The sequence below is a fragment of the Hordeum vulgare genome, chromosome 5H (genome assembly GCF_904849725.1).
Source record: "Hordeum vulgare subsp. vulgare chromosome 5H, MorexV3_pseudomolecules_assembly, whole genome shotgun sequence".
NCBI classification, from domain to species: domain Eukaryota; kingdom Viridiplantae; phylum Streptophyta; class Magnoliopsida; order Poales; family Poaceae; genus Hordeum; species Hordeum vulgare.
The window spans coordinates 225,926,156-226,070,334 of NC_058522.1; the positions used below are offsets into that span (position 1 = coordinate 225,926,156).

General features: G+C 46.9%; 1 protein-coding gene across 1 annotated transcript; it reads right to left on the bottom strand.

The window, feature by feature from the left end:
• Positions 1-13,712: 13,712 nt before the first annotated feature.
• LOC123395524 lies at positions 13,713-54,660 on the bottom strand. The gene is made up of 15 exons (XM_045090525.1): positions 54,297-54,660; positions 25,054-25,148; positions 24,853-24,966; positions 24,065-24,169; positions 23,913-23,984; positions 17,883-17,995; positions 17,668-17,802; positions 17,519-17,587; positions 17,351-17,438; positions 17,189-17,260; positions 17,011-17,111; positions 16,343-16,460; positions 16,194-16,253; positions 15,188-15,298; positions 13,713-14,075 (listed from the first exon to the last, which is right to left on the bottom strand). The coding sequence occupies exons 1-15, from the start codon at positions 54,475-54,477 to the stop codon at positions 13,968-13,970; spliced, it is 1,542 nt and encodes a 513-aa protein (XP_044946460.1). The 5' UTR covers positions 54,478-54,660; the 3' UTR covers positions 13,713-13,967.
• Between the last annotated feature and the right edge of the window lie 89,519 nt (positions 54,661-144,179).

Below are 144,179 nucleotides of genomic sequence, written 5' to 3' on the forward strand. Positions count from 1 at the left end.
GAGATTTATTTCCATCATATGCTGTGAGTCATATGCCCCGTATTGTCATATATCTCTAACCTTTTGTTCTCATATTATTCTCTGTGCAAATCCGGTATTGTCATCAATCCACCAAAAAGGGGGAGATTGTTGGGGCATAGTTTATGCCTAAGTAATTTTGGTGATTGATGACAGTACCGTATAGGACTAACCGTGTGTGTCAAGGTTTCAGATAACACACGTCAACGGCACAAGACGACACGTCTCCTCTCTCCTGGAACGGAAGCATGACGCTCTCTACGATTCTCTTTATTTGAGTCTTAGGAAAGCCCTACTATTAAGAGGGGATCCGTAGTGGAAAGGTTTGGGTGGAATCTATCTTTACACACGCACACTTCACATTCTCCCTTTCCTTATCTTTTGGAGCGGCCCTCGCCTATTCGTTTTGAGTATCTCTGCAAAATAGTCCCCAGCGGTAGTACCGCTGGTTCCAGCGGTAGTACCGCTGGACTGCTAGCGGTAGTACCGCTGCAGCCAGCGGTAGTACCGCTAGCTGGCGGTAGTACCGCCCCTGGTCAGTGGTAGTACCGCTCGAGGTGCTTTGTTCCACCTACCTAGCGGTAGTTCGTGGACGGACCCTTTTGCGAAGACTTTCCCGGCGGTAGTAGTGCTTGTGCACTACCAAGGGGCCAGCGGTAGTACCGCTGCATCCAGCGGTAGTACCGCCAGGCAGCGGTAGTACCGCTCCTGCTCAGCGGTAGTACCGCTGGAACTCGGGCAGAGAGTGGGAAAACCGTCTGAATTGTCCCCCCACTATATAAAGGGTTCTTCTAGCTGAGGAACTCTATCTCTTACCTCTCTAAGCTCCATTGTTGCTCCAGAAGCTCAAAAGTTCCCGATCTCTCTCCCTAGCCAATCAAACTTGTTGATTCTTTAGGGATTGGTTGAGAAGGCCTAGATCCACACTTCCACCAAGAGAAAAGTTGATTCCCCCACCAATCCCTTGCGGATCTTGTTACTCTTGGGTGTTTGAGCATCCTAGACGGTTGAGGTCACCTCGAAGCCATATTCCATTCTGGTGAAGCTTCGTGGTTTAGTTAGGAGCCTCCAAGCTTTGTGTGGAGTTGCCCCAACCTTGTTTGTAAAGGTTCGGTCGCCGCCTTCAAGGGCACCTATAGTGGAATCACGGTACCTTGCATCGTGCGAGGGCGTGAGGAGAATACGGTGGCCTTAGTGGCTTTTTGGGGAGCATTGTGCCTCCACACCGCTCCAACGGAGACGTACTTCCTGTCAAAGGGAAGGAACTTCGGTAACACATCCTCGTCTCCATCGGCTCCACTTGTGGTTATCTCTATCCTTTACTTTGTATTTGCTTTTGCTTGTGACTATATCTTAGTTGTCTTAATAGCTCTCGTTGTTAGATTCTATAGGGTTCACCTCATTGTCATATTATTTCTGAACCCGCATAGTGTTTACCTTAACTTGCTAAGATTAATTAAAAAGTGGTCGTTGTCTATTCACCCCCCCCCCCTCTAGCCAACCATATCGATCCTTTCAAGGTTGATGCTAATGCACCTCCTTCTAAGAAGAAGAAGCTCATGGCAGATGCTATGCCCAGCAGGTCAGCTCCAAAGACAAAACCTTTTGTTCCAAAGCCCAAGAAGCTAGTAGCTCCCAAGAAGACTACTAGGGACATACCTGCAGCAGGAAGAACAAAGGTTGTGCATCCACAAAGGTTGTTGCAGAGGAGGGAGAAGATGCATCTGTTCTGAGGAAATTGAGAGCTCAGTTGCCATTGCACAATGTTGCTCATCCTGTTGCTGAAGATATGAAGAATAGGAGGTATCAATGCTTGAGACAGTGGAGATCTGCTAATCCATATGCTTTCAGGAGGAGAACTGTTGTTGATCTTTGTTTTGACACTAAGGAGCAACAATATTTCTATGAGATAGTATTGTTGGACAAGAGTCCTGCATTCAGTGACATGAGATATGTTCACTTGGATTACATCAAGAAACATGAGGACTTCTTCCCTCATGTGAGAGAAAATTTCAGGTTGATTAACATTGTAGATTTTGTTGGTAGAGAGATCAGAGCTTGGAATGATGAAATGATTATGCAATTCTACTCAAGTGCTCATTCTATCGTGATGGGAGGATAGTGTGGATAGCGGAAGGTCACCCGTATGAGTCTACTGTAGAGGAGTGGTCCACTATCATTGATGCTCGTGAGACCCAAGAGGATGATTTGGATGTGTACTCAGAGTCCAAGAAGAATCATAACACTATGACCAACATGTACAATCCAATTCCCCATCGGTATCAGAAGACATATAAGTTTGGCTTTGTCCATTTTCTGCAAGCAGGAATACCAATGACTAACACCATTATGAGATACACCCTGATGCCCAAATCAGGAGATGATAAGATTATTAGAGGGTATTCCATGAACATGCTGCACCACATAGACACCCACGCCAGGATCAAAGTGATGGATCTGATAGTTGAGACAGTCACGAGGATTGTTGCTGACCAGAAGAGATCTTGTGGGTATGCACCATACATTATGATGCTCATCAATGCCAGGATTGGCAAGCATGCATATCAACTTAATTTTCCACACCTGACACTTCAGCCAGAGTCTGAGGACAATGAAGTTGTGATGGACCCCAGACATCCCAGCTCAGCTACAGCTCGTTAGCACGTAGAGGCGGCACAAGCAGCCAGAGATGCTCCAACACCACAGTTAAGATCTAGAGAGGATCAGATGTCGTTTCTTGTCAGCACCATCCAAGGGATGGAGAAGAGTATTTCAGAGATCTTGTTGAACCAGAAGAACCTTGAGAGGATCATGGAGACTAAATTCCATGAACTGGATGTCAAAGTGACAGATTTAGCTACAACTATTGAGCAAATCCAGCATGAGATTGATGCAGTGCATATATCTCAATCTAGCAGTGATGATGAAGGTTCGCCTCTTCTCACGACTACTCAATTCAAGACGCAGTCTAGGTCTGCATCTGTATGAGTGAAGGAAGCTAGACCAACTTCATCAGCTCAAACATCAACGCCTTCAGCTCCAGCTCCAGCTCCTACACCTCCAGTGTCAACGCCTCCACCTCCGGGGACATCCGCTGAAGCCTTCACCGACGCTCTCCTGTCGACTCCATCAACTTCCATCGGAGGAGATCGAGCCGAGAGCAGCGCATAGTTCGAGACCTTTGAAAATTTTGGTAACTTGTTGCCAAAGGGGGAGAAGTGTATAGATCTTTTAGGGCTTCGAGAGATAGAGCTTTGCCTTTTTCGTTGCTCTCATTTGGTTTTACTAAACACTTGGTCTTTCATATGACTTAAACCTTTTGTGTTTGATCATACGCTTTGATTCTTGATGCTCCTATGTTATACCTTTGAGCTATCTACATGATGATCATTCACTCATTGTTTCGTGTTATGTGCATTAGTATTCATTATACTATTTATGCACACCACCAAGACGTATGTGACATGGAAGAGTGACCCATAATCCTAATCGATTGTCCATTTGCATTCAAACGCAAATTTAAAATAATACACAAATTTAGGGGGAGCTCTTGCTTTTCACATACTTCTCAAAGTGATGATGCTAATCATTGATTATATATTTTGTCGAAGCTTTGATCTATACGTTGTCATCAATTACCAAAAAGGGGGAGATTGAAAGCACAATTTCTCCCTAAGGTAGTTTTGGTAATTAATAACAACATATGTATCAGTGAACTAATGATCTTATATAAGTATATTTTAGAAAAGCTCAAAGATGCATTGGCTAAAGTATTGTGAGGAGAAACCCCTTGATGCAAGGAATGGAATAGGATTGGCCAAGCTTCAAGCAAGAGGACTCTACATTTTATATTTGTGACAAATCACTCTTGAGTCCATTGGAAAGCCAATACTATTAAAAGGGGGTGAGGTAGTTATTGTTAGAAATTAATTAGTACATTAATCCAAGGGATGTGTCCAACCCCGAACAGTCGTGTCTCCTCTCTCTCTCCATTGCCAAGAGGCACCTGTACTGGAGGGATGCCTCCGAACAGACACCTCTTCTTCGCACCTCTTCCAGATGTACATATATACTTGAGAATCAATAGAAACAAGACTAATCGTCCATTCACTTTCATTCAATCTCGTTTTTACTCTAACACATTATCAGCACGCTCTACCGAGAACAAACGAGAAGACAAGGACACTCTGGCGATCTCCAAGTACGGCCACCACGCACATCGTGGAAGAAACGGCGCGTGCAATTCCTCCCCAATTGCTGGAGAAATCCGCTTCCACACGCCGCTCCCTGGAAAAGATGATGCTCATCCGTTTTTCTCTTGCCTGCCATGCACTCACGTGAATCACGTCCGAGCGTTTTGGCCACATGAGAAGAAAGCATCTCTTCTGCGGACCGTCTTCAACCATCACCAAGGGAGCAACTCCGACGGTCTTCAACCCCGACGAACTCAACGAAGAAGACCGGCAGCGTCGCGTCGCTCAGGCCGTTGGTCGTGGCTGCGCCAGCGCCAGTCCACGCCCGCCCACGCCAGCGCGAGCCCACCTCTAGCTATGGTTGCGCCCGCCAGCGATGCGACTGGCAGCGCCATGCCATGGCCCCACGCGCCCGCGCCACGCCGCCAGGAGGACGCCGAGAAGCGCGACGAGGCTGCTGCCCGCAAGGCCGAGAACCATCGTCGTCGCCTCGGTCGTCTCCAAGACGGATGCCCGCAAGGCCAGCCGCGTCGGCGCCCCAGCCCCCAAGGTCACCGAGATCGACCTCGTGCGCCGCCGCGAAGAGGAGCGTCTGCGCCTCAAGCGCAAAGCCGAGGCTGCCAAGAAGCGTGCCGTGAGCACAGCACGGGAGAAAGATTTTGGCAGGAGACCTTATCCATTCGGTGTTTTGTTGATTTTGCCCCTTGAGTTTCTAAGAACTGAGTATTGGTCTTTCGTTTGCACCATAGACCTTATAAGTTATAAAATTATCTGATGTACATAATCAGATTCGTTAAATTTGTATTATAACCCTCAGGTTATACAGAAGTTGTGCAAACACATATTTCCAACAGTACATAAGTACACAACAGACCGTCGGTTCATTATAAATTACATACAACACAATTATACACCATTTTGCGATGGGTGAAATTGTCATTTGAAGACCTCATGTCTTTGTATATTTGCATAAGTATGTAAATTAACTTTTCCAGATAGATGTATTACCGCAGTAATACTATTGCAAAAGAGCTATTATTTATTTTTGCTTATATTTTCTGAAATTTAAGATATCATGTGTGTCTTTACCGCAAACATCCCTATGACATTAGGACAACAAATTTATTTATTTTTGCAATTGAAACATTTTTCTTGCAAATATTAAAAATTATAAAGTGTCATACTCAATATGACCACCACATTTATTTGTGAATCACAAGGTAGTGGTGGCATCTACTGCATAATTTGCAAATTATCCACCAATACTGTGAGGTCTATGTCTTGCCACTTTGACAAGATGACTACCTTCGAAGTGCTCTTCCAAATATTAATATGTGACTACCTCTAGATATCATAAGGTAATATTGGTATCTAATGTAAAAAATTACAAACTATCCACTATTACTGCAAGGTCTATATCATGTCACTTTGACAAATGATTACCTTCAAAGTGATTTCATACATTTAGCATAACATAAGGTAATAGAATTATAAACATCTACTGACAATAGTCAGACTATGTTTTCTATTACTGCGAGATCTACATCATATTGGTGATTATCTTTAAAGTGTTATCCTACATAAATTGAGGTCTACACATATGGCTATAAGGCATCACCCGTACTAGAACTTGCTCCTCCGAAGCATTCATTGTTGTTGTTCACTAAAATATTTTACTCTCATAGTAAATGTTGTTCTTGCACATTTTGCTTGAATATGTCATAGGAAACCATGAAAATATTTGCAAATACATGTGATTACCTTCTATTACATTCGTAAAATGCATGGCAATGGAGCCTACGTCACTATTTCTAATTATAGTGTCATCCATCCATCAAGATGGATACCATAATTTATAATGAGTGTCTCAAACACTATTGCAAGATCCACATCACATTGTGGTTGTTATTTTCATAATGACTAAGCAATGTTAAAATTGCAAAATCTATGTTTTGGTCGTGACTCTAAAGTCACACTTTGTCTCATGAATGAAGCCCAAAACATTAGCAATGAGTTCATCGCATGCACTATATTGAAGGTTTACACCCCATGTTCACCAAGCATCACCTTGACGGATTTTCCTCAACAAGATCATTTCATCCATATATTTTATTTTATTTTACTCCAAGAAGTAAATTAAATAATGCATGATCATTTCATGTAACACATGGCTATTCTATTGATGCACATATGCATTTTATATGTCACCAACTTCACTTGGTTCTCAAAGTAAGTACACAATGGATGAATATAGATTCACCTTGAATATTCTCTTAAGAGAAACATGTTACCATGAGCACATCGCGAATGATCTCCCATTCGTTTTTCAAAGACATCAAGTCTTATCGCGGCTCACAATTCTATCACCTTAATCAACTTCAAGTTGAGACCTCATGATCAGAATCTTCATATGCAGATCCGATTGAAAATCCACTAATACACTTTACATCCTCTAATGATGGTACTGCCATTTTCCATGATGAAGGAACATGGACTTTCTTAAAATCATCAGACTCACCCCATAGGTGCCATACCATCATTTGAAAATCTTGTTGGTAGTGAATACCAAGTTAGTGGCGACAAAAGATAGCCATGAGGATTTCAAATTAAAGTGGTGGCTAAAAGACAACCAAAGACAAAATTACCTCTTAATAGGGAATAGATCGTTTTCAAATGATCACAAAGACAACTCTCAAATTTGTCAATTGTGTGGTTACATAAATATCGTATATATCATTACCAAACCCTCAACCATATGGGCAAACCACATCGCCAATTTATTAAAAGGCAAATAAGTTCATTGGGATATTTGAAAATTTGCAAACATATAACGAGAAAATATTCTGGTAAATGATGTTCTCAAATCTTCATCAAAAGTAGGCCAAAATTATAGTGCAATAAAAGAATGATCAATTCTTTTGCGCCTATGATATGTTTGCATAAAATTCATTTTTCAGTAATATGGGAGACCTCATGTAATATCCCAATTATTTCCAAAATATTGTTTGCCTATAGTTGTACTACTACATATAGTATAATGTCCAATATCCTATTTCTTGGACATTATACTTGATAAATTTTGAATGTATGAATCAATTCATACTTAGTTTTGTTGCGTAAAAAATAATTTTCTAAATCTTACAAAATATTTGGTTATAAGCCTTACAATCCTGGTTTGGGGTTGATTAGAAAATTATGGACAATTCTATTGGTCACAACTTAACAAGTTGCAAAATTTCCCAAATCATCAGATTTTATGTGCACCACATGTGTGATAGGGGAAATTAATTTAAGGCACTCTCGCCTTATAATTCTAAATGAGCCACTCATTCTTCCTTGAACACATTCACAAGATATGTGGATTACTCAACCATTATGTTGTATTGTATAGATACTTCATGGTACTCATGGAAACATTTATAAAATGATTTCCAGTGTGTCTCTTGTCACACAAACCATGAATGATATAACTAAATTAATTGCTCAAATTCTCAAAGTAAGAGCAAGTTATCCTAAACTAGGGATAAATCCATTCGAATGGACAACTTCGTTGAACTCATTTCACAAGCAATGTCTGATTATACATAATACATTATGTAATACACATAATGGTTTAGTTCAATATCTTATCAAAGATAACAAAATTAATAATATGACCAAACTTATAGAATCGTAATTTACTAGCCTCATGCTAGACAAATACGGCATTACACACCGTAAGTATGATATAAATCATACCAACTGCATAGCATACTACTTTCCCCTTGTAGTAATTACGTGGAAATCAACAAAGTATTTCCTATCTGCGATAATTTGGTTACATACCAATATCACCACTCCAGCATACATCAATGGGCTCTCACAAAAAATAAATAGGGATCTATGTGAGGAATAAAAATTTATCTGTCAATCAAAATTATTCATAGCCCGTATGCTGATTGCATCAGCAATAAGGACATTTCTGGCATTAGGGGGAGATTAGTACCACAAAGAATGCCAAGAAATAAATTAGAAATGTTATTCACATTCAGTCCTTATATCCATGTACTCAAAGAATCTGAACAAGAAGTTTAGAATCACATATTTGCAACACATTGCAAATCTGCCACATACATTTACTGATGACAAAGGTGTTACTCAATTATAATCCTACAGTAAAGTGTCAGAAAGAGTGGAGGTACCTGATAAACCACTCTTCTCCCTAAATGAGAGCAAGAGCGGGAGAAAACTGACCACACGAGATATAATCTCGCATATGCTTCCATGGAAATAGAGGAAATCAAATCCTCAACCAGTAAATGTAATTCAACATCAAGTTGTAAGAACACCTCACTAGATGCTCATCATCCAAAGCCCGACATAAATGTGCACAAATGTTTTCGTGTCGGGACATCGAAACACCTTGACTCCATTGTTGTAGGAAATCACAAGGAGTTAAAAGGAATAAATACATTTCTACAAATTCCATCGATTCCACCAGAATCGTATAAAATAAAGACTACATTTGTCGACATATATTTCTTCTCAAAATTGCTAAAACCTTTTGGGCCCTGAACCGAAATCCATGGTAGAGTGCCTCTCGCACTCATATTGGTTCACATAAAAGGAAGCAATTAATGAAGAATAGCACTCGCTCATCAAAGAGTGGTATTTACCATAGTAATATCTACTCCTCACAAGTATCTTCCATATGGAATACTAAAAACTTCTCATTCATAGACAAAGTCAATGAGGTGGTGAGAAAGCGAGGCTTGTAGCAAAAGGGTTCACGCAGAGACCCGACATCAAATTATGATGTAACATACACTCTTGGTATGAGTGGAATTAAGTTTCGATAATAAATATCATTGGCAGTACAAATAATATTATCCATTCAGTTAATGGATGCAGTGACTACATACTCATATGGGTCACTTGTTTCGGAATTTTATAACGAAGTCCCTCAAGGGCTTACAATTCCAGATCCAAAATAAATCGCAACATCTTTGTGTAAAATTTCAGAAGTCACTCTATGACTCAAAATAGTCGGAAATCATATGGTACTAGCGACTAAATGATTTTCTTCTTCCACAGGATTACTCAATGATGATTGTTTATGTTTTAACAAAGGAATACCAAATTTGAATTCCTTATATCATCTCAGTGTATATCGATGATTTCATCATCAATGTCTCTACAAGACCTAAACATACATAAAATCATCTCAAGACGGAAAATTTGGATTCAACCAAATTTAGCTTAAGTTTACAACTTGAGCATTCTATCAAGAATACATATCAGTCTACATATATCCAAAACATATACAATAAGTTCAGTGTTGATATATCATAACAACAAAAGACATGTATGGTCATACTACCTTTGATAAGGTACAAATCCATTCATACCTAGGGGTGATAATGAAGTGATACTAGGACCTGAAGTTCTATATTTCACTAATGTCAAAGCACTCGTATACTTGCAAACTAAGTCAGGCCTGACACTATATTTGCTATCTTTATTCGGAGTGCAACCCCCAACAAAAGGTATATGGTTGATATAAGTACTATCATCTTATATCTAAAGATTACAGTAAATCTTGGATATTTTCATAAGGAAATAGAAGATATGACCATGATATGATGTAATGATATTGGCTTTTTATTTGATCCCAATGACGCCATATCAATGACTGAATTTGCTGGAATGGCCTTCACATGGAAGTCATATAAATGGATTTTAATGGTTATTTCCAATTATCATTCTAACATAATTGTTTTATCTAAAGGCACTGCAAAATATGCATAACTTAGTAGAATGGTTAACCACACTCAAAATCATGTGGTTGAGATTCATCAGAATCACATAACTTGATTTATCAAGATACTTCCACTTGTGTTACTCAATACCTATAGGTTATATGAAGAGCAATATCATAAATCACATTGCTCGGAAATTACTTATCCTCACGGATTATAGAAAATTGAGGAAATAATTTGCAAACAAAATATTGTTATAATCCAACAGATTATACACAATTTCATGTTCATGTCAATGGTAATGATATGAGACATCCTCCATATTTGCAAAGTTCATGGGGAGTAATCTCCCAAACTATAACCTATTAACAATCATCATATTGCATATATTGTACTCTTTTTCCCTTGATGAGTTTTCCCTAACAATTTCTCATAAAAGGTTTTTAACGAGATAATATAAACACAAGTATCTATATATGCCATATCATTTTCTCCTTATATTTTTCCCACTGGGTTTTAAAGGAGTTTTCAATGGCATGTACGATGCACTTTTTCCCTTATGAGTTTTCTCTCAAGTTTCTCATAATGGTTTTTAGTGAGGCAGTATATTCTCAAAGATCATATGTCATACTTTCTATTTTCCCTACCAGGGTTTTTAAAGGAAGTACTCAAGACATATTAATTGTTCTCTAAACTTATCAATGAGTTTTCTCCTTCTTCAAAGGTTTTCTCATATGAGTTATCAAGAGACAATGATCATCATATGTTGCATCATTTTCTCCTTATTTTTCCCACTGGGTTTGAAGGAGTTTTAGCAACATATTTACTCTATTCTCCTCATATTTTTCCCACAGGGTTTTTGGGGGAGACTCTCAAGATTATCTGGAAGATTTCTCAAGATGGAAGATCTATATGCAAGAAGCCTTCAATGATGAAACATTCAAGGAGTTGTGTTGTACAAGGGGGGGTGTTAGAAATTAATTAGTACATTAATCCAAGGGATGTGTCCAACCCCGAACAGTCGTGTCTCCTCTCTCTCTATTGCCAACAGGCACCTGTTCTGGAGGGATGCCTCCGAACGGACACCTCTTCTTGGCACCTCTTCCAGATGTATATATATATACTTGAGAATCAATAGAAACAAGACTAATCATCCATTCACTTTCATTCAATCTCGTTTTTACTCTAACAGTTATCATGAATTGATTTCTCAAGTGCTTAGAGATACCCACCAAAAATACCCAACATTTCTATCACAAAAATGTCTATCCAAAGCCTACACATCAAAACCGGTGCCACCAAGAATTCCATTTCGGCCCTACCAATTTTTCTAGAGACAGAACCATTGCCAAACCCTAATCTCTCGGTACCACCAACTTTCATATGAGTGCCACCGAAAGTAACTGACCAACTTTCTGGTATGTCAATTTTAAGAATCGGAAATTCCAAGTTTTGAAATCGGTCTCACCGAGATTTGGAAACTGCCCTAGGTCACCAAATCGGTACCATCGAGGTTTCAAAAGTTCCCACATTTAGTGTAACTCGGTACCACCGAGATTCATTTCGGTGTCACCGAGTTGGGCAATAATGTTGTAACGGTTGGATTTTGGGAGATGCCTAAATATACCCGTCCACCACCTCTCATTCGCAAAGGAAGCACTCAGAACACACACACACACTTTCCATATCCATTTTTGAGAGAGAGAGAGAGAGAGCCACCTACTCATTTGTTGAGACCAAGAGATTCCAATCCATCCACTAGAAACTTGATATCTAGCCTTCCCAAGTTGCTTTCCACCAAATCAATCTCTCCCACCTCTGTGAGAGAGTGATTGGGTATTGAGGAGACTATATTTTGAAGCAGAAGAGCAAGGAGTTCATCATTCTACCGCATCTATTACCTTTTGGAGGGTGGTGCCTCCTAGATTGGTTAGGTGTCGCTTGAGAGCCTCCTACTTTGTGTTGTGGAGTTGAACCAAGAAGTTTGTACGGGCAAGGAGATCGCCTACTTCGTGAAGATCTGCCCTGAGTGAGGCTAGTCATGTATGGACGTAAGCCATGGTGAAATGGATAAGGCCGCTTCTTCGTGGACCCCTTGTGGGTGGAGCCATCCATGGACTCTCACAGTCGTTACCCTCCGTGGGTTGAAGTCTCCACTAACGTGGACGTACGATAGCACCACCTAACGGAACCACGCCACGTATCACCGTGTCAACCTTTGCGCTTGATCTTCCTTTCACTACCCTCTACTTACACTTGCATGTCTTTACTTTCCGCTGATATACTCTTAGATATGCATGTGTAGGGTGCACTTGACTAGTCATAATTGCTAAAGCTGACCCACAACTAAAATTGGGAAAAGGCTAAGTTCTTATTTGGTTAAGTAGTCTAATCACCCCTCCCCCCTCTAGACATACTTCGGATCCTACACTTGCCAGCGAAGTGAAGACCCGGCAAGCTCCCACTACCTAGCCACCGCTCCACCTCACGAGGTTGGTTTTCATTTGTCGATGAAGTGTCGAGCGGGGAGGCGGTTAGGTAGAACTTGTCGGGGTACGTGACAGCTCCGGATGATTAATCCAACTTTATTGACACCCGTCCTAATGGTGTGGCGGGAGAATAAAAGATAGTTGGGTGTGCAACACAGAAGGAGAGGTCGTTCTTGCTGGGAGATGGCGCTAGCGTGACACCTCATGGCGCATTTAATGCGCGTGTCCTAATCCATCATGGTTAGGTATTCGGCATTGTAACTTATGTCAGCAACTTGACCACTGTTGTTGCCGTTATAGCCTCATGTAATTACCATTTTAGCCATTGTGGCGACCCCTTAATCTATAAAAGGAAGCCCATGACCACATTTACGAGGGTCGAAACCCTACTCATTTGCACGTGTAGACTTACTTCCGAGTGCCTTGACGGCAAGGTGTGTTCCCTTAATTAGGGCAACACTCATAATTCACAAAACACAAGACGTAGAACCTCACGGTTGCCCAAACCTGTCTAAACCATGTGTGTGTTGGTCGCTAGTTTTGCTCTATGTACACATTGATCCTCACGGTAGAATCGCAAAAGGGACCTTGTCGGTCCATAAATTGTCGTACCTTGACACAATAGTAATATATAGGGTTGTTACATTTGAAATCAAACACATTAAGCATCGCTAAAATGATGGCCAACCAGCTACGCCATGTGGCGCATGCTGGTTGGTCGCAGTGAGAATTTTTTTATTTCTTTAAAGTTCTTTTCAAAATAAAAATGGATTTTTTTTCTTTTTAAGAAAAGTTTTTTAAGTTTATTTTTTCTTTTTAAGATGGATGTGATATTCACATGACATAAGATTTTGTAAATTTTAAACAAAGATATGATGCGCACAACTTTCTCTCAAGCAGCCCGCAACAACGGGCACCAACCACTAGTGTTACATAAACCGTCAGCACCATGCAAGGTGCAAGCAACAGTCTACACGTTCAGTTTCTCTGCTATATGTGCACACACCTAGACCACACAATTTGGTTCGGCGTGTCAAAATATTTGGAATTTTTTTTTGTTAGGTTGGCCGCGTACATCGCTTGAACGTCGATTTGGCCTGGATCTTTGGTAATGGAATCCATTTTCCAAAAATACACAGACGACATCAAGGATATTTTAACTGTTATTAAGAATACACTACTCAACAAACAATTCTAAACAAGTACTCCTACATGTGAACAGAAAAAGGAAAGCAGCAATCTCTTGCGAAAAAAAAGAAAAAGGAAAGCAGCAATGAGAAAAAGCTTTTACCTATTGTTTCATTACAGATATGATTGTTATTTACAAGTAACATGTACAGGTTTTGAACCTAAACAAGGCACCCTTAGTTACACTCGTTAGAACTCCCCAATGTCGGAAAATATAATCTAAGATATTGAGTACAGATGGTACATTGAAAGCTAGGCGTGTCCCTTGAGGATGAGCAGATGCCTTCTGAGTTCTGGCCTGGGCTTTTATATAGAGAAATACATTTCCTTTGAGGTGACACTTATGAAGCAGGGTTCTGTTGTGCTCGCATCACCATTTCTTCAGTCGTGGTGCCTATGATTTCGTTGGCACGCTTCAACGGAGCAGATAATATCCTTCCAATCGAATCCTGAGGAGCACAAATTCCTTGTGAGCATGTAAGAAGATACTACCTTGGAACTGGCTGTAGTTTGGACTTTGGATGATATTTACTCGGCGATGACTGTTAACCAGAATGGTGAAAAGCTGTGTTATGTGACAAGCTAGCAGGAGCTAAACAGGAAGCAGAGACAACCATGGGACATGCACTGTTTGTATAGGGTAACGCGCTATTCTAAGCATGAGTGTAGAATAGCTTATTCTACACCTAAAGTAACGCTATATACAAAATCAAGTACACCACTGTACAAAATATAGTAATTCTGAAATATATATTTTTTATATTCAAGTTAGTAATTTACTATTTTTTCTTAAAGAATTACTACAGCTTGTATATAGCGTTACTAGGGGTGTAGATTGTAGAATAAGCTATTCTATACCGAAAAAGGCTTCCGCCCCGCTTTACCGAATAAGCTATTATATACTCATGTTTAGTTTAGCGTTACTATAATATAGTATATTCTTCAAAACACTAGTTCAAATGCAAATTCTGATGGATGGTGGATCTTACAACATGTTTTGAATATACTAGTATGCCAATATTTATTCTTCTATGCCATACTAAATATTGGACGTTACATGTTTATTTCTCCATCCCATGAATAACATAGGACAAGACGATGGTGAAATTGCAAAAAAGAAAAAAAATGGTGAAATTAACTTAACATAGTCCAAACTCCAAAAGTAGATGCAGCTCTAAATTTTTACTTCTCATGTTTGAATCACCCAAAAAAGAAAAACATCTAACAGCCAAGAACACGACAAAGGGGTCAAACCACTATCACCATTTTCTTCAACCAGATAAGCTCATAATAGCCTTCTTTTTCAAGAAAATCCTTGCATAACTGCTGGTAATCAACTAGAGACCACGTTATAAGAGAGTGGTTCTCACATGCAACCTACAAGTTCTATTTTCAAACAAACATGCAACCACTTTTACGGCAAACCTGCCGAGCTTTTACCCGCCACACAGACCCACCAGCTGGACTGCTGGAGCTGATCCAAACTACCATCTTTGGACATAAGTATATAGATTATTACTGAAGATATTTGGATCAGCATGAAATTGTTCAAAAGATTTACCCGATGGACGATGCCAAGCTTCTCTAACTTCTTTACCGCATCGTGAACATCAAAATTGCACTCGGCGCCAAACTCCTCTTTAATTAGCTCTTCACAGTGCAAATCAAGATCCTGGAAAGAGCAGCACAGGAATAAAATACTGTATAGGGTTCGTAAGTCCTCGGCAGTGATCCCTCCCCAAGAAAAAAAAACATATGAACGAAATTTTACATAAGCACATATTCTAAGCAACCCAGAAATTTCTTCGTTGCAATATCTTGTACAAAGAGTGGAATTTGGTTAAAATTATTGGGCATCTAATATGTGATCAAGTAAATACTCTATTTCAATACAGGAACTAACAATCTGCCAGGGATGCTGGTTTCTAATTTTCATAAATCAGTACAGATGGCCAAACAAGAAAACAACAAATAACACCTACACGAGTAACAATGCACATGGAACGCATTTGTGTTCTAACAATGCATGATGATGGACATTGATGCTACTGAGACAAGCCACCGGAACACAAGGTAAACTCAGGATAATATCTACTAACGTCAAGGTCTCATATATTACGAGAAAGCACTGGCCAGATACTCTGCAGGAAAATAAGGGCTACACAAGCTGAAGTTCAAATGCAAGAGGGAAAACAATAGTTGAATAACAACAACAACAACAAAGCCTTTAGTCCCAAACAAGTTACAAGATCTCGCGACCAACTCATGGTTCTGGCACATGGATAGCAAGCTTCCACACACCCCTGTCCATAGCTAGTTCTTTGGTGATGCTCCAGTCCTTCAGATCTCTCTTACCCCAAATAGTTGAATAAGTAAAGGGAAATTTCGACATAATAATTACCAAAAACAACAAACTGGAGATAAATGCTACTCCCTCTGTTCCATAATATTTGTTGTTGGAGAGAACTAAACTAGTTCTCCCCAACAACAAATATTGTGGTACAGAGTACAAGAGATACCCAGAATAGAGGAAGTGATATCGCCTAACACTACTTCGTCCTGCTTACTTGTATAGTTGCCTTCCCTTGTTCCATTAAAATATAGTAAGAAATTATGACCTCCTTAACCTATGTGGAAAGACGACGGGATATCAGTACACAGCACATAGATATAGGTAAAACTTGTATTGCAAGACAAGTTTTTATTTGTTCCATACTTCTTGCTGTATCACATCATCACATAAGTGAAGAAGTGTTCCTTTCCCACTATCAAGTTGTTTGTCATACATTGATTTCGTAATCAAATTCTGATATAGTGTCATATTTTGCTGAAACCTGTATCACAAAATACAAATCCATCACATACAACCAATGATAAATATAATAAGATCATATTTAATCTAGTATATAAAAAAAACTACAAATAAACGTTAGCGAGCTAAGCTTATTTAGCTCGAATTGGAAACTGGTTACATAGCAACGTAAGTTGTGCTATGTAAGGAAGTTGCCTAATACTGAAACAAAGAACATCAATCAAGAACTTACTGTTGGAATTGTTGGGATTTTAGCCCATTTATTATTTCCAATAATTCCTGAAAATCTCAGAGGCCCATATGGTTCATTCATGCATGACAAGGGGAGTATGGAACTCTTCTTCCACCTCACCGTATGTGTTCTTCTCCCTTCTGTTAGGGATTGTGTTTGGTCTACTACTAGTAGCAATCGATATGGATATGATGTTAGTCCGTTATGTACCCGGTTGCATGACTAGTTACATCAATCTGTTATTTGATTCCATTATCATCTCTAATATGGTTATCATGTTTTATCTACCATTTTTCAGGATTGAACTTAATGGAAAACTGCTCAATTATTAAATACGTACGTGAAGTAGATCTTAGCACAATAGCCAATCACCCCAGACATGATTGCAATGACAACCCATACATCAGCCTTCGGCATTTCAAGAGAACCAACAAGAGTTACCTGCAAGTAACAAGCAGTTGACATAGTAAAGTACTGAAATAAATGCATCCAGGTAGAACCAGATAGTAGAAACATACCAAACCTATAACAGCAGAAATAAGAAACTTGACCCAATCCATTGGTGTTAAAGTGGGGTTCTTCTTCTCTGGCTACAAAATATGGTCCAATTTCAGGTCCTCAATAGCAACCACCAAGACAGTGATGCAATCAAACATATGTTGAATACATATAGATCTTACCAGAACAATTTCCATATCAGCCATTGGAATATTTTTGAAATGCTTTACAAATATTCCACGACTAGGCTTAGCCTTCGTGCCAGCCTGCCTGCACATATAATATATCACTAAATCACCACTGGAAGCATACGAATCTTTCATGAATATGGAGGTTGGGTGAAAAGCTACCTGTACACTACAATCATCCTATCAAATGTAGGTTCTTGAATTGTCATCTTACTCATCAGGTTTTTTATGCTGTCAACAAGAACATACGCTTCTTAAGATTACATTTGCTTGTAGTCTTACCACACTTTAATGATAAAACTATGAGCAACCTTAGCTCAATTGTTTCTAGCCGAATGCGTTCAACAAATAGCTCTTGTTCTTCTGTGTCTTCAGTAATTTCATCGGTCTTCTTGATGTCGTTTCTTGACTTCGACCGTGGTTTCTTAGAGAACAACCTATCAATCCTAAGGAATTACAATAACTTTCCAATCAGGATTAGCCTGGGTTAAAGAAGAGTTCAAAGATGTTCAAACAAACTCGATACCTGATAACCCTTTGCAATGATCTCCAAACTCGGGATATGAGTACATCCACTTTCTCCATGACAAAGTAATCAGTTGTACGGTCGATCCCAACGCCACGGCGGAATATAATATACTACAAAGAAGCCAATATGGAATATAATTGTTCAAATATATAGCCCATCTTTTCCAACCTAACCAAACTTTTCAGTGAACTGATTGGTGTGCAAATCAATATGGTACCAAAAGCAGCCAACATGTCTGAAGTTCATACCCTGGCAAATGGTGTATGAATAGAAAATAGTTTGGGCCTACATCGATCTCACGTCTAAGGTATGGTGACCTGAGTGGGGGTGTTGAATATATGGCCCACGTTTCCCTAATAGCTCGATCTTTTGGGTGAACTGATTGGTGCATGCAATTAAATAATGAAAAGAAAAATTAAGAGTTTGGCACCCCAAAAGATTGGTATCCAAGGATTTTCCACTCCATGCCTCACTGACATGTAGCATTATGGAGTAGCAAATCCTTAAAATATTCCTATTACAATATGAGACCCCAACATTAGCAAAAAGGAGTAACTTAATTGTTAGAGTTATAATACAAGTCATGTATCCTTCTGTAATTATCCCAATGTATAAGAGGTTTCCTGCATATAGTCCACCACCTGTACATGTATATATATACCGCCCTATGGCCTCATGGTAATACAAGTTGCTTTCCTAACATGGTATTAGAGCCTAGGTCTTTTTTGCACGCGCAACTCGTGCCTTCTCCGATCTAGTTTTCCCACCGCTGGTTCCGGCCTCGTCCCGCCGCCGCGTCTCTCCCCTCTCCCGACGCACGCCAGCAGGATCGATCTGCAGGGCCGCTCCCGCGCCTGCCAGATCCGCTCTTCCCCGCGTCACCAACCGCCCGGCCTCTTCCCCGCGTCCCGGCCTCTTCCCCGCGTCACCAACCGCCCGGCCGCTTCAGTCGCCGCCGCCCTCCCTTGCTCTGCCGCGCGTCGCCCCGCGCCGCCCGGCTCGCATCAGGTGCCGCCGCCCTGTCGCCGCCGCCCTCCCTCGCTCGTCCGCGCGTCGCCCGGACCGCCTCCGGTGCCGCCGCGTTTCCTCGCTCCGCCGCGCGCCGCGCCGCGTCGCCCTGCGTCGCCCGGCCGCCTCCGTCGCCGCCGCCCGTCCTCGCGCTGTCTCGCATCGCCAGGACCGCGACCCTGGCCTGACCTGATCTGTTCCCCGTGGTCTCCCCTACCGACGGGGCCCCCAGGCCGAGTCGGGCCTCCTGCTGTCAACGCGGTTTCCTCCCGTTGACTGTTTCCTTTCCTATACAAAAAAAAAAAAAAGAAAAAAAAAATGTCTACTGGCTATGTTGCTGTTCCTCGGTGTCCGGTGATCTTTGATGGCACTAACTACACCGAGTTCATTGGCTTCATGCGCATTCACATGCGTGGCATCCGCCTATGGGGTTTTCTTTCCGGCGAGGTCTGTTGTCCGCCATGTCCGGTTCCTCCCGTGGCTCCCACTCCGCCGACCCCACCGGCTCTTCCTGCGGATGTTTCTCAGGCCGCAAAGGATGCGACTACGCTTGCTGATGAGGCCGCTGTGAGTGCTTATGATGAGAAGGTCTTGGCTTATGAGGAGGCTCTTCAGCTGTATCATGGTGCTCTGTCTGCTTACACCCAGTGGCTTGATGATGATGCTCGTGCTGCCGCTGTTCTCACTGCTAGTGTTCTACCTCAGTTTGCTTCTGAGTTTCTGGGCCTTCCTACTGTATTTGAGATGTGGACCCGCCTTCGTCAGCGCTATGAGCCCTCTGGTGATGCCTTATACCTCTCTGTGGTCCGTCAGGAGCATGCTCTTCAGCAGGGTGACTCTACTGTTGATGCCTTCTATGCACAAAGCTCTGCTATCTGGCGCCAGCTTGATTCTCTTCGCAGTGCTGGTTGTCGTACTTGCGCCTGTTGCCAGGCCGTCCAGGCCGACTTGGAGTTTCATCGGGTCTACGAGTTCCTGTCTCGGCTCCGTAAGGAGTTTGAGCCCCGGCGTGCTCAGTTGTTTGCTCGTGGCCGTATTTCTCTCATGGAGGCGCTTTCTGAGATTCGTGCTGAGGAGACTCGCCTCCGTGGTGCTGGTTTGCTGGAGATTCCCTCGGTGCTCGCTGCTCGGACTTTTTCTACGCCACCTGCTGCACCGACCCCTTCTCGCTCGAGTGATCCGCCGCTCTTGCCCACTCCTTCTGGCGGCTCAGGTCGCCCCCGTCCACATTGTAACTACTGCAACAATGATGGTCATATTGAGCCGCACTGTTACACGAAGAAGAAACACTTGCGCAAGGCGCGGTCACCATCTTCAGCGACTTCGTCATCTACCTCGACAGCTTCCGCCATCGCTTTGACTGAGCAGGATATTCTGAGACTTAAGCGTCTGCTCGCTGCTTCCGGTTCTTCCTCAACGGGTACTGCTGGTTCTGTGACTGAGGCTTCCCGCACTGAGCAACCACCTTCTACACAGTCAGGTACATCCCCATGGGTTCTGGACTCTGGAGCTTCCTTTCATATGACTTCTAATTCTTCCACTCTGTCCTCTCTTCGTTCGCTTGATTCTCCTGCTCATGTCCTCACCGCTGATGGTACTCCCCTTCCTGTCGTTAGTAGAGGCACTCTTACCACTCCTTCTTATTCTGTTCCTGATGTTGCTCATGTTCCTCGACTTACCATGAATTTGTTTTCCGCTGCTCAACTTGCTGATTCTGGTTGTCGTGTCATCCTTGATCTTGACGCTTGTTCTGTCCAGGACCGTCGCACGCACACTCTGGTTGGGGCTGGCCCTCGCCGCCGTGATTCTGAGAGTCTTTGGGAGTTGGACTGGCTTCATGTTCCTTCCGCCCATTCTCTCGCCAGTTCTTCCGCTTTGGTCGCCTCGGCTACCGGTTCCTTCCAGCAGTGGCATCATCGACTTGGTCATCTTTGTGGTTCTCGTTTGTCGTCGTTAGTTCGTCGAGGTCTTCTGGGGTCTGTCTCAGGAGATGCCTCTTTAGAGTGTCAGGGTTGTCGTCTTGGCAAACAGATTCAGTTACCATATCCACATAGTGAGTCAGTGTCTAAGCGTCCTTTTGATTTAGTTCATTCCGATGTATGGGGTCCGGCTCCCTTCGCTTCGAAAGGGGGTCATAAATACTATATTATTTTCATAGATGACTTCTCTCGTTACACATGGCTTTATTTCATGACTTCTCGTAGTGAGGTGTTGTCCATTTATAAGCGTTTTGCTGCCATGGTTCATACTCAGTTCTCTTCTCCCATTCGTGTGTTTCGTGCTGACTCCGCTGGCGAGTATATCTCTAAGATGCTGCGTGGTGTTCTTGCTGAGCAAGGGACTCTCTCTCAATTCTCTTGTCCTGGTGCTCATGCTCAGAATGGCGTGGCTGAGCGCAAGCATCGTCATCTTCTTGAGACGGCTCGTGCATTGATGATTGCTGCCTCTCTCCCGCCGCATTTTTGGGCTGAGGCCGTCTCCACCTCCACCTATCTCATCAATTTCCAGCCTTCCGCTGCTCTACAGGGTGGTGTTCCTTTCGAGTGTCTTTTTGATCGGTCCCCCGATTATTCGACGCTTCGCTTGTTTGGATGTGTTTGCTATGTTCTTCTTGCCCCCCGCGAACGCACCAAACTGACCGCTCAGTCTGTTGAGTGTGTTTTCTTAGGCTATAGTGATGAGCATAAGGGCTATCGTTGTTGGGATCCTATCGGTCGTCGGATCCGTATCTCTCGGGATGTAACTTTTGATGAGTCTCGTCCCTTCTACCCACGCTCATCTTCCTCGACTTTTTCCGTAGAGGATATCTCTTTTCTCACTTTTCCTGACACGCCTATCACACTCGTTGAGCCTTTGCGTACTCATTCTGCTCCCTCTGCTTCTCCACCTCCCGTCGATTTGTCGCCACCATCTTCCACGGTCTCCTCGTCTAGCATATCACCGGATTCTACACCTTCCTCTCCGGTGACTTCTTCGTCGCCACTCTCCGATTCTGCCTTAGCGATTCCTCCTTCCATTGTTCCATCTTTTCCTCAGTGTTACACTCGTCGTTCACGTCCTGTGGATGCTTCTCTAGATGTGCCGTCATCCTCGTCTCAGCCTACTTATGGCTTGCGTTCTCGTCCTCGTCCTCCTGTTGATCGCTTAGGCTTTTCCACCGCTGGAGCTGCTGTTTTTGAGCCAACTACTTATCATCAGGCTATTGTTCATCCTGAATGGCAGTTTGCGATGGCTGAGGAGATTGCTGCTCTTGAACGCACAGGTACGTGGGATCTTGTCTCCCTTCCTCCTGGAGTCCGTCCTATCACTTGTAAGTGGGTCTACAAGGTAAAGACTCGCTCCGATGGTTCTCTCGAGCGTCACAAAGCTCGTCTTGTGGCTCGTGGCTTTCAGCAGGAGCATGGTCGTGATTATGACGAGACTTTTGCTCCTGTGGCTCATATGACCACTGTTCGTACACTTCTTGCCGTGGCCTCTACACGCCACTGGTCTATCTCTCAGCTTGATGTTAAGAATGCTTTTCTTAATGGTGAGCTGCGTGAGGAGGTGTACATGCAGCCTCCACCTGGGTATTCTGTTCCTGATGGCATGGTATGCCGTCTTCGTCGCTCTCTCTATGGCCTTAAGCAAGCCCCCCGAGCCTGGTTTGAGCGGTTTGCCTCTGTGGTGACTGCCGCTGGTTTTTCACCAAGTGTTCATGATCCAGCATTATTTATTCACCTTTCTCCTCGTGGTCGGACTCTTCTTCTTCTTTATGTTGATGACATGGTCATCACTGGGGATGACCCTGAGTATATTGCCTTTGTCAAGGCTCGTCTTAGTGAGCAGTTCCTTATGTCTGATCTTGGACCTCTTCGCTACTTTCTTGGGATTGAAGTCTCTTCTACCTCTGATGGCTTTTTTATATCCCAGGAAAAGTATATCCAGGATCTTCTTGCTCGTGCTGCTCTTACTGATGAGCGCATTGTTGAGACTCCTATGGAGCTCAATGTTCACCTTTCTGCTACTGATGGTGATCCCCTGCCTGATCCGACGCGCTATCGTCATCTTGTTGGCAGTCTTGTTTATCTAGCTGTCACTCGTCCGGATATTTCTTATCCGGTTCATATTCTGAGTCAGTTTGTCTCTACTCCCACATCGGTTCACTATAGTCATCTCCTCCGTGTTCTCCGATATCTTCGGGGCACAATCTCTCATCGTTTATTCTTTCCTCGCTCCAGTTCTTTACAGCTTCAGGCCTATTCGGATGCTACGTGGGCTAGTGATCCTTCAGATCGCCGTTCACTTTCTGCTTACTGTGTTTTTCTTGGTGGTTCTCTCATTGCGTGGAAGACGAAGAAACAGATTGCAGTTTCCCGTTCGAGTGCAGAGGCTGAGTTGCGAGCGATGGCTCTTTTGACGGCAGAGGTGACTTGGTTACGGTGGTTACTTCAGGATTTCGGTGTTTCTGTCACTACACCGACTCTGCTCTTATCTGACAGTACAGGTGCTATTAGCATTGCGCGTGATCCTGTGAAGCATGAGCTCACCAAGCATATTGGTGTTGATGCTTTCTATGTGCGCGCTGCTGTGCAGGATCAGGTTGTTGCTCTTCAGTATGTGCCTTCCGAGTTACAGTTGGCGGATTTCCTGACGAAGGCCCAGACTAGAGCACAACATGGCTTTTATCTCTCCAAACTCAGTGTTGTTCATCCACCATGAGTTTGAGGGGGGGTGTTAGAGTTATAATACAAGTCATGTATCCTTCTGTAATTATCCCAATGTATAAGGGGTTTCCTGCATATAGTCCACCACCTGTACATGTATATATATACCGGCCTATGGCCTCATGGTAATACAAGTTGCTTTCCTAACATTAATAACCTCATTAGATATGCAAAAGTAAGGAAAGAAGATACATAATCATAAAATGAGAACACACCCTTATCGCACACTAGTAATCATAAATTCCTCAAATTAAAACCGTAATACATGGATCAAGGGAAAGTGGTGAGTCAGTTAGGAAGACATGAAGATTACCTTATCAGCAAATGTAGGCAGATTATCATGTGGGTGTTCTTTAAAGTATGTTGTCAACAACTTCTTGTCCAGCTACATTTGAAGAGAAAAATTCAGTGCAGTGGACATGTACTTTTCTAATGCTAACTTGAGAAGCTTATAATTTTTTGAACCTTAGATTCATCAACTTTGATGGGAAGGTTCAAAAGATATTTTCCAGACTGCGCAACATCATACTCTTCATCAGATAACAACTTGAAGTTGCTCTTTTCCATTATCTGCTCGATACAGTAGATCCAAATGGTTACAACTTTAAGCTGTCGCACAAACTAAACAGTAAATGTTGCAAAATCATTGTTACTATGATGACAATTAGGCATGTCACACCATCAAATTACCATTTTGTTCTCTTTTCTAGTTCAAATTATGAAAGTTAATATGTCAGCCTACTAACAACACAATTTCCTTTTCGAGCTTTACTGAGGAAACCCAGAAAGTCAAACTAATTTCAATCCCAAAACAACACAAAAAGGATATGGAACAAATTTTCCAATAACAGAAGCTGGAGACTGCTGATAAAACCATACATTTCGATGCAGCATTAAACAAACAAGCCAGGGAAGAAGTACCGAAGCAAGAAGTTCTAGCAACAGGACACCCCAAGATTGTTTTGTAAACTGCTATGGGATTCCCTAGGTAGTTTTTGATGGAAAAACAATAGCGAGGCCATGAATGCCTGATATTCAGACTTCACATCTCATGACTGGTTTTATCTGCATAATATTAGCGTGACCTCAGTGTTTACTTGCAATCACATGTTATTTTTGAATAGGCGTTTCAAAAATAATATTTCACTCAGTTTTTTTGTTTGTTGTGATGATTGAATAAAACAACACATACAAAACCAAGGGAGGTCTTCATGTGTCAGGACAGGATATATATGTAACCTACTGCATCCAACCTGGAAAAGATATGTCATGAAATTGAATTCAAGAGTATCGATCTCCTCGGGTGTCAGATTCTGCTGTTCCAGCCTCTTCTCACCACTAACCGGGTCAAATAGCGAGTAAAGTTGCTGCATCGAGAAGTGCACACTGAGATACAAGAATCTGGGCATGTTATATATGAAGCCTAACAAATGGAACAATCAAAAAGAGCCCACCATTAAATCATCAAACTGGAGGAGATACCAAGCCCTGATGGTGTACTCCACCTTCTTGCACAGCTTTAGGAACTCATTGCGATCCACCTCATGCTCTAAGCATATATTAGAACAAATGGAGTGAATTAAGGGGAAACCTCAGTGTTGATATCTTTTCATCTAATCCATTAAAGAGTAGAAAAGAACGCTTGCAGCACAATCAATACAATAAGATCTTCAGATTGGTAAAATATGTGCCGAATATTATGTGTACGAGTTAGTTACAGATGGACCTATAATTAGCGGAGGGTTAGGTGTTTGAGTCCGACACGTGTAACCCGGGCCTATCGTATAAAGGCGCCGCTGGGTAGCCAAATAGACAGAATCACGAGAGGGAAGGTCCGGACGCCCGTGGCAGTGGTGGCCGGACCAGCCGTGGTGGATAGTCGAAGATCGTCTGGTAGTCTCAGTGTGCTTGTCGTCAACTGTACTGGTAGGAGCTAGGATCCTACCGGGTCTTGGTCGGAGACTGTAGGGGTAGGAGGGAGGCTGGCGAGGGCGAGGGCGCCGTCTCCTCTGGGAGCCGGGCAATAGAATATGTCTTATTGCTTAATTTCAAAAGGGTGTCTTACAACTGTTTATATAACCTTACTGCTAATAAAAATAAGATAACTTGGGCTAAGCCCCTAACTAAACGACCCGTTGGGCCTCCTCCGGCTATAAATAGTGCCGGTCATAACATCTCTCCCCGCATGCGCAAACAGCTCGTCCTCGAGCTGGAAGTCTGGAAAATGTCGGCGGAACTCCTCGAGCTGTCCCAAGTGGCATCCTCCTCCGGAAGGCCTTGCCACTGGATCAATAAATGCCACACTCCGCGACGCTGCTAGACCTGCAACACCTTGGCCGGACCTGGAAGAAGTCGTCCGTCGGAGGTCGGAGGTAGCGCCGGTGTGGCCGCTGGCGGAGCTCCGTGGAAGGGCTTCAGCAATCCCACATGAAATACGTCATGGATGCGGGCACCGGCTGGAAGCTGTAGGCGGTAGGCCACCTTGCCTATGCGCTCCACCATAGAAAATGGCCCCTCGTAGCGAGGGCCCAGCTTGCGCTTAGCGCGCGGGTCCAGGGACTGTGTGGGGGCGGTGAAGGAGGCGCAGCCACACCCAATCGCCCACCGCAAACTCTACCTCTCGGTGATGGTCGTCGTAGTATTGCTTGGACAGCTGCTGGGCCTGGAGAAGGCGTTGGCGCACCTCCGCAAGCATCTCGTCCCTGCTGCGAAGAAGATCGCCTGCCGCCTCGGTCCGAGCCGTCCCAGGGTTAACCGGCAGGATGGGCGGGGGCGGTCGGCCATAGACCACGTCGAACGGCATGGCACGCAGGGCGGAGTGATAAGAGGTGTTGTAGCAGTACTCCGCCCATGCAAGCCAATCCACCCACGCACGGGGACGATCACCTGTAACACAACGCAAATACATGGCAATCACCCTGTTGACCATCTCGGATTGGCCGTACAAGGATGGAAGGCCGTACTCAAGTGGAGCTTCACGCCCGCCAGACGGAAGAGATCACGCCAGACATGCCCCGTGAACACCGGGTCCCGGTCGCTGACGATCGAAGACGGAAACCCATGGAGGCGGACAATGCCGTCGAGGAAGGCACGAGCCACGGAGGCAGCCGTTTAGGGATGGCCGAGCGCGATGAAGTGAGCGTACTTTGAGAAGTGATCGACCACCGTGAGGATGACGGACTTGCCGACCACCTTTGGGAGGCCCTCAACGAAGTCCATGGAGATATCGGCCCAGACCTGAGAGGGCACCTCCAGGGGTTGTAGTAGCCCAGCGGGCCGCAGTGTCTCCGTTTTGTTACGCTGGCATGTAACACACGACCGCACCCAGTCCCGGACCAAGGCCCGATCGCCGGGGATGTAGAAATCTGCACGGAGACGGTGGAGGGTCTTTTGCACCCCCTCGTGGCCTGCCGAGTGCGCCAGCGGCAGAACCTGGTGACGGAGATCGTCGTGATCGGGCACGAAGAGGCGACGCCCATGCAGGAGCAAGCCGTCCGCCAAACACCACGGCTCCGCCAGGTCGCCGGTGTCGAGGCGCTGCCGAAGGAGCTGAGAAACCGGCGTGTCCGCGGTAGCCCTGCGGATGTCGTCGAGGAGGGCGGAGGGCCCCGAGCGGATGCAGAGAGCCGCCCCGACGGAGTCGCCGGCGTCCGTGTCGTGGTCGGCGTCGCGGCGGGACAGGGCATCGGCCACGGTGTTAAGGCGGCCCGGACGATACTCGACGATGAAGTCGAAGCCAAAGAGCTTGCTGATCCACTGGTGCTCCGGCACGGTAGACAGCCTCTGGTCCAATAAGAACTTGAGGTTGTAGTGATCCGTGCGAATCTGAAATGGCCGTCCCTAAAGATATGGCCGCCAGTGGCGCACGGCCTGCACCAAGCCAATGAGCTCCCTCTCTTAGGCCGCGAGCTTATGATGGCGCGCGGCGAAGGGCCTGCTAAAAACGCCAGCGGTCCGTCACCCTGATGAAGGACGGCCCCGAATCCCACACCAGAGGCGTCGCAGTCCACCATGAATGGTCGGTCGAAGTCGGGCATCTGGAGGACGGGACCCATCGTGAGGGCCTGCTTGAGAGCCTCGAACGCCTCCGTTGCCTCCGCATCCCAGGCAAAGGCGCCGCGTCGCAACAGGCGCGTGAGAGGGGACGCGATGAGGCCGAACTCCCGGATAAATTTCCGGTAGTACCCCACGAGGCCTAGGAAGCCGCGGAGAGCCAGCGGTGAGTGCGGCGTCGGCCAGGCCGCGACAGCCGCCACCTTGTCGGTGTACATAGCAACACCCTCGGACGAGATGACATGGTCGAGGTAGGCGACGGAAGGCGTGCCGAACGAGCACTTCGGGCTCTTAAGATGAAGATGATGCGCCCGAAGCTCGTTGAAGACGATGGCGACATGCTGAAGGTGCTCCGCCCAAGAGGCGTTGTAGATAAGAATGGCATCAAAGAAAACACGCACAAACCGACGCAAGTAGGGGCGGAGGACGTCGTTCATCAAGGCCTGAAAGGTCGCCGGAGCGTTGGAGAGGCCAAAAGGCATCACCAAGAACTCAAAGTGGCCGTGATGAGTCCGAAACGCCGTCTTCGCGACATCGTCCGGGTGCATCCACACCTGGTGGTAGCCTGAATGGAGGTCGAGCTTGGTGAAGAAGCGTGCCCCATGTAACTCGTCGACGATCGGGATAGGAAATTTGTCCTTGAGCGTCAGGGCGTTCAGGGCGCGGTAGTCGATGCAGAATCGCCACGTGTCGTCCGACTTGCGGACAAGGAGGACCGGCGCTGAAAACGGCGACGTGGAAATCCGGATGATGCCCAAGGCGAGCATTAGCGCACACTGCCGCTCCAGCTCGTCCTTTTGCAACTGGGGGTAGCGGTAGGGGCGCACCGCAACCGGCGCCGTGCTCGGCAGGAGATGAATGTGGCGGTCATACACCCGGGCTGGCGGAAGGCCCGTGGGCTCGTCGAAGAGGTCGCGGTGCTGCTGCAAGAGATGATCGAACAGTGGGTGCTCGAGCCCTGTAGCAGTCGCTGCCAGCTGGAGCTGCGGCATCGCTGGGGAGGCGCCACCCACGCCCGCCCACCGGATGCGGTGACCTTGGCGCCAGAAGGTCATCGTCATGGCGTCGAAGTCCCAGAGGATGGGACCGAGGGTCCGCAAGAAGTCGACGCCGTGGATGAAGTCGAAGCAGCCCAAGTCAATGTCGGCGCACGTGATGGTGAAGTGCTCGTCGCCGATGGTGATGGACACGTCCCGCGCAATCCCATGGCACCGGAGGCGGTCGCCGTTAGCCACGGTGACCTGGAGATGCTCCCCGCCCGTCGGCTGAGCGCTAAGCGACGCATGGTCGACTCGGGCAGGAAGTTATGTGTGGAGCCCGTATCCAGGAGGGCCACCAGGCGCTCACCGTTGATCGTCACCGGCAAGAGCATAGTCCGCTCGTCTCGAATGCCCGCGAGAGCATGGAGGAAGACCACGAGAGCCGTCGCGAAAGCGGGCGCCGGTGGGGCCTCCGCCGCAACTGGGGCAGCCAGGTCGCCGAGCCCGTCAGTGGTGATGTCCTCCTCGACGTAGTCGATGCCTCCAAGTAGAAGAGGCGCGGGAAGACGTGGCCCGACACGTAGGGCTCGTCGCAGTTATAGCAAAGCCCCTGGCGACGGCGCTCGAGCTGCTCGGCCGGTGTGAGCCGATGAAAGGGCCACGTCGCGGTCGGAGCGGGGGCTGCCGGAGAGGCCGGAGTCGGGCGCCCCCGCGCTGGTGGTGTCGGGGCCGGCCTGCCGAGCTGTCGGGTGCCCCCAGCCGGCGACGCCTGCTGCAGGGCCTGCGCGCGACGCTCGAAGGCACGGGCGTAATACATGGCCGTCTAGAGGTCCTGAGGTCCCCGCAGCTCCACGTCCACGCAGATATGGTCCGGCAGCCCACCCACGAAGAGCTCGGCCCGCTGGCGAGCCGTCACGCCGGGCGTGTGACACGCCAGGGCCTGGAAGCGGTCGGCGAAGTCCTGCACCGTGGAGGTAAAGGGTAGGCGGCCAAGCTCCGCCAGGCGGCTCCCTTGGATAGGAGGCCCGAAGCGGAGGAGGCAGAGCTCGCGGAAACGCTCCCATGGAGGCATGACACCCTCGTCCTGCTCGAGAGCGTAATACCACGTCTGTGCGGCGCCTTAGAGGTGTGCGTTCAGACGCAAGCATCCGTTGCCCCCGGAAGAACTGGTCACATTGGTTGAGCCAGTTCAGGGGGTCCTCGGTGCCGTCATAGGTGGCGAAGTCCAGTTTGGCGAACCGCGGCGCCGTCTGGGTATGGGCGTCGTGGTGGTAGGGCTCATCGACGCGGAGAAGTGCGAGGGTCGGCCCGGGTACCCGTCGGGGCCGATTCGAGGGGTCCGTCGTACTGCGAGGGTGACGCCGATGGCGACTGGATGTACGGCGGCGTCGAGGCCATCGTGTAGACCGGCTGCGTCCCGGTCACCCAGGCCGGTAGCGGCGACGACGAGGGCGGGAACCAGAGTTGGTGAAGAGGACCCGGCCCGGAGGTGGTGGCTGGTGGCGGCTGGAGTTGCAGCGCCGACTTCAGCGGCCCGGCGGGCGCGGCAGATGCCGCCTGGTGCGGCGGCTCCCACGGAAGTAGCGGCAGTCCATTGGCGGCGGGTGGTGGCGCGACCGGCGGCGGCCCGTAGGGACCGCCCAGGTAGACGCGGATCTCCTGCACGGCAGTGGCGAGGTCGCGGATCGCTCCTGTGAGCTCCTCCGGGGTGAGGACAGCGGGAAGCGGTGCGGCGGCGGTGACCGGCACGGGCACGTGCTGGGCGCCGGTGGTGGTGGCGGCGAGTGGGGCGGTGGTGGAGGTCGGCAGCGGAAGGAATGGGGAGGGCGGGGCGAAGACATGATCGAACCGAAGCTTCCTGATACAAAACTGGTAGGAGCTAGGATCCTACCGGGTCTTGGTCGGAGACTGTAGGAGTAGGAGGGAGGCTGGCGAGGGCGAGGGCGCGGCAGCCGGCGCGAGGGCGCCGTCTCGCGTGGTGGAGAGGCGGCGGCTAGGGTTAGGGATTCCAGCTCCTCTGGGAGCCGGGCAATAGAATATGTCTTATTGCTTAATTCCAAAAGGGTGTCTTACAACAGTTTATATAACCTTATTGCTAATAAAAATAAGATGACTTGGGCTAAGCCCCTAACTAAACGGGCCCATTGGGCCTCCTCCGGCTATAAGTAGTGCCAGTCATAACATGTACTATGTTATTTTAGTACATGGGAAGGAGCACCCATGGTCATGCCCCGGGGATGTACCCATGTCAGTGTATCTCGTCAACAAATCTCGTTGTCATTTCATTGTGCATGTGTCACTGCTTGACCTCGACGGATCAATATGCGTCTCAAATTATTCTAACAAGTGGCATCATGAGCTAATTTATGAGGCGGTTATCAGTTTGATCTAGAGGAGACAACCATTCATTCCAAGCTACCTGTGGTGGCGCATTGAACCATTCATTCCAAGATGATAGGGAACATTGTCATGAAGGTCAATGGGACTTTCTAGTGCCAAATTGTTGCCCTTCCTTCCTCAATGGATACCTCACCCCTGTTAAGCTTCATGCACTAGCCAATGCAACCAAAAGTCCGAACTGATGGAAAGGGCTAGGCAATCCACCTATATACACTTCAACACCCCTTTTCACGTGTGACGCGGAAAGTCAACATGTGAATACAGAGGGGGGGACATGTAGTGCCCCAAGTGTAAACCTTCCCTATTTGGTACCTATTTGATATGGGTCCACATTGACATTGATATGAGAGAGTCCTTTTGCATGTATGATTTCATGTGTCTCTTATTTTTGTCTCCCTTGCATGCATGCATACCATAATGTTTCATGTCATGTCATGTCTTGTGTGCACATATCTTGTTGGATGTGATCTTGTGATTTCATGTGGTGATGTACATGTGTTGATGTGGGGTGTAGTAGTGGCTTGTGATGGGGTGTTAATTGCAAACCCCTTTCTCTCTTTTATTCCCAAGTTCAAAATTCCACTTGAGCCTAACCTGATTTTAAAATGTCTTCTGTTTAGGAAATAATGTGGGTATATTGGGGTGCTAAATATGGGGTTTTGAATAGTGTTCTAAAGGTGCAAAATAAACACAAAACAGCAACTATAATACTGTTTTGTATTTATTTAGATTGCCCCAAAAATTCCTTTAGTATTTTATTCAAGTAGCTTATTTATTTTCAGGTCCAGGGCCATTTTTGCTTGAATTTTATCTGCTATAGTTAGCCCTGTAGACCCTTTCTTTTCTCTGTGTTTAATTAAATAGGTAATAGTCCAGGGGCTGTTTTCTCTCTATCTGGCGCCTAAGTGGGCTTCCTCCCGCTCTGGTGGCCCATCTTCTCCTCCTCTCCTGTGCAGTAGCCCACCGCGCGACCCTCTCTTCCTCCTCGCGACGTCAGCTACTGTACGACTCCCCCTCCTCCACCGATTCTCCATGGCCTCAATCCTGTGGCTCTAGCGTCTCCCCCGAGGCGATATAAGTCGCAGGGACCCCTCCTCCTTCCCTAGGTTTCCCTCTCCTTCCTCCAGTGCGCCGCCATCGCCCTCCTTCTCTCTTTTCCCCTCCTGGTAAGTGATGTAGATAGACCAGAGAAGTTCCCCGCCGTCGATCGTCGTCCTCATCGTCGTCCAGCGCCGGCGGCCATGTCCAGGGGCACGGGGTTGGTGACCGCGCCCTATTTTTGTCCTCGGTGAGGTCGAGGGGCTTCCTCACCGTCGACCAGGAGCACGCCGTTGCCGCGGACTCGGTGCTCCTTCGTTCTGCTTCGGTTCTGCATCAGGGACTCGTTCGGCGTCGATTCTTCTTCCTCTCCATCGCCCTCTTCTCCGATCGGTTCCCCTCCTTCCTTCCCCAAGGTGAGGAGCATCGCCCCTTCCTTCTTCCTCCTTCCCTCGGCCTAGATCCGCCGTAGCACTCGCCGTGCTTCTCTGTCTGAAGCAGAGCAGAGCAGGTGCTTCGGTGCAGTAGCTTGATTTGTGTGTGGATGAGTCGTGGCTGTGTGTAGGTGTAGAAGGGGCTTCCCTCCCCTCGTGTTGCATCGTTGGATAGGTAGTGGATCCCTCCGGTAGCGCAGCAGCAGCAGCCCCGGCGGTCTCCCTGTCGCCGGTGCTCCCCTGTAGGCAGATGGGCAGCAGCAGTAGTTTCCCTGTTGTGGTGCCCCTCTCTGTCGGTTGATCGTGTCATAGCACCGTGGTTCGAATGTGTGTGTTGTATGTTGGAGATACAGGGTTCGATCCCCATCGAAGCACCCGCCCCCTTTTTTATTGTATTTGTTGCACAGTTTCTGCAGTAGCGCAGTAGTAATCCTGCTAGGCATCACCTCTCTGTCGAGCCCATGGGCAGTAGCAGAGTGGTGCCCTGTCTGTTGTTGAATCAGCAGGTCCAGGGTTCGACTCTCCTCGAACCCCCTTTTTATTGCTCTTGTTTTGCACAGTAGATGCAGGAGATGCTTTGTATTGCTAGAACCCCTCTGTTCTGTCGAAGCCATGACAGTAGCAGGGTGTAGCTGGCTCTGTGGTTGATTCCATGAGGCCCCTCTTGTTTTGCACAGTAGATGCAGGAGATGCTTTGTATTGCTAGAACCCCTCTGTTCTGTCGAAGCCATGACAGTAGCAGGGTGTAGCTGGCTCTGTGGTTGATTCCATGAGGCCCTGGGTTCGAATCCCAGGCCTGCCACTTTATTTTTTTGCCTTCTTTCCTATTTTTTTTCTTGCCATATTTGCTACTTCTTGTGCCTAAATAATAGGCATAAAAAGGAGAGCATTTATTTTGTTCCTTCCTGCAAATGCATTGGAGTTGTGGGTCTTATATGTGTATGTGTGCATGTGACATACATGCTTGTGTATGTGTGGATGTGAGATTTCAAGGATGTGGTGCATGTGCATTGTGGGTGTAGCATGTGAAGTGTGGTGTAGGTGCTCATATGCTTATGCTTGTGTGGAGTAGTGTAGTGTTGTAATGTGCATGTATGTAGTGGGGTGTGAGCACCACACACACATGGGTTTGTCTCTTGTGGCACAAGTGGTGTGCATGAATGGTGTTGATGCTTCCATGATCATGTTGCTATTTATATGTCTTGTTAAATGTGTCTTGTTCATGAGCATGTTGTAGTGTGGTGTATTGGAGTAGATGTATGTGTGTGGATCAACCCCTTTGCAGTCACTATGCACCTCCACATGACCATATGTGAAAGGGCATGATGTCTTGTGCGTGTGTGATCAACTTGGTAGATGAGCTTGTGGTGTTGATGTGCATGACACATACATGGGGTCAAAACCCTCATGTCACTATTGTCATTGGGCACATGAATTAGTAGCTATCTAGGAGTTGATCTAGTGAATAGCACATGAAATGTTGCACTATTCACCATGTATGATTTCTTGTAGATTCTTCCTTCCTAGTTTGTGGTCACTTGTTCCAAGTAAGTGCCTACATATTATATATGATTTTGGGGTAGAACTCCCAAGAAATCCAGTGATGAAGTTAGTTTTGCCATTGGGACACTTTCTGAAGATGACATTCAGATTTGTTCCAAGTTTGCTCCTTGTTTCCATGGTATAGGATGAGCCCAAGGGCATGATTTCTTGCGTGGTAGTAGTAGGTGTTCATCTCTATATCATGTTGGTGTCATTTCTCTCTTAGTGTTGTTAGGACTCTTAGTGTTGTTAGGAATAAGCAACTTGTATTCCCATGAGGCCATAGGCCAGTATATATACACGTACAGGCGATGGACTATATGCAGGAAACCCCTTATATATTGGGATAAATACAAAAGGGTACATGACTTATATTATAACTCTAACACCCCCCCCCCCTCAAACTCATGGTGGATGAACAACACTGAGTTTGGAGAGATAAAAGCCATGTTGTGCTCTAGTCTGGGCCTTCGTCAGGAAATCCGCCAATTGTAACTCGGAAGGCGCATACTGAAGAGCAACAACCTGATCCTGCACAGCAGCGCGCACATAGAAAGCATCAACACCAATATGCTTGGTGAGCTCATGCTTCACAGGATCACGCGCAATGCTAATAGCACCTGTACTGTCAGATAAGAGCAGAGTCGGTGTAGTGACAGAAACACCAAAATCCTAAGTAACCACCGTAACCAAGTCACCTCTGCCGTCAAAAGAGCCATCGCTCGCAACTCAACCTCTGCACTCGAATGGGAAACTGCAATCTGTTTCTTCGTCTTCCAGGCAATGAGAGAACCACCAAGAAAAACACAGTAAGCAGAAAGTGAACGGCGATCTGAAGGATCACTAGCCCACGTAGCATCCGAATAGGCCTGAAGCTGTAAAGAACCGGAGCGAGGAAAGAATAGACGGTGAGAGATCGTGCCCCAAAGATATCGAAGAACACGGAGGAGATGACTATAGTGAACCGATGTGGGAGCAGAGACGAACTGACTCAGAATATGTACCGGATAAGAGATATCCGGACGAGTGACAGCTAGATAAACAAGACTGCTAACAAGATGACGGTAACGCGTCGGGTCAGGCAGGGGATCACCATCAGTAGCAGAGAGGTGAACATTGAGCTCCATAGGAGTCTCAACAATGCGCTCATCGGTAAGAGCAGCACGAGCAAGAAGATCATGGATATACTTTTCCTGGGATATAAAGAAGCCATCAGAGGTAGAAGAAACTTCAATCCCAAGAAAGTAGCGAAGAGGTCCAAGATCAGACATAAGGAACTGCTCACTAAGGCGGGCTTTAACAAAAGCAACATACTCGGGGTCATCCCCAGTGATGACCATGTCATCAACATAGAGTAGAAGAAGAGTTCGACCACGAGGAGAAAGGTGAATGAACAATGCTGGATCATGAACACTGGGTGAAAAACCAGCGGCAGTCACCACAGAGGCAAAACGCTCAAACCAGGCGCGGGGGCTTGCTTAAGGCTATAGAGAGAGTGACGAAGACGACATACCATGCCATCAGGAACAGAATACCCAGGTGGTGGCTGCATGTATACCTCCTCATGCAGCTCACCATTAAGAAAAGCATTCTTAACATCAAGCTGAGAGATAGACCAGTGGCGTGTAGAGGCCACGGCTAGAAGTGTACGAATAGTGGTCATATGAGCCACAGGAGAAAACGTCTCGTCATAATCACGACCATGCTCCTGCTGAAAACCACGAGCCACAAGACGAGCTTTGTGACGCTCAAGAGAACCATCGGAGCGAGTCTTAACCTTGTAGACCCACTTACAAGTGATGGGACGGACTCCGGGAGGAAGGGAAACAAGATCCCACGTACCAGTGCGTTCAAGAGCAACAATCTCCTCTGCCATCGCAAATTGCCATTCAGGATGAACAACAGCCTGATGATAAGTAGTCGGCTCAAGAACAGCAGCACCAGCGGTGGAAAATCCTAAGCGATCAACAGGCGGACGAGGACGAGAACGCAAGCCATAAGTAGGCTGAGACGAGGATGACGACACATCCACAGAGGCATCCACAGAACGTGAACGACGAGTGTAACACCGAGGAAAAGATGAAACAATGGAAGGAGGCATCGCCAATGTAGAATCGAGGAGTGGCGACGAAGAAATCACCGGAGATGAAGGTGTAGAATCCGGTGACATGCTAGACGAGGAGACCGTGGAAGATGGTGGTGACAAATCGACTGGAGGTGGAGAAGCAGAGGGAGCGGAGCAAATAGGCAAAGGCTCGACGGGTGTGATAGGTGTGTTAGCAAAAGTGAGGAAAGAGATATCCTCCACTGAAAAAGTCGAGGAAGATGGGTGTGGGTAGAAGGGACGAGACTCATCGAAAGTCACATCCCGAGAGATACGCATCCGACGACCGATAGGATCCCAACAACGATAGCCCTTATGCTCATCACTATAGCCTAAGAAGACACACTCAACAGACTGAGCGGTCAGTTTGGTGCGTTCGCGGGGGGCAAGAAGAACATAGCAAACACAACCAAACAAGCGAAGCATCGAATAATCGGGAGAACGATCAAAAAGACGCTCGAAAGGAACACCACCCTGTAGGGCAGCGGAAGGCTGAAAATTGATGAGATAGGTGGAGGTGGAGACGGCCTCAGCCCAAAAATGAGGTGGGAGAGAGGCAGCAATCATCAATGCATGAGCCGTCTCAAGAAGATGACGATGCTTGCGCTCAGCCACGCCATTCTGAGCGTGAGCACCAGGACAAGAGAATTGAGAGAGAGTCCCTTGCTCAGCAAGAACACCACGCAACATCTTAGAGATATACTCGCCAGCGGAGTCAGCACGGAACACACGAATGGGAGAAGAGAACTGAGTATGAACCATGGCAGCAAAACGCTTATAAATGGACAACACCTCACTACGAGAAGTCATGAAATAAAGCCATGTGTAACGAGAGAAGTCATCTATGAAAATAATATAGTATTTATGACCCCCTTTCGAAGCGAAGGGAGCCGGACCCCATACATCGGAATGAACTAAATCAAAAGGACGCTTAGACACTGACTCACTATGTGGATATGGTAACTGAATCTGTTTGCCAAGACGACAACCCTGACACTCTAAAGAGGCATCTCCTGAGACAGACCCCAGAAGACCTCGACGAACTAACGACGACAAACGAGAACCACAAAGATGACCAAGTCGATGATGCCACTGCTGGAAGGAACCGGTAGCCGAGGCAACAAAAGCGGAAGAACTGGCGATAGAGCGGGCAGCGGAAGGAACATGAAGCCAGTCCAACTCCCAAAGACTCTCAGAATCACGGCGGCGAGGACCAGCCCCAACCAGAGTGTGCGTGCGACGGTCCTGAACAGAACAAGAGTCAAGGTCAAGGATGACACGACAACCAAAATCAGCAAGTTGACCAGCGAAAAACAGATTCATGGTAAGTCGAGGAACATGAGCAACATCCGGAACAGAATAAGGAGTGGTAAGAGTGCCTCTACTAACGACAGGAAGGGGAGTACCATCAGCGATGAGGACATGAACAGGAGAATCAAGCGATCGAAGGGAGGACAGAGTGGAAGAGTTAGAAGTCATATGAAAAGAAGTTCCAAAGTCCAGAACCCATGGGGATGTACCTGACTGTGAAGAAGGTGGTTGCTCAGTGTGGGAAGCCTCAGTCACAGAACCAACAGTACCCGTCGAGGAAGAACCTGAAGCAGCGAGCAGACGCTTAAGTCTCAGAATATCCTGCTCAGTCAAAGCGATGGCTGAAGCTGTCGAGGTAGATGACGAAGTCGCTGTAGATGATGATCGCGCATTGCGCAAGTGTTTCTTCTTTGTGTAGTAGTGGGACTCAATATGACCATCATTTTTGCAGTAGCCACAATGTGGACGAGAGCGACCTGAGCCTCCAGAAGGAGTGGGCAAGAACGGCGGAGCACTCGAGCGAGAAGGGGTCGGTGCAGCAGGTGGCGGAGAAAAAGTCCGAGCAGCGAGCAGCGAGCACCGAGGGAACCTCCAGCAAACCAGCACCACGTAAGCGAGTCTCCTCAGCACGAATCTAAGAAAGCGCCTCCATGAGAGAAATGCGGCCACGAGCAAACAACTGAGCACGCCGGGGCTCAAACTCCTTACGGAGCCGAGACAGGAACTCGTAGACGCGATGAAACTCCAAGTTGACCTGGACAACCTGGCAACAGGGGCAAGTACGACAACCAGCACTGCGGAGAGAATCAAGCTGGCGCCAGATAGCAGAACTCCGTGCATAGAAGTCATCAACAGTAGAGTCACCCTGCTGAAGAGCATGCTCCTGACGGACCATAGAGAGGTATAAGGCATCACCAGAGGGCTCATAGCGCTGACGAAGGCGAGTCCACATCTCAAACACAGTAGGAAGTCCCAGAAACTCAGAGGCAAACTGAGGCAGAACACTGACAGTGAGAACAGCTGCAGCACGGGCATCATCATCAAGCCACTGGGTGTAAACAGACAAAGCACCATGATACACCTGAAGAGCCTCCTCATAAGCCAAAACCTTCTCATCATAAACGCGAATAGCAGCCTCATCAACAACCTTAGCCTCATCCTTCGCAGCCTGAGAAGCATCCGCGGGAAGAACCGGTGGAGTCGGAGGAGTGGGAGCCACAGGAGGAACCGGACGTGGCGGACAACAGACCTCGCCAGAGAGAACTTCCCAGAGACGGATGCCACGCATGTGAATGCGCATGAAGCCAGTGAACTCGGTGAAGTTAGTACCATCGAAGATCACCGAACAGCGAGGGACAACAACATAGCCAGATGCAGTAGACATTTTTTTTTCTTTTTTTTCCTTTTTTTTTAGGAAAGGAAAGGAAATTAGTCAACGGGATGAGAAACCACGTCGACAGCAGAGAGAACAAGCCGATCGTTCTCGAGGGCAGAAAACACGTCGGCTGGGTGGAAACCGCGAGATCCTGGTCCAGGCGGTTGGAGCGATGCGATCCTGTAGGCAGTACCTGGTCCAGGCGGTTAGAGCAATCCCGTGGGAGGCGGTTGGACAGCTGGATCACGGTGCGCCTGGATCAGGAGGCGGTTGGAGCGACTGGATCAGGAGGCGGTTGGAGCGACTGGATCAGGATCCGGCTGACGCGCGATCTGCCTGGGAAGCCTCGGTCTGGCTCGAGGGAACAGCGGCACCTAGGAACCGCCGCTACTGGAGGGGAACAGCGGTGCCTGGGAAGCCACGAGAACAGCGGCGCCTGGGAAGCCTCGATCTGGCTCGAGGGAACAGCGGCTCGGTCGATCTGGGGAACCACGGGACGAGAGAGACAGCGGCACCGAGGGAACAGCGGCGCTGGCACGCCCAGTGGAGGGATCGAGATCGATCTGGTGAGCCACGAGACGAGAGGGACAGCGGCGCCTCGATCTGGACGGGATCCAACGACGAGGAGGAGCGGATCAACAGCACGAGTTGCGGCATGCGAAAGTTAACCTAGCTCTAATACCATGTTAGGAATAAGCAACTTGTATTTCCATGAGGCCATAGGCCAGTATATATACACGTACAGGCGATGGACTATATGCAGGAAACCCCTTATATATTGGGATAAATACAAAAGGGTACATGACTTATATTATAACTCTAACAAGTGTATCTTGTGTGCAAGTTGTGCCTAGACAAAGTGGGCATGTGGCTGAGAATCTGTTTATATTTTCTTCTCCTGTTGATGAGGTTGTGCAGGTCAATGTGTTGTGATCTAGACTTAGCTTTCAACCGGAAAGTTGGAGCTGATATGTTTGTCTAGCTCCCTGTAAAATTTCATGTCATTTGGAGTCCTGTAGATATTGTTTTGGCTGCTGTCAAAATGCTTCAGAGCATAGACAGAAAGTGAGAATCTAGAATTTTCACTAAGTCCCTGAAAACTGATATTTTTGGGCAAGTTTGCAGCCTTGTAACTTTATGTGTTTAATTCCTTTTTGTGTGATTCTTGCTTGTGCTTGTAGTATTCTTGGATAGCTACAACCACATATATTATTTGTCATATTTGGGTGGCTGTAGGTGCTTTGCATGTAGCTCACAAAGTGTTATGATGCAGTTTATGGCAGATTGTGTAGTTTTGCCATTTTGATGTTTGTGAATACTTAGTTGATGTTGTGGTGTTCTTCTTTGCTCCACCCCATTCATGTTGGTTAGTTTTATGTCTTGGCTACCTGGAAATACCAGAGTTGTGCCATTTGAGTGTGTGGTGATGATTTTGACACGTAGGGCTTCATATCTTGTTTCGTTGATTCCCGTTGATCCGTAGCTCCGATTGTAATGTTCTTTATATGGTTTTGCATCGTTTTCACGAGACGCATCTGATCATGTCATTCTCATGCATGTCAAAATAGCTTAGGATGCAGTTCTGTCCAGGAACATGTATTCACTCTTTATGCTTGTGCTAGTGATAGAAATAGTGATGCATGCTCATATTCATCTCATGCATCATGTGCTTGTTGCATCTTAAGGTGCTGTTGTTCATTGGATGTTATTCTTATGTTGGGTAGCACCGGGATCGGAGAACGAATACGTGGATTCAGGAGAGTACGTGCAGGACGAACAAGAACCATTCCAAGCTGAGGATATCACAAACAAGATGATATGACCTTGATTCCATCTCTAGACTTGTTATGCTAGATTACGTTTCCTTGTCATATGCTCGCTGCCTACCACTGAAATATTTGCCTCTTGTTATGCCATGAACCCAAACACTGATCCCTTCCTAGCAAACTTGAATGGCTAAGTAGGCTTGCTCAGCTACTAATGTTAGCGTTGCTAGATGCAGGTGCTTTGTCTCATGTGATAACATGAGGTTGATATCATTATCTTAATTCTGTTATTTAATTAATGCACCTATATACTTGGTAAATAACGGAAGGCCTAGCCTTTTGCCGGGTGCTTTGTTCTGTTATTGCCGCCATAGTTACCGGCTACCGGTGTTTGATTCCATATTGATCGCTCCTAACACGTTCGGGGTTGTTATGGGGACCCCCTCGATAAATCGCGTAGTGTTAAGACTTGTCCAGCAGGACCCAACATTGGTGTTAATTTGCTAATCACTTAATAATAATCTGCATAGGGAATAGCTACCCCAAGGAATTTAATCAACAACCCGGACCAGTGCTCCTCATGAGTGTTGGTCCAACCCAGAGCAGCTTATTACGCTCCCCGAGGCAACTCGGTGTTTTGGCGTGGTAACCATCGCTCATCCCGCGTGTCCTGAGACTGAGATACGCGGCTCTTATCAGGGTCGTCGACACGTCGGGAGGTCCTGCTAGTCTTGTCTTACCTTAGCGATATATCTTGCGTATAGGAATCCCGGTGAAGCTTTGGTTCTCCCCAGAGTTGAGGTTTTTCTCTAAGAAATCCGACGAGATCACGAGATTCGTGATAGAAGATTACTTTGCGGCCTGTGTACGTTTGTGATGGACTAGTTGGAGCACCCCTGCAGGGTTTAATCTTTCGGAAAGTCGTGCCCACGGTTATGTGGCAACTTGGAATATTTTGTTAACATCCGGTAATAGATAACTTAAACATAAGCTAATAAAATTGCCAACTGTGTGCGTAACCGTGACTGTCCCCTCGAAGATCTCTCTTCGATCGGGAACACGGTGGGGTTATGAATGACGTAGGTAGGTGTTCAGGATCACTTAGTGATCAAGTATTCTCGACCGCTAGTATAGACCACCTTCATAAATGTTCTACGTAAGTTAGCCATCATATCAAGCTTAGGATGCTGCAACCTTAAACACTCTACCCTATCCAACCTAATAACTTGACTAGTTCTGGCACCGGGGTCATAGATTGCGGAGTCCCCGTGGCTCACAGATTCCTTCACAACACCAACAGGTTTAGGTACCCCAGAGACAGGTGATCCCGAGGGCACACAGCTGGTGTGGCAGTACGATGAAGAGAACGACCGCCTGTACGTGAACTATCCAGAAGATTGAGGCGTGGTCGTGATCGTGGGCCAGCAGGCAGGGTAGTATAGCCATTTTCCTTGTTTTGTAGTCCGTAGCGGAACTACTTTGATTGTATGCGTGATGTACTCTGATATATTTATGAGATGGCAATTGAACCCCTGATTGTCAATCTGTTATTATTATGTATGTGCTATGATACCTTGTTTGCGAGACGCTTAGATGCGCTCATTTCCAATTCGGGGCCTCGATCCCCAGATCGGAAAGGACCGCATCTTAGTCGGTACAAGACAACAATTTTTTGATAAATTGCGAAAGCCAGGACTAGAACTCAAGACCTTAGCTCTAATACCATGTTAAGCTTCATGCACTAGCCAACGCAACCAAAAGTCTGAACTGATCGAAAGGGCTAGGCAATCCACCTATATTTCAACAACCCCGACCATCGCCAACGAGCATCACCAAAGCTTATCCAGAATTCCTCAAAGCTTCAATAACGTCGATTAGACCAATACATCAAGAGAAGTGCCCCCAGACCAAACTTAGTGACCCAAAGCCACAAAGAAGACTTTGCTGACTTCGGCTCAAGGGACTCTTGTAGTAATGGCTTCGTCCCTACTCAAGGTCCCACCCCCTATCCTACATGGCAAACCATATAGGCAGTCAACAATAGTCAAGGCCAGTCAACAAGTCAAGAAGGCCAACCATGGTCCAAGACGACCATCCTAGTCAACAAAAGTCCAAGCAAGGCTTCATGGTCAAGAAGTCAAAGGAAAAAAGATCACATGGAAGAATAAGTTGAAGATGAAGGCAAGAGAACAAAAAGGCCCAAGCCCAAGCAAGGAAGCCCCCCGATAGTGTAGGGATTCTCCCTTTAATCTACCACAACCACCTCCTAGCCCAATTATAGGCATATGCGTCGAAGGATGAAAAATTACCTAGTTCTATCTTTCCACCTCTTTATTTCAAGTATAGCCTTGGTCATTTGTCAAGGATCTCTAGGCTATATAAGGCCCCCATAGGCATGTAAATCACTCATTCCCACTTGAATAAACTCGAGAGGAGGGCCACTATCCCCTACTAGCTCTCTTAGGAGAGTTAGGGAGGTCAAGATTCGGAGTTCGAGGGACCTTCAAAGGCCTGGATTGGTCGGGAGTCTTGGGACTCAAGAAGCGTCACACTCTTAAGTGTTTCGTGCATCAGGCTACAATTTGATGATCCTTCCATAGGACGTATGTCGTGCTCCCACGAGGCGACTGAACCTATTTCAAAAACATCGTTGTGTCACTCTATCGAGTGTGTGGCGACCTTCTCTATAAGTCTTGCCATATGCACCAATGCCTACTCACCTCCAACCACGTGACCAAGGATACCCCTAGTTGAAAGTTATTTTTTGAATGTCAACAATGATGGTATTAGATTTGGATTATGATGATATTGGATTTGTATTATAAATGTTGGTATGATTTGGTGAAAGAAGATCAACTGTATCTTCACACTCGGATTATATCACTATTTTAGTTACATGTTGTTTATAAACTGATGTTTTCAAATACTTTGCAAAATACTATAGTATTTCAAAAATTAAACTTAGCTTATGATCAAGTGAGCGGGAGCGTACTGTAATTAGCCTACGCTCCGACTCACTCTGGGTACCAGCGTGCCTTTTAGTTAGCGCAACTAGTCCAACAACACACCCAAAAAATGAGACGACTGGGAACGCGCACATGGCTGGCAAATTGATCGTAATTAGCCATCCATCCATGGTAACTGAAGCAGGACAATACTAATCCAAACTAGCTAGTAGTATAACTTGTGTACAAGGGGCCAGTAACCCATTTCATTCATTACCATGTTTGCCAACTATTTTGTTGGTATTAGCAGGCTGACGACCCATTATTTTCATTACCATGTTTGCCAACTATTTTGTTGGTATTAGCAGGCTGACGACCCATTATTTTCATTACCATGTTTCCTAGTATAATTGTTACTATGCTACATTATAGTAATTGCTTTACGAGGTCAATTACTTGACTAATGTGCGGACATTATATTAATTGTTTTATGAGATGAATTTCAAAAATAAAATACTCTGACATACAATTATTTTTGCACTTCAGTATGGGTTTACTCTTTTGCCAGATCAAATACCAATTATTTACTTTGAATTTTACTAGAATCAATTGTAATGGCTAATAAGACACGAGAACAATTACTAGGATGCATCTCTACATAATTGTTTCCCACTCTGATATGCCATGACTTCTTAGGCAACACTTATTACTAAAACTAAATTCTTATACTAATTTGAGTTTTTTCGAGCATTTATTAGAAGAACAATATTTTTCACTAGAACATTACTATGTGAATAAATTATTTTACGAGCATGAATAAAAAAGAAAACCCAGTTGGCTTTATTGCAGGGTGGAGAAGTGATGGGTGACTTATGGTAACCCATTTAATAGTATAACTATGATTTCCAGTAATTTTATCTTCGTTTAACAGGATGCATGCACTTGTGAGGCAAAGGGTTGTCCTTGCATCCACAGTACCGGATTAAATTCCATTGCTTTTGTGGGCAGGCGCTTTTACCCGCATTAGCCTGTCAAGGCAACTTCATTGGCTGAGCCACACGCTTGCAGCAGGCGGAGCGCAGAATTAGTGTTTTGCGCTCTCGCTCGCTATAGCGCTACCGTACTCTCTACTAGATACCGCCTCCTTGTGGTTCCTTGCGACCACATTTAATGTACTCACCTGGCTTGTTGATTTGGCCAGACTTGAGAAGAAGACAAGATTATGATGACAAATGCGAAACTAGGACGCAATTCCAGTGAGCCGCTTGTGGAGTACCTGATGGATCTACTTGATGCATTTGAAGTTTCTGCTAAAATTTTGAAGTGGTATACTGGTATTCATCACCGCGACCAAATAATGGTCACAACTATGTAAGTAAAAGCTCGGTACATATGGATGTTCTCTTGATAGCATTTCAACTATGTGCAGCGACACAATGATCATGGGATCGTTGTAGGATGCACGGGGAGGCTTCAGTCAGCTAGGCTGAGGTACCCACAATATGTTTATGCAACGGGTATGTTTGATGGTGTAGCAGGATGCCAAGTTGATCAAGATGGATCACATGCGGTGGCGTACGCATAAGGCTTGTGGAGTCTGGAGTGTGTCGTGCAGTCAAACAAGTCCAGGTGCGGTCGGACATACAAGGCCTATGCCCTGGACAGTTTGGCGGACCGACACAGTCAAAATAGAAGATGATGGTGATATCGACACGATGACATAGGAGCGTGATGCTGATGATGACAGAATTCTACACGTGGAAAAGGTGGCGCATATCGAGGGCTTGTGCGATTCGACATGGCAATGGCGCGGGATTGATCCAATAGTGTACACAGAAGAGTTTGTAGTCGACACGCAAGATGGCTCGTACAACCACCATAGAGTCATGTTGAAAGTGGAGCTAGAGTCTAATGAAGGACTTCACTCGGCTAATGAAGGGGCTACAGTATAAGGATCCAGAGAGTCGAAAGACTATTTTAGCAGGAAAAGCGAGGGACATTGCTCTGGCTGGGATCAAATTGTCCGAGGGGTACATGAAACTCGGCATTGAAGGCGATGATCAATGGTTCTCTGTAGTGGGGGTTGAGGTGGTGTGGATTCACGACCTAGTATACTTGACCGGAAAAGCAGAGGCTCGACGCGGTAATAGCAACAAGGCGTGAGGTAAGCACGGGACATGGTGTCAAACCAAGGCACTGATGGTCAGACATGTGGTGAGACAAAGTGTGTAGAGGGAGATGAAGAAGTGTTGGCGAGTTCCAAGTTCAAGTTGATGATTAGGTCTATCAGTACTAGGAAGATGGACCAGAGTTGACCATGTCGAATCTGAGAAAGGATGGAAAGTCTAAAGTTGTCAAAAGCTCGAAAGTACATGGTGTATATTCTGTGGTGTTCGATGCACATGACAAAGTGTGAGCGAAGAATGCCGAGGCAGGCATAGTGTTATAGTTGCAGGACACATAAAAGACTATCCAGAAAAAGGGACAAGACAACTGCGAGTTTGACTTAAGATGACTAAAGGCCAACAGAAAATTCTTCCAAGTTCATACATGCAGTCAACAAATGCGAGGATGGTGAGTTCAAAAATTCTTATAAGTGACATCCAATATGTGAGGTGCTCACTTTCACACAGATCAGGGAAAAAGCTATCAGGGTGATGATACAATGGTATTATCAGATCTCGTGACTTTATGGTAGATGAGTGATGATGTTAAACCAAAGTCCAGGAAATAGGGAACACAAAACAGGAGAGAACTTAATTGTTGCGGGAGCATTAACCGTGTTGGAGAAAAAGCAGGTACTACAATTGCAGGTGAAGTTATGTGAAGTCAAGGAAGTAGCAGCGGTGTTCATGCTTCAAATATTCAATTCCAAGGTACATGGAGATTCATGCATGGTGGCTTCAAGATAGCGAGAGCACATTCGCCAAAGTGGAGTACTAAAATATGTGTGAAATATTATGTGTAGGAGTTAGATACAATTGGACTTGTAATTAGCGGAAGGTTTTAATCAGCCCAAATACTTATTAGTGCAGCTACACTATCTGGTTGCAGCGAGCGCATCCGTCAGACACTTATAACCCGGATCTATTATATAAAGGCATCAGGCGTTGTGGGTGGTCGGAGGCGTGCTTATCGTCAACTTTACTATGTTGATTTAGTATATGGGAGGTGCGCCCGTACTCATACCCCGGGATGTAGCCATGTCGGTAAACCTCATTAACAAATGGTGTTGTTTATTGTGCTTGTGTGACTCTAATACGGATTAGATAGTAACTACTAGAAACTATCCGACTTCGGCATCGAGTACACCAGCATCTTCTCCGACTCGGCGGCCTCGCGCCCCACGTGGGAGCCCGGAACGGCTGATGTCCGCACCTCCAACCGCACGTCGCTCCGCGCCAGCCGTCATTGCCTTGATCCGATCGGGCTCCTCCACCAACAACTCGCCTACATCCATCTCGACACCAGCCACCCCCGATTCGACCCCGACCACGGCTACCTCGACTTCGGCGCAAAGGGCTACCGCCTTGCTTGAGCAACCTTGTCAGTTTTCAATCCAAACACAACATCCGCGATGTATCCACCATTATGACTGTGGGAGGATGCCCGTAGGCTTACAACCTTTGAATTCTTCTCTAGTCTCACAGTCTGCATCACTACCTTGTGATTGCGAGGAGATGTTGAGTATCTTGATTGTTTAGGAAATGTAGGAGAGTAAGATTTATTCTACTTTGTCTTGTACTGTAAGAAAATCATGTACTCCTACATATTCGTCCATAAGGCTCAAGCAATACTGTCAGACCTGTATCGTCAATCAAGGGCGATCAACACCTTCAGTAAAGGGACGTCCGAGATTCAAGATCCAACGGCTCGCACGCTCGCCGTTATTACCAAAACGTTATTTACTTACTGTACCGTTTCATGTGACTGTAGCCGTCACCTTGTGCCAGCGGGGCTATAAAGCCACCAGCTCTCCACTGTACTCGACATGGATATTCTATGAGCTCATTGCTTAAACATATATCTTATAGTAATATAAACCCTAGCAGCTTACTTTCCCTTCCTCAAACGAGATCTGAGTCGAAATCATACATGTTCTTGCTCTGAACCCCCTCTCCTCTGGGGCGTGACAATTGGTATCATGAGCGCAGTCTTTCCTCTGCGACGAGATAGATCAGAGCTGCCGCAGTGATTTCCCACCCTTCCCTCCCTTTTTCTCGGCAGCGACGGCGGCGGTAGAACCATTCGACGGCAACTCGTGAGCGCGACTGGTTGGTTGAGCATCTAGCTTTTCCAGTAAAATCCCAGGTCAAGCTACGGGTGGTGCTGTTCCGGAGGCGTAATCGCGGGCGGCGGCAGGATTCGATGCTAGATCGGGTTCCCGGCGAGGTCCGGCGGTAAAATTCCTCTCTGCATCCACTGAATCAGTATGGGGCGCTCTAAATCAAGCCTCGAGGAGTCAGATGTGGCTGATCTGCTTGCGATGAAAGGTGAATTTCTGCAGCATCGTGAAGAAACAGCAGATCTGAGGGGTGAAGTGGATGACTTGCGTAAGGATGTACACAACATCAATCTCAAACAGGACACCATGGTCTCGGTACTGGATGGAGTACAGAAAGCAGCCTCTACTCTGAATTCTCAACTAGCTACTATGGCGGATGTGCTCAAGTCCCTCCGACCTAATGAAGCTTCGAGTTCTGCCCAGCAGGGCAAACTATCCCCTGATCAAACAACAATGCTCCCTCCACAACAACCACAGAAGGAAACAGTGGCAGTGGACAGAACTTTAACTGAAGAAATGCGCAGGCGTCTCATGGTGGAACAAGAAAAAACAAGGCAGGTAGCTTCTTAGATCCCACCTCACCTAGCACCAATTCAGGTACCTAGACCTACCATTCCACCAGGTTTCGGAGCAAACCAGATGGTGGAAATCCATTCAGGCAATGTCACACCAACAGCAGCATACAAAACTGCACGTACTCCGGGGTTTCATGGTTTTCAACCACCTGGTGTTCGTCAGAACTGGGACGATTTCCAGAAGCAGTACGAGCAGGAGATGCGTACACAGTTCCTCAAAAGCATGACCAAAGGCCCACGCATGGGCTTCCCTCGTTTTGATGGAGATAACCCAGCTGGCTGGATTCGCCAATGTGAAAAATACTTTCAGATGGCTGGAGCACCAGCTGAATATAAAGTTAACTTGGCACAGCTCTATGTAACAGGCAGAGCTGATATCTGGCTGCGTCGCTCAGGAATCTTGAAGAAACAGTTAACATGGGCACAGTTTTGTGAGGAAATTGGAAAGGAAATCGAAGATGTAGCTTCTGTCAGACGTATGAAACAATCAAGCACCTCTTTCTGGACTGCCCCATGGCTAAAATATTATGGCGCTCAATCCATATTGCTTTTAACATTACCCCGCCTACTAGCATTAACATGTTATTTGGGACGTGGCTTGACGGGGTTAATGTCTCGTTCGCTAAGCTAATTCGAGTTGAAACTTCTGCACTTTTGTGGGCTATATGGAACTGCAGAAATGACCTAGTTTTTAACAGACAACAATCTATTAACTTTTTGCAGGTCACCTTCAGGGCTACCGCCTTGATCCGCATGTGGTCCTTACTCACTCCTGTGGAAACCAGGTAGCCTTTGGTTACTAGATGTGCCCAATGGGAGATGGTAGCTCAGGCTATCTTCAGCCGATATGGATGGCGACATGCTGATAGAATAGGGAATTAGTCAACTACTCCTATTCATATCTTCGGCTTAGGCGTTGATCGCCTTGTAATTTCTTTTTCCTTTACTTTCGACTTTGTACCTATTTTGGATCTTTTCAGTTATTAAATAAATGGCTGTATGCATCACTCGATGCAGAGGCCGGGGCGAGGCCTCCTTTTCGAAAAAAAAAAGTTTTCTGAGGAGATATTGCGCAGATTCTCTTCAGCAAGCTCTTATCAACTGACCGACAAATTCAACACACTCAAGCAGAGCACCTTCACTGTTTCAGAATACACTGATCAGTTTGAAGATCTGATGGCTGAGGTACAAGTAGATAACCCTATCATGGATGAGAACTGGTTTGTCAGGTGTTATGTTAATGGGCTCCGTCCCCAGATCAAATTCCAAGTGAGATCCTTAAGACCTACAAACCTGACAGAAGCTTACTGGTTGGCAGTTGATTTGGAAAAAGGAGCAGCTGAAAAGAAATCATACACCAGTTACTCTGGGGCCGACAGAAACCCCACAGGTTACCAAAAAACTCACACACTTATCCCTGAAAAGCCAACAGAGTCCAAACCAACTGTTGTCAATCAAAGAGCTAGAGAGCCTGGCAAGTGTTGGAGATGTGGTGATGCTTGGTTTCATGGCCACAAATGTAAAATGGCCCCTGTCTTAAATGTCCTTACTGGAGAAAACCCCACTGAACAACCAAAAGAAAACCAAAAGAATCTGAGGAAATAGATGAACATTATGATGAAGAACAAGTACAGCAAGAGGAGCACTGCATGACACTATCTGCACAAGCCATGCAGTCTGACAATGTCAATACCATATCTCTATTGGTTCAGATTGGGGGGAAACAAGGAATTGCTTTAGTGGATTCTGGGAGCAACCCCACTTTCATCAGCTTAAAGTTTGCCCTATCTACCAACTGCACAATACTGAAAGATACCTCTAGAGCTGTAACAGTTGCTGGAGGAGGGACACTGTGGTCTGGTTCTTATGTGCCATCTACAACTTTCATTGCAGGCAACACCAAGTTCCAACAACAATTCAGAGTAAACTCCCTGGGCATGATATAGTACTAGGAAGTGATTGGATGGCTCAACACAGTCCTGTAGCATTCCACTACAACCCAAGACATATTTCTGTAATGCTGGATAAACAAACTCTTGATACTATTAAAGCCTGTGACACCCTTGCTGATGCAACTCCCATTGAGGCAGCTGAACTGGACAAACTCTTGGCATTAGGTGCTCCTGGTTATGTGTTGCATCTCATCAGAGATACCTCACTGAAGGCACCAGTACAGAAAGAAGTTCCACCCCCTGTCCAGGAAGTACTGCAACAGTTCCCTGAAGTTTTCCAAGAACCCAAAGGTTTACCACCCAAAAGAGCATATGACCACAACATTCCCCTAAAAGAGCAGGCATTTCCACCAAACTCCAGACCCTACAGAGTACCACACATGCAGAGGAATGAGCTAGAGAGGCAGATTGATTCTATGCTCAGAGATAAAATAATAAGAGCTAGTGAAAGCCCATATTCTTCCCCAGCAATTCTGGTCATGAAGAAGGATGGCACTTGGAGAATGTGCATAGATTACAGAAAACTGAATGCTGCCACTATCAAAAATAAGTTTCCCATACCTGTGATTGAGGATTTATTGGATGAATTACATGGTGCCACATATTTCACTAAATTGGACCTCAGATCTGGATATCATCAAGTGAGAATGGATGAACAGGATATCCCCAAAACTGCTTTCAGAACATACTTTGGTCATTATGAGTTTCTGGTCATGCCTTTTGGACTTGCTAATGCACCTGGGACTTTCCAAGCCCTCATGAATAGCATTTTTGGCCCCTATTTAAGGAAATTTGTGCTGGTCTTTTTTGATGATATCCTCATATTCAGCAAATCCCTATCTGAACACTTGGAACACTTGCAAATTATCCTGCAACTCCTGAAAGAACATCAACTCTTTGCCAAGCTCTCCAAGTGTGTTTTTGCTGCTAAGCAAGGGGACTACTTAGGCCATATCATTACTGGTGAAGGAGTCTTTACTGATCCATCAAAAGTAACAACAGTTGCTGAGTGGCCAGTACCTACCACCCCTAAACAGCTCAGAGGATTCTTAGGCCTCTGTGGGTACTACAGGAGATTTGTTAAAAACTTTGGCACCATTGCCAAGCCACTGCATGACATACTGAGAAAAGACAGTTTCTGTTGGACAGACCTGCAAACCACTGCTTTCCAGAACCTGAAACAGGCCATGATAAATGCACCAGTATTAGCACTTCCTGATTTCTCTGAACCATTTACCTTGGAAACTGATGCATCTGGAGCTGGATTGGGAGCAATCATGATGCAGAAAGGCAGACCTCTGGCTTATTTTAGCTCTACCCTCTGCCCTAAAAATGTTGCACTATCAACCTATGAAAAAGAAGCACTAGCAATCATTGCTTCCCTCAAGAGGTGGAGGCATTATTTCCTTGGGAATGATCTTATCATCAAAACTGATCACCAGAGTCTGCAGTTCATGACAGACCATAAGATTACCACAAGTATCCAGCACAAACTCATGTTGAAATTACTAGAATTCAATTTCACTCTCCAATACAAGAAGGGCAAGGAAAACATTGTTGCTGATGCTCTATCCAGGAGAAATTCCCTCATGGCTATCTCTATGGTTACCCCACAGTGGATTTCTGCAGTAGAACAATCATATGCACAGGATAGCACATGCCAGTCCTTGCTGGAAAGATTGTTACTAGCTCCAAATAATTCTGAAAACCAGAACACTCTGCACTCAGGAATTATCGGACACAAAGGAAAAATCTATGTGGGCAAAGATGTGAACCTGAGAACAAAATTACTCACAGCACTACATGCATCTGCCATTGGAGGACATTCTGGAAGAAAAGCTACCTACCACCAAATCAAGCAAATCTTCTATGGGCCAGGCCTGAAGCAAGCAGTAGATCAATTTGTGGCAGAGTGCCCAACATGCCAGAAAAACAAAGGGGAAAATTGTCCCTATCCGGGCTACTTGGATCCTCTCCAAATTCCTGACATGGTATGGACACACCTGAGCATGGACTTCATTGAAGGACTACCAAAATCAAATGGACACGATGTTATTCTGGTAGTAGTGGACAGGCTATCCAAGTTTGCACATTTTATCCCTCTGTCCCACCCTTACACTGTCCAAACTGTGGCTCAAGCTTTCATTGATAATGTGATCAAACTTCATGGCCCACCATTGGCCATCGTGTCTGATCGTGATCGCATTTTCAGCGGCCAATTCTGGCAAGACATTTTCAAGGGCATGGGAATAGAACTGTGTTACAGCTCTGCATATCACCCAGACCAGAGTCTGATGGTCAAACTGAACGTGTGAACCAGTGCATCGAGAACTATTTGCGCTGTCTCAGTTCAATGCAACCGAAGAAATGGGCAAAACACCTGGCAATGGCAGAATTCTGGTACAACACTTCCTACCACACCTCCCTTCAGAAAACACCATTTGAAGCAGCTTATGGTTACCCACCTCCCAATATCTATGAGAATATCTTACCAGACAGTATGACAGAGGACGCTCGGCAGTTCTTTACTGACAGGGAGGCACTTCTCCAGCACTTGAAAAGCAATCTCATTGCTGCTCAAGCTCGCATGAAAAAATATGCTGACCGGAAGCGCACTGAAAGGACCTTGGAAGTGGGCGACATGGTTTACCTCAAAATGCAGCCTTATCGCCTGAATGCCTTCGGACTGCATACTCACAATTAAGCTCCAAAGTAAGTACTATGGCCCTTTCCGCATCCTTGCTAAAGTGGGGAATGTCGCCTACAAACTCCTCCTACCAGACAACACCAGCATCCATCCAGTCTTCCACGTCAGTCAACTGAAGAAACATGTGGGACAAAAGGCCATTCCATGCCCTGATCTTCCCTTAGTGCGATCGGACGGAATGATCTTGATTGAACCGGTTCTGGTTCTGGAGACGCGTCAAGTTCCTCGCAACAATCTTCCTGTGGTCCAATGGCTCGTGCAATGGGCTAATCTGCCCCCAAATGACGCTTCTTGGGAAGATGCTGCATTCATGAAGAAGACCTTTCCAGCCTTTTTCAAAGCAACCATCGTCAGGTGGTTCAATCGGTAACCTCCTTGAGGACAAGTTCGCTTCTACCCGGGGGTATTGTCAGACCTGTATCGTCAGTCAAGGGCGATCAACACCTTCAGTAAAGGGACGTCCGAGATTCAAGATCCAACAGCTCGCACGCTCGCCGTTATTACCGAAACGTTATTTACTTATTGTACCGTTTCATGTAACTGTAGCCGTCACCTTGTGCCAGCGGGGCTATAAAGCCACCAGCTCTCCTCTGTACTCCGCATGGACATTCTATGAGCTCATTGCTTAAACATATATCTTATAGTAATATAAACCCTAGCAGCTTACTTTCCCTTCCTCGAACGAGATCTGAGTCGAAATCATACATGTTCTTGCTCTGAACCCCCTCTGGGCGTGACAAATACATCATCAATTCCATCAATCTCTATTCCTCTTACAGAAGCCACTATCAGCTGTAATTTTGTACTCCACTGTATGTCCAGTCAGGTATGGTACTGAAGCACATATATTTTACTCCCTCCGTTCCTAAATATAAGTCTTTTTAGATATTCCACTAGTGGACTATATAAGGATGTATATAGACATACTTTAGAATATAGATTCACTCATTTTGCTCTGTATGTAGACTACTAGTGAAATCTCTTAAAAGACTTATATTTAGGAACGGAGGGAGTAGGAGCTACAGTTTGTTGATTGCGGCACAACGTACTTTTGGTAAACTATATTCATCTTATCTTACTGCATTTTACGGCAAAGAAGAGAAGTGCCACGTACAAACCAGACAAGCGAGATACAGAGATGGGACTGCTGAAGACGGAAGGCGAGGGAGGTGGTGACCCAATTAATTCGCAATCGCGAGCGTGACGTTTTATTAGCGAGTGGATACTTACCGATGAGGTCGGCGAGCTTCATTACTAGTTTGGGCTTGATGATGGGGATCACCGCCTCCCTCTCCATCCGCACCACCTCCCTCGCCACCCCGTCCTTCCTCACGTCCACACCTCTGCCCCCAATCGCCAACCCCGCCTCCGCCTCCTGCTTCTTATGCTTCTCCTCCGCTGCCGACGCCATCACGCAGGCAGCGGCAGCAGCAGCAGCAGCAGCACACGCGTACACGACGAGGGTTCGGGCTAATCGTAATCCGGCGACGAGCAGAAGCGGCGGTTAAAAAGAAAGCTCGGAGGGGTTTGGGAATGCGATGACGGAGGGGAAGTGGTTGCTAGTGCAATTGCTAGGCGCACCCGGTCGCTGTATGGTCCACGTCACTGTGTGAGCGAATAAACAGAAGAGGCGTGGTGCGCCACGCGGTGGACCTACTTTTTTTTTGGGAGCGGTGGACCTACCTAAATCATTGTGCCTCGGTGTGCACGTGACGACAACAACGTTTGTCGGAGTGGGCTGGGCAGGTGTTAGGGCATGTATAAGGGCATGTACAACGCCGGTGCTTCACGTGTTCCACGTCAGAGACGAGCCATTGTGAACAAGCCTGATAAAAAAGACAGTAGTTTGCAGGTGCCAGGTGCATCCTGCAGAGGAGCCAACCGCTTCATCAAAAAAGTGTTGTCCTCTAGATAGCTGATGAGAGAGAACGAGAGTGCAGCTACCCAATTTTCTTTTACTTACTCTTCTTTCGATATTTTTCCTCACCTCAAGAGGCTACCACATGACATCACATGCGTTGGATATTTTCTTTGTGTGTTATAGCCTGAGCTAATGTGGCACTTGAGACCACCACTAGGTGTTGCCTCCATTGTACATGCCCTAATAATGACATACCTTATGAGAAATGTTTGCAACTCCTGCCGACGAGTCTGGTCTAAGATTACGGAGCGAGAGCGGACGTTGTAGATGAAGTAGCCGAACACACAGAGTCACAGAACATCAGGAAGTAGAGAGAGGAACAAAACTTTATTAATCATCAAGTCTCTGTTACAATGATGGCATATCCCCTCTTTATATAGGGGTATAGGGGGAAGGGATAAGTACCCATCTAACGTACATTTAGGAAACGATAGGGGCTCGCGCTAGCCTATGCACGCGCATGCCGCGCCGGGCCGAGGCCCAGTCAGTTTCCCAACACTCCCCCTTGGGTAATTATCCGTATATCCATGCCTCAAAAACTCTAGAAAACCCAGTGAGAAAAATATGGAGAAAGAACACATAGTATACGTTGTTGCATTACACGAATTGCCTCGTTAAAAACCTTAGGTGAGAAACATCAGGAAAACTCACTCAAGGGAAAAAGAGTACAATCCACTCAACCACCTGGTTGATTACTGAATCATCAGGATTGAGATTTCAGTAACGAATTTGTGAAGTTTCTCCCCCTGAACCTTGCATCTCTCTAAGTCTCATCACACTGTTTCCACGCACACACCTCTCAAAAGACGATGCCGGTAATGATTTAGTGAACATATCAGCAAGATTGTCACACGACTTAGTATGCAAGACTCTCACCTCGTTCATCTGTTGCAATTCGTGTGCATAGAAGAACTTGGGACTAATATGTTTTGTGAGGTTACTCTTCACATAACCATATGAACTTGTGCAACACAAGCAGCGTTATCCTCATAGATAATGGTAGGGGTTTATACGGTGTTCATCCCACACGTCTGCTGAATGTGGTTGATCATCCGCCGAAGCGATACACATTCCTTTGACGCTTCGAATAGTGTCATTATTTCCGAGTAGTTTGTGGAGGTCGACACAAGTGTTTGCTTGGTTGATCTCCAGGAGAATGCAGTTCCACCACAAAGGAAAACATATTCAGTCTGTGATTTGCAATCTTGCGGGTCCGACAGGTACCCAGCATCGGCATAGCCTATAAGGGACAGGTCTTGATTCCTTCTATAAAATAGGTCGAGATCTTTGGTCCCTTGCAGGTAGCGGAAGACGTCCTTGACACCTTTCCAATGTCTCTTGGTAGGTTCAGAACTATACCTAGCTAGCAAATTGACGGCGAAAGCAATGTGTGGCCGTGTACAATTCGCGAGGTACATGAGTGCCCCAACTGTACTCAGGTAAGGAACCTCTGGTCTCAGAGTTTCCTCCCCCTCTTCCTTAGGCCTGAACGGGTCCTTGTCTGGCTACAAAGATCTCCCGACCATCGGGGTCTTAAAAGGATATGCCTTGTCAAATTCAAATCTTTCCAACACCTTCCGGGCGTAGGTAGACTCGTGCACTAGAATCCCATCAGGGGAATGTTCAAGTTGTAGACCTAGACAGAACTTGGTTTTACCCAAGTCCTTCATCTCGAATTCCGACATTTGGTAGGAACTCGCTTCCTCGATATCCTCAGGTGTACCGATTATGTTTAAATCGTCTACGTACACCGAGATTATACAGAATCCATCTTGGGATCGTCGAATAAAAACACATGGGCAATCTATATTGCTCGTGTAGCCCTTCTGATGAAGGAAATCGCTTAGGCGATTATACCACATTCTACCAGACTGTCTAAGTCCATACAATGCCTTTTGAAGTTGGACACTGTATAGACTCTTGTTTGCTCTATCATCGTTCGGAACAAGGATACCTTCAGGAACCTTCATGTATATGTTCGAATCCAAGTTACCATATAGGTAAGCAGTGACAACATCCAGCAATTTCATTTTCAAGCCCATGTTTACTGCCATTGAGATCAAGTATCTAAAGGTAACTCCATCCATGACCGGGGAATATGTCTCCTCAAAATCGACATCGGGTCGTTGAGTAAACCCTTGAGCAACAAGCCTTGCTTTGTACCTTACTACCTTATTATTTTCATCTCTCTTTCGAACAAAAACCCACCTATGGCCAACCGGGCGAATATGGGGAGGGGTTCGACAAAGTGGTCCAAACACCTTCCTTTTGTTGAGAGATAATAATTCGGCAGTAATTGCCTTCTGCCAATCATTCCAATCCGACCTTTTCTTGCAATCAGCAAGCGTTTTAGGCTCAGGGTCAAGATCTATGATTGAGGCAATTTTCATAGCAAAGTTGATGTCGACAATCAACGTTGCTCGGTTCAGAGACTCTCCCGTATAAATATAATCTATGGCCATTTCGTCATGGAGCGCATGTGGCGCCAATACTTGCTCTACCAAATTTCCCATTCTCGGAGCAAGGTCCACCAGACTTCCCGCGTCGATGTGTGCGCACACATCTCCGCTGGGTGTTTCCCCTATGGGAAAGTTTAGGTCCGGAATTTCATGCGCTGAATTTTTTATACTTCTGTCAGGTCTCGACTAGCTCCCCATTTCACTTTGGGGCACTTTGGTGACAGGCTATGATAAGTCTCTCGTATCCTTTTTCGTTAGGCGTCCCCGAGTACTTGGGATTTGAGAAGCCGGATCTCTCGTCCTTTTAGGCCTTTGGACGGGAGCGGGTATACCATCATTCTTCTTTGGTATTTCGACCCTTTCCGGTGCATTGCGTGCATGCACATGCGATTTCGTCACAGTCTTTAAGTCACTAAAGTGGTCAGGAAGTTGATTTGCTAATGACTGCAAATCTATTATCTTTTGGACTTCTCTCTCAGTCTCAGTAGTGCGCAGGTGATGGGCGTGGATTCCCGTGGCTTGCCACGTGATTTCTTGACTTTTAGCATCAAGGGGTTGATTCTCTCCCCCTAAAGTCGGGAAAAAAATCCACGTCAAAAATGCAATCAGCAAAACGAGCCATGTGACAGTAGCCTCTCATGGGGTCCAGATACCTGATTATGGACACAGTCTCATAACCAACATATATCCCCAACTTACGGAGCGGGCCCATTGCCGATCGCTGGGGTGGTGGTATTGGTACGTATACCGGGCAATCGAACCTATGAAGGTGGGAATTTTTTGGTGCCGACCCTTGTGCAAGCTGAACAAGAGAGTGGATGTTGTAGGCTGACGGTCTAAAATTGATGAGTTTGGTCGCGTGTAACCCAGTGTGGCCCCAACATGTAGTTGGTAAATTACAACCCTGAAGGAGCGGTCAGGCAATGAATTTAATTCTTTTGATCAATGCCTCGGCAAGTCCATTCTATGTATGAACGTGCGGTACCGAGTGCTCAACTTTGATTCGTGTTGCCATGAAATAATCATCGAACGCCTTTGAAGTAAATTCTCCAACGTTGTCCATTCGAATAGACTTTATACGATGACCAGGGAAATTATTCCTCATTTGTATGATCTCAGAGATCAACTTTGCAAAGGCATGGTTCCTTGTTGACAGCAGGAAAACGTTGGACCATTTGAAGGAAGCATTGAAGAGCACCATGAAGTACCTAAATGGCCCTGTCAGGGGCTGAATTGGACCGCATATGTCCCCTTGGATACGTTCCAAAAACGCGGGGATTTCATCCCTCACCTTTAGGGGCGACGGCCTAATGACTAACTTCCCCGTGGCGCATGCAGAGCATACGAAATCATCGAGATTCGGGAAGTTCTTCATGTTAACATTATGGCCATGCGAGTTGTTAATTATATTCCTCATCATCCTAAGTCCGGGGTGGGCTAACCTGATGGGGTTATAGTCCCAGGGTAGGGTCATAGGCCTGCCCTATAGGTCCTACCCAAGGACTACCCTTCATAAGGGACAAGGCCCTTAGTCAGTTCCGACTGAATTAAGGACTTCCCATCATCCAGTCGGCGACGATTCCTCCATCATCCAGTCGGAGATGAGCATTCGGAACGTATCAAACTTACCGACTAGATTCCACTCTGTACATCGTAACCCCCCTGGAGGGCAACGGTCATACGTTTTCATGTACCATTATTAGCATTTAAGGCATACGTTACCTGTAACGTAGGCATTTATTCGCCACTACACCACCCCTGTGCACCGAACCGTTGTGAAGGGCAGCGCACTCTATATAAGCCGCCCTTCCCCACTGGTGCAGGGGTTAGCATTTCACTGTAATCCATATTCCACTCGACATCAAGCTCCCAAGAGCATTGAGACGTAGGGCTTTTACCTCCACCGTAGAGGGGCCTGAACTCATACAACCTCGCCGTAGCTAAGGCTCCGCCCATCCTTTCGTACCCTACACATCTACTGTCCGACTTATACCCACGACAGTTGGCGCCCACCGTGGGGCAGGCGTCTAAGCGACTTCCGGCGAGTTTGCGACTACATCTTTTCATCATGTCATCCGGTGGAGATTTGTGCATGGATCATGAGATCCTCTTCGGCGCTCTCTCCTTCATCGTCGATGATTCGGCATGGCTTCGGGATGCCCCTCTCGACGTTGAGGCGCTCCCCAGTCGTGGGGCTACGCACTTCCGTGCCGGCGCCTGCGGCATCCTTCTTCTCCAGCAGTCGGCTCCGGTGTCGACCTTCGCCCCCGTCACGCGCCGCAACAAGCGGTCTCGCCGTCCGCGGCTCTAGCGTTGGGTGCAACACGCCCAGGCGTGCCAGAACGCGTCTTCACAAGTGGCGGTCCTCGAATCCGTTGTAGTTGCGCCGCCATCCCATCGCTCGGACTCGGTTCCGACTGAGTTGCCATCCGAGTACTTGGGTCGCGGGCCTGCAGCCGAAGTGCACATGGCCAATTCCCATGAAAGTCCCCGCCAAACCGGTCGAAACGAGCACGAAGTCGGCGAAACATCCGGCGCTCGCCGTCAGCCCCGCCGTTCTGCCAGTCGGCGCACTCGTCAGAGCAACGTGGAGGTGTTCTGCACACCCGTCCTCAACCTGGCTGCCGCTGCCAAGATAGCCGATTCCCTTCAGCCGACTGATTCAGAGGCTGGCAGAGGGATCGAGCAGATCCGTGCCCTGTTGCACACGGTGCAGCAGCAGAATTCGGCGGTCTCCCAGTCGCACAACAGGATCCACAACAGTTCTGTTCACACAAACACGCATCAGTCAGTTTTCAGCCCCGATTCTCATCAGCGACACAGGGGAGGCAGCCGTTCCATGAATCCCGAAGATCGTCGCCGTTCACGCACCCCTCCGCGGGGTGGGCCCTACGGGCCCCGACATCATGATGATCGGCGTTCGGTCGGTGACACTTATGATCCAAGGCCCGACGCAAGAGGATACATCGCCCAGAGGAAGGTCAACAGGAGCCGAGCCCACCGTGATGGTCACGATAGAGACCGTCCGAGTGGAAGCAGGACCATCATCTCTGGCCCCGAGTGTTTCAGTCGGGCCATCCGTTCGGCTGACATCCCTCCTAACTTCCGATTGGCGACGGGGATCAGCAAGTTTATAGGAGAATCCAAGCCAGAAACATGGCTGGACGACTACCGAGTGGCAGCCCAGATCGATGGCGGAGATGACCAGGTTGCCATGAAACATCTCCCCCTAATGCTCGACAGCTCGGCACGTGCGTGGTTGAACCAGTTGGCTCCTTCAAGCATCTACAGCTGGGCAGATCTGGCCCGAGTCTTCATCAGGACCTTCGAGGGCACGTGCAAACGCCTCGCTGGTCTCGTAGAGCTCCAGCACTGTGTCCAGAAGCAGAATGAGCCCCTGCGCGATTTCATCCAGCGTTGGACAACCCTCTACCACACGGTGGAGAACGTCACAGAGCACCAAGCAGTCTGCGCCTTCAAGGCAGGCGTGCGGTACAGAGATCTGTACCTGAAGTTCGGTCGGACAGGCGACATCTCCATGAGCAAGATGATGGAGATAGCGGCATGCTATGCAAATGGAGAAGAAGAGGACCGCATTCATAGCGGCAAGCACAAAGCAGTCGCCGATGGAGACGGGAACAACACTCGGAAGCAGAAGCAGAAAGCTACGTCCACTCCGCAGGCAGAGGCCGCAGCTGTTACCAATGCCAAGTTCAAGGGCAAGGGGAAGGCTCAGTTCACCCCCAAGAAGAAGCAGTTCGGAAACCACATCCTGGACCAGCCATGTCCAATCCACACGAAGATGGATGAAGAAGGCAACGCCATATTTCCGAAGCATACCACTCGGCAATGTCGCCTCCTGATCCACGGGTTCGGCGAAGGGCAGCCGAGTGAAAAGGACAATGAACAGGATGAGGAGGACAAGGAGGATCCGTTCCCCCAAGTCCATGCAACACTGATGATTTTTGCTGGCGTTGAAAGCAAGAGTCGACTGAAGCTGGTGAACAGGGAGGTGAACATGGCCACCCCAACCAACCCCATGTTCCTCAAATGGTCTCAGACTGCGATCACCTTTGACCAGTCGGATCATCCAGCACACGTGCCCACCCCAGGGAGGCAGGCCCTGGTCGTCGACCCGGTGATGGAAGGAGTCCGACTGCGCAAAGTCCTCATGGACGGCGGCAGCGGCTTGAACATCATGTACGCCGACACTCTCAAGGGGATGGGCATTCCGATGTCCAAACTTAGCGAGAGCAGCATGCAGTTCCATGGAGTCGTCCCTGGACGAAAGGCCAAGTCACTCGGCCAGATCGCGTTGGACGTCGTCTTCGGCTCCGACAAGAACTTCCACAAGGAAAAGCTAACATTCGAGGTGGTGGACTTCCAGAGTGCATACCACGCGATTCTCGGCCGTCCGGCGTATGCGCGTTTCATGGCCCGTCCATGTTACATATACCTGAAGCTAAAGATGCCAGGTCCCAAAGGTGTGATCACTGTCACAGGCAATCGGCAACGGGCCGAGGAGTGTGTGCAGCAGGGATCGAGGATCGCCGATCAGCAGATGGCTGTCCTCGAGCTCGACGAGTACAAGAAGACAACCGACCCCACTGACTTGAGCGTTCGAAGAAGCCAGCTTCGGAGTACGCATTCCAGTTGGCGGGAGAAACGAAGAAGGTCAGCATCCACCCGACGGATGACACCGCTGCCCCGACGAACATCTCCACCACCCTCGATCCAAAATAGGAAGCCGAGCTCATCCAATTCCTCCGTGAGAACTGGGACATTTTCGCATGGAAGCCCGCTGACATGCCAGGTGTACCCAGGGAGTTGGCTGAGCACCGACTGCATGTGGATCCTGCTGCTCGGCCTGTCCGAGAACGCCCGCGTCGGTCCGCCGCGCACAAGAGGAAGGCAATCGGAGAAGAGGTGGCTAAGCTTTTGGCAGCCAACTTCATTCGCGAGGTACACTACTCCGAGTGGCTCGCCAATGTTGTCATGGTGCCCAAGAAGGACAAGTCTCTTCGAATGTGCATCGACTTCAAGCATCTCAATAAGGTCTGCCCGAAAGACCATTTCCCGCTCCCCCGCATTGATCAAATTGTCGATTCGACTGCGGGTTGCGAGCGTTTGTCATTTCTTGATGCCTACTCGGGCTATCATTAGATCTGTCTGTATGGCCCCGATGAATTAAAAATAGCTTTCATCACCCCATTTGGGTGCTTTTGCTACATCACTATGCCATTCGGTTTGAAGAATGCGGGAGCAACTTTTATGCGCATGATCCAAAAATGCCTCCTTGACCAGATCGGTCGAAATGTGGAGGCGTATATGGATGATATCGTAGTCAAGTCACGCAAAGGTTCCGACCTGCTGACTGACTTGGCAGAAACATTCGCCAACCTTCGTAGGTACGATATCAAGCTCAACCCAGCCAAGTGTTCATTCAGTGTTCCCAGCGGAAAGTTACTCGGTTTCTTCGTTTCCGAACGAGGGATCGATGTCAACCCCGAAAAGATCGGGACCATCGTCCGAATGGAGCGGCCGGTCAGAATACACGATGTTCAAAGGCTCACAGGTTGCCTAGCGGCTTTGAGCGGGTTTATCAGTCGACTCGGCGAGAAGGCACTACCTCTGTACCGACTCATGAAGAAATCAGATACTTTGGACAGACGAAGCCCAAATCGCATTCGACGACCTCAAAGTCCTACTTTCCACCCAGCCGGTTCTTACTGCTCCGCTCAGTAAAGAACCCCTTCTTCTGTACATCGCGGCTACAAATCAAGTCGTCAGCACTGTTCTCACAGTCGAACGCGAAGAAGAAGGCAGAGCATACAAGGTTCAGCGGCCAGTGTATTATGTCTCCGAAGTCCTGACTCCTTCTAAGCAGAGGTATCCCCACTATCAAAAACTTATTTACGAGATTTACATGACTGCGAAGAAGGTGGCTCATTATTTCCAAGACCACTCGGTGTCTGTCGTTTCTGATGCTCCGTTGTCGGAAATCCTCCACAATCGGGACGCATCGGGCCGAGTGGCGAAGTGGGCAATGGAGATGTTATACTGTGACATCAAGTTCGAGGCCAAGAAAGCTATAAAGTCTCAAGCTCTGGCTGACTTCATAGCAGAATGGGTAGAACAACAGCAACCGACTCACATCTACTCGGCTCATTGGACAATGTTCATCGATGGGTCCAAGATGTTGAATGGCTCCGGCGCTGGTGTTGTGATCATATCGCCAAAGGGCAACAAACTCAAGTATGTGTTGCAGATACATTTCGATTCCTCCAACAACGAGGCAGAGTATGAAGCTCTCCTTTATGGATTACGCATGGCCATCTCACTCGACGTCCGTCGCCTGATGGTCTATGGCGATTCAGATTTGGTGGTTAATCAAGTGATGCAGGAGTGGGACGTAAGGAACCCCACCATGACTACATACTGCAACGCGGTGAGGAAGCTCGAGAAAAAGTTTGAAGGACTGGAACTCCACCATGTTCCGCGACTGAAAAACCAAGCAGCTGATGAATTGGCAAAACTTGGATCCACTCGGAGACCAGTCCTGAGTGATGTCTGCCTCGAGCACCTACACCTTCCCTCAGTTAAAGAAGATCCCTTCATAGAGGAACCAGTACAACCAAAGAGCTCGACAGATCCGACTGAAGTCGAGGTCCCCGTTGTGGTTGATCTGATCATGGAGATTCTCGCTGTCATCCCCGAGTGGACTGTGTCGTTCATTGCGTACATCCAAAGGCAAGAATTACCAGAAGATGAGGTCCAAGCCAGGCAGATCATCCGCAGGTTGAAGTCGTTCACCGTCATTGATGGCCAGTTGTACAAAGAAAGTGTTTCAGGCGTCCTTCAACGATGCATCTCCCCTGAGGAGGGACAGTTAATCCTGGAAGAAATTCACTCGGGAACCTGCGGTCATCATGCCTCCTCAAGAGCAATCGTCGCCAAAGCATTCGGAGCTGGTTTCTTCTGGTTGCAGGCGAATGAAATGGCGAAGGAAATGGTCGACCGATGCGAAGGCTGTCAGTTCTACTCGAACAAATCCCACAAGCCAACATCCGCGCTGAAGACAATCCCTCTTGTTTGGCCGTTTGCAGTATGGGGATTAGATACAGTCGGTCCATTCAGGACAGGCCAAGGGGGATTTACACATCTGTTGGTGGCAGTCGACAAGTTCACCAAGTGGATTGAAGCCAAGCCCATCAAGAAGCTCGACGCCCTTACGGCCATCAAGTTTGTCAGGGACATCATCTCCAGATTCGGGGTACCGCACAACATAATCACTGACAATGGCACAAACTTTGACTCGGACAGATTCAAAGGTTTCTGTACAGGTCAAGGTATCCGAGTGGATTTTGCATCTGTGGCGCATCCCCAAACAAACGGACAAGCAGAGCGGGCGAATGGACTTATTCTTCAAGGGTTGAAGCCTCGACTCCTGCGAGAAGTTGGACATGCTGCCGGCGCATGGGTCACCGAGCTGCCTTCGGTGCTGTGGGGCCTTCGCACAACTCCAAATAGATCTACAGGGCGATCCCCGTTCTTCCTCGTTTACGGAGCAGAGGCAGTCCTTCCGAGTGACTTGCTTCACAACGCTCCACGAGTCGAACTCTTCTACGAAGCCGAAGCAGAGCAAGCCAGGCAAGACGGAGTGGACCTTCTAGAAGAGGAGCGCGAGATGGCACTGACTCGCTCAACCATTTATCAACAAGATCTGCGGCAATTTCACGCGCGGCACGTCAGGAGTCGTACATTCCAAGCAGGCGACCTGGTGCTCCGAGTGGATCAGCAGAGACCTCACAAGTTGGCTCCCGCGTGGGAAGGACCCTTCATCATCTCCAAGGTGCTGAACAACAGAGCATATCGACTCTACAACCTCAACAGGGAAACAGACGAGCCACGAGCATGGAACGGAGATCTCCTGAAGCGCTTCTACACGTGACCGTCGACTGAAGCAATGTAAAGAACAAGTATCGTTGAAGCAATACAAAGGAGATTGAGTTTTTGCAGATTCAAAATTCTTCCGCGTTGGCAGACTCCGGTCTCAAAAAAAAACTTTCTTCGAGCGTGCACTAAACGTCGCACTCGGGGACTTAGCTGCGATCCATAATCGCCTAAGTACTAACTTTCTCCGAGTGTGCACTAAACGTCGCATTCGGGGACTTAGCTGCGATCCAGAATCGCCTAAGTACTAACTTTCTCCGAGTGTGCACTAAACGTCGCACTCGGGGACTTAGCTGCGATCCAGAATCGCCTAAGTACAAACTTTCTTCGAGTGTGCACTAAACGTCACACTGGGGACTTAGCTGCGATCCAGAATTGCCTAAGTACTAACTTTCTCCGAGTGTGCACTAAACGTCGCACTCGGGGACTTAGCTGCGATCTAGAATCGCCTAAGTACAAACTTTCTCCGAGTGTGCACTAAACATCGCACTCGGGGACTTAGCTGCGATCCAGAATCGCCTAAGTACTAACTTTCTCCGAGTGTGCACTAAACGTCGCACTCGGGGACTTAGCTGCGATCCAGAATCGTGTAAGTACTAACTTTCTCCGAGTGTGCACTAAAATGTTGCACTCGGGGACTTAGCTGCGATCAAGAATCGCCTAAGTACTAATTTTTTCCGAGTGTGCACTAAACGTCGCACTCGGGGACTTAGCTGCGATCCAGAATCGCCTAAGCACTAACTTTCTCCGAGTGTGCTCTAAACGTCGCACTCGGGGACTTGGCTGCGATCAAGAATCGCCTAAGTAAAAAAGCTTCCTTCGAGTGTATCTTAGAGATCCACTCGGAGGCTTAGCAGACCCTCATTGAGGCTCATGTAGATGTCAAGACAACTGACAATTACATGAGTAGCAAATACCCTCATTGAGGCTCATGTAGATGTCAAGACAACTGACAATTACATGAGTAGCAACTCGCTCCGAGTGCGACCTTACAGTCGCGCTCGAAGACTTAGCTGCGACAACGAATCGCCTAAGTAAAGAACTCCCTTTGAGTGTATCCTAGAGATCCACTCGGAGGCTTAGCAGACCCTCATTGAGACTCATGCAGATGTCAAGACAACTGACAACTACATGCTCCGCATGTTTGCCACTGGCTTCACCAAGAAACGCCAAACAGAAACCACGAGCCAAAATCGTGTCAAGAATTTTTTAGCAAAGGAAGAGCAAAATATTCGATTCAAATTCAAAGTTGATTCAACGATAGTCGGTTCGGTGTAGATCAAGCTTATCCACACCGAACCACGAATGTGACGGCCAACAACAGTGGCCAAAGTTTGATACAAGTACCACTCGGCATACCGAGGTAAAGTTTTTCAAGCGTCGTCAGGACTGGCACTGGGACTGGCAGGCTCCACGAAAGTGTCGAGGTCGATCCCGTCTGCGATGCGAGTGGCGCTCTCAAGGAAGGTCTCCATGAAATCTTCGAATCGCAGCTTCTTGGTGTTGGCGACCTGCAACGCCTTCAGCTTCTCTTCGCGAGCTTCCTTGCAGTGCACTCGGACCAGCGACAGCGCCACGTCCGCACCAAAGCGAGCAGCAGACTTCTTCCATGCCTGCACTCGGTTCGGGACGTCCTCCAGCCGAGTCATCAACCCTTCTATCTCCCGCCGGGACTCGTCTTCGGGCCACAGCTCCTTGTCGATTCGGCCGACGACCTCTCTCAGGCGACCGATGAAAGGTCCCACTCTGCCAAGGCGAATGTGCGCTCAGAGCATGTCTCGATTGGCGTCGTCGCCGAGTGGAACATTCGGAATAACCGACCGCTCAACGTCAGCTGCTTCAGCCTCAGCGTCCATACAAAAATCTGCAAAGACAAGACGAGCAGAAAGTAAGCGCAGAATGAAATACAAAGTCAAGAAGCACTCGGAATAAACTTACCACCGAGCAGCGCAATCATCTTCCTAGCCCAGTCACTGACGTACTTCTCCTGCGATATGCATCGACTGTTCATCAACTTCATCTGACCCATTAGCTCAGTTCTTTGTTTCCCCATTTTCTCAATTTCGGCCACCAATGCCTTGTTTGCCTCACGGGACTCCTCCAGGACTTCTCTCGTTCAGCAAGAGCACCCTTCACGCCAGCCAAGTCATGCACAGCTGCCTCTAGTTCCGCAGCAAGCTGAATCTTTTCAGCCTTCAAAGCATTGTACGCTGATCCCATCTCGCAAGTCTTTTGCAAGTCAGCACGAAGAGAAGGTCAAAAAAATTCAACAAGGAAAACAATAAAAGCTCAAAGTTCTTCAGACCCCTGCCGACGCAAGCAGTCGACGGCCGTCTCGGGGACTACACCCAGTGGGTTCACTAAGAGTGACCCAACTGGCATGAAGCTCAAACAGGTCCGCCCTATTGAGCTACATAACAAAAAACAAGCCGATGAGGCTACTACTACCCGACCTGAGTAAAATTACTCTCGGGGACTACTTACAGTAGGTGCACTCGGAGTGCCCCCACCGGTACCGTTCGGACAGATTAGTTTTGATCTGATCAAGTTAAAGAAAAAATATATAAAGACAACTGCCGGTGCAAGCACTCGACAGAAGTCTCGGGGACTACACCCACTGGGTTCACTCAGAGTGAACCCACTGCAAAATAATCATACTGTATCCAAGTATATCGCTTAAACACCCACTGGGTTACAAGAAGAAAGCAAATACTTACTAGCGCACTTACTCGGATATCGTCCCGGAGTTCCAAGCTTCGCTTGTACAAAGATGCGATGGAGTCGTACGCACTCTTGGCATCACCCGCCATCAACTCCACCTGCACCATGGCCTCCTTGGTAGCTCCCACCTGATCTTCCGGGAGGCGTTGGGCGTCGTACTGGACGGTCGATGTACCTGGCACGACAAGAGACTCCTTGGGCATCCCAAGTCCTGCTCCAGTCGGTTCAGCCGCGATGAGCACCGTTTCAGTCGACGGCATCGTCTCGGTTGGCGACGTGTCCATGGTGGGAGCGGTAGCAGATGGAACAACCTCAAGGACAGGCACCGAAGCTTGCTCGGACCTCTTCTGGTCGTCCTCCTCCAGATGAATCACCTCTGAAGGAAGCCCGACTGAACGACGTGAGACCACAGAAAAAGGGCAAGATCAAAGACTGAATTCGCGAAACAATAATCTAAGCTCTCGGAGTCGTCACGACGTACCGTGCTGGGATGTGGAAACGTTGTCCGTATCCATGGGATCGTCTTCCTGGCGTGGCGGAGAAGTGGCGGAGGTAGCAGCTCTGTCGAGTAAAATCCACTCGACCAATAAGCATGAGTTCAATCAAATACTGAAAGAAGATAGGAGAACAAGACACTTACGCTGAGGCAACGGGAACGGCGATCCTCATCCGAGGCAAAGCCTTCCGAGGCTTGGATCCACTCGGTTTGGCCACCTTGGAAGGTTGGCCCGTGGGCTCAGCAGCTGCGTCCCTGGTCCTCTTTGTGCTCCGAGCACTCGGAACCACGGGAGTAGCCGGCAAGGCGCTCAGAACCACGGGAGGAGCTGGCGGGGCACTCGGGGCCGCTGGAGGAGCCGACGGAGTCACGGGTTCGTGACGGCGCTTAGTTCCAAGCTCTGGTGGTGGGGGTGGCGAGCTCTGCTCCCCATCTTCCCCCTCCTCCTCTTCGGACTCCTCCTCCGTCTCCCCACTGTCGGAGACGTACTCGACGCTCTCCACGCTGCCCTCCTGGCTGCCTTCCTCTTCCTCAGCCGGATTCCCGTTCGAGACGGGAGAAAACCAGTTGGTCCACGCCTGCACGAGATATAGTCGACAACATCAGACGTCAGACAGTGATACAAGAAAAAGCGATGAATCTAAGATAATTGTAAGCACTCGACAAGATATACTCACCTCATTCGGAGGAGGGTTGTCCGCGCGGAAGGGCTTCACTCGTCGGGCTCCTCTGGGGTTATCGCAGGCGCCTGTGATGCTGCGGACCCACGCCGTCACAACCTCCCCGATCACGCATTCAGGGTGAGTCTGAGTGGAGTCCTCAGGCCCCGTGTAGTGCCACATGGCGTGGTGTCGAGCTTGCAAAGGTTGGATGCGCCGACCCAGAAAAATCTCCAGCAAATCTATGCCGGTGACTCCCTTGCGGACGACATCTACCAGCGCTTCGACCAGAGGCTGAATCTGGATCTTTTCCATCTTCGTGAGCGCAAGCTGCCTGGGCGGAGCCGGTCGGTCTAGGCTAAAAGGTGGCAGACCAGTTGCGACATTCGGACAAGCGACGTCCTGGCAGTAGAACCAAGTCGACTGCCAGTTCCTAACGGACTCAGACAACTGGAGAGAAGGATAGCTACTTTTGTTTTTCTTCTAGAAGCCTAAGCCTCCGGAGAGCTGGAGGATATGAGTTTTGTCGTCCGACTGGCTAAGTCTTTTGATGGTTTGGAATCTAGCGGAGAAGATGTGCTTAAAGAGTCCCCAATGGGGAGGACAACCGATAAAACACTCGCAAAGCATGACAAAGGTAGAAAGATGAGCTATTGTGTTGGGAGGAAAATGGTGGAGCTGCGCCCCGAAGTGGTTCATGATACCTCTGAATAAGGGATGAGGAGGCAGAGAGAAGCCTCGGTACACGTGACTGAGCAGCAAGACGCGCTCTCCTTCCTGGGGCGTCGGCTCCGTCTCGCCCTCCGCCGGCAGCCTCCACGACTTGTTCTCGATCATACCTTGCTCCACCAGCTCCAGCATGTCGTCCGCCGTCACCGTGGAGGGGAGGAAATCCCCCTGGATCCAACCCGCCGGCAGTGCCCGCTGTCGCCGCTGAGAAGGAGCCGCCGCCTTCTTCTTCTTCTTCTGCGCCTCGAGCTTGCTCGTCTGCCCCTTTGTCATGGTGGAGGCTGCAGATCCGCGGGGGAGGAGAGAAAGGAAGAAGCTTGGGGTGCGCAGGAAGCCACGGGAGAAGCGGGGCGAGTGCAAGTTATCAGGCGAGCACAACGAGAAACCCTCACTGGGGAGGTTTAAATATGGTTCCGACTGGGTCACTAGCAGGTGGCCCCGAAATCTTATCCCCCGACCGGCTGCTGCGATATTAGTGGAGGAGATGAAGGCGTGGTAATCGAGGCGGCAGAAACTACTCGATGACGATGTCGTCAGCCCCGCTGAGCGTGTGACAACTGAAATTTGAGGATCCCAGAAAATCCGCCGTTGTCAGTTGACCGGTCACGTCAAAAGATTCCGCGGAAGCACTCGGTCTCTGACGGTTCGTTTCACAGGCATATCCACTTGGATCACTGGTTAAGAGGATAAAATGGATCGAGGCAAGCAACGCCAAAGTCGCATCCATACCAGTTGGATCCGTACTCCAAGCATCGCCTCGTCGTTCCAACCCCGATCCATTCGGGGACTAATGATGGGGTTATAGTCCCAGGGTAGGGTCATAGGCCTGCCCTATAGGTCCTACCCAAGGATTACCCTTCATAAGGGACAAGGCCCTTAGTCAATTCCGACTGAATTAAGGACTTCCCATCATCCAGTCGGTGACGATTCCTCCATCATCCAGTCGGAGATGAGCATTCGGAACGTATCAAACTTACCGACTGGATTCCACTCTGTACATCGTAACCCCCCTGGAGGGCAACGTTCATACGTTTTCATGTACCATTATTAGCATTTAAGGCATACGTTACCTGTAACGTAGGCATTTATTTGCCACTACACCACCCCTGTGCACCGAACCGTTGTGAAGGGCAGCGCACTCTATATAAGCCGCCCTTCCCCACTGGTGCAGGGGTTAGCATTTCACTGTAATCCATATTCCACTTGACATCAAGCTCCCAAGAGCACTGAGACGTAGGGCTTTTACCTCCACCGTAGAGGGGCCTGAACTCATACAACCTCGCCGTAGCTAAGGCTCTGCCCATCCTTTCGTACCCTACACATCTACTGTCAGACTTATACCCACGACATAACCTATCATGCCAGAGGCAGAAAAGTTCAGAGCTTCTAAAGATGGTCTTAAGGGTACTGTACACGGGCGGTGGTACTATCTTGGTGTAGTATAGCCCAGTGTCGAACGAAGGAAGCCTTTCGATAACATGTTTACCATTTGCATCCGGCTTCGTGATGAGGAGGCACTCCTTGCCGTTGCCATCATCGGTCCCAACATGGAAACCATTAGCGCGGATGTCTTTAAAGCTCAGAAGGGTACGAGTCGACTCCGGGTACAAGAATGCATCATGAATGATCAAAGTTGTTCCCATGGGAAGTATGATAGTAGCTCGTCCGGAGCCAATTATGTTCGACCTGTAGCCGGCGATTGTCATAATACTTCCCGGAGATTTTTTAATAGACTCAAAATACTTAGTTTCACGTAAAATGGTATGTGTAGTGGCGCTATCAGCAAGACACGTTTCCTCCATTCGAGCGCCACACGTGTTCTAAAATATGGCATCTAATTAATGTAACGAGGAAGAACATACATTAATAATAAATGCACACATTTCAGAACATAACATACTATCATGTATAAATAATGAAATAAATGAATGGTATAAATGTCATCCAAGCGTCAGGAAATAAAGAATAAATTTTGTTCTCTCATAGAGCTTACAACCAAATCGAATTTATTCGGATGCATTGTGTGAAAACACAAAATCATGATCGCTAACGAGGTGGGCTAAGTAGACTCGGCAAAGAAGCCATTGAGCTCAGCCTGGATCTCCAGACTAGTGAGCCCCTCCTCGATAGTCATCATCTTGGTAGCAGTGTCAACATCCAGTGGCGGCCGTGTAGGGGTGACCGTGTGCTCAACCTCCATGGAAACGTCGGCGTCGTTAGAGACCGCCAAGGCTGCCGATATGGGCACAGCTGAGGTCGCCACGGGGGGCGCAGGAGGAGGCGTAGGGATCATCACGGGTGCCGCTGGGGGCGCTAGTGGTGATTCCTCCTGAACCAAGGCGAGGTGCGTCTCACGCTCCTTGCGAGCCTTGTATGTAGCAACCACCTCCTTTGGTGCGCGGCACTGGCGGGAAAAATGCTCCAACGATCCACACCTGAAGCAGCCCTGAGGCCTCTGCCCCCCTTTCCCGGCTTCTGCTGCTTAGCTGGAGTGGGGGTGAGGGCCCTTCTTCTTGCCCTTGCAGCCTCTCTTCTTCTAGAGAGACTTGCGGACCTTGAGGGCGTTCACCTCCTGACGAGAACTCCCCCCAAGTGGTTGCGCGACAAAGTTCTTTTTCAGAACCTCGTCCTGCGCCTCTGCCACCTAAAGGATGTCGATCATCTCTGAATACCTTGTGAAGTTCCCCTGGCAGTAGTTCCGTGAGGATTGGACCGCGTCAGGATGGAAAGTGGATAGGGTTTTCTCAATCTTCTCACTGTCGGTAACCTCAGTACCACACAGCTGAAGTGTTGTACAAATCCGGTGTAGCGCCGAATTGTACTCCCCAACCGTCTTGAAGTCCGCGAACCTAAGACGGATCCACTCCGCCTCTGCACGTGGCTTGACAGTGTACTTTAGCCTCTCAAACCGCTGCTTAAGAGCGGTCCAAAGGTCAGAAGCACTCCGTTCAGCCATATACTCGTCTTTCAGAGTAGGGGAGAGGTGGTGACGGAGGAAATGCAGAACCTGGGCATTTTCTGGCGCGAACTTCGGGTCAATGGGGGCTAGTAGGGTCCCCTTACCAATCGCTCTCGGAAGGCCCTTGCCCTCGAACCATATCTCACAGTCGGAAGACCATCTCAGGTAGTTCAGCCATGTCTGGACCAACTCAAGAAACTCCCTGTTGACGATTCGGGCCATCCGCAATTTATGCAAAAAATAATGAGATTACAACAGGTAATCTTTTGCATAAATGCGATGTGCATAAAACTTATTCAATAAAAAATGATGTTTCATTATTTAATACATTTTTTATTATATGATTTACGTAATGATTAAAAGGGGTAAACAATTAATCTACAACAGTAAAGACATATAATAAAATCATGTTAAGTGAGATAGTATATTACGCATAGCTAATAAGTGAAAAATAGTCCGAAAAACAAATTCCCAAGCTCTTTTTAAAGCGAGGATATACGTTTTTATGAAAAAATGGGAAACCAGCCCAATCAGACTATTCCTAGCCGGCCCGCCCACATTTTTTTATTTGAGCAAGCCCGATAGCCACCCTTTTTGTTTTTTAGCCCCTCAGGCCGGCCTGGGCAGCGAAACTGCAACCCATGGGGCGCGGCAGCCGAGACCACCAAGGCCCAGTGGTGGCGACCCGTCCCAGCATGGAGGGCAACACTAGGGTTCCCCTAGCGCCGTCTGTGAGGCCGAGGCGCGCGGCGCGGCTAGCCGCCATGGCACGACACGGCCACCGGGGGCGGCGGGGGCAGCCGACGGTGAGGGTGGGGGTAATAGCGGCTGCGGCCGACGAGGCTGTGGCGGCCAGCAGCCAGCGGCCAGGGCCGGGGCGGGCGCAGGCGCGACGCGGCGCGACCAGCATGCACAACATGCGCAACACACGCGACGAGGCCAAGCCTGAGGCGGGCGCGGGCAAGCGTGGAGCGGCACAGGCGCAACGAGGCCAAGGCTAAGGCGGGCGCGGGTGCAACCGAGCGCAGCGCGGCGCGACGCTGCCAGCAGGCGCAACACACGCGGTGAGGCCAAGCCTGAGGCAGGCGCGGGCGAGCGTGGAGCGGCGCGTAGGCGCAGCGAGTCTGAGCGTAGCGCGACACTACACGGCCAACAGACACAGTCGGGTGCGTGCTACGGCCAAAGATCGTGGGTGCTGCGGTCGAGTCCGCGGGCAGCCGGACGGCGGCGCAGCGGGCGCTCCAGCGGCAGCTCAGGCAACCAGTAGGGTCGGGGCCTGGTGCGGCAGCACGTCGCGGTTGTGGCGAGCAGAGCCATGATGACGGTGGCGGCACTATAGCAGCTCGGGGAAAAACAGATCGTGCTTCAGCGAGAAGCCACGATGCGTGTATATCTGGTACACCGCGGCGGTGTCGTGCTCACCTGGAGTACGTGCCATCACCGTCTCCCTAGGTGTAGTCAACAAGTCTCTTATGATCCATGAACATCAACATTGGTCGGCGACGTGTTCGTCAGCCAGTTCATGGAAGAGAAATGCACACCTAGGTAGATTAAATCCGAGAAATAAAACTAATCGCAAAAACGGGATCATGATAACGAGGGGAATCCATTTTTGCAAAGAGGGAGATTGGATTTATACCTCCGTGCGATCGACGATAGCCTGCTTGGTGCAGGCTTGACGCAGGCTCGATGGAGAGTTGGTGGAGCGAAGCGTACTGAGAACGTATTCTAGAACTCCTGCTCGCGAGTCCGGTCCAAGGTTGTGGAGCGAGAGAGGGCGTCGTAGATGAAGTAGTCAAAGTAGTCGAACACACAGTGTCATAGAACACCATGAAGTAGAGAGAGGAACAAAGCTTTATTAATCATCAAGTCTCTATTATAATGATGGCCTCTCCTCTGTTTATATAGGGTTATAGAGGGAAGGGATAAGTACCCATCTAACATATGTTTAGGAAACGATAGGAGCTGGCGCTAGCCAGCCATGCTATCCACGCGTGTGGCGCGCCAGGCCGAGGCCCAGTGAGTTTCCCAACAATAAAAAGTAATACCTTCGTCACGGTTTAGAAGACACGATTAAATTTACGTGCATTTCCACAATAGACAAGATTTAAGGCGCATTGCATTTACTTCTAGCATCTAATTAGTACTCTATTGTACTACTTCTATATGCATGTGTAGTATGAATACTATTTTGTAACTGATTCCACAGCCAATCAATAACCACCTAGGTTCAAGAGAATTTCCATGCACGTCTTCTAAACCGTGACAGAGGGAGTAGCTTGAGTATTTTTTTTCTTTCCAATGCAAACTATCATGAGATGTCTCATCAAAGAATAAAAAATAAAGACTCTAATACACATGCATATCTACTTTCCATTCTAAATTTTTCAGTTTTTTACACTCGACCACACATTTTCTCTTCAAGCACCCGCCTCGTGCATAGGAGCCCACTTCCTTATCGAAACCTATTTTTTCTGACATGAGATCCTACATGACATACGGGACATCACCCTGAGGCTATGCATTGTACATGCCCTTATTTTTTCTTTCTTTCATGATGATCACATTGCAAAATATGCTTATGTGACATGTAGTTGATGGAAAAAACGTGATTAAAATAACATAATATTAGTGTGCTTTGCTAGGTCGTTCGTTTATTGTTTCTTTGAAATGATAATGTTCATATGTGTGTCATGAGGCAACATGATCCACACGTCTTAATAACCATCCATCTTGTCATATCAAACATACGACAACACCAAAATCTTTTTTGATCTTTTGGACTTAAAATGTTTTATCTATTATATAAAAAATCAAATTAAAAATATGTTTTCACCATTAAATCTGCGTGGATGAGATCTTCAAAACTAAATCCTATATTGATATGTTTTGACTATCTTTTTTTGTCAAAAGTTGCCATGATGTTTTTACACTAAAGTTGTTATAGTGTTTACAATAAAGTGGTTACGACATGTTTCATCTAATTTTTCCTTTTAATTTAGAGCTACCAATGTATTTCAACTACTTTTCACGTTAATTGTTATTAATTAACCATGGCAAATTTTAGTAATTAGTCATGAAAAATTTAATTCATGAATCATGGTATTTTTAGTAATTCATCATGATAAACAGAGTTTATAGATCATGACAATTTTAGTATTTTGACCATGAAAAAACTAGTATTTTGAAATGGAAAATATTTTTTGTATGAATCATGGCAAATTTTAGTGCATGTATAATGAGAAATTTAAGTAATTCACCATGGCAATTTTAGTTTATGGTTCATGGCAAGTTTGAGTCATTGACCATGCATTTTTAAAATAATTAAAGGCGTACTTCTTTAGTGCTATCATGATCGCAATTTATGTACAATAGATATGACAACCTTTAAACAAAAGAGTCATCGAAACATGTCAATATGAGATCTAATTTTGAAGATCTCACGACGGCAGGTTTAATGGTGAAAACAATTTTTCAATCGGATTTTTTATTTAAGAGATAAAACATTTTGAAAACTGAAAAGGCAGTAAGATTCCTGTTGAAATCATCAGTTTTATCAATTGTACATGCATGCGGTGGCACGACCAACTCCATAGTCATGGGGCGTGTAGTCTGGTGTTGCTCCCACCACACGTATGATGAATATGACTACCCTTGGTTGTTCATAATTTTCTTACTCTTTCTATTTCAAAATACAATCATCTTTAAATTTGATCAAATTTATAGAGAAATATATCAATATCCATAATACCAAATCGATTTCACTGGATTCGTCATGAAATGATTTTTCATTTTTGTATTTATTTAGTATTGTGGTTGTCGATATTTTCAGCTCCGAACTTGGTTGATTTTAAAAGAAATCAATACATCTTATATTTTAGAACCGAGGGAGTTTAGTTTGGCGAGTTTTTGTTTTGAGAAGAACCATGTATTCATTCAAAATGGTATACAACATACATCATCGTGACGCCCTTGATTCATGTTACACTGATCGTTGTAATTAAGCTACACTCATGGCCAAGAGTAAGCTAATGCTTCTGCTAAAGAGTGCTTGATAAATATTATAATCATATCTCATTTAAAATTCCCTTTTGAAATTCAAATTTCAAATAATAAGTGGGCTAAATATTTTGACAAACATGAAAACTGAAATCATGATTGCTTTGCAAATATTCACCTAGTAATTATAAAATATGAACCGACATTTTATCAAGTATTTTGGTGCCCCAAAATAATTATAATAGAGGGAAAATCATTTTTGAAATTCCCTTTTGGGTTAAATAAATTCCAAATAAATTCTTAAGGCTCCCAATTTTTTATGGTGGTGTTATAAATTGCAAGATGAATAACCGACCAAGTGTCATATTTTACAAAAGTCATCTTGTTACAATAACAAAACAAAACAGAAACAAATAACAAAGAAAAGCAAAAGAAAAGATAAAACAAAAGCAAAAGAAACTAGGTGGGACGTGGGCGCGGTGTTGGCCGCCATCGGCCGCCCCCGTCGCCGTGGCGCTCATCCGTCGGCTCGGTGGTCCCTACAAGGTCCCCCCGCACCCCCAGAACCCTAGCTGACCCCCCATTTCCACCTCGCCACTACCCTCGCTCGCCCCCTTCCCCTCTATTAAGGCATATTTCTCCCTAAGTGGTTTTGGTGATCGATGACAATGCCTGTGCGGACTAATCGTGTGCTTTGAGCATTTCAGATAATTCATGACTAGGCACAAGACGATTCGGTGCCCCTCGGAGTCTTTCAAAGGCGGTTGCTTTCTATGTTCCTCTTTGGTGGATTTGAGTCGTAGGCACGTCGTACTATTAAGAGGGGGTCCGCTTCGGAAAGGTTTGGGTGGAATCAACACGTACATATTTCCATTGCACCACCTTTCCCTTGCTTCAATGGAGCCCCAACATGTTTTTCTCTATTTGTGCAAAAGGGCCAGTGATAGTACCGCAGGCACAACAGTAGTACCGCTCTCTGGGCGATAGTGGTTTTTTACTACCGCTCTTTGGGCAATAGTACCGCTCTCTGGGCAGTAATAGTTTTTACTACCGCTATCGTGCGGTAGTATCGCTCCTAGCAGCGGTAGTACCGCTTTGCTCGTGCTGTGAGTGGGGGGTAACGGTTGGATTGTCCCCCCCACTATATAAAGGGGTCTTCTTCCTGTGGAAGCTCACCTCTTACCTCCCTAAGTTCCATTGTTGCTCCAAAGCTCATTTCCGCCCGATCTCTTTCCCTAGCCAATCAAACTTGTTGATTTCCTAGGGATTGGTTGAGAAGGCCCTGATCTACCCTTCCACCAAGAGATATTTGATCCCCCCACTAATCCCTTGCGGATCTTGTTACTCTTGGGTGTTTGAGCATCCTAGACGATTGAGGTCACCTCGAAGCCACATTCCATTGTGGTGAAGCTTCATGGTCTTGTTGGGAGCCTCCAAGCTTTGTGTGGAGATTGCCCCAACCTTGTTTGTAAAGGTCCGGTCGCCGCCTTCAAGGGCACCAATAGTGGAATCATGGCATCTCGCATTGTGTGAGGGCGTGAGGAGAATACGGTGGCCCTAGTGGCTTCTTGGGGAGCATTGTGCCTCCACACTGCTCCAACGGAGACGTTCTTCCTGCCAAAAGGAAGGAACTACGGTAACACATCCTCGTCTCCATCGGTTCCACTTGTGGTTATCTCTTACCTTTACTGTGTACTTATTATTATTGTGGTGTAGTCTTTTCTTGCACTTGTTGTCATGGTTGTTAGCTTCATATAGGTTGCTCACCTAGTTATTCATCTAGAGAACCTTTTGTTGCTAACCCTAATTTTTTAAGAAGAGCTAAAAATTGGTAGTTTCCTATTCACCCCCCCTAGTCAACCATATCAATCGTTTCAATTGGTATCAGAGCCACGTCTCTTTATTAAGGGTTTCACCACCCAAAGAGTATGGTTGACAATGGTGTGGTTTGGCACGAAGTGCCCGAGGCCATGGAGTTGAGTTCGATCACATGGGACGACTTGAATGAGGCTATGTGTAACGACTAAGATGTGGTCCTTTCCGATTTGGGGAACGAGGCCCCGAATTGGAAAGAAGCGCATCTAAGCGTTTCACAAGAACAGTAACATAGCACATACATAATAATAGAAGAATGACAATACGGGATTCAACTGCCATCTCATAAGTATATCAGAGTTACATCACGCATCCAAACAAGGTGATGGTCTTTGTGATGTAGGTGATGAAATTCCTCCTCAATCCATAATAAGAATGGGGATTGGTCAAATACTCCCCATTGAGGAACCCCTTGTGGCCGAAGGATAATGACAATGCTCTACTCAAGTGGATCCATCACCATCCCTAGACCCACATGCTTCCGAAGAACAAAGTGAAGGCCCTCAACCCGATGAACAAGATTAAGGACAAGATCAACCTCATGAAGATGGTGTTGCGCCAATTGATGTACAAGATCATGCTCAAGACTCCGAGTTTTCTCAAGATCAAGTGCAACCACAAGATCAAGGGCAAAGTAGTGAGAAAGCTCAAGACGGTACTCGAGATGATCAAGAAGACGCTCCTCAATTACCCAGTAAGGAACTCTTGGAGCGTCGCGCCGCCAAGATAGCTAACAAGCTCCGGGTTCGACAACATATCTTCAAGAATGTGCTTGGAAGCTTCAATAAGGGGGTAACTACTCGTCAACAATTGTCAAACTTTTGCTTGCATCACGCGTTTGTTTCGTGTGTTGAACCCCAAAAGGTACATGAAGCGCTCGATGATGAGGATTGGCTTGAAGCCATGCATGATGAACTTAACAACTTCGAGCGCAATCAAGTTTTGTAATTAGTGCCAAGGCCAACGGAGGAACATAATGTCATTGTAACCAAATGGATCTTCAAGAATAAGAAGGATGAAAATGGTGTTGTTGTTCGAAACAAGGCAAGATTGGTGGCTCAAGGATACTCCCAAGTCGAGGGTATCAACTATGGTGAAACCTTTGCCCCTCTTGCTCGTCTTGAATCTATTCGCATGTTGCTTGCATTCGCTTCTCATCATGATTTTGAATTGCAACAAATGGATGTGAAGAGTGCATTTCTTAACGACCCCTTAAATGAGCTGGTATATGTTAAATAACCCCCGGGATTCGAGGATCCCAAGTTCCCCACTCATGTATACAAACTCAAGAAGGCGCTCTACATCCTTAAACAAGACCCACGTGCGTGGTATGAGTACCTTACCGAGTTGTTGCAAGATCGTGGGTTTGAAATTGGGAAAATTGATCCCACCCTTTTTACCAAAAAGGTCAAAGGGGATTTGTTCTTATGCCAACTATATGTTGATGATATTATTTTTGGTTCTCCTAACGAATCTTTCAGTGAAGAGTTTGTTGCACTAATGACCGAGGAGTTTGAGATGTCTATGATGGGAGAGTTTAAGTTCTTTCTCGGTTTTGAAATCAAACAAGGAAGATAAGGAACATTCATCAAACAAGCCAAGTACACTCAAGACATGCTCAAGAGGTTCAAGCTCAAGGACGTCAAGCCGGTCAAATTTCCCATGCCAACCAAATGCAAGCTTGACAATGATCCCAATGGTAAAGCAGTGGATCAAAAGGTATATCTCTCCATGATTGGATCCTTGCTTGATCTTTGTGCATCTAGACCAGATATCATGTTGAGTGTGGGAGTTTGTGCACGGTTTCAATCGGCACCAAAGGAAAGACACTATGCGGCAGTCAAACGAATCTTTTGATATTTGGCTCATACCCCAAACTTTGGCTTATGGTACCCCAAAGGAGCAAGCTTTAGTCTAGTAGGTTACCCTGACTCAGATTGGGCTACAGACTGTGTCATAAGGAAGTCAACTTCTAGAGGATGCCAATTCCTTGGTCGCTCTTTGGTAAGTTGGTCTTCGAAGAAGCAAAACTGTGTGTCACTTTCTTCCACCGAGGCCGAGTATGTAGCTGCCACAAGTTGTTGTGCTCAATTATTATGGATGAAGCAAACTTTAAAGGATTACGGTGTCACTTGTGACAAAGTGCCTCTTCTATGTGACAATGAAAGTGCCATCAAGATATATATCAATCCGGTGCAACATAGCAAGACCAAGCATATTGATATTCTTCATCATTTCATTCGAGATCATATCAAGCGAGGAGATATTGAGGTCCTCTTCATAAACACTCAAGAACAACTTGCGGATATTTTCACCAAACCTCTAGATGAAGCAAGGTTTCGCGAGTTAAGGCATGATCTAAATATCATTGATTCAAGCAATGTGGGTTGAAAGTAGGCACACCACACCTCACTCATCATTATATTTTGCTCTAGGTGTAGGCATGGACATAGGGGGAGTGTTGTTTTCTCAATGAACTTTCCCTCCCACCATTATGCATAAATTGATCATGTATTTCACATTATACATTGTTGATGGCATTTGTGCTTCAAGGACGAGCTTTGGTCATGAACCCAAGGATAATTCTTCATGCTGTCATACCATTTGTCTCAAACATTGGTGGCTCCGACCACCGCCCTCTCTTTGTTAGAAGATTTGGTTCAATGTTCATGTTTCGTTCTTATTTCACTTTTCTTATCTTCCCTTGGGTTTTGCTACACTTTTTCTCTTGTTCTGGCAAAGTTCAAATTGTATCTTTTGAAGAGGGCACGGTACTACCGCTCTAGGCACGACAGTAAATTTTTACTGCCGCTGGACGAGTGGTACGAGCGGTAGTAAATTTTACAACCGCTGGCCAAGTGATACTACCGCGATGACCACGGTACTACCGCGCCGCCAGGACCACATGGAGTTATATTAGGGCAGGGGGCAGTTCTTTCTCCCCATACCCATTCATATCGTGCCTCTCTCTATTTCTCGCTCTCTTCTCAAGAAACGGTGCCGGAGGGACTCGCCGGATCTCCTTCTCTGGCCACTCTCCTCCCATTACGTTTGGTGGGATCGTCTCCCTCCTCTCCATCGTACCATGGACCTCGGTATTGCCCCTCGTTCCCTTATCTTTGCTTCGTTCTTGTTGAATCTAGGGTTGGGGGCATATGCATTAGTTCATCGTTTCATGGCACAATCTTTTCATGCAAGGATGGCTGGAGAGTGCTTGTGTGGTAGAAATTTTACCGAGTAGGATACCACATGTGTGTTTGGGTCTCTGGTAGTACCGGATCTGAAGTTTTCCATGTCAGATCTGACATTTTTCGCCCGTGCGGTACTATCGCTCCTCCTGGAGCGGTACTACCACAGTGGGTGCAGTAGTAAAATTTTACTACTGCCTGAGCTATGGTACTACAACTCCCAGGAGCGGTACTACCGCTGTCAGGGTGGTAGTAAATTTTTACTACCGTTATTCCGTGAACACACATGTTCTGTCCTCCTAGTTCTCCTTTCTGTGGGGTTTTCTGGTTTGCTTTGGTCTTCGCCTTGACTTCTTTTGTCGTTTTCTTGTGTTTGCGTTGCATGTCATAGATGGTGGCTCTAGGCACTCGAACCCTTCTCGGGATGCTAGTTCCAAGAGCCCTCGCACTTGAGATGCACCCGAGGGATCCAAGGCTCCGAAGCGCAACTTGTAGCGGCCCGCTCACAAGAACAAGGAGAACACCGTCGATTGGGATGCTATGCCACAAGCTGAGTTTTAGGTTCGCCGGAAGCTCAACCCCTATGTCAACGACAGGGTTCATCTCCCGGGATGTGAACTGTTCTGGTCCAAGCAGTAGGCTCTCATTTATGAAGATGTGATCAAGACCAAGAAGAATATCTATGTACCAGCTCAGTGGATTGACATGGACCATCTCAAGAAGGACCCGACGTACTTTGGTGAACCTCTGAACATGGTGGAACATCTTGGGATTGCGGAGCTCATCACATTTCACCTTGATTTTGATCATGAGATAGTGGCTCAGTTCTTTGTTATAATCCACTTCCACTCTGATGCGGAGCACACTATGACTTGGATGACCAATGGGGAGAGGTTGTGTGCTACTTGGAAGGAGTCTATGGATTTTCTGAACGTTCGTGATGAGGGGCTTGAGAACCCAGTTGGTTTGCGCCCACATGCTAAGCCATCTGCTACAACTAAGGTGAAGCTGTTGCCCTACTTTATTGAGAAGGTGTCCCCATCTGGTGAGGTCTCTCACGTGCTGAACCCATTCCTTGATGTCATGCACCGTATCTTTCACAACACACTTTTCCCCCGCGTTGGCAACAAGGACCAGGTGCATTCATACCTGGTGGATATGCTTTTGATGTGTCAGAAAGGGCGGACTCGTGCCTCTGGACCGCTTGATGTGTCTCATGTCATGTGAAGTGAGCTTCAGTCGGCAGTTTTTCACCGTAAGGTTCCCATCTATGGCCCTTATTTGTTTTACTTGATCCGGAAGAAGTGGCCGATGGCCTTGCCAGATATAGAGTTCCAAGCTCCAAGTTGGATCCACCATGAGCCTATTAAGCTGCGACAGAAGAACAAATGGGCTAACACCACCACTACACTTGCTGCTGCCACTATGGATACTGATGAGGATGAGGTTGCGGCTGAGGATGAGGGCATTCCAGAGTCACATGTGCCTTGCTCTGCCGAGCCATCTTGGGCCAAGAAGCTCAAGGACCGGATGAAGACCTTGTTTTGCATTCAGGCGAAGGGGTAGTACATGGCTCATGTTGCTCAGAAGGAGAGCCGTCAGTGCAACAAGCTCATTCTGAGGAAGCTCGATGTGCACATCTCTAGTGGGTTTGAGCAAGACATTACTCCCGAACCTGCTTGGATGGACAAGAAGAATCTTCAACAGGCCGAGTCTGATCAGGAGCCTGATGAGGAGACAGAAGACAAGACTGATGAGGAGTATGTTGAGGAGTCCGATGGATGATTCCTCTACATTTCGAGCTACCACATGTGTCATAGGTGTCCTCTCTGCCTGTTTCGTGTCCCGATGCCACACGGGGAGAGAGTGTAGGATTTGCGAGTTTCGGCGTTTTCTATGTTGCTTTATTCGTTGAACTTTCGTTCTTACTTTGGTTGTTTTTGCTTTGTGTGTGAGACCAGGAGACGTCGTACTTCATCATATGGTGTGAGACATATGCTATCACTCCTCTATCTTTATTGTCTCATTATTATCCACTATATGTTAGTAGTTTGTGCGTCTAATTATTATGTACCCTTCTCTTCATGCTCACATGCTATGCCTTGCTTCCATGCTTAGTGTTTATTCTATTTGTTACAAGGAATGCCTCGTCTATAAAATCTAGGGGGAGTGCTATTCCCTGGTTGTGTGCTGGACAGACCATGACCTTTCTCTAAAGTATGCACACATCCAGGGTGAAAGGATCGATATGGTTGGCTAGAGGCGGGGGGGGGGGGGGGGGGGTGGGGTGAATAGACAACTACCACTTTTAAATTAATCTTAGCAAGTTAAGGTAAACAACATACGGGTTCACAAATAATACGACAATGAGGTGAACCCTAAAGAAGCTAACAACGAGAGCTATTAAGACAAGTAAGATATAGTCACAAGCATAAGCAAATACAAAGTAAAGGATAGAGATAACCACAAGTGGAACCGATGGAGACGAGGATGTGTTACCGAAGTTCCTTCCCTTTGACAGGAAGTACGTCTCCGTTGAAGCGGTGTGGAGGCACAATGCTCCCCAAAAAGCCACTAAGGCCACCGTATTCTCCTCACGCCCTCGCGCGATGCAAGGTACCATGATTCCACTATAGGTGCCCTTGAAGGCGGCGACTGAACCTTTACAAACAAGGTTGGGGCAACTCCACACAAAGCTTGGAGGCTCCCAACTAGACCACGAAGCTTCACCACAATGGAATATGGCTTCGAGGTGATCTCAACCGTCTAGGATGCTCAAACACCCAAGAGTAACAAGATCCGCAAGGGATTGGTGGGGGAATCAACTTTTCTCTTGGTGGAAGTGTGGATCTAGGCCTTCTCAACCAATCCCTAAAGAATCAACAAGTTTGATTAGCGAGGGAGAGAGATCGGGCACTTTTGAGCTTGGGGCGCAACAATGGAGCTTAGAGAGGTAAGAGATGGGGTTCCTCAGCTAGAAGAACCCTTTATATAGTGGGGGAAAAAATCAGACCGTTTTCCCAATCTCTGCCCGAGCTCCAGCGGTACTACCGCTGGCTGCAGCGGTACTACCGCTGGCACTCCAGCGGTACTACCGCTGACCAGGGGCGGTACTACCGCTGGATGAAGCGGTACTACCGCTGGGACTCCAGCGGTACTACCGCTGGGCCCCTGGTAGTGCAAAAGCACTACTACCGCCAAGAAAGTCTTCGCAAAAAGGTCCGTCCATGAACAACCGCTAGGAAAGCGGTACTAAGCTCCTGGAACGGTACTACCGCTGACCAGGGGCGGTACTACCGCCAGCTAGCGGTACTACCGTTGGCTGCAGCGGTACTACCGCCAGCTAGCGGTACTACCGCTGGCTGAAGCGGTACTACCGCTAGCAGTCTAGCGGTACTACCGCTAGGGCCAGCGGTACTACCGCTGGGGACTATTTTGCAAAGAGACAAGAAACAAAGTGGTGGGGGCCGCACCCAAGATGAAGGTAGAGGATAATATGTGAAGTGTGCGCGTGCAAAGATAGATTCCACCCAAACCTTTCCACTACGGATCCCCTCTTAATAGTATGGCTTTCCTATGACTCAAATAAAGAGAATCATAGAGAGCGCCGTGCTTCCGTTCCATGAATGAGGAGACGAGTCGTCTTGTGCCGTTGACGTGTGTTATCTGAAACCTTAACACACACGGTTAGTCCTTTACGGTACTGTCATCAATCACCAAAATTACTTAGGCATAAACTATGCCCCAACAATCTCCCCCTTTTTGGTGGATTGATGACAATACCGGATTTGCATAGAGAATAATATGAGAACAAAAAGATAGAGATATATGGCAATACGGGGCATATGACTCACATCATATGATGGAAATAAATCTAACATAAGTTCATGTCTCACAAATGATAGCAAACTAGAAGCAAACCAAGTTCGAAGCAAACCACACGAAAGAAAGCAAAGCAAAGCAAAGTTCGACTATGAAAGCAAATCCAGCTCCTAGACTCTCTCCCCCTTTGGCACAAGACACCAAAAAGGGGCACACCTAATTCCATAGGTAGCTACTCCTCATCCTCAGCATCGCCAGACTCGTCGGTACCCTCCTGATCGTCCTGCTCCTCCTCTTCCGCCTCATTGCCAGACCACTGGTATCCTTGAGCCTGCATCCAAGTAGCCTCAGGAGTGATGTCGTCCTCTGATCCGCTGGAGATGTCCACATCAAGAGTCCTGAGAACACGCTTGTGCCTCTGGCGGCTCTCCTTCTGAGCCACGTGCGTCTGGTACTGACCCTTAGCCTGCATACAGAATAGAGTCTTCATCTTATCCTGCAGTTTGATGGCCCAAGATGATATGGCAGAAGAGCGGGACTGAGAGGCGGTTCCTCTGTCAGTAGCAGTCTCTGTGTCAGTATCCATGTGCTAAGAGGAAGTTGATGGGTTGGCCCATTTCTCCTTGACGTGGAGCTTGATCGGGTCGTGCACAATGTAGTCAGACTGAGCGTAGAGCACCTCCTCCGGAAAAGCCTCTTGCCACTTATGACGAATATATGCGAACAGATAGGGCCCGTAGATGGGAACCTTACGCATGATGATGCAGTTCCAGAGCTATGTGAACATCACATCAGAAATATCCAGAGGGGAGACTCCTTGGACCTAGCCTCCTGACAAAGCAGCAGCATCTCAGCCAAGGAGCCATGAACCTCGTCGAAGTTACCAATGCGAGGGAAGAGAGTGTTGCGAAGGATCCGATGCATGATGTCCATATGCTTGGGGAGCACACCCTTCCTCACATAGAGTTTCTGCAATCTGTCCTTTGCGGGGGCCCTATCGGTGGGGGCTGCAGCATGAGGACGCAATCCAAGTGGAGTGTCAGCTCCCTAGAAGTCAATGTTGAGGAATTGCATGAATTCACGCCAGGTACAGGTCATCTTCTGAGTCCCAGTCATCCACACCATAGAGCGCTCTTCATCAGGAGAGAAGTGGACCGTGACATAGAACTGAGCAACAGTAGTGGGGTCAAAATCTGTCTTGTAAGTGATGATGTCCTTGATGCTCAGTTTGTCAATTAGAGAGAGGGCATCACCAAAATAGTCCAGGTTCCGCTGAAGATGAGCTAGGTCAATCCACTGAACGGAGACATAGTTTTTCTTGAAGTGCGCGACAACATCACGGTAGATCCTGCACTGATCCTTTGCCCAGACATGGTCAACATCCTTGATCACAGCCCTCTCGTTGAGATAATGGTTCTGAGTGCGAAACCGCAGAAAGTCCTTGGGGGACATTGTACGGACATTGATCCTCTTGTCCTTGCTAGCGGTCTTCTTGAAGGACTGCCTTTTGGGTTGAAGACCTGAGGTGGCAGACCCTTCGGGAGCTTCTGGGTTGCGAAACTGCTTTGACTGCGTGTCCCGTGGGGGGTTCGAACGGCGAGAACTACCTGTGACACAAAGCACACATAAAAAAGAAGCGACAAAAAGAGTCAAGGCAATGAACTAGAAAAAGCAGAAAAATAAACACTCATTGCCAAGCACATGAAAAGAATGCACAGTAAATCCTCCTGGCGGTAGTACCGCTACCCCTGGGGGTAGTACCGCTGGGGCCTAGCGGTAGTACCGCTACCCCTGGTGGTAGTACCGCTGGGGGTCCTAGCGGTAGTACCGCTACCCCTCGCGGTAGTACCGCTGGGGTCCTAACGGTAGTACCGCTACCCCTGGCGGTAGTACCACTGGGGGTCCTAGCGGTAGTACCGCTACCCCTGGCGGTAGTACCGCTGGGGTTTGACTTTCAGATCTGACAGATAAAAATAGACCTCATGCATAGGGCTACACGAATTTTACGAGGACATGGGTTGTATATGAACACTAAGAACTCCATCCCAGCCCTACCCACATGAGAATCACAGGTATCACCGAAATAAGTACATGCCTAGGCAAGAGAGAGCAGGTTTTAGATCCAATCCAAACATAGTTCGAGTGCTAGATCTAAAACAAGTAAATCCTAGGGCATGGCAAAGATAAGCAGCAACGATTCGTAGAACCTACACTCCCCTCCAATATCTCCTTCATGCCATCCAAGAACAAGGCACAAGATCAAAGACATGGATCCAATCCCCCAATGCTCCTAACCCTAGAACAAGAACATCAACCAAATAGAAGAAGGGGAGGAGCTTTACCGGGATTCATGGCCCTTGGAGGAGGAAGGAGAGGTGGAGCAACCCTTCCAATCCAACGGAGAGAAGGAGCTCCACGAAACGAGATCCAAACAGGGAGATTTCGGGCTAGGGGAGGGAGAAGCTGCGAGAAAGAAGAAACAGACTGAGAAAAACGGGCTCCCCCTCCTTTATATAGCCCAAGGGGTACGGGCCAGCGGTAGTACTGCTGAGGATCTAGCGGTAGTACCGCTGTCTGGCGGTAGTACCGCTGGATGCAGCGATAGTACCGCTGGGGTCCTAGCGGTAGTACCGCTCCCCCTGGCGGTAGTACCGCTCCCCCTTGAGACAGCCCTAAAAATTTCCTAGCCGGTCGTGTTAGATGTGAATTCTGGCGGTAGTACCGCCATACCTGGCGATAGTACCGCTGGGGTCCTGGCGGTAGTACCGCTACCCCTGGCGGTAGTACCGCTGGGGTCCTGGCGGTAGTACCGCTACCCTGGCGGTAGTACCGCTGCAAATGTCACAACGCGGCCTAGGATAAGAGAGGAACTTGGGCAAATGACAAGTAAGTAAAAATGAGATAGTACCTAGAAAAATGTACTGACTTGTCATTGTATATCCTTTCTTCTATACAAAAGAAAGGGTGTGAGGGGCGGTGGCCGAGGCCACCTATGTTTGAGATAATGGTATGACACCGCGAAGAATTATCCTTGGGTTCATGACCAATGCTCGTCTTTGAAGCACAAGTGCCATTTGACAATGGCTAAAGTGAAAGACTAGATTGATTTATGCATAATGGGGGGAGGGAAAGTTCATTGAGAGAATAACACTCCCCCTATGTCCATGCCTACATCTAGACCAAGATGGAATGCATAGTGAGGTGCAACATGCCTAGTTTCAATCCACATTACTTGAATAATGATATTTAGCTCATGCCTTAACTCCCGGAACCTTGCTTCATCTAGAGGCTTAGTGAAAATATCTGCAAGTTGCTCTTCAGTGTGGATGAAGTGAACCTCAATATCACCTAGCTTGATATGTTCACGAATGAAGTGATGACGAATATCAATATGTTTGGTTTTGCTATGTTGCACCGGGTTGAGGGAAATCTTGATAACGCTTTGATTGTCACATAGAAGAGGCACTTTGTCACAAGTGACACCATAATCCTTTAAAGTTTGCCTCATCCATAGCAATTGTGCACAACAACTTACAGCTGCCACATACTCAGCTTCGGTGGATGATAAGGAGACGCAATTCTGCTTCTTTGATGACCAACTTACCAATGAGCGACCAAGGAATTGGCATCCTCCAGACGTTGACTTCCTCTCCACACAATCTCCTGCCCAATCTGAGTCAGAATAGCCAACTAGATTGAAGTTTGCTCCTTTGGGATACCAGAGGCCAAAGTTTGGGGTATGAGCCAAATATCGAAAGATTCGCTTAACAGCCATGTAATGACTTTCTTTTGGTGCGGATTGAAACCGTGCACATATCCCTACACTCAACATAATATCCGGTCTAGATGGACAAAGGTAAAGGAGGGATCCAATCATGGAGCGGTATACCTTTTGATCCACTGCTTTACCATTGGGATCACTGTCAAGCTTGCATCTTGTTGGCAAGGGGAACTTGACCGGTTTGACATCTTCGAGCTCGAACCGTTTGAGCATGTCTTGAGTGTACTTGGCTTGTTTGATGAATGTCCCTTCTAGACCTTGTCTAATCTCGAACCCGAGGAAGAACTTCAACTCTCCCATCATGGACATCTCAAACTTCTCAGTCATTAGTGCAGCAAATTCTTCATTGAATGAAATGTTAGGAGAGCCAAAGATAATATCATCAACATATAGTTGGCATATGAACAAATCCCCTTTAACCCTCTTAGTAAAAAGAGTGGGATCTATCTTCCCAATTTCAAACCCACGATCTTGTAACAACTTAGTAAGATACTCATACCACGCGCGTGGGGCTTCTTTAAGGCCATAGAGTGCCTTATTAAGTTTGTACACATGATTGGGGAGCTTGGGATGTTCGAATCCAGGGGGTTGTTTGACATAGACCAGCTCATTCAAAGGACCATTAAGAAAGGCACTTTTCACATCCATTTGCTATAATTTGAAGTTATGATGAGAAGCAAATGCAAGCAACATGCGAATAGATTCTAGACGAGCAATAGGGGCAAAGGTTTCACCGTAGTCGATACCCTCAACTTGGGAGTAGCCTTGAGCCACCAATCTTGCCTTGTTTCGAATCACAATTCCATTGGCATCTTGCTTGTTCTTGAATATCCATTTGGTCCCGATGACATTATGTTCCTCCGTTGGCCGAGGTACTAAATCCCAGACTTGGTTGCGCTCGAAGTTGTTAAGTTCTTCGTGCATGGCCATAAGCCAATCCTCATCATCGAGCGCTTCCTATACCTGTTGAGGTTCACAATACGAGACAAACGCGTGATGCTCACAATAATTCCAAAGCTGTTGATGGGTGGATACTCCCCTTTTTAAACTGCCAAGTACATTCTTCATAAGATGTGACTTGACTCTTAGCTTGTTCGCATTCTTGGCTGCTCGACTCTCCAAGAGTTCTTCATTAGATAACGGGGGAGCATCGACTTGTTTCCTTTGCTTGCCCTTGCATCTTGAGCCGGCTGTTGGAGCTCCAGAGGGGAATTGTGAGACAGTCTCCTAATCATCTTGTCCTTCGACTTGAGCAGGTTCACTAGTTTGTTCTTGTATTAGTGGTTGCTCTTGATCTTGATCTTGCGCTTCTACTTGGTATGGATCTCGGGGTTGCACTTGATCTTGATCATGAGCAGGTTCGGAGTCTTGGGGTAGTGCTTGAATATCATGGGACACATCACCATTGTTGGGCAATTGATCTTGACCTTGAGCTTGTTCAACTTGTTGAGAGTCTTCTCTTTGTTCATCGGAAGCGTGTGGGGCTTGTGGGGGTGATGGCTCCACGTGAGTAGAGCATTGTCCTTCTCCTTCGGCCACAAGGGGTTCCTCAATGGGGAGTATTTGACCAATCCCCATTCTTCTTATGGCTTGGGGAGGAATTTCATCACCTACATCACAAAGACCACTTTGCTCCACTTGGGAGCCATTATTTTCATCAAACTCCACGTTACACGTCTCCTCAATTAGTCCGGTGGACTTGTTGAGGACACGGTAAGCATGAGAGTTTGTAGCATAACCAACAAAGGTACCCTCATGTGCTCTAGAATCAAATTTAGCTAGCCGTGCTCCTTTGTTGAGAATGAAACACTTACAACCGAATACCCGGAAGTACTTGAGATTGGGTTTGTTTCCAGTTAAAATCTCATACGGAGTCTTGTTCAAGCCTTTGCGGATGTAGAGCCGATTGGATGCATGACATGCTGTGTTGATGGCCTGTGCCCAGAAGTTATATGGAGATTTGAATTCTGCCATCATTGTCCTTGCAGCGTCTATTAAGGTCCGGTTCTTCCTTTCTGCCACGCCGTTTTGCTGAGGGGTATATGGTGCAGAATATTGGTGCTTTATTCCCTCATCACCTAGAAACTCATCTAAGGTGTAGTTCTTGAACTCTGTGCCGTTGTCACTCCTAATCATCAAGATCTTTGCTTCATGTTGACGTTGCGCTTCATTAGCAAAGTTGATGACCGTTTGTTGAGTCTCACTCTTCTTTTTAAAGAAGTATACCCAGGTATATCTTGAAAAGTCGTCAACAATCACTAAGCAATACTTTCTGCCTCCAAGACTATCAAATGATGGAGGACCAAACAGATCCATATGGAGAAGTTCCAATGGCCTCTTAGTGTAGATAAGAGTCGTTGGACGATGAGCAGTTTCATGAATCTTTCCTTCAATGCAGGCACTGCAAACACGATCTTTAGCAAAGCTCACATTTGTTAGTCCAAGAACATGGTCCCCTGTCAGAAGACTTTGCAAAGATCTCATATTGACATGAGCTAAACGGCGATGCCAAAGCCAGCCCACGTCAACTTTAGCCATTAAACATGTCGCAGTCTTAGTGGGTCGCTTTGAGAAGTTCACCACATAAAGACCATTTTCGACATGTCCAACATAGGCTATTTTAAGAGTCTTGCTCCTCAGGAGGACCACAGTGTCAATATTAAAGAATGTGGAAAAACCCATAATTGCAAGTTGACGAACCGAAAGTAAATTGTAGGCAAGTGACTCAACAAGCATGACCTTCTCAATAGATAAATCTTGAGAGACGACCACCTTACCAAATCCCAATACCTTTGAAGAGGATGCATCGGAGAATTGGACATGGGTGGGAATAGATGGAGAAGGATGCACATCCACCACTAAGTCCTTGCTTCCGGTCATATGATTTGGTGCTCCACTATCGAGCAACCATGACACCCCACCGGAAGCAAACTCCTGCAATAGATCAAGGCTTGGTTTTAGGTACCCATTTTTTAATGGGTCCTTTCATGTTAGAGACAAGGGTCTTAGGAACCCAGATAGCCCATTCAATATCCTCATCATAGGAACCAACAAATCTGGCATAAACATGCCCATCACTAGCACAACACAAAACATAAGAAGAATTGAGTTTGCAGGTTGTGTTAGTAGGAACGGTTTTGCCCTTCTTGGGGTTCCCATAGTCCACCTTGTTCCTGTTCACCTTCTGAGTCCCCTCACCCTCTTTGACAAAGATGTCCATGAGGGTGAGAGATCGTTTGTTCTTGTTCTTCCTTTTACCTTTTGACTTGGAGGTAAGTCCAATTCCTTACTTTCCTACAACACCCTTTTGAGTGCTCAAGAGATCGTTCAAACTCTTCTCACCTTGTATGCATGCCACAAGGCCCTTCTCAAGTTTCTCCTTTAACTTGGCATTTTCCTCCACAAGATGTACATGCTCACAACAGGGGTTAGTTGCACAAGCATTATCAATTAACACAAAGGGAGGACAAGTAGAGATCTCCTTGGTAAGCTTTGCTTGGAGTTGATCACGAGACTCTTTCAGAGAGAAATGAGCACCTTTCAAGGCTTTGTGGGCCTTGTCAAGTATGTCAAACTCCTCTTTGAGTCTGTCATGGCCAACCTCAAGAGCATACTTTTTAGATTTAAGCATACGAGTAAGAACAACATCATGATCTAGTTTTTTTGCATTTTAGCGCAGTCATCGTTGTATGACTCCTCAAGAGCCAAACGAAGAGTGGCTCCTCTTCTAGAGCACTAGATAATTCGGCAATTTCATCGGCATAGTCACGACTATGTCCCTGAAGCTCGGAGATGGTCTCGTCATGAGACTCAATGAGGTCAGTGGCCTCACCCAGTTGTTCCAAGAGAGCAACAAAGTGCTTCTTGGGTTCTCCCTTAATAGTGCACAGAAACTTATCAAGATCATGCTCATTAAGTTCCCCAACATCACTATCTTCAACACAATTTAACAATGAAGGAGCAGAAGCAATGTTGGCCTTAATGATGGGAGTTACCTGATTGATACCTTTTGCCATGAGGCACTTGGTGATGTGGTTCTCGTTGGGGGCGTTGAAGAGAGACACCTTCTGAGAAGGGGTAGTGGCAATAGCAACAGTTGCTGTTGCCACTGTATCATCATCATCACCATCATCATCGGAAGGATACTCTTCCAGGGCCACCATCCCTTTTGGGTGAGGTTTCTTCACAAAGTTGTTCTTGATTGGAAATGACTTGGTTTTGTCTTTGCGAATGAGCTTGCCTTCGTTGTCTTCCCTCTTTTCATAGGGACATTCGGCCATGAAGTGACTCAAGTTTCCACAGTTATAGCATGTCCTTACTCGTTGTTTGGGTTTGAATCCACTTGAGTTGTTCTTGGTGAAAGTGGGTCTTGAGTTCCTCTTGTTGCCCCAGAATTGCCTTGATGCAAGAGCCATGTGCTCATGATAGGCATACTTTGTGTCCTCAGGGCAGCCCTCCTCTTCCTCATCTTCTTCTTCTTCTTCAAGAATTGCTTTTGCTTTCAATGCATGGTTGGGTGAAGTTGTCTTTGATCGAACACGATCAAGTGCATTGTCGGCTGTTTCGTTCATGATTGACATTGCAATGAATTCATCCAACACCTCACTGGAAGACAAGGAGTGAAAGTCTGGCCGCTGACGAATGATTGATGACATAACTTTGTTGAAAGGCATGATGGCTTTAAGGAACTTGCGTTTGACCCATGTGTCATCCACATCCTTGCTCCCATGATCCTTGAGTGCCACAGCAATAGCAGTTACCCTCCGATAGAGATCACGAGGGTCCTCGTCTTGCTTCATCACAAACTCATCGGCCTTATCAAGTATCACTTCATAGTTGGATCGTTGAATGCTTGAGCTTCCCTTGTACAACACCATAATATGCTCCCAACAATCCTTGGCCAAAGTGAAGGGATGCAAGTGAGGAAGATCTTCAGGTGGCACTGTAGACTGGAGAATAAACAAACCAGAGGGATTGTATTGATTGTCTGCATCTTCTCTCGGAGTGAGGTTGCTTGGATCATGAGGATAATATCCTTGCTCAATGATTCTCCACAAATTTGTTGAGCTGTGATTCAAATGAGAATTAATAGAAAATACCCAGTTAGCAAAGTCACCTTTCACAAGCTTAGGAGGAGGACCAACAGGATTAAGACGTGGTGCGGGAACGGATCCTCCATAGACCATGGGGGGTGGAACTGAGGCATATGTTCCAGTCCCATCCTTTTCATGAGACGAGGGAGGTTGCATAACTTTAGCCGCTTCCTTAGAGGAGTTGGCCTCCGAATCGGAAACGGTGGGTTTAACCACTATAGCCGGTTCGGGTGAACTTTTAAATCCCTCAATTAATTCTTTAAGCATGGTCTTGACCTTGTTCGTCAAGGACGTCTTGAGAGCGGCCATAGCTGTATTCAAGTCGTCCCTTGTGACCGAAGTCAAGTCCATGGCCTCGGGTTTCCCATGGTTAATTCCCTCTTGGCCTTCCATACTCTTCGGGTGGTTAAACCCTTAATAAAGAGACGTGGCTCTGATACCAATTGAAAGGATCGATATGGTTGGCTAGAGGGGGGGGGAATAGACAACGACCACTTTTAAATTAATCTTAGCAAGTTAAGGTAAACAACATACGGGTTCACAAATAATACGACAATGAGGTGAACCCTAAAGAAGCTAACAACGAGAGCTATTAATACAAGTAAGATATAGTCACAAGCATAAGCAAATACAAAGTAAAGGATAGAGATAACCACAAGTTGAACCGATGGAGACGAGGATGTGTTACCGAAGTTCCTTCCCTTTGACAGGAAGTACGTCTCCGTTGGAGCGGTGTGGAGGCACAATGCTCCCCAAAAAGCCACTAAGGCCACCGTATTCTCCTCACACCCTCGCACGATGCAAGGTACCGTGATTCCACTATAGGTGCCCTTGAAGGCGGCGACCGAACCTTTACAAACAAGGTTGGGGCAACTCCACACAAAGCTTGGAGGCTCCCAACTAGACCACGAAGCTTCACCACAATGGAATATGGCTTCGAGGTGACCTCAACCGTCTAGGATGCTCAAACACCCAAGAGTAACAAGATCCGCAAGGGATTGGTGGGGGAATCAACTTTTCTCTTGGTGGAAGTGTGGATCTAGGCCTTCTCAACCAATCCCTAAAGAATGAACAAGTTTGATTGGCGAGGGAGAGAGATTGGGCACTTTTGAGCTTGGGGCGCAACAATGGAGCTTAGAGAGGTAAGAGATGGGGTTCCTCAGCTAGAAGAACCCTTTATATAGTGGGGGGAAAATCAGACCGTTTTCGCACTCTCTGCCCGAGCTCCAGCGGTACTATCGCTAGCTGCAGCGGTACTACCGCTGGCACTCCAGCGGTACTACCACTGACCAGGGGCGGTACTACCGCCGCCTGGTGGTACTACCGCTGGATGCAGCGGTACTACCGCTGGGACTCGAGCGGTACTACCGCTGACCCGAGTGGTACTACCGCTGGGCCCCTGGTAGTGCAAAAGCACTACTACCGCCAAGAAAGTCTTCGCAAAAAGGTCTGTCCACGAACAACTGCTAGGCAAGCGGTACTAAGCTCCTGGAGCGGTACTACCGCTGACCAGGGGCGGTACTACCGCCAGCTAGCGGTACTACCACTGGCTGCAGCGGTACTACCGCTAGCAGTCCAGCGGTACTACCGCTAGGGCCAGCGGTACTACCGCTGGGGACCATTTTGCAAAGAGACAAGAAACAAAGTGGCGGGGGCCGCACCCAAGATGAAGGTAGAGGAGAATATGTGAAGTGTGCGCGTGCAAAGATAGATTCCACCCAAACCTTTCCACTACGGATCCCCTCTTAATAGTACGGCTTTCCTATGACTCAAATAAAGAGAATCATAGAGAGCGCCGTGCTTCCGTTCCATGAATGAGGAGACGAGTCGTCTTGTGCCGTTGACGTGTGTTATCTGAATCCTTAACACACACGGTTAGTCCTTTACGTTACCGTTATCAATCACCAAAATTACTTAGGCATAAACTATGCCCCAACACAGGGGGGGCTGCCTCTAGTTTGTAGATTTTGGGTTTGCATACGTTTTTTTATATATCATTTAGTGCAGATCCTGTGTTGTCATCAATCCACCAAAAAGGGGGAGATTGTGAGGGCATATTTCTCCCTAAGTGGTTTTGGTGATTGATGACAATGCATGTGCGGACTAATCATGTGCATTGAGCATTTCAGACAATTCATGACTAGGCACAAGATGATTCGGTGCCCCTGGGAGTCTTTCAAATTCTCTTTGGTAGATTTGAGTCACAGCAAAGCCGTAGTATTAAGAGGGGGTCCGCTTTCGAAAGGTTTTGGTGGAATCAACACGTACACATTTCCATTGCACCACCTTTCCCTTGCTTCAATGGAGCTCCAACATGTTTTTCCATGTTTGTGCAAAAGGGCTAGCGATAGTACCGCCGGCATAGAGGTAGTACCGCTCCGTGGGCGGTAGTAGTTTTTTACTACCGCTCTCTCGGCGGTAGTACCGTTCTCCGGGCGGTAGTAGTTTTTTACTACCGCTCTGTCGGACTTTTTGCGCATCCTTTTGCCTCAGTAGTGGTAGGCACGGTAGTAATTTTTTACTACCATGGTTGGTGAACCTACCGTACGGTAGTACAGCTCTGCTCGTGCTGTGAGTGGGTGGGTAACGGTTGGATTGTCCCCCCCCACTATATAAAGGGGCCTTCTTTCTCTGGATGCTCACCTCTTACCTCCCTAAGCTGCATTGTTGCCCCAAAGCTCATTTTCGCCCGATCTCTCTCCCTAGCCAATCAAACTTGTTGATTTCCTAGGGATTGGTTGTGAAGGCCCCGATCTACACTTCCACCAAGAGATATTTGATTCCCACACTAATACCTTGTGGATCTTGTTACTCTTGGGTGTTTGAGCACCCTAGACGGTTGAGGTCACCTCGGAGCCACATTCTATTGTGGTGAGGCTTCATGGTCTTGTTGGGAGCCTTGAGATTTGTGTGGAGATTTCCCCAACCTTGTTTGTAAAGGTTCAGTCACCGCCTTCAAGGGCACTAATAGTGGAATCACGACATCTCGCATTGTGTGAGGGCGTGAGGAGAATACGGTGGCCCTAGTGGCTTCTTGGAGAGCATTGTGCATCCACACAGCTCCAACGGAGACATACTTCCTGTCAAAAGGAAGGAACTTCGGTAACACATCCTCATGTGCATCGGTTCCACTTGCGGTTATCTCTTACCTTTACTTTGAACTTATTATTGTTGTGGTGTAGTCTTTGCTTGCACTTGTTGTCGTGGTTGTTAGCTTCATATACGTTGCTCACCTAGTTGTTCATCTAGAGAACCTTTTGTTGCTAACCCTAATTTGTTAAGAAGAGCTAAAAATTGGTAGTTGCCTATTGACCCCCTATAGTCAACCATATCGATCCTTTCACCTTTCCCACTCAGAACAGCGCTGCCATCGTCATGACTGCTGCTTAGCCACGGCACCGGCCCTCATGCGCCTCATCGATGCGTCTATGAGCTTTGCCAGCCTCGTCTTCTTCTCCTCCCTGACCAGATCTGGACCGGAGCCACCACAACTCGTCGTCGCCCCCTTATTCCTCCTCGGATTGCCGCCTCCCCTTGCCGTTGATCCGGTCACATCGAACCTCTCCCGATCCCGCTGGTGCACACCTGTAGAGCATGGTGAGCTCCTACTCCTCTCTCTCCCTCTCTTAGCTCGCGCATGCCCTCATAGCTAGCTCCCTTCATCACCTGAAAGCGTTGGCGCCCGCGAGCTCACTGTCATTGCCATAGTGGCCGCAACCCGCAACAAAGCTCCCCCTCGAGCTCCTGAAGCTCGCAGCGGTCGAACGCACGCGTGCACCGTGTTCCCGAGCCCGTATGCTTGATCCCCTCGAGCCCGAGCTCCGGCCGCCGCCGTGAGCTTGATTCCAGGGAGTTCGACCCCCTCAGCACCTCCCGCTGGTCGGACGTGGATCCTTACCGGCTGCCCATAGAGCCTAAGCACGTACCGCCCGTGCCCTGTGGGCATTTTCTGATGAACTCCGGCAAGGCCCGAGGCCTTCCTCATGTTTTTGGTCACCAGCGGCGAGTACCCAGTCGGTGCTGATGTGGCCTTGCCGGGCCACCCCCATAGAGGATGATGAGTGGCCCCTTGGCCCCCGTTGACCGTTGACCCCGGTTAACTGCTGACTAGGCAGCCCCAGCAGCTGACGAGTGGGCCACACACACCCGAGCCACTGACGTGTGCGCCCAAGGTCATTAGGGCCCTAACAGTCACTCACTGGTGGACCCCCTAACTAACCTAATAAATTAATTGAACTAATTAATTTGAATAAACATGCACTAACATGTGGTCCCTATTAGTTAATTGGTTAAATTAGTTAATTTTAACTTTGGATTAACCCACTCTCTATGAGAGGTGGGGCCGAGCTATTAGGTTTGAAGTGAGACAGTTGGGTTGACTGCTGACATCATCGTGATGTCGTGCTAATGCAATAAAGACTTTCAAATTAGAATAGTTATGGTAATTTCATAAAAATTATTTAAAAATTTGAAAACTCGTATAAAGTAATCTATAAGTCATATGAAAATAATTTATACATGAAAGTTGATCAGAAAAATCCCACAAGCATGGACATTTTGGCATTAGGATCATTTGTCCAATAGTAGCCAGAGACCCGGGAAATATCGTCAGGTATTTTCCCGTTCCGTCCATGACGTGTAGTACTACATTAGCTCATGCTTAGCACTACATATTGCCATGTCATGCATCATGATGCACGTGCTTGCTTTTATTTATTGTTTCTTCCCCCTCTTCTGTCTGGTAGATGCCGAAGGTGACGCTGATGCCGGGTACGACAACCCCCGTGAAGACCAGCCTTTTGCATCAGAGCAACAAGGCAAGAAACCCCCATCTTGATCATACCGATATCACCCGTTCTTTCTCCCTCCTGCTTGCATTACATTTTGCTACTGTTGTAGATAGGTCCAACTCTGATGCATAACCTATTTTTGTTAAATTGCTATTGTACCCTACTACATATCAAATGCTTAGTATAGGTGGATTAGTGATCCCAGTGACCCCACTTAGTCCCAGTTGCCCCTGCTTCATCATCGAAGACTCTACGACTTGAATACTCGAAGACCCGAAGACTCGATCAACCGATCGACAAGCCCTGACCCGTCACATCACTTCACCCCCCTTACTTGTACAACTCTACATAGCTACTCTCGAGTACCGAGGGTGTACCTCGTAATGTACTCTGTTGTTAACTTTGTAGTGTGGTTAACCGGAGGTGGATTACTGAGGGTGATTCCTCCTTCACCACTTCTGATAACGACCCTGTCGTGGAACCCCTCAAGCGTGAACCATCGAGGGTGATTACTCCCTGGTCACGTTGACAGTTACATCGATTGGAATCCATCGAGGTTGATACCTCAGATTCCTATGATGATATAGACACACGGTTAATTTCACTTTAATACTGGAACATGATGAAATGTGTGGTGCAGGTGGATACCCGCTTGATTTTGATGAGGCATGTCCGGGCATTCTTGGCCCTTGCCACACATCGTCGAGACGGGGTGATGGGATCACATATCATGGATCATTGATCGACGTTACATGTAACAAACCATTAATGGGTTGGGTATTTGATCTGAGTTGGTCGTTTGACCTATAAGCACTAACCTTCACGCGGGGACAATTATGTGCACTCGGTGTTGTTGTATCAGCCGAAGCTCTTCAGATATCAGAAGTGGAGTGGCGTGCGCCCGAGTGGTCCACCTAAGCAATGATCTTGTATAAGAGGTTCCAAGACTGATCTCGGCCGCCCTCACAATGTGCACGAGTGCAAAGGGCGATGGGCCCAAGACCCCTGCTCGCTTAGGATTTAGACAGGTGGCCTGGCCTCTGTGTTGAGACTAGGTAGGGGGACGACATGTTGATGTACCGAGGCCTGTCATGACCCAAGAAAGTGTGTCCGGGCACAGGATATCAAGCGTGTTGGGAAATGTGGTGCACCCCTGCAGGGATGATTGAACTATTCGAATAGCCATGTCCATGGTAACATGACGACTTGGAGTTGTATCCCGATCTTATACAACTAGAATGTGACTTAACTTGAAATGTTGGCTCCGAGATTACTTTCTTGTAAGGAATCAAGGAAGGATCTATGGGCGTACATCATAAATTTGCTGCAACAAAATTATGACATATGTGTTACTAATCTACACTCTTCTAATTCTCCAAGACACTGAAGATGCTAGTCTCCGATAGGACTAGACCTTCTCTCTATTCTGGCATTTCTATAGTTAGTCCAAAGATATAGCCCCATTCCTTTGATACTGATGCATACCTTAGCATAGTTTTCATGTCTGTCTTGCGAGTGCTCACCATTCCTTTGTGCCCCTTTTTCCCTCTTGATACAATTGCCACGACCAGATGTCGGATCCCAGTAGATGGTTGATCCCGCCAATGAATACTATCCCGACAGAGTCTACTACTACGTGGAGGCTGTTAACGACCAGGAGTAGTTAGGAGGTTCCCAGGCAGGAGACCTCGCCTCTTCGATCCATGTTATGTTTGTGCTAGCCTTACTAAGGCAAAAATTGTTGACAAATTTCTGTACTCACATATTATTTGCTTCCGATGACTCGTGTGTTTTGAGCTTATGTATTCGATTGTAATATGAAGCTTTCATGAATTTAATTTGTGTCTAGAGTTGTCTTGTGATATCTTCCCATGAGTCCCTAATCTTGGTCGTATGCATTTGCATGTATGATTAGCGTACGATCAAAATGGGGGTGTCAAAATTATAGTCGAGAGAAAAAGTACATAAGGAAATTTACATCACCATCGCCAAAGAATCCAGTCGCCAACGTCATCGAAGCGTTTGCTGGAGGAGAGAAACACAGGCCTCCGACTTGCCAAGACCCAAGATAGAACCATAGCAGCCAAGCTGCCTTATGAGCCTTTGAGCAGGCACCGCCACAAGTGGTGACACACATGCTGATGTGGTTCTATTTTTATGCATAATAATGAAGTGTTTTGGTTTCGTGGTGTGGTTTTGAGTTATCTGCTAATTAATTCAAACTTATGTGGGAAGATTGTCTACATCAATGACTGCATGTACTATATTGATGTTATAATATCACATGCTTGTGTTTCTTTTTCTAGATGGCGAGAGGGTTCATCAGATTGTTATGTTTTTATAGTCCACTTGCTATCAATTTATTTTCAGAAAATTGGTGACCTAGTCAAAATTTGAACCAAATCCAAAATTGAATACCTCAATCAAATGGAAGAGTTCCAAAATTAAAGAGAATAGTGAAATAAAAGAATAAAATGAGAGCTTCTTAAAAAAGTATCGACCCGGTCAAAATAGAGTCACCCAATTTCAAATTGGAGACCTTAATTGAATGAGATGCGCCTAAACTTAGGGAGCATAGTGTATTACATGATGCTACCATCACCTAACACTTCCCAAGGCAAAATTAGTCTACAACTAATAAATACAACCACCTATTACACTATATATATATTACCTCCCACTATGAAGATAGTAACATACACTACTTCCATATGCTTGACACTAGTCTAAGTTATTCCTTGCTACACTAATAGCGCCTTTCTACTTAGAAGAGGATGCAGATAGCTGGGAACAGCGGTCGAGAGGTTACCCTCTAGCGCATTAAGGCGGATTTTGATTCTGTAGCGCATTAAGAGTTTTGTCATAAAGATGAATAAGGTTGTTTTGATTTATGTGTCGGTTAATTTCATTGATATTTTGTTTATGAATGAGGACATTGTACATTGGCATTTTACAGGTTTCCATGGTCATTCGAGTTGGTGTGATCGTAGTTTGTCTTGTGATTATATTCGTAACTTGCATTATAATGGCGAACACCCATAGGTTGTTCGGGGAGATTTTAGTGAAACCTTACTTTCTTTAAAAAAGGAGGACGGTAACACGAGACTTAATGTAATGATGAGAGATTTTTGTGACTGTTTGTGAGATTGCGATCTGAAGGACATGGGATGTATTGGTGATCTTTTCACTTGAAGGAGAGGCGAAATTAGGGACAGACTTGACCATGCAGTTTACAATGTGGATTGGGTGAACAAATTTCATCGGGCAACAGTCATAAATGAAGAACATGTACAATTTGATCCTCATCCTCTCATCGTTGCTCGGTATATTTTGATGGTAACAGGGGCGAGTGAAACAATTTGAATCTTCGTGGCTCAAAGAAGAGACAATTATAAAATGTGTATGTACATAATGTGATAAAAACAAAGATGATGGGTATTGAGTCATCCCTCGCTAAGCGTACATGGCTAGTGCATATGGATTAGCATATTTGGGATCATGATGCTATGAATGGTCCAAAACTAATTAATAAACTAAAATAATAATTACAAAAGTTGTGAATGGGACCTATGAATGTGGAGTCCCAATCGCAACAAAAGGAGATTCTAATTCTTATTGATAATATGTTGGAACAAGAGGAGATTTACTGGCTACAACATGGTCGTCCAAACTAGCTATTCCATAGGGAACATAACACTTATTTTTATCCATAATGCGGCAATGACCAGGAATAAGAGAAACCGAGTTAAAAAATCGCTTGATGACAATGATGTTTGGGTGCAATATGCAACGATGAAGGATCACATTATGGTGTATTTTTAAAACCTTTTTACATTGGAGGTTTACCAACCGAACCCAAAGGTTCTATCTCTTGTCCAACAAAAAGTGATGGACAAAATGAATAATGCTCTTCTCGCCACCTATATGACCGATGAGGTTCTAAAGGCCCAATTTGTTGTTTGTGATTTAAAAGCGTCGGATCCATATGGTCTCCATGCTATTTGTTACAAAAGAATTTGGTCTATGTTGGGGGATGACCTAACCGAGGAGGTTCTCCAAGCGGTGAATACCCGTTCTATACCGACTGGGTGGAAAGATAATGCAATTCTAATGATCTCAAAGGTTAGTTCTCCGAAAAAGGTAACTCAATTTAGACCAACTAGTTTGTGTAATATGGTGCACAAGGTTATTTCAAAAATGGTTGTTTCTTGTGTGAGATAATCCTATCAGATATTATCAGCACAACTCATAGTGCCTTTCTGCCAAAAAAATGATTACAAATAATATTTTAGTGGCATATAAGTGTTTCCATACAATAAAGAATAAAAGGAGGGTAAAGAGGGTGTGCATGCCCTCAAACTGGACATGCACAAAGCATATGACCGTGTGGAGTGGTCTTTCTAAAGAAAAATATGTTAAAATTGGGATTTAAATAGAGTTGGGTGACTTCAGTTACACAGTATGTATCCTGTGTGCAATATCGGGTTCGTTTTAATGCCCAATAGACTCAAAGTTTTAAACCTACTAGAACACTAAGGCAAGGAGATCCTCTCTCTCCCTAGTTATTCTTGTTATGTACGAAGGGCCTGACTACTCTCTTAGCTAATGTGGAGGAGAATCAAAGCATTTCCGGTATAAATGTTAGCTGAGATGCCCTATCAGTTTTCAGTCTCCTATGTGATCATGATTCTTTCATCATCACATGAGCCAATTCCATAAATGCGGAGGCTTTGAAATCGATTTTGGATTCTTATTGTGTCGCGTCGAGTCAAATGGTGAATGTTGAAAATTCTAGCATAATTTTCAGTCCCAATACAAAAGCGGAAGACACGGCGCAAATATGAGGAGATTGGATAATTTCCCGACTTTACTTGGGCATTTGATAATTTGCCCCGCTTTACATAGGATTAGATGATTTGCCCTGATTTTATTTCATTTAGATAATATGCCCTTTTATTTACTATAATAATTTTTGTATTTTTTTCTATTTTCACCGTGTGAAATGACTTTACTGCCCACGTGGCAAATTTGCAATTCTTCTCTAACCTTGTGTGATGTTGGACTGGTCCTAGTTCCATTGATGAGCTCTCCATTCCCTAAGTAAATGTCGTTGCTACGTTCTTATTTCCCCAATACTCGCACTAGAGGAAGTTACTGGAGGATGACGACTACGACACCTTGGCACTAGCGGCATGGAACAATAGTTCCTAATAACCCACAAGTATAGGGGATCGCAACGGTCTTCACACGTAGTATTACACCCTAATTTATCGATTCAACACAAGGGGAGGCATAGAATATTTATTAGTCTTAGCAGTTGAGTTGTCAATTCAACCACACCTAGGATATCTCTCTGTATCAAAAGCTTTAGTAGCACAACAAAATAGTAGTAGTAATGGTAATAATAACAACAACAGTTTTGTAGTGACTGTAACAGCAGTAACAACAATAGTAACTTAGCAAGATTTAGTATATGAAAAGCGTAGGCATTTGGATAAGTGATGGATAAGCATATTGATTGGATAACATCCATCATGTAAGTGTTGCATACTAGAGGGACACAGAACGAGCTCCAATTCATCAATGTAATGTAGGCGTGTATTCCGTATATACTCATACATGCTTACAATAGGCGTGTATTCCGTATATACTCATACATGCTTACAATAAGAACTTGCATGGCATCTTTTGTCCTGCCCTCCCATGGCAGCGGGGTCCAGAAGGAAACTAAGGTATATTAAGTCCTCCTTTTAATAAAGAACCAGAACAAAGCATTAACACATAGTGTATACATGAACTCCCCAAACTACGGCAATCACCGAAAATAATCCTAATTATTATCACCTTGGGGTATGCATATCATGACATGTAATAGGTTCATACAACTTGCAAGATATGATCCAAAATAGTATCATATTCATGAAAACATAATAGGGCCAGATCTGAAATCCTGGCACTCGGTCCTTAGTGACAAGCATTAAGCATAGCAAAGTCATAGCAACATCAACCTCGGAATATAGTGGATACTAGGAATCAAGCCCTATCAAAGTAACTCGATTACATGACAAATCTCATCTGTCTAGGAAGCCTACAAAGGAATTACTCACTCCCAGCGGTGAGCACCATGATGGTGTCGATGGAGAAGGGTTGGTGATGACGACGATGACGAATCCCCCTCTCCGGAGCCCCAGACGGTCTCCAGATCAGCCCTCCCAAGGAAGAACAAGAGGTGGCGACAACTTCGTCTTATAAAATACAATGAAATGTTCTCTCCTATTTTTCTTCAGAAATGTGAATTCATAGTACTGGAATTAGGGTCTATGAAGCCACGAGGTGGTCCCAAGCAAATAGGACACGCCCATGGGGATGGTCGCACCCTGTTAGCTTGGCACCAACAAGTGCCCCCCTCTAGTGGTCTTTGCTCCAATATTTTTACATATTTTAGAGAAAATATCCACACACAAAATCCAACTCTAAGAACTTCTCTTTCTGCACAAAAACAACACCATGGTAGTCCTGCTGTGACGCGTGGATTAGTTTCATTGAAATCATGCAAATTAGAGTCCAAATCAAGAGCAAAAGTGTTTGGAAAAGTAGATACGTTGGAGACGTATCAACTCCCCCAAGCTTAACTCATTGCTTGTCCTGAAGCAATTTATTTGACAAACTAAAAGTGACAAAGAAAACTTCTACAAACTCTTTTGTTCTCCTTGTTGTATATATACTTAGCCAGTGTTCAAGTTTTCAACATAGATCATAAATAACCATATCTATGCTAACACTTAAACATCACATTCACTTATAGCAATAACATGATCAACTAGCAATCAATAACAAAATATATCACAAGCCAACAATTTGTCTAAACAATTATGATATAGTATGATGATGTGGTATCTTGCTAGCCCTTTCCGAGACAAGAAAACATAAATGTAGAGCACCTCTAAGTTTCAAGCAGCGACTAAACATTGTAATTCAAAGTAGACAAGATCGAGTCATGCTCACATCCAACATTAACTAGGCTCAATGCATAAGAATGAAAATAGTGCTCTCAGGTCTGGTGCTTTGATAAGAAGATGATGACTCAAATAAAAACAAATAACATGAAAGTAAATAACATAAAAGCAATTAGAAAGTCCCTCCATAGAGGGAATCAATGATTTTTAGAGGTGCCAGAGCTCAAGGTTTAAAACTTAGATGAAATTGTTATTTTGGGTGGTGTGCTTTTCCTGTCAACATCACAACAAAGATTTGAACATCTTCCATGTTAAACACATTATTGGTGGTTCCCAACCGGAAATATAAAGTTTACCCACATACACCATTCTTACACGAGCCATGGCTGACTGAATAATCGAGTGCCCTCCAACATTTCAATTGTCTTGGGAGTATTGTTTAATTATTTTTGATTATGCAGGACTAGGCATCCTTTTTACCAACCCGTGTCATTCAATGATAGGCAAATAAATGCCCATCTTGAGAATAACCTGCTTAGCATGGAAGATACCGCCCCGTCGCTCCATGAGTGGTATGAGCAGACAAAACAAATGTTTATTTGAATGTTTAGAGATGTCATGTGCAAATTTACTTGGAACGACAGGGTAATACCGCATATAGGTAGGTATGGTGGACTCATTTGGTACAACTTGGGTTTAGGAGTTTGGATGCACAAGCATTATTCCCGCTTGGTACACATGAAGGCTAGAAATAGATTGAGAAGTGACTAGCTAGAGAGTGAAAATGGCCATAATCGTGCATTGGAATAATTAACATTGAAAACTAGCATGAGTAGGATACATACACTCTGAATTTAAATATCACGAGGGCTACATTGGTTTTGAATCAACCACAATTTTGCATATGGGCCAAGTCTAGCTGCTCGAATTACTCAGAGGAGGATACCATGTTAACATACTACATCATAACCATTTTAATGCATGTTGACACATAAGACAAATCATTATCCACTCCTAGCTATTTAAGCATGTCATGAGAAACTATAATATCTAATTGTCATCACAAACATGTTTATTCATAATATGTCGAATCAAGAACGAATGAGCTAAGCATATTTACAAAACAGAAAACAAGAAGACTTCATACCAACTTCCTTTACCATGATCACTTCCATCAAATATCATCATTATTGCCTTTCACTTGCATGACTGAGTGATGTGAAAATAATAATAGTGCAAGTGTGCCATGGACTAAGCTGGAATCCATGAAACAGTTTATACAAAGGGGAAGACAAGGTAATATTTGCTATTTGTTAGATCAACAATAATGCATATGGGAGCCACTCAACATTTTCATCGCGGTCTTCTCCTTCGAGTGACTCAACAAAAGGAAAATAAATTCAAAGAAACACATTGAAATATTTTCAGAATTCTTGTTTTTTCGGATGAAAGCAAATAAGCAAGGGAAAAACAAGAGCTAGAAAAACTATTTACACGGGGAAGCTCCCAACAAGCAAGAGAAATATTTTTGGGTTTTCTTTTAATACTGTAAACTAATTAGACAAGAAAGAAAAACAAAAATAAGCAAGAAATATTTTTGGATTTTCAAAGTTTTTCGAACACATAAGAAGAAGGTGAAAATAAAACTAACATGGATATACAATAAAAGAGGATGAATACCGATAATTGATATGAAATATGTCAACATGAATGTAATGTCGGTGAAAATATGTACTACCCCAAGCTTAGGCTTTTGTCCAAGCTTGGTGATCACCGTCCATAGTACCCACCTAGTCCAAGAGGAGAGTATTTAGGATGAGGCCCTTGGGCATCCCAAGCCTGAGTCGCTGCCTCCTCCTTGGCCAACTCGTTCTGGTAAGCGATTATATCCGATGGCATGACGAAAAATCTGTGTATGACATGATAGTTAAACAAAGAAGGTACATGCAACAAAATAACATCATGAGTTTTCTCTATATATACCATGTTTGTTGGGGCATAGTTTATGGCTAAGTAATTTTGGTGATTGATGACAGTACCGTAAAGGACTAACCGTGTGTGTTAAGGTTTCAGATAACACACGTCAACGGCACAAGACGACTCGCCTCCTCACTCATGGAACAGAAGCACGGCGTTCTCTACGATTCTCTTTATTTGAGTCATAGGAAAGCCGTACTATTAAGAGGGGAACCGTAGTGGAAAGGTATGGGTGGAATTAATCTTTGCACGCGCACACTTCACATATTTTCCCTTACCTTCATCTTTGGAGCGGCCCCCGCCTCTGTGTTTCTTTCCTCTTTGCAAAATGGTCCCTCAGTGGTACTACCGCTGGGCCAAGCGGTAGTACCGCTGGCCCTAGCGGTAGTACCGCTAGCACTAGCGGTAGTACCGCTGGAGTGCTAGCGGTAGTACCGCTAGCTGGCGGTAGTACCACCCCTGGTCAGCGGTAGTACCGCTCCAGGAGCTTAGTACCTCCTGCCTAGCGGTTGTTCGTGGACAGACCTTTTTGCGAAGACTTTCTTGGCGGTGGTAGTGCCTTTGCACTACCAGGGGGCCAGCGGTAGTACCGCTGCAGCCAGCGGTAGTACCGCTGGAGTGCCAGCGGTAGTACCGCTGCAGCGAGCGGTAGTACCGCTGGAGCTCGGGCAGAGAGTGGGAAAATGGTTGGATTTTCCCCAACTATATAAAGGGTTCTTCTAGCTGTGGAACCTTATCTCTTACCTCCCCAAGCTCCATTGTTGCTCCCTAAGCTCAAAAGTGCCCGATCTCTCTCCCTAGCCAATCAAACTTGTTGATTCTTTAGGGATTGGTTGAGAAGGCCTAGATCCACACTTCCACCAAGAGAAAAGTTGATTCCCCCACCAATCCCTTGTGGATCTTGTTACTCTTGGGTGTTTGAGCATCCTAGACGGTTGAGGTCACCTCGAAGCCATATTCCATTGTGGTGAAGCTTCGTGGTCTAGTTGGGAGCCTCCAAGCTTTGTGTGGAGTTTGCCCCAACCTTGTTTGTAAAGGTTCGGTCGCCGCCTTCAAGGGCACCTATAGTGGAATCACGGTACCTTGCATCGTGCGAGGGCGTGAGGAGAATACGGTGGCCTTAGTGGCTTATTGGGGAGCATTGTGCCTCCACACCGCTCCAACAGAGACGTACTTCCTGTCAAAGGGAAGGAACTTCGGTAACACATCCTCGTCTCCATCGGTTCCACTTGTGGTTATCTCTAACCTTTACTTTGTGTATGCTTATGTTGTTGACTATATCTTACTTGTCTTAATAGCTCTCGTTGTTAGCTCCATTAGGGTTCACCTCATTGTCGTAATATTTGTGAACCCATATGTTGTTTACCTTAACTTGCTAAGATTAATTAAAAAGTGGTCGTTGTCTATTCACCCCCCTCTAGTCAACCATATCGATCCTTTCAATGTTATAGCGGTAGTGGTCCGGAGGCTTAGGTTCATCGATAAAGTGATGTTGCATCATAGACCCGTGAGCCAAATAAACCTTATGTAGCAAGTAATTAGTAGGGTGTATGTTGATATTAAAGTGTCTTTCTAAGCGGGTGGCATAAATCACTGGTGCAACAACGTCCTATACAAATAGTTTTTAACCCCTTTCCACGACGCAGTTTTAAACCATCGCCTTGGTGGTGTGGGTGATAGGGGGTCCACACATGACATGAGAAAATCGACGACGATGGTGACCAATGAATGCAAACATTTGGCTAAACTAAGCGTATGGTATGTGCCCATCTATCACAAACAAGAATCGCCGGTCAACCATTTGAGATATGTCATACTTCCCATACGATCCATCTTTTCTACTCATGTGAGATCACATTAACATTGCGCACGCTATTCTGTGGCATTCCATTTACGATGTGTGACGCATGGCAAACAGTTCACGATTGTAAAGCGTGTATAATAAGGGGCTATCACAGACATTTAGTTCCACTATGACCGTTTGTGATATGATATAAGAGTGCATAGGTTTATGCTCATAAAACCCTATGCGAAGGTGGAATCTATCCCACATGTTGAGCTATTGATAAGCATTTGTTATTTATAAAATGTCCCAAACGTGTCATCCATACTTCCCAAACGTGTCATCCATATTACCCGTGTCAGATGAAGGCATATCACACATGTTCTTCTTTGGCCAATATTTACGATGGGCACGACATCATAAACATTTCATGACACAAATAGTGTTTGATAAGGAGGCTATCACAAACACTTGATGATAAGTAAGTGTGTGCGCCGGTGTTGTTAATCTCACATGTTATTTCTCGATTAATTGTGTGTAGAGCAGAGATTCATCACATACGTTGTCGGTGTCAAAACCGGCTGATCTCGAGTAGGGGGTCCGAACTATGGATCTAGGGTCAATGGATAACAAGAGATGATGGGGGTAATGTTTTACCTAGGTTCGGGCCCTCTTGATTGAGGTAAAACCCTACATTCTGCTCTTGCTGTTATTGATGAGATAGTACAGAGTACAATGTTGATCTAGTATGGGATCGATGTTGTGGTCTAAACCCTAAACATAATGAGTTTAATATGCCCTGAAAATTATGACCCCCTCGCTTATATAGATTCCAGGGGTGCCAAGATTTACACAAGGTCGGTTACAATAGAAAAGGAATATGCCGAGGCCTATATCCCCTTGATTGCACACCAAGTCTTCGAAAGAGTCCATCTAGAATACAACACTTCTATCAAGGGTCGGATTACTGAAAAAAGCCTGGCCCATACGGATAGGTATGCGGCCCAAGGACCCCATAGTCCCGAACTCCCTCAGTAGCCCCTGAACTAGCCTCCAATACCGAAGTCCTCTTCCACCATTGACGTCATGGGATACAGGCTTGCGAGGCGAGTTCCTCCTTTATTCTTAGACTGAAGATAGCTCGGCTCTTGAAATATCTTCCATTTTAAACATGAAACCTAATATACATATTTTTATCCCTGGGCCTAACATTTTAACAACGAGCGAGATCCTTCCCAAACCGAAAGGCCACAATTTTCTTTTTGAACGAACGTCTTGAAGCTATTTTATTTGGCACGCCCCATCATGGATATCGTGCCCCCCGTTTCAGGGATATGGTTTATGCCTTATGCCTATCCCACGCACACATAATCGCGAGTTTATTGGTCAGTGGCGGAGTTTACGATACAAAAAGTGAGGCCTCTAGTATTGTAGCAAGTCATAAAAGGTAAAAATGGTCACCTCGGCCTCCTCTGGCACCTTAGATCTCGCCTACCATTGATGTTCCCCTTTCTCCAAGCTCTACTACTCTAGTCCCTCCTCCTCCTTACAAGATTTTGAACCCACTCTCCAGTCTGGCAATGGACAATGCTGGTTCCAAGGGCACGTGGGAGGTCTGCTCCATCTCCGAAAAAGACATCTTGGAGCTGAAGAGTTGTGGCTAGATCCCAGAAGACATAGTTCACTGTGCGCCGGATGAGAACCAAGTTATCCCTACCCCAAGGGATGGGGAAAGAGTGGTTTTTATCCCTCATTACACTAGAGGTTTGAGCTTTCCCCTTCACCCCTTTGTTCTAGGATCATGTTTTATTATGGTCTCGACTTCCAGGACCTTCCCCCGAACTCTATTACCCATCTCTCTGCCTTCATCATGGTCTGTGAGGATTTCTTGCGTGTCCAACCACACTTCAGCCTTTGGCTCAAGGTCCTTAATGTTAAGCCCAAGGTAGTCAATGGCGAGCAGGCTGACTACGGAGGGGCAATAATTGACAAACTCAATGGGGCTACATGGCCAAAGGGCACATTCATCGACACTATCAAGTCATGGCAAAAGGAGTGGTTCTACGTCACCGAACCACACAACGCTGGTGAGGTAGCCCCTCCCACTTTCAGATGTGCCCCCCACGAGCCTCACATCCTAAACGAAAAAGGCCTTAGATTGGGGGATGCTGCTGAAGTGAAGGAGCTCACGAAGAGGATCTCTGACTTAATGGAGAAGATCGTCCTTAACAACGTGGTGCAAGTGATGCTGTATTGCGTCCTTCTCCCCTGCCAGCATCGGCCCATCCCAATGTGGGAATGAGATCCGACGAATCCGGATAGTTTGGCTCGCCCGGTACAAAGCTTTTTCCATACCACACTCGAGCATCTATGGAAGGCCATGTTCAAGTCACAAAAGACATGGCCTCATGAGGAGGATGAAGGCCTTTTCCTCCTCAATCCTGCTGGGCCGGTAACATTTTTGTCGAATTGTTTCGACTTTCATCCCTCCTTTAATAAGTCACTTACCCGTTGTTCCCGAATATTTGCAGATCTGGCTGAACAAATCCGAATGGATTAAATGTCTGGTGCCTCTACCCCAGGACGCCATGACCCCTCTTCTAGCGGTCATGTTGGTCGTGAAGCCGTACACGGATCCAAGGGAGAAAGAGGAACAGAAGAGGGTGAAGAAGAAGATTGGGGGTGGAGGGCTTGAATCGAAGGGTCCCCCCAGATACTAAATCCGAAGAGACAGTAGCTCCCTCCCCTATGGAGGGAGAAGAAGAGGATGATGATGATGAGGTAAGTGACTCCTATCATACTAAAAAGAGAGCAGCGTCCAAAGATGCTGAGGGATACCAAGCTCCCATTGCTTCTAAGAAGCCATGTAGGGCCCCTATGGTCCTATTCGATGATATTCCACACTCAGACGAGGAGTCTATGAATGAAGCACCGGTCCCTCGAAGGATCCTCAGGGTGAATCCCCAAGCCAAAAGGTATGTACGAAAAATCCGAACACACCTTTTGTTTAATTACCATGGTTCTAATTGGGCTCATTCTTTGTATTACAGCCCACAGCTTGATCTTCCCACCAATCATATTTTCGAGGGGGATTCCCGGCCAGCTAGCCTGGCTGAAAGAGGGACCAGATCACCCTACTCACCTCCCCTATGGTCGAAGGGACCAGAGGAGCGGTATCCAAGGAGGTCCCCATAAGCCGGATAGCATGACCGGGGGTGACGGTACTATGCCTCAGACCAATACTTCGGCCACCAATGACCAGGAGGATGAACTCCTCTTGGCGACGAAGGAGGGAGGGCTCAGACCCTCTAGGTCTCCTCCAAATACTATTTTGGAGAATCACCCGTCTCCGACACCAGTAGTAGTGGTCTCTCCACTAAGGGAGACTACCACGATGCACCTGGAGCCATCCACGACGGAGCCAGTATGGACTGGATGGTCAGAGCTAAGGGAGGAAGGTCTAAATGATCCCTCCATTCCCGAAGAATGCCGCACTAATCTGAGTGCGGCTTTGCAAAGTATTCAACCCATTGATACTCTCTTGAATCAGGCTTTCGCCCCGCTTTATAGATAAAGCAAACATTACAGCATCCACACAACCACATCCAAGCAAAGTCCAAAGGGAAAAAGGCTGGGGCCGCAGCACAGACACTCCCAAAGAAGAGAGAAGAAACATAAAAGGCCACCACAGAGGCAAGCTAAGATGCAGGTACACGGACCGAGAGCCGACGTGCGGTCGTCAGCAAGGCATCTAAGGAGAGTTGAAGCCGGCCATGGTCACTGGGTCTAACGAGCGGATGCGAGAGTTGCAAGAAGGCAAGAAATTTAAAGAACAAATCAGAGGCTCGCCGTTGGAACACCCGCTCTATAACCATTTTGTTGCGAGTAGTCCAAAGAGTCCACATCATAGCGCTTATGGCCAGCCTGGGTGGCCTTAACCTACAGAAACTCTGCAAGGTCATGAGCCTCCCACTCCGGTCCCAGAGCCTCACGTATAAAGCACCAGAGTGCGTGTGCTGCTACGCAAGAGAACAAAATGTGCGTTTCCATTTCCGGGACGTGGCACAGGGGACAAAGGCTGTTGCCCGGACCGTGGTGTTTCAACACCTCGGTCCCTGATGTTTGCTGTGTATCCCTGGCAAATGCGCCAGAAATACTTCTGCTACTGCAACAAAAGACCTTCCAACGGCTCCAGAAATAGACACGTCGACGGGAGAATACTTGCCTTGATCTTTCTGTTGCGGCTACGCCTTAAGGGACTTCCTAGGCAAGTATGCAAAGGATTTCCCCCGTGGCCTTGGAGCCTTGCGTTGGTGTTCCCTCGAAGCGGAAAGGGTGATGTAGCGTAGCGGTGGTAAGTATTTCCCTCAGTTTGAGAATCAAGGTATCAATCCAGTGGAGGAGTATCTCAAGATCCTGCACAAACACAAAAGCTTGCTCCCAACGCTATGAAGGGGTTGTCAATCCCTTATAGATTGTTTGCCAAGTGAGAACTGAAAGCAACAAAGTAACAAAGCAAAGTAAAAGCGGAGGTGTAAACGATGGATGTGAATAGACCCGGGGGCCGTAGTGTTTACTAGTGGCTTCTCTCATGAAAGCAAGTAGACGGTGGGTGAACAAATTACTGTCGAGCAATTGATAGAACCACGCAAAGTCGTGACGGTATCTATGCAATGATTATTTCTATAGGCATCACGTCCAAAACAAGTAGACCGATACTTTCTGCATCTACTACTATTACTCCACACGTCGACCGCTATCCAACTTGCATCTAGTGTATTTAGTCCATAAGAAGAGAGTAACGCCTTAAGCAAGATGACATGATGTAGAGAGATAATCTCAAACCAATGATAAAACCCCCATCTTTTTACCCTTGATGGCAACTACTTGATTTGTGCCTTGCTGCCCCTATTGTCACTTGGAAAGGTCACCACATGGTAGAAGCCAAAACCAAGCATTTCTCCCATTGCAAGAATCATAGATCTAGTTGGCCAAACAAAACCCAAGACTCGGAGAGACTTACAAGGATATCAAATCATGCATATAAGAAATCAACAAAGACTCAAATATATATCATAGATAATCTGATCACAAATCCACAATTCATCGGATCTCGACAAACACACCGCCAAAGAAGATTACATCGGATAGATCTCCATGAAGATCATGGAGAACTCTGTATTGAAGATCCAAGAGAGAGAAGAAGCCATCTAGCTACTAACTACGAACCCGTAGGTATGAAGTGAACTACCCACGAGTCATTGGAGGGGCGATGATGATGATAAAGAAGCCCTCCAACTCCAAAGCCCCCTCCGGCAGGGTGCCGGGAAGGGTCTCCAGATCAGATCTCGCGGAAACAGAAGCTTGCGGCGGCGGAAAAGTATTTTCGAGGCTCCCCTGATTTTTTGTGGAATATTTGGGAATTTATAGGCCAAAGACCTAGGTCAGGGGGCGGCCAGGGAGGCCAGAAGCCTGCCCACCGCCGCCTCCCCTGGTGGCGGAATGGGGGCTTGTGGGCTCCCTGGAGCCCACCTAGCTTAGCCCAAAAGCCCCCTGGTCTTCTTCCGTTCGGGAAAAAATCATTTCGGGTTTTTTTCCATTTGGACTCCGTTCCAAAATCAGATCTGAAAAGAGTCAAAAACACGGAAAAAACAGGAACTGACACTTGGCACTAAATTAATAAGTTAGTCCGAAAAAATATATAAAAGGTACATAAAACAACCAAAGAAGACAAGATAACAACGTGGAACCATCAAAAAATATTGATACGTTTCAGACGTATCAAGCATCCCCAAGCTTAACTCCTGCTCGTCCTCGAGTAGGGAAGTGATAAGAATGAATTTTTGATGCTTTCATGCTACCTAGCATAGTCTTTTGTAATTCCTCTTATGTGACGTGAATGTTCAGATCCATTAGATTCAAAACAATAGTTTGCTATTGACGTGGAAACAATAATAATTCAAGCAAACTAGCAAAGTAATCATGAACTTTCAAAATAACAAGGCCAAAAGAAATTTATCCCTACAAAAGCATATAGTCTGGCTATGCTCTATCATCATTGCACAATGAATTTAAATCATGCACAACCCCGGTATTGGCCAAGTGATTGTTTCACACCTTTACTTTCTCAAACATTTTCAACGCTCACACAATACATGGGCGTGAGCCATGGTTATAGCACTATAGATGGTGTGGAATGTAGTGGAGGTTGCAAGACAAAAAAAAGAGAAGATAGTCACATTAACTAGGCATATCAATGAGCTGTGGAGATGCTCATCAATAGATATCAATGTGAATGAGTAGGGATTGCCATACAAATGATGCACTAGCGCTACAAGTATGCGAAAGCTCTTAAAGGAAACTAGTGGGTGTGCATCCAACTTGCTTGCTCACGAAGACCTAAGGCAATTTTGAGGAAGCCTATCATTGGAATATACAAGCCAAGTTATATAATGAAAATTTCCCACTAGCTATATGGTGGTGACAAAACGAGAGACTCTCAATCATGAAGATCATGGCGCTTTAATATGCACAAGTGTGGAAAAAGTGGTAGCATTGTCCCTTCTCTCTTTTTCTCTCATTTTTTATATTGGTGGGCTCTTTGGCCTCTTTTTTTATGGGCTTATTTGGCCTCTTTTATTTCCTCACATTGGACAATGCTCCATTAATGATGATCATCACACTTTCAACTCAAAACTTAGAGCAACTATGACTCTATATGGAATGCCTTCGGGAGTGTACCGTGGCAATGATCTAGCATGGCATAGACATCAATGGAAACATCATGCTAGCTATCTTACGATCGTGCAAAGGAAAAGTAGAAATGGTGGCACATGTCACGGTGGTAGTTGCATGGCAATATATCTCGGAATGACTTTGAAAAAGCCATAGTAGGTAGGTATGGTGGCTGTTTTGAGGGAGGCTAATGGTGGGTTTTGTGCACCGACGAAAGTTGCACGAAACTAAGAAGATAGTGATGGTGCTAGGCTAAAGTGCATCTAAACCATGGACTCAACATTAGTCATGAATAACTCATATACTTGTTGCAAAAAATTTATTAGTAATCGAAACAAAGCATTCAATGCATACTCCTAGGGGAAGGGTTGGTAGGTATAAACCATCGCGCGATCCCGACCGCCACGCAAAGGATGACAATCAATAGACTAATCATGCTCAGATTTCATCACATAGCGGTTCACCCTACATGCATGCTACGGGAATCACTAACTTCAACACAAGCATTTCTAGATTCACAACACCTTACTAGCATTTCTTCAATATTACCATAACCACAACTCAAAACTAATTGAGATGAATCAAACTTCTCTAACTATTCAATGCACATGAAGGTGGAATTTTTCATATCCCTTTGGATAACTACCCCTTTTAAGACTACCTTCAAAGCATATATCAACAACCAAGCCACGCACTGCTGCGCTCTAAAAGATATAAGTGAAGCACATAGAGCAAAAGTATCTAGCTCAAAAGATATAAGTGAAGCACATGTGAGCTGAATTGTCTACCAAAAGATATAAGTGAAGCTCGACAAAATCACGGTGTGTGCATGTCTCTCTCTCTAGGTGTGCAGAAAGGATGATTGTGACACAACAAAAATAAAATACTCCTACGATACAAGACGCTCCAAGCAAAAACACATAACATGTGGTGAATAAAAATATAGCCCCAAGTAACGTTACCGATGGATTGAAGACGAGAGAGGGGATGCCTTCCAAGGGCATCCCCAAGCTTAGGCTTTTACGGCATCCTTGAATCTCTTGGGGTGTCTTGGGCATCCCCAAGCTTGAGCCCTTGCCACTCATTATCTCTTTGTCCATAAGAACTTCACCCAAAACTTGAAAACTTCACAACACGAATCTTAAACAGAAACTCGTGATAACATTAGTACAAGAAAGCAAACCAGCACTTCCTGAGGTACTGTAGCAAACTTAAATTCTACTTGTGCTGATGTTGAGTTACTGTACTTTCAATCTTCCATGGCTAATACCCCCCGATACTATCCATAGTTTCATCAAAATAAGCAACCAACACAACAAAAACAGAATCTGTTAACAGCACACCAGTCTGTAGCAATCTGTATATTTCGTATACCTTATTACTTCCAAAATTCTGAACAATTACTACAGTCTGAATAATATGCGTAGCAATCAACAGCAAAAAGAATCAACTCAAAAGCTCTTACAAAAAAAATGAAAATTCTTTTCGTGGGCAGAAAGTTTCTGTCTTTTCCAGCATGACCAAACGATCATCCCCAAGGCTAATCATAACGGTTTTGCTTGGAACAAAAGCAAAAAGAAACACAAAAAACACAATCATAACGGAATTATGAAAGTGTGGAAAACACAAAACAGAAAGAAAAAGTATAGATTCGTTGGGTTGCCTCCCAACAAGCGCTTTTGTTTAACGCCCTTAGCTAGGCATTCAATGATGCTCTCACAAAAGACAAGAATTGAAGCACAACGAGAGCATCCTAAAGCATGTGAAAACCACATATAAGTCTAACATACTTCCTATGCATACACATTTTATAGGAAAACAGATTGTCAAGACAACCAATAGTTGCCGTATGCAAGGAAGAAGAAAGAGACAAGAGCAATCTCAACATCATGAGAGGTGATTTGGTAACATGAAAGTTTCTACCAAAATATTTTCCTCTCTCATAGCAATTACATGTGGGATCATATTCAAATTCAACAATATAGCTATCCCATAGGATATTCTTTTCATGATCCACATGCATGCAAAGTTGACGCTCTTCAAAAATAGTGGGATTATCATCAAATAAAGTCATGACTTCTCCAATCCCACTTCCAATATTATTGCAAATATCATATTCATCATGAGGTTTGAACAAATTTTCAAGATCATAAGAAAGATCATCACCCCAATCATGATTATTGCAACAAGTAGTGGACATAGCAAAGCTAGCATCCCCAAGCTTAGGGTTTTGCATAATTTTAGCATGAATGTCACTAATAGAATTTATAGTGAAACCATTGCAATCATGCTTTTCATTCAAGGGGCCCTCGTGAATCACTTCATGAATTTCTTCCTCACAATTTTCAGATTCACGCATCTTAAGCAAAACTCCATAGAAATAGTCAAGTGCCCTCAACTCACTAGCAATTCGTTCCACACAAGTGGGTCTCTTAAAGAGATTAACAAACGAAGATGCAAGCATATTGAAGGCACATGGCACACAAGCGAACAGAAAGCAAGCGAGAGAAAAGGGTGAACGAAAAAAGGCAAATGAAAACGGCAAATGTGAAGTGGGCGAGAGGAAAACGAGAGGCAACTGGCAACAAAAGTAAATGCAAGAGATCAGTTTGTGAGACCTACTTGGATAGATCTTGATTTCTCCTCCCCGGCAACAACGCCAGAAATACTTTTGATGTTTGCTGTGTATCCCTGGCAAATGCGCCAGAAATACTTCTGCTACTGCAACAAAAGACCTTCCAACGGCGCCAGAAATAGGCACGTCGACGGGAGAATACTTGCCTTGATCTTTCTGCTACGGCTACGCCTTAAGGGACTTCCTAGGCAAGTATGCAAAGGATTTCCCCCATGGCCTTGGAGCCTTGCGTTGGTGTTCCCTCGAAGCGGAAAGGGTGATGTAGCATAGCGGTGGTAAGTATTTCGTTCAGTTTGAGAACCAAGGTATCAATCCAGTGGAGGAGTATCTCAAGCTCCTGCACAAACACAAAAGCTTGCTCCCAACGCTATGAAGGGGTTGTCAATCCCTTATAGATTGTTTGCCAAGTGAGAACTGAAAGAAACAAAGTAACAAAGCAAAGTAAAAGCGGAGGTGTAAACGATGGATGTGAATAGACCTGGGGGCCGTAGTGTTTACTAGTGGCTTCTCTCATGAAAGCAAGTACACGGTGGGTGAACAAATTACTTTCGAGCAATTGATAGAACCGCGCAAAGTCGTGACGATATCTATGCAATGATTATTTCTATAGGCATCATGTCCGAAACAACTAGACCGATACTTTGTGCATCTACTACTATTACTCCACACGTCGACCGCTATCCAGCATGCATCTAGTGTATTAAGTCCATAAGAACAGAGTAACGCCTTAAGCAAGATGACATGATGTAGAGGGATAATCTCAAACCAATGATAAAAACCCCATCTTTTTACCCTTGATGGAAACTACTTGATTTGTGCCTTGCTTCCCCTACTGTCACTGGGAAAGGTCACCACATGGTAGAACCCAAAACAAAGCACTTCTCCCATTGCAAGAATCATAGGTCTAGTTGGCCAAGCAAAACCCAAGACTCGGAGAGACTTACAAGGATATCAAATCATGCATATAAGAAATCAGCAAAGACTCAAATATATATCATAGATAATCTAATCACAAATCCACAATTCATCGGATCTCGACAAACACACCGCCAAAGAAGATTACATCGGATAGATCTCCAAGAAGATCATGGAGAACTTTGTATTGAAGATCCAAGAGAGAGAAGAAGCCATCTAGCTACTAACTACGGACCCGTAGGTCTGAAGTGAACTACTCACGAGTCATTTGGAGGGGCGATGATGATGATGAAGAAGCCCTCCAACTCCAAAGTCCCCTCCGGCAGGGTGCTGGGAAGGGTCTCCACATGATATCTCCCGGAAACGGAAGCTTGCGGCGACGGAAAATTATTTTCAAGGCTCCCCTAATTTTTTGCGGAATATTTGGGAATTTATAGGCCAAAGACCTAGGTTAGGGGGCGGCTAGGGAGGCCACAAGCCTGCCCACCGCCGCCTCCCCTGGTGGCCGAGTTGGGGCTTGTGGGCTCCCTGGAGCCCACCAGGCTTGGCCCAAAAGCCCCCTGATCTTCTTCCGTTCGGGAAAAAATCATTTTGGGGTTTTTCTTCCGTTTGGACTCCGTTCCAAAATCAGATCTGAAAAGAGTCAAAAACACGGAAAAAACAGGAACTGGCACTTGGCATTGAATTAATAAGTTAGTCCCAAAAAAGATATAAAAGGTACATAAAACAACCAAAGAAGACAAGATAACATCATGAAACCATCAAAAATTATAGATACGTTTGAGACGTATCAGTCCCCGAAGGCAAACAGTCTCGGAGAAGCTCCCAAACGAGAATCTTCATCTTCAGGGGTATCCGAGCCTTCCATAGTGGGGATAGACACTGGAGAACCGGCAACCGGCAGAGTGCCTGATAGGCCAAACTAACCTAGAATTCTCCCGAGGGAGAGAGACTCCAGGATACCATGTCCGGATCCGGGGAGATCGGAAGGGGGACTACTTCCCACACGATATTCCATTCAAGTACCTCAGCTGGTCCAAAGGAATGACGGAATGCAAAATGCCAACCGTCCTCCAGAGCAGCCGCGGTAACTAGAACATCCAGATCATCACAAATTGCAAAGAGCCTCGGAAATCGCAGGCGGAGAGGTTCTCCAGGAAGCCATGGGTCCAACCAAAACCGAGTCCCAGACCCATTGCACACTGAGAACCGCAAACCCACCCTAATCTCCTCCTTGATGACCTGGATAGATTACCAAAACTGAGACCCGGCAGAGTGCGAGTAGGCCAAGAGGGGCTTACCCTGCAGGTATTTGGCCTCAAGTAGCTGCAGCCACAAATCACCATCTCCCCGCAAGATCTGCCACACCCAGCGGAGCATGAGTGCGACGTTCATACGACGAGACGGAAGGATGCCCAACCCCCCTCGGTCCTTCGGCAGGCAGATGTTAGCCCACTTCACCATATGGTATTTCGGCCGGCCACCCCCTGCCTACCAGAAGAACCTAGCCAGCTCCTTGTCAAAGGAGCTATGCACACTCTCAGGAAGGATGTACATCCCCATCATATACATGGGGAGGCTGGCCAGGTTAGAGCTAATGAGGATGGTCTTGCTGCCCTTAGAAGTGAACCTACCACACCAGGGCTCCGCATGGGACGCAACTCGGCCCACCAGCGGATCAAACCCGCTCACCAAGATCCTGGACTCAGCCAGGGGCATCCCCAAATAGGTACGGGGAAGGAGGCGAGCCTACAATTGAGGTTATCCACAATCCTGTGTTGTTCAGCCTCGGAGAAGCCATGGACCACTACCTCGCTCTTGTCAAAGTTAATCTTAAGTCCAAACATCTCCTCAAAGCAAAGCAAAAGGAACTTAAGATGAACAATGTACGAGTCTGAGCCTGCAACCATATTCATGGCGTCGTTCGCATACTGCAAGTGGGTAACTCCACCACCCGGGATGAGGTGACCAACCACACCCTGAAGGTGGCCGGCAAGTCTGGCCTTATCCAAGATGCCGGTGAGGGCATCGACAGCCAGATTGAATAGCATGGGGGAGATAGGGTCGCCCTGCTTTACCCCCGTGGAAGCTTGGAAGAAGGGACCTACTTCTCCATTAATGTTGATCGCCGTGCTCCCAGATCTAACCAGTTGCATGATCCAGTTGCACCACCTCTCATCAAATCCACGTTGCTGCATGACCAGCCTCAAGAAGGACCAGTTGAGACGGTCATACACTTTCTGGAAATCCAACTTGAGGAAGACCCCCTTGAGGCCCTTCGACGCCACCTCTTGGACAATCTCATGAAGGGCCATAATCCCGTCATGATTCCGCCCGCCCTTAAGGAACGCGGACTAAAGGCGGTGGGCAATCCTTTTCGCAATGGGGGATAAGCGTGTCGCATAGACCTTCGCAAAGATTCGCGCCAACACGTTGATCACCGTGATGGGGCGAAATTGCCAAATATCCGAAGCCCCAACTACTTTGGGGATGAGAGCTATGACACCAAAGTTGATCCTAGCCATGTTCAAGGTTCCGATGTAGAAATCATGGAACATGGGCATAATGACCGGGCGCAAGATCTCCCAGAATTTCTGAAAGAAAACTACCGGGAGACCATCCGGCCCCGGGGCCGAGCAAGCTTTCATAGAAGCAATCGCCTGGCCCACCTCCTCAGGGGAGAACGGGAGAGTAAGCGCCGCATTCTCCGTATCGGAGACCTGGGCCGCATGCGGCCAAAAGTCTGCGTAGAGGGATACGCCTCCATGCGAGAAAGCCGAGAACAACTCCTTATAAAAGGAGTAAATATGGGTGCAGATATCCTCAGGGTTCTCTAGGAGGACCTCCCCGTCCCAAAGGAAAGGGATGGCACATTTACTCCTGCAGCCATTAGCGATCACCTGGAAGTAGGCAGTGTTCGCATCCCCTTTCAGGAGCTAGTTCTGGCCCCCTCGACGCTGCCAGAACAGCTCCTCGCTCATGTAGACGCACATGAGCGAGGCCTTGTGGGAGTATCTCCTAAGCGAGTCATTAGGAGACAGGCCTGGACCATCTGCCAAGCCATCCAACACCCTGATTTGGTCCATCAATTCCCCTTTACGGGTCCGGAGGTCAGCGCCCAGGTTCGCCCCCCAGCCCTTCATTGCCTGATGGGTCAATTTAGCACAGTGGCGCCAGACATCCATCGCACAAAACACCCGCGGCATGGACGGGACCGCCTCAAGCAAGCGGTCATGAACCAGCTCACAAAAGCCCGGTTCCTCTAGCCAGAACGTCTCAAAGCGGAAGCGACGGGTCCTAGGCGGGGTCACATCACTCTAAGAGAAAAGCAGGGGGGTATGCTTGGATCCAATCCGAGTGACCGCCTTGAGGGAGGACAGTGGGAACATCACTTCCCACTGAGCCGACACAAAGACCTGATCCAAAACACTCCGGATGGGGTCTGCGTGCTTATTCGTCCAGGTGAACCTGGCCCCTACGCGGGCAATCTCCCGGAGCACAAGGTCTGCAATGCAGTCGTTAAACAGATGCATTCGGACCCGATCCACATTAGGGGAGTTTTTATCAGAATCCCACCTAATGAGGTTGAAGTCCCCGGCCACCACTACCAGAGTGGAGCACCCGTTCACCTTATTTTTCAACTCGGCGAGGAAATCAGCAGAGCGGCCATACCGTAGACGATAATCACCTCCCAACTGAGGTGAACTCGTTGGTCAATGATGGACATGTTGACGAAGAATTCCCCTCGGTCCGTATCTTCAACCGAGAAAGCATCCTCCCCGACTCCGAGCAAGATGCCCCTAGATTGACCCGTGGCACACAACCACTGCCAGGCAAACTGGTGACGGGAAAACCTCTGAAGCTCGTGCATACTAAAATCCTGACGAATTATCTCCTTTTGCCCCACAATGTCGATCTCTTCCTATTGCAGATACTCAATGAGTTGCTGCCGCTGGCCAGTGAGGTTGAAGCCCCTAATGTTCCAACATATGAGCTTCATATAATAACCTCATCAGAATCCCTAGGCCCCGCAAGCTTAGTCGAGCTAGCCCGCCCGACAACCGCGGGTCGGGGGAGAGCCTTGGATGGGTGGCCACGTCGCCCCCGCGTAGGGGGGGGGCAACGGAGGTTTCCGGTCCGAGGGAAGCAGATCTGGAGCTAGACCCACATGCCTCATTGCGGTGTTTAGTGGGATTGAAACGTGTGGCGGGGGGGGGGGGGGGGGGCGCCCACGGAGCACCCGCACCAAGGGGGGCACAACCAAGGGCGTCCCAGCCACATACTCCATCGGGGGTGCCGCACCGCCCCTGGTCTCTCTCTGACCAGGGTCAGTGTGCACAGGGGGAATGGGTTCACCACGTGCAGCACAGGCACGGGCCTCCGCCAGCGCCCCCTCAAGCTTCTTCTTTGCGCAAATAGCGTAAATCTATTCAAGGATGGGCCCTCTTTCGCCACGGAACACAATGCTACTATCGGTGGCCACCCTGCCAGATGATACACTGCTTCACAGCCCAACACAGAAAAGCAAGAACCAGAGCTAGAGGGAGCTGGCTGGGAGGTGGACGTACCTGTGGACAGGTCGCGCGCACCCGCACGCCATGCAGCCAACTCCGTGATCGTCGAAACACGGCCATCCAGGAGGATCCAAGACTGACTGAGCCTCGCACTCTGCCGCACGGCAACTAGCGGGGAAGCAGCGTCCTGAGAATTGGAACCGACCGCGGTTGGGGTCACTGCCATCCGTTCCAGGTCCAAGGCCGACGGCGACACTTGGTCCGGGGACCCCAAGGCCGGGGGACGGGGGACCCCGGCAAACGCAAGTAGAAGACCACCCCAGGCGAGTGCGGGGATGAAGAAGGGCACACCTCCATCCCCACACTCACCTCATCCCCCTCCACGGCCACCAGGTCAGTGGTGACAGGGGAAGGCCCGGCGAAGACCACGGACTCAATACCTAACGCCACCCGGGAGGCTGCCCTGGCAGGACCGGAAGGGCCAGCAGTAGAGGATACCGGGGTACGCCGGCCATCAGACGCGGCCGGCGGGACCCCTCCATCAACATTCTCCTCCTCACAGAAGGATCTCTCCTCAGACGAGCCCCCATCCCCATCGTGCCCGTCGTCGCCAGGCACAGTGGCAGGAGGGGCCGGTCCGAGCAGGTCCACCAGAGCCGGGGACTCAAGCTCAAATGTGAGGCGCCTCCCCTTGGTGCCGAGGTAGAAAATCAGGGACACACCATCAATATCCGCCGGAGCAGGGCAGAGGATCTCAATGCAGGCGGGCCCATCATCCTCGAAGGAGGCCAAGTCCGCGGTGACCAGTTTGCCCATCGGCTCGGAGATCGTGTTGAGGATGTGAGTAAGCTTGCCTCCCCGCGGTGCTGCCCTGCCTCCCCTAGGCAGGCCGTAGACAAGGACCCACACCTTCTCTAGAGGCGGCACAGGCTCAGGCTCAGCCATCGCAGCATGGATGGAGATCAAGAACTTGTTGATGGGGAGTGGATGAAATCGTGGGAGCACACCCGGAGTAGCTCGACCAAGGGGAAGGGGACCGAGAAGACGAGGGGAGCCGTCTCAGTCACCTCTCAAGTGAACTCGGAATCTCAGAAGTCACCAATGTAAGCGACTAGCTCGGCCTAGATGAGGTCAGCCAAGATCACCAACCCAGGCGGCAGGACCTGCTTGGGGGCCAGGGTGACCGTCGCCAGGTGTGGCCACGCCATCTCCTCCTCGATATTCGCATCCACAAAGTAAAAGCTCCCCCTCTCGGTCCTGTACCCGAGGTAGGCAAGGGTCGTGGGGCACCACGGGGGGCCTCACACTCCAAGCGGAAGTGGCTCGCACACCCACAGTTGATGCACATCGTTTCTTCGCGGGAGCGCTGACGACCGATCTGAGAGGGGGGCTCCAGAGCCACCTGCTCAGGAACCCCCATCGGACCGGACAACCAGCCACCCCAGGGGTCGCTCCAGCCGCCTTCTTCTTCTTAGGCTTCTTATTCTTCTTAGCCTTAGCCGGTATTGCAGGCGGCTCAGCAGACCGATGCCCCCGGGACCTCCGCCCGGGAGACCAGTCATCCCGGCGCCAGTCCGGTCCATCCGCCCGAGAAGAGTGCCAATCAGACCGACGACCAGCCTTGTGGGCCAGCCTCTGGGCTCATAACGCACTTGGGCAGGAGCATCCCGACGCTCCTCGCGGGTAGAGCCGCCCCGTCCCCAGCGCCAGTCCAGTTCCGAGGGTCGTGTGGCCGTCGCCCGAGAAGCCGGCGCCCGGGGGACCTAGCCATCCCGGGTCCGAGCGATCGTAGGAGGGCGCGCCACCAGCTTGGCCTGGAGCGCATTGATACGTCGCCATCGTATCTACTTTTCCAAACTCTTTTGTCCTTGTTTTGGACTATAATTTGCATGATTTGAATGGAACTAACCTGGACTAACGCTGTTTTCAGCAGAATTGCCTTGGTGTTATTTTTGTGCAGAAATCAAAGTTCTCCAAACGTCCTGAAAATTTACGGGGAGCAGTTTTGGAAAAAAAAAAATATCTGCGCCAAGTTCCACCTCAGGGGGTGGGCCAGTGGGCCACAAGCCCTGGGTCCGCCACCACCCCCTGGTGGCGGTGGGCTGGCTTGTGGGGCCCACACGGCTCTGCCGCCCCCAACTCCAGCTCTATAAGATCCCTTTCGTCCCAAAAAAAATAAAAAGAGAAGTATTCGTCGCGTTTGCGATACGGAGGTGCTGCCACGACCTGTTCTTCATCTGGAGGGCAGATCTGGAGTCCGTCTTGGGCTCCGGACAGGGGAAATCGTCGCCATCGTCATCATCAACCTTCTTCCCTCTCCAATTCCTTGAAGCTCTTCGTCGTTCGTGAGTAATCTATTCGTAGGCTCGCTGGGCGGTGATGAGTAGGATGAGATCTATCATGTAATCGAGTTAGTTTTGATGAGGATTGATCCCTAATATCCACTATGTTCTGAGATTGATGTTGCTACTACTTTGCCATGCTTAATGCTTGTCACTAGGGCCCGAGTGCCATGATTTCATATATGAAATTATTATGTTGTCACCAATATATGTGTGTTTCAGATTCGATCTTGCAAGTTGTAGTTACCTACTATGTGTTATGATCCGGCAACCCCGGAGTGACAATAACCGGAACCACTCCCGGGGATGACCATAGTTTGAGGAGTTCATGTGTTCACCAAGTGCTAATGCGTTGGTCCGATTCTTTATTAAAAGGAGAACCTTAATATCCCATTGTTTCCATTTGGACCCCGCTGCCACGAGAGGGATGGACAATAGATGTCATACAAGTTCTTTTCCCTAAGCACGTATGACGACACACGGAATGCATGCCTACATCACATTGACGAACGGGAGCTAGCCACATATCTCTCCATGTTATAGGTGTTGCATGATGAATATCATCCAAACAAATCACCGAACCATTGCCTACGAGTTTGTCCTACTGCTGTTACTTGTCTTGCTCTGCTGCTGCTACTACTACTGTTGCTACTGCTGTTACTTGTCTTGCTGTGCTGCTACTATTGCTACTTGCCACTGCTGTCACTACTGCTGTTCCTTGCCGTTGCTATTGCTAGTTACATTGCTGCTACCTGCTACAATTTTTGTTCGCTGGACGTTTACGGGAACCGACAATTTCTGTCGACGGGCAACTTGGCGCCATTGATACAATCGTTATGAATAGTCTGCTGTCAACAGATCGTTTCTGACACCGTTGTTATCATACTACTTTGCTGTTACTACTTTGCTTGCAGATACTAATCTTTCAGGTGTGGTTGAATCTGACACATTCAGCTGCTAATACTCGAGGGTATTCTCTCACCTCCTGCGTGGCTAACCAACAAATTTGGGCCGAATAATCTACCGTCGAAAACTGCTGCGAACCCACGCGCTGGTGGGCCATCAGCAACATTCTTCTAGTTCCGTTGCCGGGAGTGCTAGCAGCATTCTTCTGGTGCCGTTGCAGGGGAAGGTTTGTTGTCATCAGCATTCGTCTAGCCATCGCCAGAGATTGCAATCAGCATTTTTCTGGCGCCGTTGCCGGGGAGGTATTGCTATATTCTCTGAGTCACTTGGGATTTATATCTGCTGATCACTATGAAGAATCTGAAGGATCTGAAGACCAAAGTCTTGCCCTCAACTACGAGGGGAGGTAAGGAATTGCCATCTAGCTCTGCACTTGATTCACCTTCAGTTATGAGTAAGTTTTCTACATCACCTCCTGCTAGAAATCTTGATATGTCGCCTATGCCTCATGATACTATGCTTGATACTATGCCTGATAGTGCTAGAGATGCTATGCTTGATACTGCTTTGCCTGATGATGCTAGAGATGCTATTTTGCCTGATGATGCTATGCTTGATACTGCTAGAGATACTCCTTTGCCTGATGTTCCACTAGGAGTGTTCCTTGATGCTCATATTGCTAGAGTTACTGCCAATGCTCGTGATGCTTCTGAAACTGCCGATACTATTGAGATAGAACCTGCTTTTGCTCCTGCTAGATCTAGCTCCCCTAGATATGAATTGCCTGATATACCTGAGGGTTACGTTATGGAGGGAGAGATAGCTGAGGATTTTCTTACGTGTAAGGATGCCTATGAAGCTGAGAAATTACTTCTCAAGTGGAAGGAAAGATCTCGGGAAGCTAGGATGAAAAATGACCCGAAGTTTGCCACTTCGCCTATCTTTGTCACCGATAAGGATTATGAATTCTTTGTCGACCCTGAGATAATCTCTCTAGTTGAATCTGATCCTTTTCACGGTTATGAGTCTGAGACGGTCATAGCCCATCTTGCCAAACTATTCGGAATAGCCAACCTTTTCACTAATGAGGAGAAGATCCGCCACTACTACATCCTTAAGCTGTTTCCTTTCTCTCTAAAGGATGACGCTAAATTCTGGTTCACCTCTCTTGCTCCTAGATGTGTGCGCAGTCCCCACAAGATGGTCTATTACTTCTGTGAGAAATATTTCCCTGTCCATAAGAAGCGAGCTGCCTTGCAGGAAATATACAACTTTGCTCAACTCCAAGAAGAGAGTCTTCCACAAGCTTGGGGGAGGCTCGTCCAACTACAAAATGCTTTGCCTGGTCACCCTCTTAAGAAGAACGAGATACTTGATATCCTCTATAACAGACTTACGATGCCTCTAGAGACCACCTAGATAGTTGTGCCGGTAGTGTTTTTAGGGAACGAACTGTAGAACAAGCTGAGACCCTACTGAATAACATCTTGATCAACGATAATGCTTGGACTATCCCCGAACCACCTCCTAAGCCAACTCCTAAGAAAGGAGGTATTCTATTCCTCAGTCCCGAAGATATGCAAGAAGCCAAGAAATCTATGCAAGAGAAAGGCATTAGATCTGAAGATGTAAAAAATCTACCACCTATCGAAGAGATCCATGGTCTCGATAACCCGATACAGGTAGTAGAAATTAATTCTCTGCGTAGGTTTGACGAGAGTGATATTCCTTTTGATAAACCTGCTAGCATATGCTTTGATGAATTTGACAACTTTGTTGCAAAACAACAGAGTTTCAATGATTATGTTAGCAGACATTTGGAACAAAGTGCTCGTATGCTTAGCCATTTAAGTGCTTGTGTAGACAGAAATGTCAATGATCTGAAGCTTCTGAGTAAACATGCCTCTATGATTACTACTCAGGTAGAACAAGTACTTAAAGCTCAGAATGACCTGCTCAATGAATTAAATGACAACTCTGTCAGAGTCATTACTAGAGGAGGCAAAATGACTCAGGAACCTTTGTATCCTGAAGGTCATCCTAAGAGAATTGACCAAGATTCTCAAGGAATCAATGCTGATACACCTAGTCATCCTAAGGAGAAGAAGAAGGATGATAGAAACCTGCACGCCAGTTCACCAAATATTTTCACATCTGAAGAACCTAATGATATTTCTGCGTCTGATGCAGAAACACAACCTGGTGATGAACATGAACCTGGTGACAATATGGACAGTGATGTTCGTAATAATGCTCAACCTAGCAATGATGAGGATGTGGAGATTGAACCTACGGTTAATCCTGATAATCCACAACCTAAGAGATACGACAAGAATGACTTCACTGCTAGGAAGCATGGTAAAGAAAGGGAGCCATGGGTTAAGAGACCTATGCCCTTCCCTCCTAAGCCATCCAAGAAAAAGGATGATGAGAATTTTGAGTGCTTCGTTGATATGATAAGACCCGTCTTTCTGTAGATGCGGTTAACTGATATGCTCAAGATGTCTCCGTATGCCAAGTACATGAAAGATATCGTGACTAATAAACGGAAGATACCAGATCTTGATATCTCCACCATGCTTGCCAATTACACTTTCAAAGGTGGAACTCCTAAGAAACTTGGTGATCCCGGAGTGCCCACTATACCTTGCTCTATTAAAGGAAACTACGTAAGAACTGCCTTATGTGACCCTGGAGCCGGTGTTAGTGTTATGCCACTCTCTCTTTATCGTAGACTTGAGTTGGATAAGTTGACACCCACTGAAATTTCTCTGCAAATGGCCGACAAATCGACTACTTTCCCTATAGGCATTTGCGAGGATGTGCGTGTTGTGATTGCTAACACAACTATCTTAACAAAGTTTGTTATCTTGGATATTCCCGAGGACGATGCCATGGCTATCATCCTCGGAAGACCCTTTTTAAACACTGCAGGGGCTGTTATAGATTGCAACAAAGGCCGTTGTCAGTTTCCATGTCAACGGTAATGAGCACACAGTGCACTTTCCGAAGAAACGATATCCAGTACATTGCATCAATGCTTTCAAAAAGACTTCATCGATTCTCATTGGGAGCTTAGAATGCCCTATTCCTCGTGTCAAGATGAAGTATGATTTGCTTGTTGGGGAGATAAATATCCCCATTGAGGTGACTTAGTGGCTATTCGAAAATTCTCCGTTCTCTCTTGCGATTCAAGAAGGTTTTGTCATAAGGACTTGATCAATCCCATTGACGGATTTCTTTCGATGACCACGAAACGGATGAATCAAGGAGTCACATATCTCTGTTTTAAGTTTTCCTTTTCTTTTGATTAGAAGAAAAATGATAGAATTAGTTTAGCTTTTCCTGTTTTCTGTTTTAGCGTCCCGTAGAAAAATACCTCGAAAATAAAAGTTCTCCGATGGTCCTGAAAATTTAGTAAGATTTTTTCTGGAATTTTTGAAAATTTCTGGGCCTGAGAGCTGGCATGGGGGCCAGACCAGTGGCCCACAAGCCCTGCCACCGCCACCTACCCCCTGGTGGCGGGGTGCAAGCTTGTGGGCCCCACAGGCACCCCCTCCACTCATTCTAACTCCCAGCCTCTTCTTCCACCTCCAGAAAAAATTGTTTCGCAGCTCAAACCCGTGTTCTTGCTCATTTGGCTGTGATTTTTGATCTCCTTGCTCAAAGCACCATTCTCCAAACCGTTTTAGGGAAATTACTCCTTGGTAAGTGACTCCTCCATTGGTCCAATTAGTTTTTGCACTAGTGATTTATCCTCCGCGAATTCTTGCTACCTTGGTGACCCTGTTCTTGAGCTAGAAATGTTGATTTTAGCTGGTTCCAAGTAGTTTTAGCACGTGATACGGTCTCTAGGCACTAGTACGAGTAGTTGCTACAAGTTGGGTTAATCTTCATTCACTTTTCTTTCGAAGTCTAAAAATTTCAGAATTTTTTAGAGCTAGAAAAGGGAAAAGAGGAGGAGGTTCTTGAGAGGCTCTTCAAGCCGTAACCCCAAGGAGGATGAGAAGAATCACCCCAAGTATGTAGTTCCTCGAGTCACAGAAGTTCGAGCGTGCGAGTGGCCAAGTGATGAATTTTTGCGCGCCGCCGGACTTTACGAAGACTTTTATTACTTGGTGGAGAACGCAGGTCTTACTGCGTTCGTTGAAGATAAGTGCCCATAGTACCTCCTCCTCACCAATATTTTCGTTCAAAGCTTCAATTTTTATCCGAGGAAGAATCCTCCCATGGTTGAGTTCATGATTTACGATGTCCCCGAGTGCATGACGCTGCAGGACTTTTGCAATGTATGCAAATTACCTTATGTTGGGGATATCCGTGACCCTTGTCCATGGGACTTGGAGGATTTCATTGGTTCTATTGTTGTTGGAGAGGAGAGAGGAGTGTCTCGCGCTAGAATTGCTAGCATACATTTTCCTGTGTTTCGGTACTTCTCATTATTTGTGGGAAAATGTTTGATTGGCCGTGGGGAGGCTGGATCACTTAGTTCTCCAAACCTTGCGGTTCTGCGCGAAGGCCTTTATAACGGTAAGACTTATAGCCTGGGCGCTATAGTAGCTCAACGGTTGAACCTGAACCGTTCTAAAGGTGTTGTCTATGGAGGTATCTATGCTACCCGTCTTGCCAGACACTTTGAGATACCCATTAGACTGGGAGAGGAAGGAGAGATGCTTCTCCCTGAGAGATATCTGGATTATGACAGCATGGTTCGCCATAATTTTCTGGATAGAGATGCTAGTAGACGGATGATTTATAACCTGGTGTTTAGTCAGGGTACTCGAGAGACTATTACTTTGCCTGCTCCTTCTTTGTTTGATCTTCATGCAGGCAGGTACACTATTATGCCCGCGCACATCTACACATATTGGGGCTTGGCCCAACCACAGGCGCCCATGCCCGAGCCGCCAGTCAAGTACCAGACGCCAGTTTATCAGTGGGAGCCAGAGGAGCTCACACAGCAGTGGCATCCACAGTCCGCTCCGGAGTATCCTGGAGCTGGTTATTTCCCACCTTGGGAGTAGACCAAGCTAGGCCAAAAGCCTAAGCTTGGGGGAGTACGTGTTCTCACCGACTTTACATTCATGCTTATACTTTCACTTTGTTAGCCGGTGTTTACACTTTGCCACTGTATTATCCATGCTAGTTTATTTTCGTTTTCTTGTTTTCTTGTTTTGAGTCCTTTTGAGGAAACCCCAAAATATTTTTCTTTCTTCTTTTGCTTGTTGGGAGCTTTCCCGTGTAAATAGTTTTCTTTTTCTTTGTGTCAAGGTAGAAGATATTGGTTACAATGTTTATTGGTTCTTGCATGCTTACCTGTTTAGCTTTCAAAGAGCCATATTGTTTTGTCTTCTCCTTTGTGTTTTCCTGCAGATTCAGCTTAGTCCAATGCGCTTATTATTGTTCACATCTTTCGATCGTGCAAATGAAAGGCAACAATGATGATATATGATGAGGTGACTGAGACTGAAAAGCTGGTATGAACTCTATCTATTTTGTTTTTGTAAATATGACTAGCTTGTCGACCCAGATTCAGTTTTGTTGTGAGAGAACCATGTTTGCAATGACAACTTAGAGATCATAGTTTCTGATGCCATGCTTATTTAGCTGAGAGCTTATAATGGTTTGTCTTGAATGCCAACATAGATTTTGAGATGACTATGATGTAGTACGATAGGATGGTATTCTCCTTTGAATGTTTGAAGTGGCTTGACTTGGCGCATGTTCATGCATGTAGTTGAAACAAAATCAACATAGCCTCTATGATGTTCGTGTTCATGGTGAGTTATATCCTGTTCATGCTTGCATTTAATGTTAGTCAAACTCATTGCATCTTGATGACTGTTGTCGCTCTCTAGTTGGTCGCTTCCCAGTCTTTTGCTAGCCTTCACTTGTACTAAGCGGAATACTGCTTGTGCATCCACTTCCATAAACCCAAAAGTTTTTCCATGAGAGTCAACCATACCTACCTATTTGCGGTATCTACCTGCCGTTCCAAGTAAATTTGCATGTGCCATTCTCTAAACCTTCAAGAAATAATTTGTTTTGCATGCCCGAACCGCTCATGTGGTGACAGAGGGATATTGGTATCTTCCATGCTAGGAGTGTTATCCTTGACGTGTGTTTATTCACAGTCATTCACGAGAAAGGGGCCGATATTTGGAATGCCCAGTTCCACGCTTAAATCGAAAACATAACTGTAAAACAAGACTCCCCCCGGATTGATGTTAGTATGGACGGTACCCGAGGATTCGACTAGCCGTGGAGTGTGATTGATTGCTGGTGGGGGAGTTAAAACTTTACTTTTTTGTTTGGGAACCTCCTATAGCATGAGTAGCATGAAATATATTGAGAACTCTTGGTCATTGCTTGACAATGAAAGCATGCCACCCAAAATTATTATCTCTGTTTTCAAAGCTTGAGCTCTGGCACCTCTACAAATCAATGCTTCCCTCTGCGAAGGGTCTGTCTATTTATTTTCCTGTCGAGTCATCCTCCTCTTATATAAGCACCAATTAGAGAGCACCTCTGTCATTTTTATGCTTTGCTTTTGATTGATATTGAGTATGACTATGACCGGATCTTCGTTGCTATGAATTACAATGTTTAGTCAGCCCTTGATCTTTAAAAGTGCTCTGGATTTATGTTTTGCGGTCTCAGAAAGAGCTAGCAAGATGCCACCTATTCATATTGCTTCATGCTTGTTTTGATTGAAGTGTTGGTATTTGAAACTCATTATTATTTGCTCGTTAGCTGATTATGCCATTGATATTAGTTTACCGTGAGACCTTTGTGTCATTTGCTTATTTGGTTAACTTGTGATCTTGCTGAAATTCTGGTTATGAGTTAGACATAGTTGCAACAACAAGATCAAACAGAGTTTGTCAAAGTTTTTCTTTCTCTCTCAGTTTGTCAACTGAGTTGCTTGAGGACAAGCAAGGTTTTAAGCTTGGGGGAGTTGATACGTCTCCATCATATCTACTTTTCCAAACTCTTTTGCCCTTGTTTTGGACTCTAATTTGCATGATTTGAATGGAACTAACCTCGACTGACGATGTTTTCAGCAAAATTGCCTTGGTGTTATTTTTGTGCAGAAATCAAAGTTCTCCAAACGTCCTGAAAATTTACAGGGAGCAGTTTTGGAAAATAAGAAAAATATCTACGCCAAGTTCCACCTCAGGGGGTGGGCCAGTGGGCCACAAGCCCTGGCTCCGCCACCACCCCCTGGTCGCGGTGGGCAGGCTTGTGGGGCCCACACGGCTCTGCAGCCCCCAACTCCAGCTCTATAAGATCCGTTTCGTCCCAGAAAAAATAAAAAGTGAAGTTTTCGTCGCGTTTGCGATACGGAGGCGCCGCCACCACCTGTTCTTCATTTGGAGGGCAGATCTGGAGTCCGTCTTGGGCTCCGGAGAGGGGAAATCGTCGCCATCATCATCATGAACCTTCTTCCCTCTCCAATTCCATGAAGCTCTTCCTCGTTCGTGAGTAATCTATTCATAGGTTCGCTGGGCAGTGATGAGTAGGATGAGATCTATCATGTAATCGAGTTAGTTTTGATGGGGATTGATCCCTAGTATCCACTATGTTCTGAGATTGATGTTGCTACTACTTTGCCATGCTTAATGCTTGTCACTAGGGCCCAAGTGCCATGATTTTAGATATGAAATTATTATGTTGTCACCAATATATGTGTGTTTTAGATCCGATCTTGCAAGTTGTAGTTACCTACTATGTGTTATGATCCGGCAACCCCGGAGTGACAATAATCGGAACCACTCCCTGTGATGACCATAATTTGAGGAGTTCATGTGTTCACCAAGTGCTAATGCATTGGTCCGGTTCTTTATTAAAAGGAGAACCTTAATATCCCGTAGTTTCCTTTTGGACCCCGCTGCCACGGGATGGATGGACAATAGATGTCATGCAAGTTCTTTTCCCTAAGCACGTATGACGACACACAGAATGCATGCCTTCATCACATTGACGAACGGGAGCTAGCCACATATCTCTCCGTGTTATAGCTATTGCATGATGAATATCATCCAAACAAATCACCGACCCATTGACTACGAGTTTGTCCTACTCCTGTTACTTGTCTTGCTCTGCTGCTGCTGCTACTACTGTTGCTACTGTTGCTACTGTTGTTACTTGTCTTGCTCTGCTGCTAGTGTTGCTACTTGCTACTGCTGTCACTACTGATGTTCCTTGCCGTTGCTATTGCTCGTTACACTGCTGCTACCTGCTACAATTTTGGTTCGCTGGACGTTGATGGGAACTGACAATTTCTGTCGATGGGCAACTTGGCGCCATTGATACAATCGTTAGGAATAGTCTGCTGTCAACAGATCGTTTCTGACACCGTTGTTATCATACTACTTTGCTGTTACTACTTTGCTTGCAGATACTAATCTTTCAGGTGTGGTTGAATCTGACACATTCAGCTGCTAATACTCGAGGGTATTCTCTTACCTCCTGCCTGGCTAACCAACAAATTTGTGTCGAATACTCTACCCTCGAAAACTGCTGCGAACCCACACGCTGGTGGGCCATCAACAACATTCTTCTAGTTCCGTTGCCGGGGAGTGCTAGCAGCATTCTTCTGGTGCCGTTGCGGGGGAAGGTTTGTTGGCATCATCATTCGTCTAGACATCGCCAGAGATTGCAATCACGCATCCACCCTGTCCACATCGTCGCGCCGTAGGCGGGCGGCCTCCCGTCGGCGTGCATCCCTCGGCGAGCCTGGAAGCGGCAGGCGGCCTCCCGTCGGCGTGCATCCCCCGGCGAGCCTGGAAGCGGCAGGCGGGGGTCCCTGGCTAGGTCCTTCGGAGGCGGTGGACGGCGTAGGGAGGTGCCGGAGTAGAACTCCGGGGACCTCTCCGTCCGGTCAGCCCCGCCCCGGCCAGAACGCGAGGATGCCGCGGCGAACCCCACCTCCAGGATGGGCGCAGGATCACCGGCCCCTGGACGGGATGCCATGCTCGCCGGTAGAGGGCGCTTCGGCCGAGCATGGCCGTCGCCGATGTTCCTGGTCACTAGGGCGTCGCGGTAGGAGCGCTGCTGCACGGGAGAGATGGGCAGTGGGGTCACGAGGGAAGGGACCGGGAGAGCGGGCGCGCACGGAGCAGTAGACGGCGCGAGCAGGGCGGCGGCCGCTGCAGGCGGCACGAGCTCGAGCTGGGCGACGGTCGCAGCCGGCGGTGCGAGCAGGGAGGTGTGCACAAGGGGAGGCTTTAGCATGGAGCGAGGTAGGGAGGCTGAAACCGTACCCCACCGCCTCACTTCAACGCAAGAGGCCGATCAACCCGACCATGGGCCTGGGCCGCCATGCTGGATCCACAGCGAGCGGGTTGGATCTTCCTGGGCCAGCTCCCACTTCCTGTTGGCCCAGGCCAGCGCCTCCTTAGCTCTCTGTGACGCCACCAACACCTCCTGGGCTAAGAGGCCCCCCAGCCCACCCCTAGCCGGCCCACCAGGGCGACATTCGGCCCAGCCGCCGTCTGTCCACCCCGTGGCAATAGGGCACAACCCCCGCAGTCGCGCAACATGAGTTGTTCCCGACCAAGGCACCAGCACCGCCAGCGCGAGAAGGCACGGGGCACCGGCGACTGGGAGGCCACCGCCGACACAGGGAACGGGGGCCACCGCGTGGTATAGCCCGGGCGACGCACTGGAGCGCGCCAGGGAAGTGGAGGGGCGGGGCACGCCGGCCAGAGAGTGCAGCGGCCGCCGAGACGCCGAAGCATTCCTAGTCGCTGCTGACCCCGCCCACCGGCGAGCAGGACGGGCAGCATCCAAGAAGACCCCCAGCTGCGGCAGCGCGAGGGAAACCGGGAGCTCCACCGGGTCCTCTCCATCCTCCTCCTCCGCACAGTCAGCCTAAGACTTCGGCGAACGCCTGAAGCAAAGGGAGGGACCGTGGCGCACAACAGTGGTCGCCTTCGGTGCAGAGTCCACCCCCGGCGGCGGAGGGGGAACCACCATCAGGCTCACCGCCAGCGACAACCAGAGCCACCGTCAGTGATGCCGAGGTGTCTCTTCGCTATGCGTTTCACCATTCAGCCCATTGATAGCGGTCTGAAAGGAGCTTTCCGCACTTTTAGCATGCATCAAGGTAATCCACATACTTTTTGGTTTATAACTATGCGCTGTCTAGAAGTTTTGTTATGCCCCGTAGACCCCAAGCCCTGTGTGAGTTTGAAAGACTCGTGTAGGGGTTAGAATTATTTGTAAAACAATGCGTGCAACCCCCAAGGCTCTGGTGGTTTATCCAGAATGCATCCTGGCAAAAAGGGTTATTTGAAAATGAACGCAATACGTTCTTTTTTAGGGCTATGCATCAGCCACAGCCCCTACTCTCTGGAGTTGGAGGAGATGAATCAAAAATTAAGAGTTTTCTAGGAGGAGCTAGATCGCATCAACAAGCGTTTTGAAGACGGCCAAAGTGAGTGCATGAGCCTTAGCAGGTATATATATTTATGTATAATTTTGTCTCCAAATGAGTGTTTGTCAACTGATTATCATAGCTGTGGCTGCCGACATTGATTGGCTCAAGGCCGAACTGAACCAAGCCAAGCAAGAGGCCGCCGAATAGAGAGCAGCAACCATACAGGTGAAGGCCACCAGAGAGAAGTCGGAAGCTCGGGTTAGCGAAGTTCAGCAGGAGCTTAAGAATGCCATCACGAATAGTTAGGCTCTTAAGCAAAAATAAAAAAGAAAAATCAACCAAACTAACGTCAGTTACTGTTGCCCTCCAAGAAGCGCAGAAAGAGGCGCATGACCTCCGGAAGGAGGTTCATCAGATCAATCAAATCACAACTCATAAGCCGTAATTATTACAATGTACATTTGGCGGGTGAAGATTTGTATCCCTTAGCCGAGTATGGAGATCTTCAGGTGCGATGGACGATCTCTCAAAGAGTGCGGTCGAGACTAAGAAGTACTATGCTTCTCAAGAGGATGCGTTGCAGCAGAGGCTTTTCTGGGCACAATTCCTGAATACGGAGCATCCTCAACTAGCGTCTGACCAGTTGAAGCAGCTGATGGAGCTGCACAAAATGACTGAGCCAGCCATGAAGGACTTGTGCATTAGGCTATGGCCGATCAAACCGTTGCCCAACAGCTACTTCGGATAGGTCTAGAAGCTAATTGTTGCGTCGCCTCAAATAGACATCGTGAAGCGTTCGATCTGCATCGAACGAGCTCGCTTGGCTTTTGCAAGAACAATGACACATTTACCGAATTCGGAGCCCACGAAGATGGCCACTACACCTCCACGCCTAGGAAGGAGCACACAGACCCCCCAAATTTTATTTCGTCATTGCTATGGAGGGTGCTTGAGCTATAGAGGCACTATGCACGAAGGACACAATGCTTGAGTAAAAAATGCTACGTTGTAACTTTTTTGTATGATACAATGCCTTTTGGTGTTTGCTTGGTAGATTCATGATTTTTGAATTGCAACTCTTTTTTTGATTATTTTAATACTGAAAATTTCCGGTTGTCGGCTTCAGCCCCCTGCTAGAATATAGCAAGGGTGTTTTCAACTTCTGCATAGTTACCCTTAGCCAACGTCTTGGCACCATCCAAGTGGTAATGCGGGAGAAAACGAGGCAATTGGACCATTGGGCTTTACCACTTTCATTTGACCATAAGAGCCTGATCATGGGTGCTAAGTAGAACCCTTCTGGAAATTTGTTATTTCTGGCTTATACCGCGGTGTGAAAACCCCTGTAATCACTTGGTTTGAATGACTTCAGAACCTGTCGTGAAAAAGCGATGAACCCCTAACGGTTCCTTAGTTTGACACTCGTCTTCAGACTGCGGACCAGTTCTCACTTATCATGCGAGTCAGTTTTTGGCTTTGTCCACTGAGATACTTAACCAAACGAACTGGAAATACAATCGTAGTGGGTCTCCCTTTACCCTTTTAGTCGAACTATCAGAACATAAATGGGTAAACACAAGAGCGGGGTAACCCAATGTTTGACCAAAGACATAATTTAGAACTGATGCATATAACGCAAATCCAAGACCCCGCATAAGTGGAATAGCAATATGATGGTTTGAAATGGGTGGTTTGTGGAGACCAAGCCCCCCATCAATTCAGTCAATGTATGTATGCAAAAACAGACTTGTGTAAGTATCCGGGAAGTATTTTGGTAAAGGTAGGAGGCAAAGAATTATTGCAAAGCTCATAAGTAACGAAAGAGCATTCCTTACTTCCGAAGAATTATGAATTGTATAGTTCAGACTTCACAAGCAGCTGTATATATATAGTGGAATAAAAGAGTAGAGAGTAGAGGTTTACACAAGGTTGGATATGACTAGGTTGGTGTTCTTGTAAGCACCCTGTTGCATGTCTATGTCTTTACTCATTCGAGGACACACCTCGGAAAGGAGGGATCTTTGTTGAACAACTCTTGTGGTCGATGGTGGTCTTGAAAAGTCGCTGATGTGTATGTGTGTTTTATGCAGAAATTGGTCCTTGATGGTACCTGTGTGTGTTGAGAGACTGTACTGTCCATAGTTTGATTTTTCCGAATAGTAAGCCGTGTGTCACTGGTCCTCATAGCTGCCCATGGTATCTTAAGCGCAGAGTTCTGTCTTCAAGGTGCATACTTTGCTGGAGGAAAGGTGCTTCTATGAGGGACATATCCCTATTTATTTGATGAGGTATGAGACTGCGGCAAGACGCGAGCCTGTTTATGCTCCTTAACGGATACTCTTAGGTTAGGAGTCGCATCACTGGCTTATACTTCGGCTGCTAAGGCCACAGTGTATTCCGCAATGCGAAGGGATTTTATGGTGTTACCATTGACAGTGATAACGTCCTTAGGTCCTGGCATCTTCAACTTGAGTTATGAATAATGGGGGACGTCATTGAAGCAAGCGAATGTTGTACGACCGAGGAGTGCATGGTATCCGTTGCAGAAAGGGACGATATCAAAGATTAAATCTTCGCTGGAAAAGTTGTCGGGTGAGTCGAACACTACCTCTTGGGTTATCGTGCGTGAACAACAAGCTTTCACACCAGGAATTACTCCTTTGAAGGTGGTTTTACTGGTCTTAATTCATGATGGATCAGTACCCATTTTCTGCACTGTGTCATTGTAGATAAGGTTAGGACTGCTGCCCCCGTCCACGAGGACTCGTGTGAGGTGATATCTATCAATCATGGGATGAAGTACTAAGGCCACTGACCCCCTATGCCGAATACTTATAGGGTGTTTTATGCGATCATAGGTGATTGGATAAGTTGACCATGGATTGTACTTCGGGGCTACTGGCTCTATGGCATATATGCCCAGTAGCGCGTGTTTCCTATCCTTTTTGGGCAGATGGGTTACATTGATCATGTTCACCATCTTTACTTCAGGGGGAAACTGCTTTCGGCCCAAATTGTTTAGGCGACGGGGCTCTTCATCGTCCTCGCCATGCAGACTTTTGGCCTGGTCTTCAGCCATGCTTTTACCTGCCGCTTTGAACACCCAACAATTACGGTTGGTGTGTGTAGCAGGTTTATTTGGAGTGCCATGTATCTGAGAGGGCCTCTCGAGTATTTTGTCCATCGCGGTCAGCCCATCCTAATTTCCCTTAAAGGGCTGCTTCTTGGGTCCAGGCCTAGAATTGCTGAATCCAACATTAACCGCCATGTCATCGGCTTTGCCATCGCTGTGTCGATGCTTGTTTTTCTGGCATCGTGGTTTTCCATTGTTATCCCAGACTGTGGAAGTGCGAGGGTTTGAGGGAGGATTATTCGACCGAGCGAGCCAAGTATCCACACCCGCATAATGACCGGTCATGAGGGGGGTGAGAGCGGCCATTATCCTCGACCATTCTTGTCCCAGTGTCCAGGCGAACCACTCATCCCGTATATTGTCGTGAAAGGAAGCCAGTGCGTCGGTGTCCGGACAATCAACAATCTGGTTTTTCTTCATGAGGAATCTATTCCAGAATTGTCGGGAGGACACATCGGGCTGCTGGATTATGTGGCTTAAGTTGTCAAATCCAGGTGGCCGAACATAAGTGCCTTGAAAGTTGTGTCAAAAGGCGTCTTCAAGGTCCTCCCAACTCCCGATAGAACTTTCGGGAAGGATGTTCAGCGAGTGCCTTGTCGGGACTTTGAGTTTAAGAGGTAAGTATTTGATGGCGTGGGGATTATCGCCACGAGCCATATAGATATGTAGGAGGAAATCTTTGATCAAGACGGCCGGATCAGTTGTACCATCGTATTGTTCTATATTAACGGTTTTAAACCCTTCGGGAAACTGATGCCGCATTACCTCGTGCATGAAGCACATTGGATGAGCGTCTCCCCTTATCCAAGATGTATCGTGCTAGAGATCGGACGAGGTCCTACCACGCTGAGCATCCCGAATACCATCATTCTGGTTGGGACGATCTTGGTATATGTTTGGTCTCGCGGGAGTGCGACTTCAAGATCCATAAATACATCTGGTTTGATCTACTTTAGAATTAATCTTCTGCCTTAGGTCGTACCGGTCTTTGGTGTGGACCGGCTCTTTTGCTTATCTCGTCCTCTAGCAGGACGGTCTAGTTGGTCATCGTGTGCGAAACGGGGTGGTGCAGGCTCCAAGGCCTCGTCTTCAAATTTCGGTAACAGGCGCCGACATGGGTAGCTCTTGGTTGGACCATGTCGCTCCTGAGCATACCCTATTTCCGCAGCTAAGACTTGGCCCATCTTTCATTAATGGAGTCTTATTCGGCTTTGAGCAGTCTCTACTTTAGATTAAGGCTCCGAGGAGTGGCGATGAACTATTGCCTGAACACCTCCTGGTCTAGTGGGTCTTCAGGGACGATAAAGTCTTTGGCTCCAAGGCTTTCGTCCTCCTCGATCGGAGGAACGTAGTTGTTGTCTTCAGAGTCATCAAGATCCTTAGGCTGGTCGGTATCCATGTATCCTGGTAAATCAGGATTGTATGCGGGGTCTGAGGGGTTTTGGGATTCAGCAAGATTTTCCATATCCTCAAGATACGGGTTTTCCCGTGTGCGTGAATTGCTTTCCTTGCCCTTAGGAGCCTTAGGCTTTTTGCGCTAGCTGCGACGTTTAATAGGCTTGTCACCGTTGTTTTTGGCTGGGCTTGCATCATTGCCTTTTCCCATTTCACCTTCGTCCGTGGGAGTGTCCACCATGTAGACATTGTAAGTGGAGGTGGCAATCCATCATCCGTGACGGGAGGGTCCGGTGATTGAATAACCATGTCCATATCTTCAGCTTCTTCTGAGGAGAAGTCTAACACATCGGATAGGTCTTCAATGGTGGCGACAAAGTGGGTGGTGGGAGGGGAGTAAAGTTCCATGCATCTAGTCCAAGGCCGAAAAGATCCTGATTAGGAGATCGCTCGTCCGGATAGTCATCGGTTCGTGCTTGGGTCTTGGTCTCATTTGACCATGAGAGGTTTGCCTGACTGGCGATCGAAGCCGTGATGGGACAACATTCGAAGCTTTGGCGTACGAAGTGTGTTCTGGCGAGATGAGCCTCGTGCCTTTGACTTCCGTAGCGGGATGTTGTCTTGAGGAGAATCAAGGTCAAAACCTATTCTAGACTCGAGGTCCAGGGAAGGGTCCAAAGTTAAAGCTTCGGGGTTTCGGGGGTTTTCAAGTACAGCCGAATCCTCATAAAAGATCAGTTCACCCCGGGCGTTGGCGACCAATTCCAACTTGCTGAACTTGAATTCCTGCCCTGGAGTGATCCCATTGATATGATGATGAGTTTCCTTAATGTGCGAGGTGCTATGGAAAGCAGAGTTTTGGGTGGAGACGAATATATCTCCAGGCTCAGTGCCATCGTTTGTGACCAAATGAATCATCGATCCTTCTCGTGGTCCTGCAGCATACCCCTCAATGAAAGCACCAATGTCGGTTTCAAAACCGGCTGATCTCGA

What these genes read in the sequence shown, in the direction of transcription:
- LOC123395524 (XM_045090525.1), bottom strand. Translation starts at nt 54,477, where the DNA reads ATGGCGTCGGCAGCGGAGGAGAAGCATAAGAAGCAGGAGGCGGAGGCG. An exon ending in TTTCTGCTGTTATAGGTTTG is followed by an intron (nt 17,112 to 17,188) that starts GTATGTTTCTAC and finishes TGTTACTTGCAG; the next exon opens with GTAACTCTTGTTGGTTCTCT. An exon ending in AAGGGAAGGCAACTATACAA is followed by an intron (nt 15,299 to 16,193) that starts GTAAGCAGGACG and finishes TGCTCTTTCCAG; the next exon opens with GATCTTGATTTGCACTGTGA.